Raw genomic sequence first — 144179 nt, forward strand, 5'->3', positions numbered from 1 at the left:
GAAAACTTATCGGTACTGCGAGAGGTAAAATGATCATTGTCCACAGAACTCAAGCTGAAAGTAAAATATATATTGTATTGTAGCCCAACGTCACTATGACTGGCCATTGCAGTAGCGGACCGTGTCGTCACCCAAAGAGAAACTCCGGTCCGTGTCCACGCAACCACGACAGAAGTATGCTGTAGATATTGAGGTAAACATGTTGCACACATTTTACCATTTCTCAATGCAGCCATGCTCGATTACGTTACAAAACCCTTGCATTTAATATTGAACGGTCTAAAAACTAATTCCATAGAAGTTATGTCATATGTATTTATACATCATAGCATTCCAAGTAAACAGGTTATTTCATTTGTGTACATTTATTAACTCTGGTAATTAAAAAAAATTTTGTTGTAGTAATGTGACAATGTAAATTCCAAACAGGAACAAATAAATGAGAAAAAAAGAAGATTTCTTTCGTCCAAATAGTATGTTAATGATATGAATAATCCAATGCTTGAGTTTTCTTTTCAGGACCAACCAAAGCACACCAGAACCACATTGAAATTCAAATGTTCTGGTTAGGTTTGAATCAATAAAACAGCGCAATGTTTATTAGTTGTTTGAATTTTCTTTATTAGAGTTGTACCCTGAACACGAAAACAACTGACGCAAAACAACAACAACAAAGTTTCATCATTGTTAGATCATTAGTAATCATTTCAACGTCCTTTAATTGAGGCAGTGTAATTTTGCCATACATTTAGATACAGGAAAAATCAGATGACGTGAACATATGCCGATAACTAAAACTGGAGTCACCTTTGAACGATCCAGTACCAAGAAAGCAAATTAGGTCCAAACCGACAAGCAATCATCTCAAACTTGCTCAGATTTTTTTTTACATAAAACGAATTAATTGAAACTTTGTAACTCTCCTCACGAAGTTTCTAAACTCATTTATAATATATATTGTTTATAAACGAATTCTGTATAATTATTTAAAAACTAAATCTTTCATGCATAATAAAGGCTTATAACCTATATTTCATTTTCTGTTAACATTATATTATATTTTTTGGTAAAACATAATATCAATACTGGTACTGATACAGTGCATTTGTACAATCCGTTATGATATGGAATCAAATATTGATATTGAATATAAAAGCGCTTGTGTTATAGATGTAATGCCTTGTGTATAGGATGTAACGCGATCCTTCATCATCTTGGGCTGAATTTGTAAGGGCCAGGAGTGTGTCCCAGCAGTTCTACCGAATTAACTCACTGGACTATCAATATTTTGTATCAGTTCTTAAATTACGCTATAATTGCTAGTTCGCGAGTTGTTGTTTTCACTGAACATTTTTAATTTGATATTTGACTTGTTCTGTGTGAAGAAACCGAATTACCCGACGAAAATCATGTGTGGTATAGGGACAATCATCAATCTCACATGCTCCGGCAGTGGATGCGAAATTGAACATGGCTTGCCTTATTTATGAGCGAATGTACCGATTTTGATATGGTTGATTGCTTTATAGCAATTGACAATGCCCCTTCACCGATACCACTATATGGCAGTGCAGATTGTAGTGCAGATTAGCAGAGTGCGACATGGGCCGCTGTTCACGTTAACCAAGTCGTCGCATTTTTTGCGGGAAAATGTTTCAATTTAGTTTCTGATAAATGGCCTTTAATATACATTGTCTTAGTGGCAGACATGTTTTAAGCGAGTAAACTGATGTAAGTGAAAATCTTTATTATAAATTCAACAGGTCTAGTGGAAGTAGGTTGCTCTCTAAATGTATACAATATTGTCTTACGTGTTACACAAATATCATCAGAGTAGATCTAGTAAAAGATATATAAAAAACTAATGAAATTACATGCAACTCCGATACATTCATTACTTGAATGCTTGCCTTTTTCAGAAGCATGCCAGCCGTAACGACCACATGAAATTCGATTACTGAGAAACCGTTTTATACAATAAAGTAGTTTCAACATATGTATAGTTAATTTTTGTGTCTTATATGCGTAAGCTACATAAAAAAAAATCATAATCATAGAAATGTATTGCGAAAGGTTTTTAAAATTGGGTTTTGAATAATTATTGAATTTTTACGTGAAGAAAAAAAAATGTGTGTTTGCATTTATTGATTTTGATTGAGCTCTTGATAAATACAAGTAGGAATACACACATCAAAATAGAACTTGCAGTGAGAACATACAAATGGAGAAAGTAAATACCAATTAAAAATCAAAGATGATAAAAGTTTATTTACAACAAGCATGTTTCTGCGTACCTGAGAATATTTACAATTAATAGTACTCGTATACACTTATAAATGTACTGATGTCGTTACACTAACATCGTTGAAACCATAAGACTAATCATATTATATTCAGATTTTTATGTGAACAATAATTTTCGATATTTAATTGTTTTTCAGTAATAGAATGACAGTGTTTTTAATATAAAGAAGTGAACTCAGCTGCTGGAGCAGATTGCATTCTAATTATAAGAAATAGTTGGTCCTTTATATAAGGCAAGTGATTAATTGCCAAAACAGTACGAAACAGCACAATATGAAACAACATACACACAGAAGAATAAAGCTGGGGTCACCGCCTTGGAACGGTCAATGCAAAATATTGGGGGAGGGGGGGGGGGTTTAACCGATTTTAGAGCGCTCAACCTCACACTTGGCCCAGCAATATTCATGATACATACAAGTGTAAATAAAATATAACCTCATAGCATTTCAACTCAAATAAAACAAAAATAAAAGGGAATTAAAACGCATTCAATTTAATTACCATTTAATTACTGAATGGTAGGAAGGAGACCAGAGCAACAGAGTTACAACTTTTTGAAGAACGATGAAATGAAATTACGAACAAGTGTCAACTATATCTTTCTTTTTAGAAAAAGATTTAAGAATATCTGATGACGTAATTAAAAGCTATAACACGATCACGTAAAAAATCCAATATAATTAAAGGGGCAGTACTGCAAAATAAAATAAAATGCAAATATTAAAGGGGCAGTATTGTAAAATCGAATTACCAAATAAACCCAGCTATGTTTATTGAATATTTTTAGAATCAAACACATAAAACCGTAATTCCATCAATAATTCCAAATTTTAAGAGAAGAAAGATATAGTGAATCGAAAACTAACAAGCATGTGTACTGAGTTAATTAAAGTGAAAGTTTAATATAAACATTTTCTTTAGATATTTTAATTTGCGAACACGCTTCAAAACATCTCCATAAAATGACGGGTGGAAAATTCCATTAGTTAAATGCCATTTTAAAGAAACATTATATTTTGTAATGAAATCACCATACTTTGAGTGAAATTTAGCAATTTACGTCGTAGGTTATGATAAAAAAACTTGTTTGAGCAATTTCTTCGTTAATATACGATTACGATCATTACAAGCTTGAAGACATGAACATGCTCTGGTGTAACGTACCAACTTAGAAATGTAAATACCATACTGTGCCCGTATTCACCAACAATTCTTACTTGAGAATAAAGAATAAAGAAAATTCTTTATTCTTTACTTTTCTAAGAACGTTCTTAGGTCGATTCTTTATCGGTATTCACCAACGCTATTTTTAGCGTTCTTTACTTAGAATTATTTGTTATTGATGTAAGCGACCTTGGTACCCGGCATTTTCGGTAACGCATATAAAACTCGGAACCGTTTACGTGTCTTCTGTCACAACATACAAGATGGCGGACAACAACGCTAACGTTGCTATCAATGCTACTAGTAGAAATCGTTGGGCCGAACAGGAGGAAACTGTTATAGCCAACGAAATAATTAAGAACTATGATGTCCTGTTCGGCCCAATGACCGGTTGTGGCTCACTTAAAATTGGAGAGGTTCGAAGGAGAGGCTGGGAAGCCGTGGCAAATGTTCTAAACTGGTTTGTACTTTTGGTGTTAGCAATTTTCCAAATTTTGGAAATTCTAGCAGAAGGAATATTTGTACAGTTAATTCATTATTTTGTTTTTAATTATTGATTATAATAAAATTGTTAATTTGTGCAATGTTTAAAAACAAACAGAATGTTAAATATTATGTGACATAAATATAAAAAGCAGTAGATGATTTGAGCACAAAATATTACCATAATATAAAGTTATAATGCTTCACTATGGTAAAATTATTGTGCTACCCGGTTTCAAATATTCCAAAATATTCAACTAAACCAATATTGTGTCATTTTTCATTAATGATGTATTTCTACTAATTCATTTGTTAATATTTCATCAACAAAATTGTTTGTGTCAAACACACATGAAATGTAGAATGCAATGTGGAAAAATGTTTTGAGGAATAAACAAAACATTTCTTTTTTTTTATTCATATCTTAGACTCTATTCCTGATTTTAAAAAATGTACCCAATTGCATTCCATTTATTTCAGCCAATTTTCCACCTATAACCGCTCAGGTTCAGAGGTGAAGAAAAAATATTATAACATGAAATACAAAAGTAAGTGAAATGTAAGAAATGTACTCCTGTCTTATTTTTCTTGCTGCTTCTAATGTAATGAAGATAAAATGTTCCACATTTATTTTATTTCACATGAAAAGTGAAACATCATAGTTACTGTGTAAAAATTAGCTGAAATTTGTAATTGATTTTTTGTTATAGGTTCATGATTATATTTAAGCCTATTTTGTACATGTAATAATGTTTGTTGAAAAATCCATAATTATATTATATATATTGAGGAATTTTATAAAATTTTCAACATTGTTATATTAATAACTATCTGGTACATTGCTATTTTCACCGTCCAGCATACTTAATGTACATACTGTGCAAAGCAAGATACATGAAAAGTGCTAAAAATAGCATTAAATCAAACAATGGCGTAACTTTTGCTCCTTTTTGCTCCTAATGTTTATTTTAGACTCTTAAATTACACAGTTTCTTCTCAATTACTATAGCAAAGACAAAAAATGATGAGATGAGGAGGCCAGGCACTGGAGGAGGGCCCCGGGTGAAACAGTTCACCATTCCGGAGGGGATTCTCCTTCAGCATTTTGGGGATTCCGCCTCTGTGGCAGGGGTCCCCAATGCAATTGGCACTGATGGTTTGTACAGTTTTTATAGAATTTTTTATCATTATAATATCTTTTTTTTTTGGCATTATGCTTTGGTATTCATTCTTCAATGAAGGGAATGTTTAACAAGATATTATTAATTTATGACCAGAATGAAATACATATCATGTTTAAGTGCATTAGAAAAGTATGTTATTAAAGATTCATCATAACTCACCTTAGTCTGTTTGTTGGTATTGTTTTCAGTCGATGTAAAAAGTGATGTGTGATTGTTAATTATAAACTGTTAAATGTTTTAAAATTATTTGTATGGCTTTTTTTTCTTAGCTCCAGAGGGTGCTTCAATAAACATCATTGAACTGGGCAAGATGCCAATAGGTAAACAATTAATGTAGATTATGCTCTTCATCTTGGTTAACCCTTTGAATGCTGGGTTATTTTGTCTTCTGCTAAAATGTCGTCTGCTGAATTTCTAAAATTAGCTTTTTCTTTGATTTTTTTCAAAGAATACTATCAGAATAGCAAACAGTTTGGATCCTGATGAGACGCCACGTTCTGTGGCGTCTCATCTGGATCCAAACTGTTTTGCAAAGGCCTTCAAAATTCGGTTCCCACACTGAAAGGGTTAATTACATGATGGTGAATGGAGAGAGCTTTTGTATTAAACATAGCATGTTAATAAATTTCTATCAATTCATTACTCACTTTGTAATATTGTTAAAATGGGGTGCCAAAGCTATGTGTAGTTGAGCAAAATATCTTTTATATGATAATATATACATTTTTTTAATATCGTTGTTAAATACTAGATCATTTTGCTTCGTTTATTACACAGATGGTAGCACTTGCATGACGTTCAAGATAGATGAAAGAGGTAAGTGACGGGGGGCCTTATTTTTACGTTAAATTTTTGGTGAACAAAAAATAAATATGAAAAACTTATTGAAGTATGAAAGTTGCGTAAGTAAATTCATGACAAATAGGTAAATTGGTTGAAAAAGTCCATTTTAAATTAAACAAATGACACCAAGAAGTTTAGCCTTTGAGTTAAATTAGTTTTATGATAAACTTTGTTAATAATACTTGAAGGGGTGCATTACTTTATTTTCATTATTTTCATTAATAACAAAAATTGTTTTATATTTGAAGGACTAGGAGCTCAGAAGACGTCAAGTGTAATCCAACGTGCACTGGAAGATGAAGCTACAACATGTATATCAGGGACCAGTGAGTATTATAAGAACATTATTTCACCAAATGCATACATATTAAATTCATCCCTATCATATGAAGCATTTAATATCACTGTGTTTTTTCCAAAAATAAAAAATTGAAACATTGAAATATAACTTTCCAATTGAATGAAACATCATTTATGTTATCCATGTAATTGTGTGGGGTCACAAGCTAGTTAGGTCAATTCCACACCAATGTGCAGGTATGAAAGTGAGGTTTAATTTTTGCCAAATCTATAAGTCCATTTCAATGCACTTTCAGGATTCCTATGATTGAATAATTGTTTTACAGAGACCAATACCAAATCAATGAAAATGGCCAACAAAAACCATAGTAAAAGAGGTAAACAATTATTTAATATTCACATGTACATTTATATGTATTACAATATTCCATTTTTGCAAATCTTTCAATGCTAGCAACATATAGATAATTAACCTGTATATTATTCATGGAACTGAATCATGGAACACACACAAAAATGACAAATATTTATAAATGAGACATGGAACTGAAGCATGGATTACAACATACATATAAACTAGATTAACAACAATAACTAAACTTGTTTAAGTCAATGTTCAAGAAGCACTGCTTCTGATGCAGGTAATGACATATGTAAATGTAATTATGTCAATATGACAAATGTGAACAAGCAATTACTTAATTTTAGTTTAAACCTATTTATTTGAGCTCGATTGCATCGAAAGCCTAAGGCTTATTGAAACGCTCTTGAGTCTGTTTCCTGGGCCTAGAACCAGTACTTGGTGTCTTTGGGGGAAATCTAAAGAAAGCTCCCACGGTGGGGTCGAACCCGTGATCTCCCGGTCGCTAGGCGGACACCATATCCATTACACCACGGCGACCTATAAAGCAATTACTTGATGTGTCATTTCTTCAAATGGTTTTCACTATATGTTTTATGAGATATGCACGAAATGGACATAATTAAGAAGGTTAAATCGATTTAGCAAATTTAACTTTTTTTTATTCCATGATTTATGGTATTTTTTGCATTGATAACAAAAAACCTTATAAATTTTAATACAATGTTGTTATTTGTTTCAGCTAGGGCAAGTTTTCAACAAATTGGCTGAGGACAACCTAATAGCAGAAAAGAAGAACATCCATCTGCAGAAAGTAAATCTAAGATTAAAGAATCAATTGATACTGGCACAACTGAAAGTTGCTAGATTAAAGGCCCAAAAAATTGAAGAAGAAATTAAAATGTTAAAAGCTTCAAGCAATGAATGTTAACCCTTTACAGTTACGCATTTTCACACATTTGTAGTCCCTTAAAAAGTTATATTTTATTTAAGACCTTTATTTCTAGATTCAAGTTGTTAAGGCTTCATATCCAAACCTTAGATACTGATGAGCAGCAAACAGCATAAAACCTGAACAGCCTGCGAGTTACTCGCAGGCTGTTCTGGTTTTATGCTATTTGCCCATAGCCATTTTCACTTTGCTTCTAAGTGGGAAAGGGTTAAATCTACAGTCTCAAATGATGCCATCCAAATTGTTATTATTGATATTTTACACAAAGTTTTGAAGTTATTTTTAAGAAGATGGATGTTCTTCTTTTCATTATTTAACCCATTTATGCCTAGCGTCTAGAAAAAAGGCCTTGGCAAACAGCATAGACTCAGATGGGACGCCGCATCATGTGGCGTCTCATCTGGGTCTACGCTGTTTTCTGAATATAATTTTTGTACGAAATATTATAAATATAGAAATATATAGGCTCAAATTCACCAAACAGTTCTTATCCCCCGCCAGGGGCAGAGGGATATTGTTTAGGCGTTGTCCGTCCGGCCGGCTGTCCATCCGGCACTTTTGTGTCCGGAGCCATATCTTGGAAGGGCTTTGGCGGATTTCATTGAAACTCCGTATGATTATATATATGGATAAGAGGATGATGCTTGCCACATGGCATTGTACACCACCGGTTAATAATGGAGTTATGGCCCTTTGTATCTTGAAAAAATGCTTTTTTATGTGACAAAGCTCCAGCGGGGGATATCAATTTAACGAATTTGCTTGTTTGACTTAAGTCTAAGAATAAATAAGATTCTGTTAATAAGAAAATTCAAGTATGGCTTGAATTTTGAGTCAAACATGGCATATACCACCTCTATCAGCAACATACTTCGTGTAAAACATTGTCAATGACATAATCACCAGTGGTAGAATGTATATATTTAAATGCTGGGTGTTTTCTTCTTGGTTCTAAGTCTATTTGTTATTCTTAAATCTAATAATTGATTGGTGAATACGGACCCAGGTTGATTAATGTAAAATGTTACCAGTAATTATAAAGAAGCTTTATCTGTGTGCCTGAATAGGACTATGTCGCTGATATTTAATATAAATTTGTCATTTTACTTGAGAAGATGAATGTTATTCTTACTTAAATAGATGGATGTTATTCTTTTCATTATTTGTTCAATTGAAAAATCTGTTGACTAAGTGTTGTCTTACAATGTTCCCAACATGGTTTCCATATATGTCAACATTTTATACAGTAATATATGTCACTGCTGTTGCCAATATTCAAATAGCTTACTATCTATAAGTGTATTTGTTTGAATTATTGCTAGTATCAGCTCATCGTGTACCTTATTAGACAATTATGTTTGTAAACTACCATTTCTGTTGTTCTCTTGTTTAATTAAATATTACTATTTGCAGAAACAATAAATTGCTGTGGATATTTGTTAGTAAAACTATCTTCTATGTACTGTAATTGCATTTTCTGTTAGGGATTATCTAGTACTACATATTTCACAGATTTTCTGGATGTTTTATTCATAATAAATTTCAGAATACCACAACTTAATTAAAGTTTTGTTATGATTTATCTCACAGACCGCTCGATTTTTAACTAAAACATAGATAAGCATGCTTGTTTGCCGTAATTCTTGTAAGCTTATTATTTTATGGTAGACATACCAAAGGATACTTTCATGAATATAAAAATACACATGCAAATTAATTTTTGTGTTTGAAAAGTATTTTTGCTTAGCTCAAGGCAATATTGATAACAACAAGTGAGTGTCTGTAATATTATTACACTGATGTGTGTAATAATTTAAATAGTTTCAGACAAAAAACCCTGGGTAGAACCAGTACTCATTATGAATGCATATTAATTGAATATAACAATAAATCAAGTAATTTTCCTGGGTATGGTTATTATAACCAGTAGTACCATTACTTACAAAGTATACATATTAATTTAACAACATATTTAGAACATAATAAAGTCATGTTCCTGGGTAGAACCAGTACTTGACACAGAAATACATGAATTCAATGAGAACATAATCAAGTTTCCTGGGTAAGGTTAGTAGAACCGTACTTAGAAAGTATACATATTAATTTTACAACATAATAAAGTCACGTTCTTGGGTAGAATTAGAACTTGACACAGGAAAACATGTTACAGTTTAGAATTAGGCAATAAGAGGTTTCAATATTGCAAATTGCCGTTCTTAAACAGACAAATTCATAGCACAACAATTGAAATGCTGAAATGAAAATTACCGAAAGATAAGTACATTTACACACATTTCAACAGTGTTGGAATAACATTATTCATAAAAGATTATGAACAAGCATAACAAGTTTGTAATAATGTGCATTACAATTTTGACATGAAAACCGCTCCATAGTAAAGACATACATGTTATTTTTAAAGTTAAATGTTATTCATCTTGTCTTATAACCAAAATTATTACATCATGTTGAATGAGAAAGTGTTTGTGTTGAACATAAAATGTTGATAAATAGTTGACTAGAACATTATATCAAGATAAGAAGTGCAGTGAAATGAAAGGGAGCTTACCCCTGAGTTAAAATTACAGAAACTGTAACATGAACTACAGAGTTACCTCTCTTTCAAATAACATAAAGTCTCCACTAAAATCTGGAAATCAGTGGAAACAGCTGTGTACAATCTTAAAAGTTATGAGACTAATTCACATATAGTACAGTACAGTTAAAGACTATTAAAAGTTAAACGCATCACACTTTTTAGAGAAGTTTAACTCATCACACTTTTTAGAGAAGTTTAACTCATCACACTTTTTAGAGAAGTTTAACTTATCACACTTTTTAGAGAAGTTTAACTCATCACACTTTTAAGAGAAGTTTAACTCATCACACTTTTAGAGAAGTTTAACTCATCACACTTTTTAGAGAAGTTTAACTCGGTACATTATTTAATTTAATTGAAAAATCTCTGAACTAGTTGTTGCCTTACAATGCTACCAACATGGTTTGCATTTATTTCAACATTTTCATGATAAACATGTTCTTCAAAAACATCATCCAAATAATCCTCTTCAAGGATATCCCCATGTTCAATTCCAAAATTGTGCATAACTACACACGCAGTGATATAGGTCACTGCTGTCGCCAAGTCAGTCCTTATCCCGTAATGGAGTATTGCGAATCTTCTTTTTAGAATACCAAAGGTCTGCTCCACAAGCACTCTTGTTTTGCACAGAGCCAGATTAAACTGCTCTTGATTCTGTGCTTCGGGGGTTCGGAAAGGAGTCATCAGGTAGGGTGTACATGGGTACCACGAGTCTCCAAGAATGAAGCCATTATGAGCTCCTGTTCATAAATAAAACATTCTTCTGTTAATAAAATTAGTCAACGTGTAAACACTTAGCAATTTTGAGGTCAAAGGTAAATGACACAAGGGTTTATCCATTTTAACTAGGTTTTCAGAAGGAAAAAACTAGTTATCAGATTGCTGAATGTCGGCGGGCGGGCAGACTAAAGTATTTTAATTACTCATAAAACGTATCATGTTAATTAAATCCTATTGTATTGTTTTAAATGTATTTAACCTTTTATGACACAATTAAATCCTATTGTATTGTTTTAAATGTATTTAACCTTTTATGACACAAGTTGTATGTAATTTGCTTAGTCATAACCATAGACATGTGTATCTGATATATAGCTACCTTGTTCGAACTGGTTCCGTAGATGACACTCTCTCCATATTCTCGCATCATGTGTGCTTCCTGGCCATTTAGCTGTTAAGCTCCTCACATTTTTGCTGTGGTCACATACCATCTAAATATAAAATAATAATACATAATTTATTATACTATTAGTTTTTAATTATACTGATATCATAGTGAATAATGTTAGTGCTATTGAAAATAGAATATTTAATATTAGTTATTGTCATACATCAGTGATCAAACAACACATAATTATGTGTACTGAAAAACTTTGATGTGGCAAAAGCAAACAAGATAACATACTTGCACGTTCAAAGAATGGTAGCCTTTTCTATTTATGAAATCGGCTTCGTGGTTCTTTGGCCTTTGAATGCGAACATGAGTTCCATCAATCAGTCCGATTACATTTGGAAATCCTGAATAATCAATAAGATTATTATTTAACAATTATGTTCATTTATTTAGGACAGGTAAATGAAATTCAGCTGGCATGACTGAATCATTTCTTCAGCACAACGTCTTAATTCCCGTAACATTGGAGTACAATTGTAATAAAATCTGCAAAAAAATGGTGTTATAGACATGGAGCGAAAATAAAATAGGTATCGAGGACCTACAGACTGATGGGAAGACTAACAGCGTTGTTAAATCCCACACATCCTTTGAGGGGGGACTTTACAAAGACAGATACATATGCAGGTGTGGAGGATACCATGCTAAAACCAAGAGTGAATTGAGATTAAAAGAAGGGTACATGAATGTATAATTATTTAATCATAACACTGTTATATTCCATGGAATGATATAAAAATGGCATTTACAGTAAAGAGTGAAGATATAATATTACAATAACTGCGAATTAGGAACGTAATGAAACAAATATTCAATTTGGACTAAACTCGGGTGACATCACCCTTATGTTTATATATGCTCAGCCTCTATCCCCTGTGAACTTGCCCTAGGCATAATTGCATAATGTACCAAGCTATACATAAAACTCTTAGAGAGACACACATAATAAATACTTATATTCTCATTTTGATCGATAATGCTTAACGGCAGTGCAATAACCACAATGTCGTAATTATCAAAATGTCATTTTCAGTTAAGAATGAAGATATATAATATTACAATAACTGTGAATAAACGACATGAGAGAAGTATCCTTTTTGGACTAAACTCCGGTGATATCGCCCTTCAATTAACGTATGCTTCACCTTTCTGTGAACTTGCATTTTGCCTAATGCAGAATGTATCATACAAAACATCAAAAAGATACAGTGATAAAAATTACTGAATTTAAAATAGTGTATAAATCATTGATTAAAAAAAATCACATCAAAAAATTGTTGGTCCTAACTGCGTATGTTGTTTATGCAATAACGACGACAATGCCCCCACAAAAATTAAATGCAAGTGAATGACTTCCCTTGGATAAATGTTCTCAGTCAAGTTCATTTAGACAAACACAAATCTGGCACTCACCAGCAATGGACTGAAATCTGGATTTTAGAGTTTTGCACTCTTCCCTGTCAGGAAACCGTACGTAACGGCGAGCTAGTCGAGCTATTGCTCGTCCAACTCGTCGGCAGCATTTTGATACGAATGGCTGACTGACTCGAACAGTGTCTCCTACGACGAGTTGGAAGGATCCAGTCGCCATGGCACGAAGAAATATGCACAGCTGCTGGATCGGCAGGAGAGGAGAATTCCTCAGCGTTCCAAAGTCCAGAGAATCGGCGACCAAATTTTATAAGGTCAGTATAGTTGCCGGAATAAATCGGTATCTCCTATAAACCTCCATTTCCGACAAACCGTCTAGAGGATTTTCTCTGTCAAACAATCTTCTACGCGGGACATTTTCGACGTTTTCAAACAAGATATTGGCGTAACGCATAACGCGAACGGCCATCTTGGAAGCTTAAAGAATTATTCTAAGAATGCCCCAAAGCATTCTTAGAATTTTAAAGAAAATTCTTTATTCTTAAGAATTTTCTTCAGCTAAATGAGTTCGTGCATAAGACTTAAGAATTTTTTCTTAGACTTAAGAATTTTCTTTATTTTCAAGTCTAAGAATTGCTAAAGAATTGTTGGTGAATACGGGCCCAGGTTTCCAAATCGCAACGAAAGTCTTAACTTATTGGCTTGCGGTTATAAGTAACATGTGTTATACATGCAGCTCCTTTCATTTCACAGTTGGAATCTTCAAGTTCGTTTTAAAGACAAAAGCGCCATACATACCTCGAAAATGTGAGGCATCATTATGTTAACACAAGTCAATCTAAACTAAAATCCTGTAAGCTTTCAAATTTTTAGACAAACATAGCTGCAACGTTTGCATTGAAAACATAATCAGAAACCAATCTTGATAATGATCAGCATCGGAGATGCTTGCCAAAAATCATAATTCACGGCACACACTATGTCGTATGGCTGCGTTTACATTTCTGATTTAAAAACAAGTAACAAGAAACATACGAACGTAATTTAAATGGGCATACAAAGTTTATATTCAAAACAGTTTTACAAAGTGAATTATGTATCGCATTCACTATTTATAAAAAGAGGGCAAAGGCCCGTGTGCGGTAACCTGACAGCCAAAGAAATGTTATTCATATGATCCGCTTTTGCGATGTTTGAGTAAAACATTTGGCTTCTGACTAAGCTTTTTCTGACGCCGTATTACACAGATTGCATGTGGGCACTGACATTATTGGAACAAATATTCCGAACAAGTTTTAACATTCGGCAGCAGGCTTTTGGTTGGTCGACCGTTTTGAAAGCGAGAAAAGTCTGACACGCAAATAATCATATCATCATATCATTCCAGGAAAACTGCAGCACCTTATGTAGGCAATGTTTTTTAGCAGACAATGTTCAAACTCTTCCTGGACATGTATCATGATATGAAAGAAAAAGTTATAAGCGCATGATGATTTAGGTACAATCATCATCGCCATCATCATCATCATCATCATCATCATTATCATCATCATCATCATCATCATCATCACCATCACCATCATCATCATCATCATCATCATCATCATCTTAGGTATCATTTTAATAATTGTAATCATCTTCAGAAAGAAGCATTCTGTGTTAATTAAGCCAAAATTATAAGCTAAACTAATACATTCCATACCCGCTATAATTTTCAACAATTTTCGATGACATTCTAGATATCATGAGAACAAATATTCTGGGTAGGTTTCATGAAGATTTGGCGAAAATGCGAATTCTGGAATATTTCCAAAGTTTTAATGCAGGCATATTAGAAAAACTGCCTCACCCTCTGGCAGCCCTGTTCTTGAAACAGACTGGTACCACTTTCAAACATGGGCTATATATCATATGGACAATCCTTCGGAGCAAGTTTCGTAATATTGGACTATACATTTGACATGTTCTGGTTTATGTAGATTGAACTTAAACTGCTCCGACAAGTTAAAGCCATATTTTTCAACGTCTCTTTATTACTATTTTAATACAAGTACATTCAACATGTACGTTATAGGTTCCTAACTAGAAGATTGTACCTCTATTTTATATTGAATTTATATATATATATTAACATAGTGGGGAAAGTATCAGCATAATGATTTTACAACGTTTTGTGTATTTGTAAATATTAACTGTCAAACACTACAGCTGCATTTGTAATTAGTTAATGAACGCAATTGTTGATAACATAAATGACTAAATTGCTTTGCGTAACGTGAAAAAAATAGCCGTATCACTAGAACAAATGCAAATAGAACTTGTATGGTATCTATAAAATCCATCGCATATTACTTCAGAACAGCGGATACTTGATTCGTTTTCTACTGTGGTTCTAAACTACTCATAATAAACAATTAGATAATTAATTTCATCTCAAATTAACGGCATGCTAAATTATATATAGTTTAAACATTATAAAATGGCACAGTTATAATCTAGAAATAGTGTCATGTCGTAACAATTAAGAAGAGCATTCAAATAATATTGAACGTCTGCCGTTAAAACCTTGACAATGTCAGGCACTCGTTTGTAAACAAAATTTAATCCTAACTGAAATCCTACATCTAAGTTTGCTTCCAATCTATAAGACCATAGCTGCAACTTAAATAAATCAAGCAAGAACCTTCGTTGATAATAATTAGCATAGGAGAGATAAGGTCATTCTTGTCATACGAGCACCTCTGAAACAAAATCCCATATTTCACGACTCATATAATCTGGATTCGGTCATCAAAGAACACATAACGATAAAAAATATTAACGTTAAAGTGATGTAAATATCTACACACAAACAAGTAAATATCCTCCTGCCCGAGAACTTTTAAATTGTGTTTACATGATGGTGCAATAATTCTTTCTTTGAGGTTTTTCTTTTCCGAATATCAGAAAAGGATTTCTTGCATTGATTTCATGTATATATTCATTTGTCGATGGCTTTATGGAAATAAAAATTGGACTGTTTCTACTTACCTGTGTTATTGTCTAAAATGCAGCCTCATCTATTTAATTGAATACAATTCTGGATATTACTTACACTGCTTTGTTCCTTTATTGTTTACACACGCATAACGTTTTTTCAACCAAAGATCTTGTACTGCGATTTACACAACACATCTATACTATGCGTTTATTTTGAATTATTCTTTAATTAAAAAAAAGGATTCTTCGTAAATTCTAGGTTTATTTTCAAGACAGTTTCACGAAGAGAAGAAGGTTATGCTATAACTATTTATTATTGCATAAACTCTATCTATAATGCCCTCTGGCGGGGTGCAGAAACTTGGCAAAAGGAGGGCTTGAACGGGAGAAATCGTGTATTAACAATGCGATTCACGTGCCGTTCAAGCCCTGTTATGTGTTTTTCATATCCATAACTTGGTCCACGCGCAGTTACTTCCCTTCTCCAGCCTTCGACGACTTTCCAAGCATAAATGGGGAACTGAATAAGCACCAGTTTCCTCATGCATGCATGGATAATGAATATTTCAATCCACTTTTCAAGTTATACCATCTGCACTCTCTTGACAACAGCTTTTATTTTATTGGCAACGTCAATAAAGTTAAGGTTTTTTACTCAACACTTTCAAAAGACTATGCCGTAAATGTAAGTGTTTATGTACCTTTAATGTTTCTTCTGTAAATTCAAAAATAATTCTTCATTTCTTACTTTGCGCGGCTGCATTTCAACTTTGCATTAATCCACTGTTTAAACACATTTAAAATCGAAAACTGCCTATCCGAAGGAAAAGCCTCGTCATTTCGGATGATGACCGAGTGAGGCATAGGTAACACACAACATTGAACTGTATTGAAATAATCGAATTATTTTGTCGATGTCGAATGAACAAAATATATAGTTTTCAATGTTATTTAACATTATTTTGGTATGTGTGATTTGTTTATGCAATAATAGCGAAAATACCCATTTTCTCGGACATGATCATCTGCGGGCGCTCTCAAAATCCGTTCCTGCCCTCGTGAACGGATTTTTCGAGCGCCCGCAGATTATCATGCCCTCGAAAACGTGTATTATCACCTTTTCCGGGTAGTCCTATAGGCATTTGCGCGTGTAAAAAACGTTAAAATAGGCCGACTTTGACCGCGATTTACAGACTGAATCTGAACCTGCCTTAAAATATTTTTAGATGGTTAGAAACTGTGAGGGTTCTCCTGTACTACAATACCATTATAATTAATATCGAGTCAATAATACTGTTTTATAACCCCGTTTACCTTTTCCGGGTTTTCCTTAAGGCATTTCCGTGTGTAAAAAAACCCGTTAAAACAGGCTGACTTTGACCGGGATTTACAGGCGGACTCTGACCCTGCCATAATTTATTTTGACATGGTTAATAAGTGTGGAGTATCTTCTTTACAACGGTACCATTATAATTAATATCGGACGAATAATAATGCATTTATAACCATTTTCGCTTTGATGCTTCGCCTTATTTCATATTATGCTTTCTCACAATATTTTTTACATATTTAGAAACAGTGGAACAATACCGTAACAACGGTACCAAAAATGTATGGTCGGTTGGGAAAAGGATGCTTTTATAACCCCTTTTAGCTTTTCCGTGTTTTCCTCAAGACATTGTTCTGTGTTAAAAAAAACACGGTATTTTTCGTTCAACTTTTACCGCACAGCGATTTACAGGTTAACACTGTCCCTGCCATAAAATATTTTAACATTATTAGAAACTGTAGAGGATCTTCTTTACAACGGTACCATTACAATTAATATCGGACGAATAATAATGCATTTATAACCATTTATATCGGTTCCGGGTTTTCTTTTCGGCATTTGCGTGTGTAAAAAAAACCGTTAAAACAGGCCGACTTTGTCCGCGATGTACAGGCCGACTACGACCCTGCCATAAAATATTTTGATATGGTTAGAATCTGTAGAGGATCTTCTTTACAACGGTACCATTATAATTAATATCGGACGGATAATAATGAAGTTATAACCATTTATATCGGTTCCGGGTTTTCTTCTCGGCATTTGCGTGTGTAAAAAAAACGTTAAAACAGGCCGACTTTGTCCGCGATTTACAGGCCGACTACGACCCTGCCATAAAATATTTTGATATGGTTAGAATCTGTAGAGGATCTTCTTTACAACGGTACCATTATAATTAATATCGGACAATAATAATGAAGTTATAACCATTTATATCGGTTCCGGGTTTTCTTTTCGGCATTTGCGTGCGTAAAAAAAAACGTTAAAACAGGCCGACTTTGTCCGCGATTTACAGGCCGACTACGACCCTGCCATAAAATATTTTGATATGGTTAGAATCTGTAGAGGATCTTCTTTACAACGGTACCATTATAATTAATATCGGACGAATAATAATGAAGTTATAACCATTTATATCGGTTCCGGGTTTTCTTCTCGGCATTAGCGTGTGTAAAAAAAAAACGTTAAAACAGGCCGACTTTGTCCGCAATTTACAGGCCGACTACGACCCTGCCATAAAATATTTTGATATGGTTAGAATCTGTAGAGGATCTTCTTTACAACGGTACCATTATAATTAATATCGGACGAATAATAATGCATTTATAACCATTTATATCGGTTCCGGGTTTTCTTCTCGGCATTTGCGTGTGTAAAAAAAAACGTTAAAACAGGCCGAGTTTGTCCGCGATTTACAGGCCGACTACGACCCTGCCATAAAATATTTTGATATGGTTAGAATCTGTAGAGGATCTTCTTTACAACGGTACCATTATAATTAATATCGGACGAATAATAATGAAGTTATAACCATTTATATCGGTTCCGGGTTTTCTTTTCGGCATTTGCGTGTGTAAAAAAAACCGTTAAAACAGGCCGACTTTGTCCGCGATTTACAGGCCGACTACGACCCTGCCATAAAATATTTTGATATGGTTAGAATCTGTAGAGGATCTTCTTTACAACGGTACCATTATAATTAATATCGGACGAATAATAATGAAGTTATAATCATTTATATCGGTTCCGGGTTTTCTTCTCGGCATTAGCGTGTGTAAAAAAAAACGTTAAAACAGGCCGACTTTGTCCGCGATTTACAGGCCGACTACGACCCTGCCATAAAATATTTTGATATGGTTAGAATCTGTAGAGGATCTTCTTTACAACGGTACCATTATAATTAATATCGGACGAATAATAATGCATTTATAACCATTTATATCGGTTCCGGGTTTTCTTCTCGGCATTTGCGTGTGTAAAAAAAAACGTTAAAACAGGCCGACTTTGTCCGCGATTTACAGGCCGACTACGACCCTGCCATAAAATATTTTGATATGGTTAGAATTTGTAGAGGATCTTCTTTACAACGGTACCATTATAATTAATATCGGACGAATAATAATGAAGTTATAACCATTTATATCGGTTCCGGGTTTTCTTCTCGGCATTTGCGTGTGTAAAAAAAAACGTTAAAACAGGCCGACTTTGTCCGCGATTTACAGACCGACTACGACCCTGCCATAAAATATTTTGATATGGTTAAAATCTGTAGAGGATCTTCTTTACAACGGTACCATTATAATTAATATCGGACGAATAATAATGAAGTTATAACCATTTATATCGGTTCCGGGTTTTACCATAAAGATTTCCGGATAGTTCCGGGTTTTATACCTCGCCTTAAATTACATTGGTTTATCAACACATTCTTTATTTCGACACCGCTTCTACTTGTTTGCGTCATACGAGTAACGAACAGCGCAGAAAAGATTATCGAGCGAGCCAAAACAATAATGAATACACTTACAGTTTCCGTTCCATGAAAGTACTCGATGTAAGATGACTGCCTTTAGAGAAATAAACGCGATGTACAATAAGGAAAATATTTATTTCAACGAAAACACATCAACCACTTTAAGGGGAAACAAACATACCGAAACGTTACATTAAAGGCTGGAATTGTTTTGATATAAAGCTCACATAGCACGTTGTTTTCGTGTAAATAATGATAATACCGTATTAGTAAAAGGAATACCGATACATAGCCACTGGTTTTGAACAATTATAAATCTATTTATCAGTTGTTCGCCTACGTACATAACCTGTGTTGCATTCAGTCATCTTTCTCAATAAAATAATGTTTACCCTTTAATATTATCATCTTATATCATTGTTTATTTTATTTTTTTATTTCATAAACACAATTGATATCAACATACAAATTAACCAATTACAATTATTCATAATAAGTTTAAACCTATTTATTGTAGCTCGATTGCATCGAAAGGGTAGAACCAGTACTCGTTGTCAATGGGGGGATCTAAAGAGCGCTGGTGATCGAAGACGGGATCTCCCGGTCATTTGGATGACATCATATCCATTCCGCCACATCGAAATTAATACCAGAAAGTGCATCCGATACGAGATTTACAGTAAACATACGGTTTAATTTTAGGTGTTCATACATTTCTTTTACCAAATCCAATACATATCTACCAAACTCATGCATGTACCTTTAATGACATTCATGCATTCATGTTTAGTGTTATTTCGAAAAACGAAGAGGCGGCATTTTAATACCAGAGAGGCACGCCGACAGCAAAGATGGATGTCGTGAAATCGCCCGCACACATCGTTATAGTGTTCCTTCTCTTTGGTACCATTGGGGCATCGGAACCAACGTGTTTGTCACGTTTTGACTACGAAGAGAAAATGCTGCTTAAGATACGGAGATTTGAAGACGCTCTTGAGAAGTTCGACAAGAAGATTACCAACATTATGGATACGTTGGAAGATAACGAAAGAAAGAGGAACAGTGAGACAAAGGCGACAGTGGATGAAGCAAAACTCAACATGAAGCTTGTATTGGAAGAAATAAAACAAAACAAAAATGTTCTAATGAACGACTCAAGAAATCTTCAAACGCTGTTGCGAGAAGAGGAAGCACTAAAAGCTCAGATGATGACATAATTATCTTGACAGGCTGAAAAACGCTACAAAAGGTATTGTTTCAACAATATATTAATTCAATAATCAATCGTTCTAAAGTAAACAGAGTAAATAAATATAATGGGATTTGTCATTATTTGTTGAATATTGTGCAACAAATAATTACTACGTTATTGTTTATTGTAAAGAAGCCACCTTGTCAAATTTGTCATACAATTCACAGCAAATTTTCGCGCATGAACCATTGAATAGATCAATTATTACTTAAGAAGGAAAGAAATGACGTTCAGCGAATGTTTGCAGGTGTTGGCACTCAATAAACGTACGCAAAAATGTTCTGTTATTAAAATCTTAAAAGGTCCTTTTCACGTTTTGGTAAATTGACAAAATTTAAATTGTTTATGTCATATTCGCAAAGTTTCGTTGTTGTTATGATATTTGTGACGAAACAGTAATACTAAACATTTTCCATGCTCTACAATATCCATTATATCCATCGGTTGTCGATTTAATTCTGAAAATTATAACGACGAAAAAGATTGAATAATTTGGAGAGTTCTGTGATTATCGTTATATTTTGTGATACTACGAGGATTGCTTATATAAAGTATAAAATACATCAGTTATTGTGTGAGCACGGACGGGTCTAAGCGATAGACTTTTACCCCAAGTGCCAGTGGTTCGAGCCCAGTTGAGGGTTACTTTTTATCTTTCTTTAACTTTATTCTTTTCTTTTTTGCTGGTGCTGTTTAGATTCAATGTTTACATTAATCAATATAAAGCATTTAATTATAAACTTCAATACATGCCAAAATCTGTGAAAAGGCCCCTTTAAGAGAAGATTTTAGACACTCTTTGAATAGTTCTACATATGAACGCTTTATTTAAAATAGAGAATACACCGTGTAATATTTAAATAAATTTAAAGTCATGTATTGCATAATAAAATACTTGCCATATTTACAAATGAGCCGAATTTTTACATCACATATGGTTAAAACATATGTCCGTAATAGTGTTTCGTTTTTGTGTTGCCATAGATCGAAAAGTATAATATGATGACATTACGAAAGTTAGTGCAGGCAGTTAATAGACAGTAAATATAATGCTTCTTCTATGTATGTGGGCTTTACACAAAAAAGTTGAACAAAGTCGCGCCATGTAAATCATTTAGAATTACAATTAGGCGTCATCCTATAGACGTTAGTATGTTTAGTTTTTAGTGGTGTTTAGTTTAAATGTTTAAAAGGTTCTTCTAACCGAGTTTGTTAAACAATGGTAAGCGATGTGTGTTTCACTTTCTGCGGACCAGTTTTGTACAGATGGACATCTTCGTATTTTAAGTGTTCACACAGGATCCTCAATTCCCAATCCTGATTGGTAAAATAACAGGTTTTACCTAAGCTATTGCAGAACATTTACCCGTTCGGATTTTCTGACGTGAAGATTGTATACATCATTTATTAAGGCATGTTGTCCAAGTACGACTATAGTTGTATATTTCCTTATAGTTTCATAAAAGACTAATCGAACTTGACTATTCATACTTCATATCGACAACAAAACAAAGGTTTAAGGTGGGGTTTTCAAGTTTCAGGTTTACTATCGTGCGATCCGTTCGCATGTCGGATAACTGTACCGATCCCATTGGCAGAATGTGCAGTGTACAAGATTTTTACAATTGAATACATAAACAATTCTCAAACAATATTGTATTATTTTCCAGACGATGCGGCAATAGCGTTCACAGCCAGTGTTCCGGTAGATTCTCCCTTTCGATTCGGCACGGTCCTCACCAACATTGGTGGTCACTATAATCAGAATACAGGGAGCTTCACTTGCGCTGTTCCAGGGCTGTATTATTTCAGTTACCATTTGGTGAAGAAGAGAGCCGATCCTAGAGTAGATGCGTGTGGCTGTAGCCTCGGAAAAAACGTTGTCTCTGTTGGGATAAAAGCATACATAGATCCGCAAGATCCTTTTACTTCAGGGGGTGCAGACATGAGAAGCTACGGCGTAAGCAACGGGGCGTACCTAAACCTTTTCAGAGGGGACACAGTCCAACTGGTCGACTGTTCGTCGGTCAACTATTTTGAGAGCTGGTCTTCGTTCAGTGGGGTTCTCGTCAAGGCTTTTTAGCTTTTCCGTTTTGACGCTTATGTGGAAATGTTATTGCTGTTGATAAATTCACATACAATCTGTTATTCTGAAAATAAATGTACTAGACTCACTGACTTTTAGAGTGTGTGTACAGTAGCAGCCTATTGACTTCTTTAACGTATTGTGTATTTTTGTTTAAACCGTCTTTCTTTATATATCATTTCCAGTATAGTTAAAATAGCAGTACCAGTGATAAATATAGCAAATATACCAAATATCAGTTTGAATATATCTATGAAATCGATTACAAATTACCTAAAATTAGCAGATGCGTTATTTGTTTTCTACCTCTTTAACGTTATACTTTCAATCTTTGGTAATCGTTATTGAATTACATGTTTTGTTTTTATTACAGCTCCTTAAATGGCAAAGTTGGAATCTTGAATACAGGTCATGTCGTAACAGTTAAGAAAAGCAAACATTAAATAAATAGTGCAATAAAAACCTAGCAATTTGTCCGGCAACATTATGCCAAAATAATTAATATTAACTGAAACCATAATATTAGTTTGCTTTAAATATAGTAGAAAACCATAACTATAGCGTTATTTTTAAACAAAAATGAAAACGATATACTAATGCATTGATCATAATTGGAGAGATAAGGTCAATCTATAGGAGAAAACTTGCACAAATGATAGCTCAGGACTCATGCAATCACGGTACGCACCATGTCGTAAGGCTGCGTTAACGTTTGAGATTGCGTCAACGAACAAATTACAACAAAAAGATAACGTTTAAAGTAATGTAAATATCTTTTAAAATTCAACCAGTAGACCGTTGGTCGAAAACTATTACCCTTTTTTCTTAAGAATTGTATTAATCCCGATTAATTCGGAATCGCATCTGCAAAAGTGTTCTATATGTATGTCGTTTATATCTTACAATTGCTTAAATCGCTGAAATCACATGGGAATATTTTTACTTAAATATTGTTTAATAACAATTTAAGTATATTAATCGAAATCTGGCTACTACAAACATCGTTTAAGTTTGATTTGTGTTTTTAACTCCACTAGCCAAAGGCCATGTCATGGTCCTGTGTCCGTCGTGTGTGCGTGCGTGCGTGCGTCCGTGCGTGCGTGCGTTAACTTTTTCTTTAAACATCTTCTTCTCCTAAACTACTGGTCCAATTCTGATGAAATTTCTCAGGAATGTTCCTGTGGTGAACCTATTTCAAATTTGTTCAAATTATGCCCCTGGGGTCAAATGTGACTTTACCCCTGGGGGTAAAAAAATTGAAAATTTGCTTATATAAGGCCTATTTTGTGCAAACTTTATAAATCTTCTTGTCAAGAACCATTGGGGCTAGGGCTACCAAACTTGGTATGTAGTGACATCTTATAGTCCTCTATCAAGTTTCTTCAAATTATGCCCCTGGGGTCAAATAACACCCTGCCCCGGGGGGTCAAAAAATTGAAAATTTGCTTATATAAGGCCTATTTTGTGCAAACTTTAAAAATCTTCTTGTCCATAACCGTATGGCGTAGGGCTACCAAATTTGGTATGTAGTGACATCTTATAGTCCTCTACCAAGTTTGTTCAAATTATGTCCCTGGGGTCAAATTTGACCCTGCCCCGGGGAGTTAAAAAATTGAAAATTTGCTATATAAGGCCTATTTTGTGCAAACATTAAAAATCTTCTTGTCCATAACCATTGGGCCTAGGGCTACCAAATTTGCTATGTAGTGACATCTTATAGTTTTCTACCAAGTTTGTTCAAACTATGCCCCTGGGGTCTAATTTGAACCTGCCCCGGGGGGTTAAAAATCGAAAATTTGCTTACATAAGGCCTATTTTGTGCAAACTTTAAAAATCTTCTCGTCCATAACCATTGGGCCTAGAGCTACCAAATTTTCTATGTAGTGACATCTTATAGTCTTCTACCAAGTTTGTTCAAATTATGCCCCTGGGGTCAAATTTGACCCTGCCCCGGGAGGGGTAAAAAAATTGAACATTTGCTTATATAAGGCCTATTTTGTGAAAACTTTAAAAATCTTCTCGTCCATAACCATTGGGCCAAGGGCTACCAAATTTGGTATGAAGTGACATCTTATTGTCCTCTACCAAGTTTGTTCAAATTATGCCCCTGGGGTCAAATTTGACCCTGCCCCGGGGGGTCAAAAAATTGAAAATTTGCTTATATAAGGCCTATTTTGTGCAAACTTTAAAAATCTTCTTGTCCATAACCATTGGGCCTAGGGCTACCAAATTTTCTATGTAGTGACATCTTATAGTCTTCTACCAAGTTTGTTCAAATTATGCCCCTGGGGTCATATTTGACCCTTCCCCGGGGGGGGGGGTCAAAAAATTGAACATTTGCTTATATAAGGCCTATTTTGTGAAAATTTAAAAATCTTCTCGTCCATAACCATTGGGCCAAGGGCTACCAAATTTGGTATGAAGTGACATCTTATTGTCCTCTACCAAGTTTGTTCAAATTAAGCCCCGTGGGTCAAATTTGACCCTGCCCCGGGGGGTCAAAAAATTGAAAATTTGCTTATATAAGGCCTATTTTGTGCAAACTTTAAAAATCTTCTTGTCCATAACCATTGGGCCTAGGGCTACCAAATTTGGTATGTAGTGACATCTAATAGTCCTATACCAAGTTTGTTCAAATTATGCCCCTGGGATCAAATTTGACCCCGCCCTGGGGAGTCAAAAAATCGAAAATTTGCTTATATAAGTTCTATTTTGTGCAAACTTTAAAAATCTTCTAGTCCATAACCGTATGGCATAGGGCTTTCAAATTTGGTATGTAATGACATCTTATAGTCCTCTACCAAGTTTGTTCAAATTAAGCCCCTGGGATCAAATTTGACCGTTCCCCAGGGGTCACAAAATTGAACATATGCTTATATTGGGCCCATTTTGTGCAAACTATAAAAATCTTCTTGTCCATAACCATTGGGCCTATTTCTATCAAATTTGGTAGGTAGTGACATCTAATAGTTCTCTACTTAGTTTTTTCAAATTATGCCCCTGGGAACAAATTGGACCTTGTCCCAGGGGTCACAAAAATGAACATATGCTTAAATAAGGCCTATTTTGTGCAAACTTCAAAATTCTTCTTGTTTTTAATTATAGAGCCTAGGGCTACTAAATTTGGTATGTAGTGATATCTAATAGTCCTCTACCAAATTTGTTCATATTATTCCCCTGGGCTTAAATTAGACCCGGCCCTGGGGGTCACAAAACTGAACATATGATGTTTACTAGTGGAGATTACTGTGGCCGCTTGGCTGTGACCAACAACAACATCAGCATCTTGTAAACATGAGATTAAACCCTGTAATTTAGTGCCATTTTAGGTCAGATGGTGACTGCTTACAAAGGCGTTGAAGTATGAACATGTGTTATGAATGTTTTTCTTATAAACTGAAAAAAGTCGGGTTTTATTTAAATATGTCGAAAGTGACCATATATCCGGATGAAAATATTTTGGATGACATGTTAATTTCATGTTTTTTTTAGCTCCACTGGCCAAAGGCCAGAGGGGCTTATGTCATGGTCCTGTGTCCGTCGTGTGTGCGTCCGTGCGTTAACTTTTCCTTTAAACATCTTCTTTTCCTAAACTACTGGTCTAATTCTGCTGAAATTTCCTATGAATGTTCTTGTGGTGAACTTCTTCTAAATTTGTTCAGATTATGCCCCTGGGGTCAAATTCGACCCTGCCCTGGGGGTCACAAAATTACAATGTCCTTATATAAGGCCTATTTTGTGAAAACTTTCAAAATCCTCTGGTCTATAACCATTGAGCTTAAGGCTATCAAATTTGGTATGTAGAGACATCTTATTGTCCCCTACCAAATTTGTTCAAATTATGCCCCTCGTGTCAAATTTGACCCTGCCCCGGGGATCACAAAAATGAACATATGCTTATATAGGGTCTACTTTGTGCAAACTTTAAAAATCTTCTTGTCCATAACCGTATGGCGTAGGGCTACCAAATTTGGTATGTAGTGACATCTAATAGTTTTCTACTTAGTTTGTTCAAATTATGCCCCTGGGGTTAAATTTGACCCTGTTCCGGAGGTCACAAAAATGAACATACTCTTTATATAACCGTGGCCCGCGAAATCTTTCCGCATTTTACACTGGTAGATTCTGCCTAAGCATTTTTAAAACGAGCGATATAATTGGCTGTAGTTTCTTCCAATCTTCCAATTAAAATCGATTTCTTAAAATGTGTTTGGTATTTCTGAGCTGATTCGTTTGCACGTTGCGAAACGAAAATTAAGATTACTTAATGACAAATAGCAATGGAATTAACGACTGACATCATATAGTTTGATAGGAATAATGAAATGTGTTTTTTGTCAACGAAAAAGATTACGTTTTAGATACAAGATACACATATTGTGTTTAGAAATGTGCAAAGTGAATTTGCGTCACGGAAGTCGGTGTTTGCAAATTGGAGTTCACTCTACTCGCGAAGATAAATAATTTAGAAGAGTATCTTTCGAACTTGGAAATAGACAAACATGATTTGATTTATATGTTAGTGGATCTGTGTTTAATCAGATTCATGTGCATATTCTGCTTTATTATGTTTGTCACGCTGTTCAGTTAACTGAAATAGCATTAAACTGAAGATGTGAAATGCAAGATATTGAAAGGTAAATATATTGTGCCTCGTTCTCATACTTTTGTGTCTCCTGATTGGATTCGTGCTCAATTAAATATGTCATTTTCGCTCTCGCCAAATATTTCACGTGATTCTATTCAAGTAGATCGAGCGTTTACAATTGCTGACTATTTTGTCGAGAAAATGCGATTTAAACAAGAAATGTCCCATTCAGATGTAGATATTGCTTAAATTGTGGCAAAAATATCATTGCACCGAGTATTATTGCATTATAGATCGCCAGCACTTAAAACAAAAAAGTTTGGAAACTGTTTGCAAGTGGCAAAAGTATTTCTTTGGAAGGCCACGCTCTATTTAATTCAGAGCACTGAGAGGTATCCGGCAGGGTATTGTAACTCAATATGCAGGACGCGCGAGACAATTCTGTATCTGTTCAAGTACGTAGACTCGTAGAAGGACCACTTTTGGTATGTGTCTACGGGGTAATTATATTTCAATTGACACGTCTGCATGGTTTCGTTGAAAGTAACCATGGTTAAAATTATTTACAGCCCTGCTCTTATTTGGAAATAAATCGTTACCATCATTAAATACACACTCAATGGTGTCTCAGAGGATATTGCAATCTGTTCTTAAAAAATAACTTCCCCACTTGGAGCCCCATTTAGAACTCGGTCAAGCGAGGAGCAATAATCTAATGAGAATAATCTCGGGATGATGCAGACCGTTGACCTTCACCTTCACGAGTTGAAAAAAATAGTAAATATGTAAACAAAGGCGATTTTCAGGTGGTTAAATACTGAAATAGTATTTTATTGTGGATATAAAAGTTATACAATGCTAAAAATACTTGTCATTGTATGCGCATGCGCCGTTTGAAAAGAATACGCACGTACCTACTTGAAGCGGTTGCATTTTTCCCGCAATTACTGAAAATATTGTCTCAACCCTTATCCCCTCACGTTGTAAGTAATTTAACATTTGTCTTGTTGAAATATGATCTCGTTATTACCTTGTTCGTATAGAAATTTCTAAGTAACTCGTATAAGTAAACGTTTTAGCCAAGAATGTTTCTTACCCTGATTTCGTACTCATCGTTTTCGCTATTTTATTATCATGATAATAAAATTGTCGGCACTACGGGAATTTTCGCTCGGTACCGATTTTCCCCGGTATTTCATTTGTTTATTTCCGATTTGTTTGCAGATGGCACGGACATGAACTGCAACTGACGAAATATCTTCGCTAGTATTAGTAGTAAAGATAAACAAAAAAGGAATTCCATCTGCTAATCCTTTGTGTGTATCTTTGAGCATCAAATCACTCATATTTGCCTAGACACAAGATACAAGATACAAGAATCTTTATTTAACGTCGGATGTGAATAACAATAAACATTAGCTCAAGAGCTATTTCCCGACAAAACAATTGTATATATATAACAAGTGTATATTGAGCTGAAAGAAAGAAAGATTAAGCATATTATATAAGCATTTATACTACAAGGACATATTTAGAGCATATAAAACACAAAATTAAGTGAAAATGTTCATTAAAAGCATACTATTTTGTAAGTTACACACATATACAAAAAGGGAAATATACCTAAAAACTATATTGGAGCTGTTTTAACATAGTTCATAATTAAAACATATGTTATACACTTATAAGTTGTACAAACAAAGCATTGCAGACCTATATTAAAATTTAAGATATTAAAACAAGTATAGCACACAACTCATGTTTAAAAGCATATTCAAGCACATGCACAATAATTACATAGTACAACAAATAAATAGCACATATATACACATATATACATGTTTATAACATTTTAAAAACACACAAGAAGGGAGTATAAAAAAGCATATTAAATCACATGAAAAACATCTACATAGCACATATATACACATATATACATCTAAATAAACATTAAACAACCAACCATCGAAAGATTTTTCAATTCATTGTTGTAAATATTCAACCGGTGCCCACCATTATTGTTGATAATCTCACTGTGTAACTTAGTGGGTGTGGTAAACATGATGAATTACACCGGAATAAGGAGAAGAACATTTAAATAAAAAAATTCCTTGTATGAACCTTCATTTGTAAGTTAAGTTAAGATGGTTAAACTTTCAAACTCAAGACCATGTTGTTTGTATTCGCCAAATATTCAATTGCAGAGGTGGCGAATTATGAATATGATTCATCCACAGCCATATTCGATTTTTTCGAATATTCAAATGTGTCGTTACAGCCCTAATATTGAGTGCATAGTTTGTGTGCACTAGATCTCCAATACTATACAATTGTTTTACGCTCCACTGGCTGAAAGCCAGCGGGACTTATGTCATGGCCCTGTGTCCTGCATCCGTGCGTTAACTTTTCCTAAAAAAATCTCATAATCTACTGTTTCAATTTGGATGCAACTTCACATGAATGTTTCTCGAGTCAACCTGTTTTAAATTTGTTCAAATAATGCATCTGGGGTCAAAATTGACCCTGCCCCAGGCATAGCAAAATTGAAAATAGGCCAAAATAGGGCCTGTTTTGTGAAAACTTAAAAAAAACTAGTCTATAAAACTTGAATTTAGGTCTGTTCCTTAAGGTGAAAAGAAAAAAGAAGGAAATCTGATTCCTCTAAAGACTTGGTTGCAGAACATCGTTAACTTGCATGTTTACGTTTTTGTGCTACATATGCATTCATAGGAAAATCTTAACAAATTTTCTCCGAAACCACCGGACAAATTTCAGCAACATTTTACAGGAAGAGTCCTTAGGTGACCATAAATCAAGTTTGTTAAATTGTGTTGGTATCTCAAATAAAATGGTGGCCAGGGGTGGGGCTTATTTTCCTTTTATGTCAATAATATTATAGAAAACTTAGAAAATCTTTTTATGCCCCCGGTAGGGTAGCATATAGCAGTTGAACTGTCCATCAGTGTGTCCGTCCGTCCGAAAAAAAACTTAAGTATTGGCCATAACTTTTTAAATATTGAAGATAGCAACTTGGTATTTGGCATGCATTTGTATCTCATGGAGCTGCACATTTGAATGTATTTGTATATATTTTTGTTAAATAAATCGAAGCGGCGCAGTAGGCGGCATTTTGTTTCTGACAAACATATCGTGGAAAATGGTCAAGGTCATCCTTCAAGGTCTACTGTAAAAATACAAATCCAAGGAAAGTCATAAGCTTTAAAGGGAGATATTTATTAAATATTGAACATAGCAACTTAATACATTTGGCATGCATGTGTATCTCATGGAGCTGCATATTTTGAGTGGCGAATCTACAGTCACAGTAGTGGCTTGTAGTTATTTGCTACTAAAAATAGAGATTTGTTAGACACAACTATTTTCAAGGGAAGTAATTTATAAATTATAAATGTGATATTATATATTTCCTTACAAAGAATTGAAGTTCTTTTCACAGTAACTGTACACATTTATTATTTTGATTATTTATAACTCAAACAATTGATTTGTCAAAGTTTTTTTTAATGATATAAGTACCATTTCTTTCATGTACAAATTTTTTAATAGTTGTGTTCATTACATACCTGTGAACTTATGTCCATAGATACATGGTGAACTCTGGCTATGATCTCTTTGTTAAACCACAGGCCTTTGTTGTCAGTGATGTCTGACTTGGTCATATTTGACTGTGAGACCCCCCCCCCAGGTTGGATTGGACAAAAATCAAGGGAAGTAATAAGCTTTAAAGATATTTCTATACCTGCTAAATGATAAATAGCAATTTTATTTCAAAGCAGCGCAATAGGGGGCATTGTGTTTCTGACGAACAGGTCTCTTGTTCTTTAAAACAAATGGTCACATGGCATCAATATTTGGCAGGAATAGTCCTTAGGTGAGTTTCTATCAAGTTTGTTCACTGCTTGCCCAATTTCATTGATACTAATTCTTAGCTCACCTTTAGACATTAATTTTTGTTAAATCAGTGTTTCCAGGTGGGTTATTCAGGGCTTCTTGTTCTCATTAACCCACTAAAACTTAACAGCTGCTAATGATAAAAAGCACATGTTCATAAAAGTGCTAAGAAATGGGGTTTACATGCGTCAACTCAACCCTGTACCAGGTAGATACTGTTAAAGTGCCATTGGTAATTCACAAATTTGTTAATGTTTAACTATTATTCTGCATTTAAAAAAAATAATAGCCTTGGATGACAATAGAAAGGCTGTGGAAAAAGAATGTTTTCTAGTTAACATTTATTTCATGAAATTGTAAATTCCTTTATTTTGTTATACAAACTTGTGATATATGTTTTTTTCCCTCTTTTTCTTCTGATAAAAATTGCTGAGTTTTGTGCTTTTTTAAAATGAATTTGATGGTGCGGATTCTGTCATTGTTTGCATTAACTCATTTGTACCTGCAATAATTCTGTAGCAGAAGACATTGAAACAATAATATCAAACTGCAGTTTTTATTTTTATTTTACCTGGAAAACATTGTGACAATGGGGGAAATTATACATAAGCAATTTCTCATATTGTCACAAGGTTTTCAGACATTTTCTGCAGCAAGACAATGCATAAATGCGTCTACAGGTATCAAAGAGTTAAGTTTGGCATTTTGCATTCATATATGTTTTCTTTTCTATTACAGGTGAGAAACATAAGGAAGATTTATTAACCCTTAATGACGTTTGAAAAGTTATATTTGTGTTTTGTGTGTTGATTGGATTGTGACTATTTTGTATGTTTTGTGACAACTAATTTAACCAGCTCCATTGGAAGAGATTTTGGACTCTTTAAAGAGACATAGTGACTCTGTGCTGGGTATATTTTTTAACCCATTCTTGTGGAGTGGTCTTGGTGGCGAATATAAGTCTAGTTTGAGGGTGTCAACACTATTCCTGTGAATACAAGTAACAAAGGTAAGTTCATTTTAACCACTTTATCAAACAACATATTTTAGGCTTCATGTATTGAAAGCGTAAATGCATACTGATTCTAATGACTCGCAGTTCTTTAATAGATAAGAAAACATGATGTGGAAAGGGGAATGGCTTATTCTGATTTTTTTTTCCTTTTCCCACACAATGTTTTCAAATCCATGTTCTTGAGAAATAAAAAAGAATGGTTTCATTTTGTAGTGGGTTAACCATTTTTATGCCCCCCTTTGAAGAAGAGGGGGTATATTGTTTTGCTCATGTCTGTCCGTATGCCCGTACGTCCGTCCACCAGATGGTTTCCAGATGATAACTCATGAATGCTACGATCATGAAACTTCATTGGTACATTGATCATGACTCGCAGATGACCCCTATTGATTTTCAGGTCACTAGGTCAAGGTTACGGTGTACCGAAATAGTAAAATGGTTTGCAGATGATCACTCAAGAACACTTATGCCCGAGGATCATGAAACTTCACAGGTACATTGATCATGACTCTCAGATGACCCCTATTAATTTGTAGGTCACTAGGTCAAAGGTCACAATGACCCGAAATAGTAAAATGGTTTCCCGATCATAACTCAAGAACGCTTATGCCTAGGATCATTAAACTTCATAAGTACTTTGATCATGACTCGCAGATGACTCCTATTGATTTTCAGGTCACTAGGTCAAAGGTCAAGGTCTGAATTGACCCGAAATAGTAAAATGGTTTATGGATGATAACTCAATAACGCTTATGCCTAGGATCTAAAACTATAAAGGTACATTTATCATGATTCAAAGATGACCCCTATTTATTTTTAGGTCACTAGGTCAAAGGTCAAGGTCACGGTGACCCAAAATACTAAAATATTTTCTAAATAATGACTCAAGAACACTTATGCCTAGGATCATGAAACTATATAGGTACATTGAGCATGATTTGCAGATGACCCCTATTGATTTTCAGGTCACTATGTCGAAGGTCAAGATCACACTGACCCGAAATAGTAAAATAGTTTATGGATGATAACTCAAGAACGCTTATGCCTAGTATTACGAAACGTCATAGGTACATTGATCATGACTCGTAAATGACCCCTATTGATTTTCAGGTCATTAGGTCAAAAGTCAAGGTCGCGGTCTCAATGATATCTAGGTCAAGTTCAAATATGGGTCATGCTGGGTCAAAAACTAGGTTACAGGGTCACTTAGTGCATTTCAACGATTTAGCATGGTTTCTGCTCTCTCATTCAAATAGTTCTCATCAGATCTTCACCAAACTTGGTCAGAAGTTGCATCTAGAGAATATCTAGGTCAGTTTTGAATATGGGTCATGCCTGGTCAAAAACTAGGTCACAGGGTAACTTAGTTCATTTTAAACATTCAGCATGGTGTCTGCTCTCTATTTCAAGTAGTTTTTATCTGATCTTCACCAAACTTGGTTATATGTTTTATCTAGATGATCTCTAGGCCAAGTTTGAACATGGGCCATGACGGGCCAAAAACTCGGCCACAAAAACATTTACACAGTTATACTTTTATGTAGTGACAAAGTAACAGTTGGAGGCATCCGAGTTGTGTGGAAACATTTCTTGTTCAAATATTTATTTCATGTTTTCAATATGATGATGACCAACAATTTGATGCCATATCCTTCAATTTTGAATAAATAAAGTATATGTTCAGTCTACACTGGACACTTTGCCATTTATTATTTGACAACTGTTGAAGCTAGGTAGTTTCAATGAATTTTTCACCAGGCTTCATAAAAGCATTTGTGGAAACTTTCACCTTAAAGGGACCTTTTCACGGTTTGGTAAATTGACAAAATTGAAAAAAGTTGTTACAGATTTGCAAGTTTTCGTTTTACTTATCATATTTGTGAGGAAACAGTATTACGAAACATTTATCATGATCATATATAGCCATTTTATTCATCTTTAAAAATTTGACGATTTAAAAACCTAAAAATTATAACACGTTGCAACACGAGACAAATGAATAATTTGGAGAGTTCTGTTGTTATCGTTTAAATTTGTGAAACTACAAAGATTGCTTATATAAGGCATAAAATACGCTTCTCATGTATGCTTTGGCAGAATGTCTCAGTAGGCTAATGAGCTTTTACTCCAGTATTCCGTGGTTCACTGGTTTGAGCCCTGCTGAGGGCTACTTTTTATGTCCCCCACTATAGTAGTGGGAGACATATTGTTTTTGCCCTGTCTGTTGGTCTGTTGGTTGGTTGGTCTGTTGGTTGGTTGGTTTGCGCCAACTTTAACATTTGCAATCACTTTTGCAATATTGAAGATAGCAACTTGATATTTGGCATGCATATGTATCTCATGGAGCTGCACATTTTGAGTGGTGAAAGGTCAAGGTCATCCTATAAGGTCAAAGGTCAAATATATGGGTCAAAATCGCTCATTTAATGTACACTTTTGCAGTATTTCAATATTCAAGATAGCAACTTGATATTTGACATGCATGTGTATCTCATGGAGCTGCACATTTTGAGTGGTGAAAGGTTAAGGTCAAGATCATCCTTCAAGGTCAGATGTCAAATATATGTGGCCAAAATCGCTCATTTTATGAGTACTTTTGCAATATTGAAGATAGCAACTTGATATTTGGCATGCATGTGTATCTCATGGAGCTGCACATTTTGAGTGGTGAAAGGTCAAGGTCAAGGTCATCCTTCAAGGTCAGAGGTCAAATATATGTGGCCCAAATCGCTTATTTTATGAATACTTTTGCAATATTGAAGATAGCAACATGATATTTGGCATGCATGTGTATCTCATGGAGCTGCACATTTTGAGTGGTGAAAGGTCAAGGTAAAGGTCATCCTTCAAGGTCAAATATATGGGTCAAAATTGCTCATGTAATGTTACTTCAAATATATGGGTCAAAATTGCTCATGTAATGTTACTTCTGCAATATTGATGCCAGCAATTTTATATTTGAAATGCATGTGTATCTCATGGAGCTGCACATTTTGAGTGGTAACGGGTCAAGGTCAAGGTCATCCTTCAAGTTCAAAGGTCATATAGGGGGACATTGTGTTTCACAAACACATCTTGTTTTTCCTTTTTTAAATTTTACTTTTGATTTTTTACTGGATCTTTTAAAATCCGATGTTTACATTTATCAATATAAAGCATTTAATGACAAACTTCAAAACATTTCAAAATCTGTGAAGAGGCCCCTTTAATACTGGTACTGTATTAATAGTACAGTTTGAGTTCGTTCTTTGGCAGTCTTTACAAAAATCAATGGCAAATTTACTGACAGTTTGGCACCTGACTTCGGTGCATTTCTCATTTTGGGATTTTAATAACTTTTTACTTCAGTCTAACAATAATTTGTAAGACCTTTCCAAATTGAATCATTTTTACAAAAAAAAAATTGTTTAAAGCTGCTTGCAATAAATCACTAATGCTCCCTTGTCTAGCAATGGTTTGCAACCCAGAATTCATGGATATATGTGAATTGACACCATGATATAACTAATAGATAGTTGAAAACAATGTGAAACATTAACAAACCAAAGCCATATATTGCAGTTTTCTGGAAGAAAGGAAGCATTTTTGAAAAAGGAGGAATTACTCTTTCTTATTTTCATCCTTTTCAAATATGTTTGCTAAATTGCTGAAGGAAAAATAAATTTTAATTACTTCCAAATTATTTATGAAATGTGCTTTTTTTGCAGTTTCCTTGATATGCCTCGGAAGAAGACCTGGAAAGTTTCACAAGCAAGGCAGGATGTTCTCCGAAGGCAGGCTCAAGTGGGCCATTCAGACTCTCAGTTGATAGCCGCTGATTCAGAGGGCGTATCTCATATATCAGATGGCGGGCTTGCCCACCCACACAAACCATCTGATGCTCAGGGCGTATCTTTGAAATCAGACGGCGGGCTTGCCCGGCCCCAGAAGCCGTCTGATGCTTTTGATGTTTTGAGCGTTTCTGAGATATGTCTGAACTCTTAAATTGATTTGAAAATGAATTTGTCTGATCAATGCAACACAGAAACCAAAGCAGATATCATTACAGAAGAGGAAAATGAGAATTTTATCCCAGAGGTATCACATCCATCTATCAATACAGTCAAGCAAACAGGTGTTGAGTTTTTAACTGAATTAGATTTTTCTGAAAGTTATTTAACTAATGGAGAAACGGAATCATATGGAGCAAAAAAACAGAACTACATGCACAATAGAAATGTTTTAGAAACATTTAAGAAACATACAGTCATCTTTGGATCATTTCATCAGGCCGATCACAATTTTAGTATTGAGTCTCGAGGAAATCAGTGTACTGCCAACGTCCTTTGTTCTTTGATTTATGCAAATATTGCACAACTCTCTTCAAAACAAAATTTGGTTGACGTTCTTATAGATGGTGATTGTTTATATAAGACAATTGTTACAGGACTGAAAGAGAAGGGAGAGTTCAAAAGTGCCCTCTTGAATTTTGATGAGATACCAACTGTTGTGAAAATTTTAAACAAAAATGTTCATATTGAAAAATGTGAAGTATTGTCTGGAGTTTGTATTCAACAAGCTACTGCAGAATTACCATTATTGCATCAGTCTCTTCAATCAGGATTTCAGAAATCACCATACTTACTTGTAATGATGGTTCAGTTTGTTCTGCTGTATTTAAAAGTGGAAATCTATATTACTTATTTGACTCACATTCACATAGTCCATCTTGATTGTCAGATATTGATGGAAAGTCAGTGTTAATTTCTTTTAGTTCCTTTACTGATCTGATAACATTCATGTATGCCTTATACAAAAGTATGCTTATTGACTTAAATGGACAATTTGATTTATTGCCTGTTACATTTTCTTGTAAACAAATGAATCAATGTACTAGTCATTCATTTCCTGATGCTGCCGACACATCAACATGTCAAGATTATTCATCTATACGATTACAAAGTTATTTCCATGATCAGTTTTCAAAACAGAGAAGGAAACGGGACTTCTGCCAACAACAAGAGATGGAACCTATAGAAACAGTTGCATGCAAAATACGAAAAAGAAATTATTATATGAAAACCTATATGCAGTCACGACGATTAAGTCATCAACAGCAGTTGACAGATAGATTGTTGACAAAAAAGTGTATGACAAAATTAAGGCAGGAGCCTGTAAGACCAGAGAAAGAGCGGCTTATGACCAAAAAATCGATGAGAAAAGCAAGGCAGGTGCCTGAAAGACCAAAGAAAGAGCGCTCTATGACCAAAGAATCAATGAGAAAAGCAAGGCAGAAGCCTGAAAGACCAGAGAAAGAGCGGCTTATGACTAAATAATCAAAGAGAAAAGCAAGGCAGGTGCCTGAAAGACCAGAGAAAGAGCGCTCTATGACCAAAGAATCAATGAGAAAAGCAAGGCAGAAGCCTGAAAGACCAGAGAAAGAGCGGCTTATGACTAAAGAATCAATGAGAAAAGCAAGGCAGGTGCCTGAAAGACCAGAGAAAGAGCGCTCTATGACCAAAGAATCAATGAGAAAAGCAAGGCAGAAGCCTGAAAGACCAGAGAAAGAGCGGCTTATGACTAAAGAATCAATGAGAAAAGCAAGGCAGGTGCCCGGAAGACCAGAGAAAGAGCGATATATGACCAAAAACTCAATGAGGAAAGCAAGGCAGAATCCTGAAAGACTTGAGAAAGAGCGGCTTATGACTAAAGAATCAATGAGAAAAGCAAGGCAGGTGCCTGGAAGACCAGAGAAAGAGCGCTCTATGACCAAAGAATCAATGAGGAAATGTAGGCTTATTCCCAAATATAGAGATAAAGATAAACAAAAAAACCTGTTATCAATGAAGAATTGTCGAAAAAATGAATTGTATCGTGTTGGAGAAAGACTGAAAAAACAGGCCAGACGTGTAGATTTAGCTTATAAATCTCGAGAAAAGCTTCATAATAAAAATTCTCGGATGAGCAAAAGAGCGTCGTTAAATGTTCACTTGAAAGAGAAATATAACAGAAAAGCTGGATCACTTGGGAATAACATAAGCATTTGTATAAACAAATTTAAAAGCATTATTGCTGAAGGTCCTGTTTTTGTGTGCACATGCTGTCATCAAACTTGGTTTAAGCATTTTGTAATAAAAACAAACACACTCAATGGGAAAATATCTGCATCGGTAATGAAAGAATTCTTTACAGGCCATTTATCATTTGACAATTGTGAATGGGTCTGCAATACTTGTATTAAATATGTAAAAAAGAACAAATTTCCATGTATGTCTGTCAAGAATAAGAATGCATTTCCGTTAAAACCAAAGGAACTTGAACTGCATCAGCTTGAAGAAAGATAAGTTTCTTTAAGGATTCCATTCATGCAGATCAGAGAGTTGCCAAGAGGAGGCCAATTGTCTATTAAAGGAAATGTTGTAAATGTACCAGTGGATATCCAACCTGTGATACAAAGCTTACCAAGAACTTTTGACTCTGATTTAACAATTCATGTGAAACTGAAGAAAAAATTATGTTACAAAAAATGTGATTTCACTGAAAACGTAAGACCCTTACATGTTATCACAGCACTGCATTGGTTGATTAGACATAGTGATATGTATAAAAATTCTGGTGTTTCAATTGATGACGGTTGAGCAAACACCATAACATCAGATGGCAGTGAGACTGTCAGGGAGTTCCTTGGAACAGAGTTCAGTGAAGAAATGGCATCAGGAACTCAAGAAAATGAAGGCTTGAATTATGATTCCGATCATTTTAGTGAAATTGATGAAACTGAAAATATTATTGGTAATAGTGATACATTGCTTGATTCTGCAGATCCCTCAAATGATCATGTGTATACATTTGCACCTGGAGAAGGTCAGACACCTTTGAGCTTGTATCAAGATAAGGATGCCGAGTATATGTCATTTCCTACAATATTTTGTGAAAAGTCAAGAGCAGCAAATGAAGAAAGAGACGTTTCTATACATTACAGTGACATTTGCAAACTTGAACTAAGGCATATGGACCGAAGAGTATCATCGAATGTTCCCAATATATTTTTCAAGTTGAAAAAGGTTCAGTTAAAACAGGTTTCTGATAAGGTTCACCTTGCTCTGAGGAGATGTAAAACAAAGGGAAAGCAATTAACAGCTTCAGAAATGCTTGATAATTATTGTACTAACAAAATGGTAAGACTGGATGAGGGTTACTACATTTTCCGAAGCTTAAGGAACTCCCCACCATATTTTGATGCTAAAAAAGAGAAGTTTTTGCAATGATAAGGCAACTGGGACTACCAACATGGTTTATGTCTCTTTCTTCAGCAGATACCCGGTGGCATGATTTACTGAATATACTGTCAAAACTTAACAACGGGAAAACATTATCTCATGATGATATTGAGGCTATGTCTTGGACTGACAAAACTAAACTTGTACAAAAAGACCCAGTTACTTGTGTACGATATTTTGATAATAGAGCTCAACAATTAATCAATAGAGTTCTAAAAAGCCATCATGAGCCTCTTAGAAAAATTGCCGACTTCTTTTATCGGGTTGAATTCCAACAGAGAGGATCACCTCATATACATATGCTGGTATGGATTGAGCATGCTCCTCAATACAAGACAAATTCAGCCGAAGAAGTGACAACATTTATTGATACATATGTATCTTGTCAAAAAGATGACAATAAAGAACTTGTGAACTTACAGATCCACAAACATTCTAAATCATGTAGGAAACAACAAAAAGCTATTTGCAGATTTGGTTTTTCTATTCCACCCATGAAACAAACTACTATTCTCGAGCCTTTGGATGAGTCATCTGACATGAAACAGCTGATTGACATATTTGGTAAAATTCAGAAACAATTAGATGAAGTGAAAGACAATCTTACCCATGAAGAGTTCTTATCTCTTGTTGGAGTGGATGAATAGAAATACCTTGAAGCAGTACGAAGTTCTTTGAAATCTCCCAAGGTTTTCCTCAAGAGGAGTGTACAAGAAGCCAGAGTAAATGCATACATGAAACCTATTTTAAATGCATGGGGAGCAAATCATGACTTGCAATTTGTCTTGGATCCTTATGAATGTGCAGTTTACATTGTTTCTTACATAAGCAAAGCTCAAAGAGGTATGAGCATACTGATGGATGAAGCATGTCAAGAAGCCAGGCAGAAAAATATGGAACTCAGACAGCAAGTAAGACACATTGGAAACAAATTCCTTAACAGTGTTGAAGTCAGTGCACAGGAGGCTTGTTATTTGCTTTTACAATTGCCTCTTGCAAAAGCAACAAGGGAAGTTGCATTTATAAATACACCACCACCTACAGATAGAACATTTTTGTTGAAATCAAAGGAAGCTTTAGAAAACCTACCTGGCAGTTCTACAGACATTGAGGCAGACAATATCATTAAAAGGTATTCCAAAAGACCAAAGTCTCTTGAAAATTGATGTCTAGCAGATTATGTTTCCCAACTTGAAATTAAACATACAGATATTAAAAGTACTTGTACTGAATGTGAATCTGAAAACTATAATGAGACAGGGGTTGATCAAAATGAACATGATGATACACATTTGCAAGACGTAAATGAAGTCAGTGGAGATACTAATGGCCAGAATTTACTTAGTAACTCACTTCCAGGAGGTAGAATTGAACTTAAAGGTGGTTTTACCATAGTTCAAAGGAAACGAAATAAGGTCATTAGGTATGTGCGCTTTTCACAAAAAGTTGACAGTGAACATTTCTACAGGGAAAGGCTTATGTTGTTTACACCATGGAGAAAAGAAGAATCAGATTTGATATGTGGATTTGGCTCATTTCAAGCAAAATATATGTCTCTTAAACATTTCATAGAGATGAAGGCGAGAGAATATGAAAAAAATGCTGAAGCACTAGATGAAGCCTTTGAAATGGCCCAAAATGATGAAAATAATTTTGATAACTTAGCACCTGGAACAGAGCAGATTAATCAAGATGATGTAGAAGCTGGTAATAGAGACAGTGAATGCTTAATATATTTTAACCCAGATAGGCCAGAAACTCAAAGGCAATCTGATATTGCGCAAGATCTTGGGCTTTCAGTTGCCTCTGTAGACATAAGTACTCGCAAAAAAACTTTGCCTGATTTAAAGTACAGAACTTCTTAATCCTTAAATGTCAAACAAAGAGAGTTCTTTACACATGTTCTTCAGACTGTTAAAATCAATAAGGACAAGGTGCAAGTGTTTTTGTCAGGTGGTGAATGAGTGGGGAAATCTGTGCTAGTAACTGCATTGTTTGAAGCATTACAGCGCTGTTTGACTTCAGACCCAGGCGATGATCCAGAAAACTGTAAAGTTCTCCTGTGTGCTCCAACTGGAAAAGCTGCTTTTCACATAAGTGGAGTAACTCTTCATTCTGCATTCAGAATTCCAGCAAGTCAAGGATATAGTTGTACCCCATTGCGTAGTGACATCTTAAACACTCTGAGAACTAAATACAGGCATCTTGCAGTTGTCATGATAGATGAGGTTTCCATGGTAGGAAACAATATGCTCAAACTGGTTAATGAAAGACTGAAGCAAATTAAAGGTAGTGTTTTACCATTTGGTGGAGTACACATGATTTACATTGGTGACCTTTTCCAGTTGAACATTGGTGACCTTTTCCAGTTGAAACCTGTCATGGATGGTTGGATTTTTGAGAATTTGAAAGCAAACTTTGGGCCATAAGCAACAAATCTATGGAAGGATGCAGTTGACATGCATGAACTTGAAGAAATTATGCGACAGAAAAATGATAAACAATTTGCAGAACTACTTAATAGACTTCGAGAAGGAAAACATACACAATGTGACACTAATGTACTAAAAAGCAGACTGAAAAATACCTCAAATTCTGAATATCCAGAGAAAGCTGTGCATTTGTTTAACACAAATGAACGTGTAAATGCTTTTAATGCAAACCTTTACCAGGGTACAAACAGTTCAAAAGTTTCTATCTCTGCCTTTGATCAAGTCATCAGTGATGATTCTCCAGCAGTTAAAGAGCAACTTGTTTCCAGAATACCTAATGATTCAACACACACTGCTGGGTTGTGCAAAACAGTAGGGCTAGCTGAAGGCATAACTTATGACCTGTGTCTTAATCTAGATGTAGACGATGGTTTAGTCAATGGATCGTCATGTACAGTAAAAAAGATTGATTACAGACAACAAAATACTACAAGACCAAGTATAATATGGGTTGTGTTCAACAGTAATGAGATTGGTTCAATGTGGCGTGCCAAGTATCATCATTTATATGATAGATCTGTTGATCCATCTTGGACTCCCATATTTGACTGCAAAAGAAGCTTTCTGTACCTTAGAAAGATATTTATGAGGGTACAAATTCCATTAAGACAGTCAACAGCGAAGACTGTTCACAAGTCGCAAAGAGACACACTAAGTGAAGTTGTCATTGACATGAGTGGGAATCGAGTGTTCCCTCATGCACATTATGTTGCTATAAGTAGAGCAAAAACTCTAAAAGGGCTGCATATTTTAGAACTTAATGAAAGTAACATTTCAGTTTCAGAAAAAGTTATAAAAGAAATGACTCGTTTGCGCGAAAACAAAAAAAAATGCAGCTGTGCTACACACCTGTTTACTGCTTGAATCAAACACATTTAACGTGTTTGTTCCAAAACATCCGGTCTCTTAGAAGTCATAAAGATGAGTTCTTCGCTGATCCAAATGTTCAAGCATCATCTATACTATGCTTAGTAGAAACATGGCTTACACATACTGATTCAGAAGACAATTATCAGCAAACAGGCTATCAAAGGTTCAGAGCAGATGGTGTACAAGTTGGTAATACTCGACCTCACATAGGTGTTCTTGTGTATGTGAAAGATGACATTTTAGTCACAAACTCTTATTCTGTTACCACAGAAGACATAGAAATGGTTATCACAACTGTTCTGTTTAACAAACAAAGTACCAATATTGTTGCTCTATATAACTCACCAACTTCTTCAGTAGAAAACCTCAAAACATTTCTATATACGAATCTTGCACTTAAGCAACAAGAATGTCTCATAATACAAGGTGATCTGAATATAAACTTGTAAACAAATGAAGATATGTCAAACTATATGCTCAACACGTTTGGCTGCACGCAACTTGTGCAAAAACCTACACATTCATCTGGATCATTGATAGATCACGTGTATACAAACATGAAACTTGGTTGTTCTGATGTTATAGATAGTGTTTGGTCAGACCATTGTATGGTATATGCTGCATTTCCTTATACAGAATAAAACAGCAACTATTGTCTTTAAAAAAATAAATTGTATATGTTAAACTAGCCAAACTGAAACTGCAATATTAAAATTAAAGATAGAATTTAGGACTTGCTGTGCGCATAACTTTTTGCTTTTTTTAATCTATAGTACAATTAGTTATCTCCCTTTTCATATGATACACATTTACTTTTCGTGGGAATTATGTCCTCTGTCCAATGTGCATTCACCCATGCAATCTGATGCGATAGTTGTCCAATCAGTATCATAAATCTCTAAAATGCAAGATTCTCATTGGTCATTCAATGAAACTGTTTGATTTCAATATGAATTAATTGACCTAGCTTGCATTTGCCAAGACTGTCTAGTGGACGTAACTCCATTAATTGTGGTCAACTTTTATTCCAACCTGGTGAGTAAAGATATGTTCATATTGATAGAATGTTTTATTGCAGTGTGTTATGAAATGTGTGTTAATTACTTTGATATTAAATTCTTCTGTATTTTATAATATTACATGTTTTGCTCAGTTTGTAAACTTGTTGTTCTTGTCTTTGTACAGGTCCTCGTGTCATTAGACTATATTGGTCTACGTCGTGAATAAATGGATTAAATTCACCAATGTGTGCCATGTGTCCCCACCCCACACCCACTATATATCTCAACAGGGGTTATTAAATTTGAAAAGATAAAATGGTTGAAAATTCAAACAAAATTATTTTTTTTTAGTTTTTTTTTAGTGTCATTATTTTATGATTTATTAACAGATTGCAAACAAAATTTGTTCAAGATAAACTTAACAACATTGAAATAAGTGATTTTAATATTCAGTAGCAAAAAAGTAAAAAAAATCTAACTTAAAAACGATTTATCTATTAAAAGTATATTCTTCCTATGTCGTAAACAATCCCCTTGTTTATAACATGACTGCCGCAGAGTCTATTACTAGCATCCTATCAGAGAATAGATCAGATACCTTATTTCAATATATGACAATCCTAGTATTTTTCAAAAACAAACATGACAGGAAACCAACATCAGATGGAAAAAATTAAGTAAAGTTAGGTCAAGCTAATTGTTTGTCATGCCATCTCTTTAAACCTCACGCCATATGCAAATAGTGTTGCCATGATCACAACATCTTGATGAATTATAATTCAATTTTTTGTCTCATAAACATTTACTTTTTAACAAACAACATCTACAAAGTTATCATTCCTACTGCCTTTCGGCACCTCATGAACCTGAAAAACTCGTTACTTTTTTTTTCCTCAGGCAAATATCTTCTTTGTATAATAAACAATTTCTTATCCACGTTAACAATCCTGCTACACTCACTTTTGCCTAAATAATGAAGTAAAGTTCAGGTGATATACGACCTTAGGTATTTTGTATAATTATGTCATCAACTATATAAATAACAGAAACTTTGAAACCTACAAACACTTTTTGGAATTTTGGAAAAAGATTCATGATTGAATGAAGGAACTTTTATTTAATCTTGTAGAACATTCGTAGATTTGATCTGCAGCATCTAATTATGTATGAAATAGAACGGCAATATCTTTTGGAGAGATAAATGTTCCTACGTTATAAGCAAATGACCTGTGCAACAAATCCCGGGCTTTTTAGTCTGTTTAGTTAACACCGTAGTAACGTTTTCCATGTATAAAAATGCTCGCCCTTCCAACTTTAAGCGCCCAGTGGGACGAGGGATAAAAAGAGAAAGTCACTTGCTTGGGTACATTTCAACCTATGCGCATTGCACGCTTTTTTCGCACAAAAAAACAGTGGAGCAATACAGGGCCATCATGGCCCTCTTGTTATTATAAACGCGTAAGATATTTTACGTAGAATTAGTTTTTCCCAAAATCGTGTTGTTGTTAAATGTTTAATTCTGTAATTGAAACAACACCAAATCATTACAAGCAAATAATAGGTGTATGTTCAAAAACTGTGTCGCGAAGAGAAGAATGTTTGTTAATCACTATTTATAAAATCTTTCGAATAAAAACAATAGCGTATAAATGAATAATTCTATTAACCCAAAGTCACTAAAACCACCCTTGGTTGTTCAGTTCGCAGTCGGCATTTTTTGTAATGCGTGGCAGACATTAAATGTGCACACATCAGTACAAACATAAACATACAGCTGTTGTGTTCTAAACTTTTAATCGATCATGGGAAAAAGTGTGTGTGTGCTAGAACTAAACAATTTAAAATACACTATTACGTCGTACGGTCTGGATGGCTCAACTGTATCGTTATTTTGTTCTAAACAAAACTACGGATTCAAAACCCGGACAAATAGGAACGTTTAGCCGTCTTTATAAAAGCATAAAACCAACAACCTTTACGAAACTGACAGGAATCGGGCAAGGCAAAGATTTGTATCATAAAACAACATGAAAGTCACGGTCCACCACTATGTATTAACGGTTAAGCACCTATTGTTTGTATTGTTTAACGTTTAAGAACTGTTAAACGAGAGCAAATTGCATATTCATAATTGTAAATCATTATTAGAAGATAACACGCCTTTATTTAACATAGATGTTAGAATAGACTTATGATATATAAACACTAGTTATGAATTGTATTGCCCTAAAGCGCTCGCATGAGGTAAATGGTACAATTGTAGAAGATTCGATCGTGATATCGTTTTACCTCCTGTGACTTATTTGTAATCTTTGTGTAGAACTGGTCAATAAAATCATGTATACTTTGTCTTATCGTTATTAGGTAACTAATAACCACTTTTAATTATTCAAGTTTTTTTTCTATTATTTGACCTGATGATCTTGTTTTCAATCCCACCTGACCAAAATCCGAACTTAGCCTTAATAATGTTTACTTTTTATTTCGATAAAAAAAATAACGTTTATTTGTCTGATATAATTTTATAGTATGTAATATTTTTAAGAGAATCGTGACTGTCTTATATTTTAAATACCGTTAAGTCCTCCAATGAAATTTTATTATGTTGAATGAAAAACCTCTTTACACGCATACTAATATGAAGATATTGGTTAATATTTGTGTGTATATGTTGGTCAAAATATTAGTTAAATCGCAATATCGAATACGAAATACATAATAAGTTTCAACGACCAGTTAACGTGTATACTTTTGGTTTTGAACACCTATTTGTATTGTTGTCAAGGTAAGATAAATTTCATAATAATATTTAATAAATATTGACAATTTGTTCCCTGATTTTGAAGCATTTTAGCAGAAGAGTGTTTATATAGACAGGAAGTTGTCGTAGACAGTGTATCCCTCGCCTCAGGTTTATTGTTTGGAGCAAAATGTCTTTAAAAATACCTTCACAGTCAACTATGTACTGTGGTATTTATTCTGATCATATACGCACGATGCACGCACGGACAAAATAGCGCCTATAATTTCTATATTATAACGCCTTTCTGTGGGGGGAAAAGCTAAACTGGTCATAGGTGTAAATTTATCACCAAAATTAAAATGTAAACTGTGTACTCGTTATGTCATTTATGTCATATAACACAACTGCCAGGTTCTCAGAGAATCACCTGATCCGCAGAAAAGTGAAAAACCTTGGGGTAGCATTACGGAAAAGATCTAAGTTTATTGAGAAAGCAAGGCAACGCTAAGCAAGAATTGTGATCATATGCTAGCAGATGTAAATCCCCTAAACCATAATGATAATCTGTCCCCAGGGGAATTACCCAGATAAACAACAGCATCTGTAACACAAGGCCCATCTCACCACCACAGACGAGTACATTGACGCTAGAAAATGAGAAATGACACTTGTCAAATTAGTCTTAGCAACCGATGTAGTCAAGAGAGTGGGAGCTGTAGCGTAAGTGAAATAACCATGCGGATAACGGCAGGTAGAGAAAATACCAACTGGCATCGACTGCATAAACTACAGAGTTTAGGTGAAAGACTTGACTGCATCGCTTCACAGCAGCACCACAAAACATTGAGTGCTTTAATAGAAGTCTGCAGTGGATCCATTTTCACGGCGCAAAATACAGCATTGATACAGAGACACTATGGCAGATCTGGGAGCAGAAGAAGACCAGCATAGTAATATAATATATTAGAAAGGAGCATCATCATCAAGAGGCTGTTCAGAACTAAATGGCCACAGGACAGCTTCTATAGCATATCAAAACAAGACCAGATGATCATCTAACGGCTGTGTACAGGGAACAAGGCAGATGTCTCATCGAGTTTGATTGATCGTTTCCTGCAAAGAAGCTGAGGACACGCATGAAAATAACCTACACAAAAAGCAACGGCCATTAACCGCAGAGGGAACATGTATTCCCGTAAACTGTGAACATGTAGCAGAAACTGTTCTTAAATGTTATACAGACGACCATTCGTTTCATCATTTCCTGCAAACTTAACATTCTGCGGCGTTCGATAAAAATTATCACGTGTTGCATTAACTATGGACGGAACGTCTAAAAATAAGTTAATCTATAATAAACCGACATCAATTGAGAGCATTATAAACTCAATTTTGAAATTGCATTTACATACATTTGCAATTAGAATTATAGTTATCAGGTAATGTTACTTAAAAAGGTGTGAACATTGCTTGCTAAGTTCGATTAAATCACACATAAAAAGTGCTTCCTTTTTACTATTGAAAACTGCATACTGCCAAACAAAATAATACCATCAGACGTCTATTTCGTTCAAACACCAACCATTTAGTTTCAATTGGAAGAAAAATGATTTATGTCTGAAGGTTATGGGAAATGTCTTAATATTGCTCTACGAATAAAGTGGCGATAAACTTGGTCTGTATGCATTTACTGTGTCATGTTGTACTTCGAATGTGAGTGTATGTCAAGTTCAAACTGAACAATATGGACCCGAATCGGATGAAAATATGAAACAATTTAATTGAAGAAATATACCTGCAATTCGAATTCAATGTAACAAATTATCACGGACACATGAGATTGTATGTTCATAAACAAAGTATTGACAACAAATTGAATTTGCTGATACACTTCACACGTAGATCGAACGTAAGCAGGAAAGTATCTCGGTCTGTACAGCTTCGTGCAGCTACATGAGAAAACCAATGAATACATATTTCATATCTATACTGCATCATAGAAAGTATCTAAAACTTGGTATTTGGAATATGCTCCATCAAAATACGGATTGTATATGCTCAAAAAAATATCTAAACATTCTTAAGATATTTCCTTACTTTATCTACATATCCATAAGCTCACACAAACGTTGCCGTTTGTTAGAGATATTAGTTAACATGGCTTTACGGTGTTCACAGTGCTTGCTTTACGTACCTTTTACCTATGTTTTACATGTTCCGTTGTCAGCCAGTCGCATTTTAGTTTGAACGCTTGTCATCAAATAGGGGCAAATAGGGTTTACTGCGGGTACCCCGGTACCCCCACAGCACAGATACTCACAAACATAAAATAAAAAAGTAAAAATGGCCTTCCAAAAATAAAAGTGTGTGAGTCTTAATGCAAATGCAAATAAAAAAAGAGTGCCGGGACACAGCCCATCATACAAAGCAACCTTTGGGTTAGTATAATACTACTGATATTGTTTGTTTTCGTGGATTAAGCAGTGTTAACAAAGCTTGTGTATTGTGTTTTTGTGAACAAATAAGTAGATGCATTTACACGAGTTTTGATACGGAATTGCTTCATCACGGATAAATCTGTAAAATTAGCCGACACGGCGTACAACCTTTCTAAAACGGACACATATCAACATGAAAACAACATTTTGGAAGAGCAATTATTTAGAAGAAAATTAATAATCTATACAAACAGTGAAACTTCGGCTGAACCAGCTGTACACAAGTCTGATAATAATTCTCCGTCCTTTCTTTATTAAACCGAATAATTTATCAGATAGTGTGACACAAAACAAATCTACTAGACAAGGCTACCAAGTACACAACACACATACATCCATGGACAAAATTTGGACCAATGCCTTAAATATCGAATGTACAACTTGAAGTTATGAAGGTGTTAAAGGTGCACAAAACATAACAATTAGAAAACATTAGTTCGCAAAGCATCGAGTGTAAATAAAATCACTGATAGCATCATACTTAAAATTAAATTCAAATATAGTAGATACTATTATAGCACCATAATTAAAATCAAACGAGTATCAACTACATTTAGACATATAAACATACTTATAATAAGAATAAATAAACCATCATATAATTTAATATATAGACCACCGTCGTGGAATGCAGACAGAAGTCGCAATAATGGTTGACAAAATTCATTATCATAGGTTGGTTGTGTATGTCTATCCTTAGTGACTTTAAATATTACATGTAGACACTTCCAGACGAATTAAAACGGTTATAGCCAATTAATGTGAGATATAAGTAAATATTAGCACATTGGTTTGGCAATCCAATCTTACCATTCCAGCCTTACGTTAAATTTGTATTGTAACTCAAATCTCGTAGTTCAATGTGTGATGTTAATCTAATATCTTCGTCAATTCAATAAGTAATGGCAATTATATATTTTCGTGATTTTAATAAATGATGTCAATCCCATGTTGTCGTGAGTTTACTTTGTGAAGCCAATGCGATATAGTCGTTAGTTCGATTGGTGTTCAATCTAATCGCGTCGTGTGTTTAATTTTTGTTTTCATTTCAATATCGTCGTGTTTTCAGTGTGTTTTGTCAATCCAATAACGTTGTCAGTTAATGTATATCCGATCTTGTGTTTACTTCATTTTGCAATATATATCCTTTTGCGCTGTAAGTTCATCTGTTTTGTAATCCAATCTCGCCGTAAGCTCAATGTTTGCTGTCCTGTTCAAGTGAACGAATGGTGCTTATTGCAATGCTGTGTGTTGTCATGTTCGAGGGTGTCGATGATTCTGGATTGGTCTGGTTAGCAGCTTACATCTGTAAAACAAATAAATATAGGAAAAACAAATTATGTTATGAAAAATACAAATTTCAAAAAGTGGCTGTTAATAGTGCAATATTAATATTATATTTAATATTCATAGAGTATATAGTTATTTAATTCCTTTATTTAGTGAAGTGTTGTTGTACTTTTAAAAGAATATCAACATCTCAAAGCCGAGTTTTCCGAAAAAAATACACACCGAAGTGACGCCATGTAGTTCAATCGGTTTGTCATCAATCATTAGCGTAAGAAACAAACACACAGCAATCAGAATACCAACGTTGTACAAACATATACCGGTTGTCTTAGAGTCGTTCAAGGCGTCTATGTGAACCTATATATGTTGTTATATATACCGTGTACATAATGTAAGCATATAATATGGTCATACATTTGTTTGATATAGGACGTTTTACAAAAATATACCTGTTGTTATGTTAATTGAAATATAACATAAGGGAAAATTCATTTTTTTCATTGAATAATTGAAAACTAATAATTTCGGAGATTTACAATCTTATTGTTGACAAATGCAGAGAGGAAAGCGATGGAAAACAATTAATAGCAGGGCGCATCAAACAGCTGTTGCATTCCGGACATTACTGCTGTTACATAGTGCTGCTAAATGACATAATTATTGAATGAAATCATAGCAAAAACCAGATAAAACTAATAAAAATGGGGTGAATACTGTCAAAATAAAATACTGTACGAGGTTGTCAGGAATAAATTATAAAAGCTTGCGTCAATTCTTATGAAAAATTACAAAGCACAGTGAAAGTACATAACCAAATGAAGTATTTTATGGGTGACACCAGAGAAGGCGCCAAAAGCTATACATGCACCATTCACTACTTGAAGGGTCCAGTTGAAATAGCTGGACACAAACGCGATAAAACGCTACTATCTTGTCTCCACTGTCTGTGGTCACTTTGTAGTATTGGACAGAACAGATGCAACATTTTTCCACGACCACAAGAATAACAATATAATAAATCCACTTATTAAATTAAATTTAGACAAAATATGAACAGTATTATTATGCATTTTAAACTAACACATACATCTTCTCTCTTCATTTGCTACTCCGTCAATCATGGCGGTATGTAGCTCTCCCACACTACCAACGCAAGTGTTTCCATTGTAACGAGGATACCGATGGTGGCCAGTAAATGGTTTGTCCCTAATGGACTATAACAATACAGCATAATACAAATGCATTTCTTTTTTTAAATGCATACGATCAAACTATACATATAGTTTTAGTATTAGTTATTATGTATATTTCAAATGGTTTCATTGCGAGATTGTTAATGAAATAACAAAAAAAAAATGAAAAATACGTTAATCGAAAATCAAGTGCGTGAATTTGTTTTTAATCACAATTATTTGACAAACCATTTTCTGTTTCATTTTTTTATTTGTGAAAATTCTGTAGACTCTCCATGTCTTGGAAAGCATTTAACCAAATGTGGTAGCGAATCCTATCCATAAGCAAAACAAACGCACCTAAATGAAAAAGAAGTAAAAAATCACATTATGCCCAACGCAAAACTCGAATAAATTTAAAATAAATTATATATAATTTGGTTATAAATTATTAAAACACGAATCTAGGATGAAATCATCGTATGCACACATAATTCGCTTTCTGGCGTCTAAACTTCAAAAAACTTTAAATCAAGAAATACAAAATCAAATACGAAACGCATACTTTGCCCTTTCTTTCCGCAGCGAACCAAAACTACTTGATAATGTAATTTATTCAGCTTACCACACACTTTGCGTTGCTTGTCATTCCCGTTATCTTGATAACTATAGTAATGTATACAAACAATAAGTGCAATACTGTTTATGTTCGTTTATGACATTCGCACTATCCTAAAAAATATACAGAATCCCATGAAATGTATATAATGCTATACTCAAGTCATAAATATGATTAGGAAATATGATTTATATAGCCTTTGTAATAAGGAACACAGGTTTTGCTAATATGAACCGATTTTATTTTAAAGAAACGATTGTTTCTAAAACATAAAATTTAACTATTTTACACAAACATCAAAATGTTAAATATATCTGAATATGTACACATTATAGGTCTGTGTATATACCGTCTTTTCAATTTTCAGGTTGCATTCGACACAACGAAAAAACAAGAATCAACGTATATCAGTTCAGATTCCGATTTTCTTATAACCGGAACAAAAAAACAATAAAGCGCTGCTGGCACTAAAGTTGTTCGCTGTTGTCGTCCTTGATTAGCTTGTGCGCATTGCACAGGCTAATCAGTGTGCACAGGCTAATCTTATTTGACGTGCATTAAGCCCCGTTTTCCCTGAAAGCAGCCAATATGTACAGATTTCAATGATAAACACTAGACTGGCCAATGTCGACTTACAAGCTGGTATATAAACTCACTGCTAGAGGGTATATACACTCACTGCTAGAGCAGAATCATTTGTCGTCTGCTGCAGACAGGCAGCGGTAATCGTCCCTTGCAGAGTGAGTTGTAGTTTTTACCGTACTTAAGGCTTCTAAGCACATACTGATTTGCAAAATATGTTCTGTAAATTTAGCTGGCCGCTAACGCGACCAACTAAAAAACCAAAACAAAGTTGAGTTTTTGTATCGTTTTTCGATGTAATAATAACACAAAACACAAATCAAATCGTATGTCCCTATTCATATTTCGTTTAAATTTTAACTATACAAAAATCAATACATGAAAATTGAAACACAATCCCTGTTTTCGTTTACCGTTCTTGAATTGATAAGACGGTATACGGAAAACGAGGGGCGCTCCGCTGTTTTGGGGAGATAAGTCGTGATTGATCTTTTTGCACAGTTTTCTCCCTTAGATCTGTACAAAAATGTAGATCAAAAAGATCAAATGTACATGTCTGCTTTTGTTTAAAATCATTAGACTTGAGTACATTTATAACATGCCTTTCGATAATCATGGCAAAATAAAATATCTTTTTTTGAGCATAGCTTTTCTCTTAAAGTAATTGCAATTGAGTTATTTACTACATTGTATTAATATATGTTTAACAAATGAAAAAAGCTCCACATTATTGCTAAACATATACATTCAATTAGTATGGTGAACAATTCCCCTGAGAGCATAGATTGCCTCGTGAGCCCCTGTCACGGCATGTCGTGTGCCGTCCTGGTAGACTCTCGTACCACGCATGTCTTGCATCCAACCACTGATATGCAACAAGTTGGAAATATAAGATTCGACACTAGTCCTATTTTCACACTAAATAGTTTTATAAAGTTAAGAGCTTAAATCAGTAGATATATCACCATTCAGTTGTTAATTAAACATGTATTTGTACTTAATCGAACGAATTGGAATTTGTATATAATACACCTCGCACTGAACCATTTCATAAGATTCAATCAATTTTGTATTTATTCTCATTTTGTTCTCTTTTCTTTCTTTAAATATTAGCAGTACTCATACAACTTTAACATACTACATATTATGAAAGGTGATGTTAAAAGTAAAACATAGGGGACATTTTAGCAGCCGCCGCCGATTATTGTGCTTCTTAAAACATCATTCGGGTCGAAGGGGTATTAATAATTGGAATACGGGACTCAGAGGAAGGGGTATTACAGCTCTTGAAATGTAAGGACCTCCCCCTGATTATAGGACTAAAACGAGTTTTTTTGTGTGTAAAATTAGTACTGAATGTGCATAGTATAGGGGCAAAGAACAAGAAGTGTCATAAGAGGCTAATTATAGCCCTATCAAATCGGCATAAAATACCGGTACGTCGGGAAACATTAAGATAACAGATTATGATCATTTCATTTTGGAAAAATACATTATTTAAAAAAAAACTGAAAATATCTACATCTTCTTCTCTCACGGTGTGTTTTTTTCTCGCCCCAAAAATGCACGTAAAAGCCATGCTGATCGAAATATGTGATTTATTTTTATGTAAGGAAAAAAAGTACGCGCAAAAGCTACGAATGAGTCACCTCCCCAAGACAGCAGCACAAAGCAAAGATCTATTTAAAAATGTGTATTTATAGATCTTTGAACAGCGCCACTCGTTTTTGTTTTTTTGTAAACCGTAATATCAAAAAAAGAACGGTAAACGGGATCAAGTTTTAATTATTGAGTTTCGTTATATGAAGATTGAAACGAAATTTAAAGAGGGAAATACATTTCGTATTCTGTTTTATATAATAATAAGAACAACGAAAAAACGATATAAAGAAGTTAATTTTGCTTTAGTACTTTATTTTTGTTTTGGTTATTTGAAAATCGGAATATGAACCAATATGCGTTCATGTTCATGTTTCGTTGTGTCGCATTTAAAACGAAAAAGAAAAAGACGGTATATACACGGACCATTATATTTATGTGTTCTCTAATCAACTTTGAAAACAAAGCAAGCGATTGTGACAATAATTCCAACACCAGCTAGTACACAAATCGTCAAATATAATGACATAGGGACGGCTTTCTCTTTGTGAATTGTAGGGGCTGAATCAGGTGTGATATTATTATCTGAAAACAGCAACATATATATATAGGATCTGGCTCGAGTTATATCATACCATATTTATTAAACGAGTTCAGGAATGTTGTAAGTAAGCGAGCCTTTGTATTTCCTGGAAATACACATACCGACACATTATATTAAAGGTTTGAATTCATTTTATGTAAAGCTTATATCGCATTTCGTTATGTTCGTGTTAACCATGTTCATGCAGAATGTTTTGCCAGGAGAACACGTTATTATAAATCGAGATCGTTACACTTTCTTTGAATACTTATAGACTAATAATTTATTTGTTCAACTACGTGCATAGCCAGTTTCGCTTAGAGTCATCGTGCATAAATGTAGAATATTTTCGTTTTAAAATGTCCATTTAATTTTTTTATATTTGAAATGTTGTATAATGAATATAATTTCTAACAAATGCAAACGAAAGCATTATAGTCAATTATACATTATTACCCGAAAGTGCATCAAAAACAACTACTAATCTCTAGTTAAATAGTATAAATCAAGTTTTAGAGGAAACTGATGGTTTAAGTTTAGTTGTCCAAATATTTCTGGAACAATATCCTAAGAAATCAACAAAACTCAAACATGCAACTTTAATGCCATAATGCATTAATGTAGAGTGTTCTATGTTTCTTCGAAAAACGAGGAGTCGGTATTTGAATAAAAGAGAAGCAAACTGGCAGTCAAGATGGATTACGTTTAATCGATCGCTCACGTTGTGATTGTTTTCCTTCTCTTTGGGACAATTGAAGCATCTGAACCAAGGTGTTTGTCACGCTTTGACTACGACGAGAAAATGCTGCTTAAGATTCTGAGATTTGAAGACACCCTTGAGAAGTTTGACAAAAAGATAACCGACATGATGAATACGTTTGAAAATAACGAAAGAAAGGGGAACAGTGTAACAAAAGAGGCTGTGGATGAAGCAAAAATGAAAATGAAGCAGGTAATGGAACAAATTAAACAAAACACATCAAATATGTTAATGAACGACTCAAGAAATCTTCGAACGCAGATGCAGGAAGTAGAAACACTGAGGGATCATATGAAAGGAGAGATTGCCAACCTACAAAGCGCTATTGCATTGAACAGAAAAGGTATTATTTTAAAAAATACCACAATATTTAATAATTTATTAAATGATAAATTGTTCTAAAGCACGATTATCAAATGATGCTAATATGTATACTTATCTTTGATAGCAATATGCGGAACACATTAAGAACAAGTATTGGAATATATCGCTATTATTAAGCGATTTTGCAACACGTAATTAATTTGCAATTGTATTATGCAAACAATTCAACTTGGTTAACATGTCTAACATGTCTGACATTTCACCTGCATTGGGTCGCATTAACAATTGAATAAATCAATTATTACTTAAGAAGAAAATACACCCCTTTCAGATACAGTTGAAAGTTCTATCAATAAACTTAGAGAAAACTCATATCATCGAAAGTTTGAAAGACGACCTAAAAACGCTCTTTGAATAGTTCTCACTTTAAACGTTTTATAGTAAATCGTGCTGTGTTCTATATTATTAAAGTAAAGCTGATGTACTTGAACCCATTATGAAATCATTGCCATACATACAAAGCAGCGGAGTTCCACACACGGTTAAGAAATAATGTTTATGTTATGTTTAGCAATCAATCGACAAGTATAATTTGATGACATACGTAGGTAATTGCAGACTTTTAAATTTCTTTGCCATTAAATATACGGCGTCTTCTATGCATGAGATGTTTATAATTTAGAATGCCATTTGATCTTCTTCTTATACGTTAGTAGTGTACGTTGTTAGTTGTGTATTGTTTTAACGTTAGTTTTAACCAGGTATGCCCAATAACGATGGGCGATGTGTACTTCACTTTCTCTGGAACGCTTTCTGTGGATCGGTGTTGAATAAAACATGTCTGTTTTCTAAGTGTTCACCTGAGTATCAATCCTTAGCGGGGGAAAAACAGAAAACGCTATTTCAGAAAACTCGCACTTTTGGATATTCAACAAATACAGGTGTCTGTACTGATTGATTGTGAACGTAAATTTCTATTTATCCTCAATTTAGGCACGTTGTATAATTCGTTATAGTTGTATAAAGCTAATTCGAAGTTTATATCGACAACACAACACTGTTTTAAGGTGGGCTTTTCTAGTTTCATGTGGTCTGTCTGGCTATCCGTCTGGACGTTGGATATCTAGTCCTGGGAATATCTCATTGGGAGAGAGTGTAGTGTAAAACACTTAAACAGAAAAATACAGTTTAACGATACAAGTTTTATTGTAAATACTATTTGTATTTCTCGCGCAATAATCTGCTTTTTACTTTTCAGAAAATGCTGCTATAGCGTTCACAACAAGTGTTCCGCTAGATTCCCCTTTTCGGTTCGGCACCGTCCTCACCAAAATCGGTGGCCACTATAATCAGAATACTGGGATCGTCACGTGCGCTGTTCCAGGGCTGTATTATTTCACTTTCCATTTGGTGAAGATGCGAGCGACGAGAAGTGGTGGTAGAGTAGATAAGTGTTACTGCAACCTTGGGAAAAATTCAGTCTATGTCGGAGTAAAGGCACTCACAGACCCGGAAGATCCGCTGCTATCGGGTTCTGGGGGTGCATACCGCGGTAATAACGGCGTAAGCAACGGGGCGTTTCTAAAACTAATCAGAGGGGACACAGGCCAACTGGTCGAATGTTCAGATGCAAGCAGTGTTGAGAGTTATTCCTCGCTCAGTGGGGTTCTCATCAAGGCTGACTAGCTTGTAAGATTTGACGGTTATACGGAGGTGTTGAACGAATGTTAGATTGCTTCTTATAAATTCACACACAGTTCGTATCGTGGAATCTAATTAAATCACTGACCTGTTGAGTGTGCAAATTTGCAGCCTAATGACATATTAATCAGAACAACAGCGGGAGGCTGATTGTTTTCAATTTTTGTTTTCTGAACTACTCATAATAAACAATTATATCCTGGGCACCCGTATTACCGGTGACGTAAGCATGCATTTGTAAATAAATAATATTAAATGCAACCTCCGTAAAAAAAATTCATATAATTATCAGAATCATTCATTTTTCCTCAAGTAAACACGAAACCTACCATATATGTTAACGAAAACTCATTTAAATCCATCATAGAAGTAGGTCACTGTCCGCCATTTTGGTTTCTACTGTTTACTTCTATTACCGGTGATGACATAGTTTTCACTCAGACAAAACACATTTTGAGAAAATCACAGTTAACTAAACTAAACGTAGCGGGGTCATGTACATGAAGCTGCAAGACAGGTTCCAACAGAGCGCAGTTGCCACCGCCTGGGTCTTCTCCTTGTTCACAACATTCCTGCATATGATGGGTAAGTCTACATCAAAACCAAAGTCCTACAAATGTGCATCACTACATCAACACCACATTCACACTGATGATGCCTAAGTCTACATTATTTTTATTATTTTATTTTTTAGTAGTTATAAAGAATTTCCGTCATGTGCTTATTTATCTGGTTTCGTTTCTACAACAGAGTAAAGATACTTTATGCTGGGCCCGTATTCACCAACAATTCTTTACTTGAGAATAAAGAATAAAGAAAATTCTTTATTCTTTACTTTTCTAAGAACGTTCTTAGTCGATTCTTTATCGGTATTCACCAACGCTATTTTAAGCGTTCTTTACTAAGAATTATTTGTTATTGATGTAAGCGACCTTGGTACCCGGCATTTTCGGTAACGCATATAAAACTCGGAACCGTTTACGTGTCTTCTGTCACAACATACAAGATGGCGGACAACAACGCTAACGTTGCTATCAATGCTACTAGTAGAAATCGTTGGGCCGAACAGGAGGAAACTGTTATAGCCAACGAAATAATTCAGAACTATGATGTCCTGTTCGGTCCAATGACCGGTTGTGGCTCACTTAAAATTGGAGAGGTTCGAAGGAGAGGCTGGGAAGCCGTGGCAAATGTTCTAAACTGGTTTGTACTTTTGGTGTTAGCAATTTTCCAAATTTTGGAAATTCTAGCAGAAGGAATATTTGTACAGTTAATTCATTATTTTGTTTTTAATTATTGATTATTATACAATTGTTAATTTGTGCAATGTTTAAAAACAAACAGAATGTTAAATATTATGTGACATAACTATAAAAAGCAGTAGATGATTTGAGCACAAAATATTTACCATAATATAAAGTTATAATGCTTCACTATGGTAAAATTATTGTGCTACCCGGTTTCAAATATTCCAAAATATTCAACTAAACCAATATTGTGTCATTTTTCATTAATGATGTATACTAATTCATTTGTTAATAATTCATCAACAAAATTGTTTGTGTCAAACACACATGAAATGTAGAATGCAATGTGGAAAAATGTTTTGAGGAATAAACAAAACATTTCTTTGTTTTTATGCATATCTTAGACTCTATTCCTGATTTTAAAAAATGTACCCAATTGCATTCCATTTATTTCAGCCAATTTTCCACCTATAAGCGCTCAGGTTCAGAGGCGAAGAAAAAATATTATAACATGAAAGACAAAAGTAAGTGAAATGTAAGAAATGTACTCCTGTCTTATTTTTCTTGCTGCTTCTAATGTAATGAAGATAAAATGTTCCACATTTATTGTATTTCACATGAAAAGTGAAACATCATAGTTACTGTGTAAAAATTAGCTGAAATTTGTAATTGATTTTTTGTTATCGGTTCATGATTATATTTTAAGCCTATTTTGTACATGTAATAATGTTGTTGAAAAATCCATAATTATATTATATATATTGAGGAATTTTATGAAATTTTCAACATTGTTATATTAATAACTATCTGGTACATTGCTTTTTTCACCGGTCCAGCATACTTAATGTACATACTGTGCAAATCAAGATACATGAAAAGTGCTAAAAATAGCATTAAATCAAACATTGGTGTAACTTTTGCTCCTTTTTGCTCCTAATGTTTATTTTAGACTCTTAAATTACACAGTTTCTTCTCAATATAACTATAGCAAAGACAAAAAATGATGAGATGAGGAGGCCAGGCACTGGAGGAGGGCCCCGGGTGAAAGAGTTCACCATTCCGGAGGGGATTCTCCTTCAGCATTTTGGGGATTCTGCCTCTGTGGCAGGGGTCCCCAATGCAATTGACACTGATGGTTTGTACAGTTTATATAGAATATAATACCATTTGTCAATTTTTATCATTATAATATCTTTTTTTTGGCATTATGGTATTCATTCTTCAATGAAGGTAATGTTTAACAAAGATATTATAAATTTATGACCAGAATGAAATACATATCGTGTTTAAGTGCATTAGAAAAGTATGTTATTAATGATTCATCATAACTCACCTTAGTCTGTTTGTTGGAATTGTTTTCAGTCCATGTCAAAAGTGATGTTTGATTGTTAATTATAAACTGTTAAATGTTTTAAAATTATTTGTATGGCTTTATTTTCTTAGCTCCAGAGGGTGCTTCAATCAACATCATTGAACTGGGCAAGATGCCAATAGGTAAACAATTAATGTAGATTATGCTCTTCATCTTGGTTAACCCTTTGAATGATGGGTTATTTTGTCTTCTGCTAAAATGTCGTCTGCTGAATTTCTAAAATAAGCTTTTTCTTTGATTTTTTTCAAAGAATACTATCAGAATAGCAAACAGTTTGGATCCTGATGAGACGCCACGTTCTGTGGCGTCTCATCTGGATCCAAACTGTTTGCAAAGGCCTTTAAAATTCGGTTCCCACACTGAAAGGGTTAATTACATGATGGTGAATGGAGAGAGCTTTTGTATTAAACATAGCATGTTAATAAATTTCTATCAATTCATTACTCACTTTGTAATATTGTTAAAATGGGGTGCCAAAGCTATGTGTAGTTGAGCAAAATATCTTTTATATGATAATATATACATTTTTTAATATCGTTGTTAAATACTAGATCATTTTGCTTCGTTTATTACACAGATGGTAGCACTTGCATGACGTTCAAGATAGATGAAAGAGGTAAGTGATGGGGGCCTTATTTTTATGTTAAATTTTTGGTGAACAAAAAATAATATGAAAAACTTATTGAAGTATGAAAGTTGCGTAAGTAAATTCATGACAAATAGGTAAATTGGTTGAAAAAGTCCATTTAAAATTAAACAAATGACACCAAGAATTTTAGCCTTTGAGTTAAATTAGTTTTATGATAAACTTTGTTAATAATACTTGAAGGGGTGCATTACTTTTATTTTCATTATTTTCATTAAAGACAAAAATTGTTTTATATTTGAAGGACTAGGAGCTCAGAAGACGTCAAGTGTAATCCAACGTGCACTGGAAGATGAAGCTAGACCATGCTCATCAGGGACCAGTGAGTATTATAAGAACATTATTTCACCAAATGCATACATATTCAATTCATCCCTATCATATGAAGCATTTAATATCACTGTGTTTTTTCCAAAAATAAAAAATTGAAACATTGAAATATAACTTTCAAATTGAATGAAACATCATTTATGTTATCCATGTAATTGTGTGGGGTCACAAGCTAGTTAGGTCAATTCCACACCAATGTGCAGGTATGAAAGTGAGGTTTAATTTTTGCCAAATCTATAAGTCCATTTCAATGCACTTTCAGGATTCCTATGATTGAATAATTGTTTTACAGAGACCAATACCAAATCAATGAAAATGGCCAACAAAAACCATAGTAAAAGAGGTAAACAAGTATTTAATATTCACAAGTACATTTATATGTATTACAATATTCCATTTTTGCAAATCTTTCAATGCTAGCAACATATAGATAATTAACCTGTATATTATTCATGGAACTGAATCATGGAACACACACACAAATGACAGATATTTATAAATGAGACATGGAACTGAAGCATGGATTACAACATGCATATAAACTAGATTAACAACAATAACTAAACTTGTGTAAGTCAATGTTCAAGAAGCACTGCTTCTGATGCAGGTAATGAAATATGTAAATGTTATTATGTCAATATGACAAATGTGAACAAGCAATTACTTAATTTTAGTTTAAACCTATTTATTTGAGCTCGATTGCATCGAAAGCCTAAGGCTTATTGAAACGCTCTTGAGTCTGTTTCCTGGGCCTAGAACCAGTACTTGGTGTCTTTGGGGGAAATCTAAAGAAAGCTCCCACGGTGGGGATCGAACCCGTGACCTCCCGGTCGCTAGGCGGACACCATATCCATTACACCACGGCGACCTATAAAGCAATTACTTGATGTGTCATTTCTTTAAATGGTTTTCACTATATGTTTTATGAGATATGCATGAAATGGACATAATTAAGAAGGTTAAATCGATTTAGCAAATTTAACTTTTTTTTTATTCCATGATTTATGGTATTTTTTGCATTGATAACAAAAAACCTTATAAATTTTAATACAATGTTGTTATTTGTTTCAGCTAGGGCAAGTTTCAACAATTGGCTGAGGACAACCTAATAGCAGAAAAGAAGAACATCCATCTGCAAAAAGTAAATCTAAGATTAAAGAATTAATTGATACTGGCACAACTGAAAGTTGCTAGATTAAAGGCCCAAAAAATTGAAGAAGAAATTAAAATGTTAAAAGCTTCAAGCAATGAATGTTAACCCTTTACCACTTAGTTACGCATTTTCACACATTTGTAGTCCCTTAAAAAGTTATATTTTATTTAAGACCTTTATTTCTAGATTCAAGTTGTTAAGGCTTCATATCCAAAGATACTGATGAGCAGCAAACAGCATAAAACCTGAACAGCCTGCGAGTTACTCGCAGGCTGTTCTGGTTTTATGCTATTTGCCCATAGCCATTTTCACTTTGCTTCTAAGTGGGAAAGGGTTAAATCTACAGTCTCAAATGATGCCATCCAAATTGTTATTATTGATATTTTTACACAAAGTTTTGAAGTTATTTTTAAGTAGATGGATGTTCTTCGTTTCATTATTTAACCCATTTATGCCTAGCGTCTAGAAAAAAGGCCTTGGCAAACAGCATAGACTCAGATGGGACGCCGCATCATGTGGCGTCTCATCTGGGTCTACGCTGTTTTCTTAATATAATTTTTGTACGAAATATTATAAATATAGAAATATATAGGCTCAAATTCACCAAACAGTTCATATCCCCCGCCAGGGGCAGAGGGATATTGTTTAGGCGTTGTCCGTCCGGCCGGCTGTCCATCCGGCACTTTTGTGTCCGGAGCCATATCTTGGAAGTGCTTTGGCGGATTTCATTGAAACTCGGTATGATTATATATATGGATAAGAGGATGATGCTTGCCACATGGCATTGTACACCACCGGTTAATAATGGAGTTATGGCCCTTTGTATCTTGAAAAAATGCTTTTTTATGTGACAAAGCTCCAGTTAGGCGGGGGATATCAATTTAACGAATTTGCTTGTTTGACTTAAGTCTAAGAATATATAAGATTCTGTTAATAAGAAAATTCAAGTATGGCTTGAATTTTGAGTCAAACATGGCATATACCACCTCTATCAACAACATACTTCATGTAAAACATTGTTAATGACATAATCACCAGTGGTAGAATGTATATATTTAAATGCTGGGTGTTTTCTTCTTGGTTCTAAGTCTATTTGTTATTCTTAAATCTAATAATTGATTGGTGAATACGGACCCAGGTTGATTAATGTAAAATATGTTACCAGTAATTATAAAGAAGCTTTATCTGTGTGCCTGAATAGGACTATGTCGCTGATATTTAATATAAATTTGTCATTTTACTTGAGAAGATGAATGTTATTCTTACTTAAATAGATGGATGTTATTCTTACTTAAATAGATGGATGTTATTCTTACTTAAATAGATGGATGTTATTCTTTTCAATATATGTTCAATTGAAAAATCTGTTAACTAAGTGTTGTCTTACAATGTTCCCAACATGGTTTCCATATATGTCAATATTTTATACAGTAATATATGTCACTGCTGTTGCCAATATTCAAATAGCTTACTATCTATAAGTGTATTTGTTTGAATTATTGCTAGTATCAGCTCATCGTGTACCTTATTAGACAATTATGTTTGTAAACTACCATTTCTGTTGTTCTCTTGTTTAATTAAATATCACTATTTGCAGTAACAATAAATTGCTGTGGATATTTGTTAGCAAAACTATCTTCTATGTACTGTAATTGCATTTTCTGTTAGTGATTATCTAGAACTACATATTTCACAGATTTTCTGGATATTTTATTCATAATAAATTTCAGAATATCACAACTTAATTAAAGTTTTGTTATGATTTATCTCACAGACCGCTCGATTTTTAACTAAAACATAGATAAGCATGCTTGTTTGCCGTAATTCTTGTAAGCTAATTATTTTATGGTAGACATACCAAAGGATACTTTCATGAATATAAAAATACACATGCAAATTAATTTTTGTGTTTGAAAAGTCTTTTTGCTTAGCTCAAGGCAATATTGATAACAACAAGTGTCTGTAATATTATTACACTGATGTGTGTAATAATTTTAATAGTTTCAGACAAAAAACCCTGGGTAGAACCAGTACTCATTATGAATGCATATTAATTGAATATAACAATAAATCAAGTAATTTTCCTGGGTATGGTTATTATAACCAGTAGTACCAATACTCACAAAGTATACATATTAATTTAACAACATATTTACAACATAATAAAGTCATGTTCCTGGGTAGAACCAGTACTTGACACAGAAATACATGAATTCAATGAGAACATAATCAAGTTTCCTGGGTAAGGTTAGTAAAACCGTACTTAGAAAGTATACATATTAATTTTACAACATAATAAAGTCACGTTCTTGGGTAGAATTAGAACTTGACACAGGAAAACATGTTACAGTTTAGAATTAGGCAATAAGAGGTTTCAATATTGCAAATTGCCGTTCTTAAACAGACAAATTCATAGCACAACAATTGAAATGCTTAAATAAAAATTACCGAAAGAAAAGTACATTTACACACATTTCAACAGTGTTGGAATAACATTGTTCATAAAAGATTATAAACAAGCATAACAAGTTTGTAATAATGTGCATTACAATTTTGACATGAAAACCGCTCCATAGTAAAGACATACATGTTATTTTTAAAGTTAAATGTTATTCATCTTGTCTTATAACCAAAATTATTACATCATGTTGAATGAAAAAGTGTTTGTGTTGAACATAAAATGTTGATAAATAGTTGACTAGAACATTATATCAAGATCAGAAGTGCAGTGAAATGAAAGGGAGCTTACCCCTGAGTTAAAATTACAGAAACTGTAACATGAACTACAGAGTTACCTGTCTTTCAAATAACATAAAGTCTCCACTAAAATCTGGAAATCAGTGGAAACAGCTTTGTACAATCTTAAAAGTTATGAGACTAATTCACATATAGTACAGTACAGTTAAAGACTATTAAAAGTTAAACGCATCACACTTTTTAGAGAAGTTTAACTCATCACACTTTTTAGAGAAGTTTAACTCATCACACTTTTTAGAGAAGTTTAACTCATCACACTTTTTAGAGAAGTTTAACTCATCACACTTTTTAGAGAAGTTTAACTCATCACACTTTTTAGAGAAGTTTAACTCATCACACTTTTTAGAGAAGTTTAACTCGGTACATTATTTAATTTAATTGAAAAATCTCTGAACTAGTTGTTGCCTTACAATGTTACCAACATGGTTTGCATTTATTTTAACATTTTCATGATAAACATGTTCTTCAAAAACATCATCCAAATAATCCTCTTCAAGGATATCCCCATGTTCAATTCCAAAACTGTGCATAACTACACACGCAGTGATATAGGTCACTGCTGTCGCCAAGTCAGTCCTTATCCCGTAATGGAGTATTGCGAATCTTCTTTTTAGAATACCAAAGGTCTGCTCCACAAGCACTCTTGTTTTGCACAGAGCCAGATTAAACTGCTCTTGATTCTGTGCTTCGGGGGTTCGGAAAGGAGTCATCAGGTAGGGTGTACATGGGTACCCCGAGTCTCCAAGAATGAAGCCATTATGAGCTCCTGTTCAGAAATAAAACATTCTTCTGTTAATAAAATTAGTCAACGTGTAAACACTTAGCAATTTTGAGGTCAAAGGTAAATGACACAAGGGTTTATCCATTTTAACCAGGTTTTCAGAAGGAAAAAACTAGTTATCAGATTGCTGAATGTCGGCGGGCGGGCAGACTAAAGTATTTTAATTACTCATAAAACGTATCATGTTAATTAAATCCTATTGTATTGTTTTAAATGTATTTAACCTTTTATGACACAAGTTGTATGTAATTTGCTTAGTCATAACCATAGACATGTGTATCTGATATATAGCTACCTTGTTCGAACTGGTTCCGTTGATGACACTCTCTCCATATTCTCGCATCATGTGTGCTTCCTGGCCATTTAGCTGTTAAGCTCCTCACTTTTTTGCTGTGGTCACATACCATCTAAATATAAAATAATAATACATAATTTATTATATGATAAATTTTTAATTATACTGATATCATAGTGAATAATGTTAGTGCTATTGAAAATAGAATATTTAATATTAGTTATTGTCATACATCAGTGATCAAAAAACACATAATTATGAGTACTGAAAAACTTTGTTGTGGCAAAAGCAAACAAGATAACATACTTGCACGTTCAAAGAATGGTAGCCTTTTCTATTTTTGAAATCGGCTTCGTGGTTCTTTGGCTTTTGAATGCGAACATGAGTTCCACCAATCAGTTCGATTACATTTGGAAATCCTGAATAATCAATAAGATTATTATTTAACAATTATGTTCATTTATTTAGGACAGGTAAATGAAATTCAGCTGGCATGACTGAATCACTTCTTCAGCACAACGTCTTAATTCCCGTAACATTGGAGAACAATTTGTAATAAAATCTGCAAAAAATGGTCTTATAGACATGGAGTGAAAATAAAATAGGTATCGAGGACCTACAGACTGATGGGAAGACTAACAGCGTTGTTAAAATCCCACACATCCTTTGAGGGGGGACTTTACAAAGACAGATAAATATGCAGGTGTGGAGGATACCATGCTAAAACCAAGAGTGAATCGAGATTAAAAGAAGGGTACATGAATGTATAATTATTTAATCATAACACTGTTATATTCCATGGAATGATATCAAAATGGCATTTACAGTAAAGAGTGAAGATATAATATTACAATAACTGCGAATTAGGAACGTAATGAAACAAAGATTCAATTTGGACTAAACTCGGGTGACATCACCCTTATGTTTATATATGCTCAGCCTCTATCCCCTGTGAACTTGCCCTAGGCATAATTGCATAATGTACCAAGCTATACATAAAACTCTTAGAGAGACACACATAATAAATACTTATATTCTCATTTTGATCGATAATGCTTAACGGCAGTGCAATAACCACAATGTCGTAATTATCAAAATGTCATTTTCAGTTAAGAATGAAGATATATAATATTACAATAACTGTGAATAAACGACATGAGAGAAGTATCCACTTTGGACTAAACTCCGGTGATATCGCCCTTCAATTAACGTATGCTTCACCTTTCTGTGAACTTGCATTTGGCCTAATGCAGAATGTATCATACAAAACATCAAATAGATACAGTGATAAAAATTACTGAATTTAAAATAGTGTATAAATCATTGATTAAAAAAAATCACATAAAAAAATTGTTGGTCCTAACTGCGTATGTTGTTTATGCAATAACGACGACAATGCCCCCACAAAAATGAAGTGCAAGTGAATGATTTCCCTTGGATAAATGTTCTCAGTCAAGGTCATTTAGACAAACATATTGTAAGACAAAAGTGAAAGTTGGACATTTTCAGGCGTTCCGCTTGCCCTAAAAAGTTGTCGCCACAAATTTTTACCAGTTTAAAAAAATATCACTCCATGAATAACTTCGAACAGAGACGTAGATGATGCCTTTGCTTTGGACACTATTCGTGCTATAGTCAAATGTAATTGACAATATTTCACAGAATCGCATTGCGTTTATATGATTAAAAGTAAGTATAATGTGACCGTTTATAACACTTAGGTGTACAGATTGAACAATTTTGTCGAAATTGTTCATTGCTTTGTAGGTTCATGGGAAAAGAGTAACATTTAAACAGCCTCATGTCAAAACGGCTCCAAGTTAAAACGTCGCCGAAATTTGGTTAAAACGGACCAAAATTGTTTGGGACGACATACCACTTTGCTCGAATGGGGTAAAAATGTCTCCACTTGTGGTGAAACCGGCCCACCAATGAAAAAACGCTTAAAATGCACGAATAAGTTTTCAAGCTGTAGTTTCAGAATAAATAATTGTCCACAGTATATTAACATAAGTCGACGATGCAGTGAAGAGCTGGTATGTTAGGTTTTGTGTACTGTGCCATGATAAATAATTTGAATTTACTGTTAAACAGTATATGTTATTGCATTAGTGTGTATGTGAAAAAAACATTTTACTTGGAATATACTTTCTTTTTATATTTTCACTCTTGTACCAGTTTCAAAGAATATTCGAATCCGTTATAATTTGTGTATTGCGAGCAATTAAATATTAAATCGAATCATCTATGCGGAATGAATTCTGATGAGTTCGCTTATGGCTGAGATTACACACATTACGAATATATACGTGAACGCATCTGTATAATAATTCCTATAGTATAGCACAGCTTACTATTAGAATTATTCACGTGATATAGAGTTTCTTAATATGTGTATTCCATTCGATTTAGTGTTGTCAATAATGAATAATGGTGTGTTGTGTTTTTCTCCTGAAAAAAAAATCAAATTTTAATTTGATTTTGAACTTTTGAATTGTTACATTGAACAGTTAGTTATGCACGCTGTTCATATTACTTGTCGATAAGTCTATATTTCTAAGTTGACAACCTAGATTATTGAGACAAGTGTAATACTCTTGTAACCCTTACACTCCGTAGAAGAGGCACACATGTCTTGAATGAGTTAAGAATACCAGTGACAAGCATCCCGATCATTTTACTCCTGTTCCATTTCATTTAAATATAATTATAATAACGCGTAACGGTTCGCAAAGTTAAGTACGAGCAGTGGGCGACAATGTACGGTTATCATCATGACAATTACATCGTTTGCCTTCAAAATAGACGTGCATGTGCAAATTACATCTGTTTTAATTTTTCAATGAATTTTCCAAGAACATACAAAAACAAAAAATTATGTTTTATACCTAATAGGCTGTCAAAATAAACAAACTTGTGCAAACCTCATCCGGGTTGGTTTTCTAATTACTTGTAACAATCAAGGACATAACAAGAAAGAACGTGTATGCAATCCGAGTAAGATCTTTTTTTTCCGCAACTTTGAACTCCTGCTTTGTTTTGACATATAATGACATATTGTAACGTAACAAATTATACACATATCAACTCAATCTTTAACCATAAATATATGCATCGACCGTCCTATAAGAGGATTGTGCCGAAATAAAATGATTGCGAGTATATTATTATGTCTGCTAAAAGGCAATGCCCTAATCTCACTTTGTACATTTTGCATTAAAGAGACCTTTTCACGTTTTGGTAAATTGACAATTTTTTTTTCCAGATTTGCAAATTTTCGTAGTAGTTATGACATTTGCGAGGAAACAGTAATACTGAACATTTACTTACTCGAAAATATCCATTATATGCATCTTTTGACGATTTAAAAGCCTGAACTTTATAGGCGTAACAAACGCGAAACGATTGAATAATTTAGAGAGTTCTGTTATTATCGTTATATTTGTAACATGACGAGCATTGCTTATTTAAAGTATAAAATACATCACTTACTTAATGAGCATGAATGGCCGAGTGGTTTAAGTGATTAACTTTTACTCCAAGGGTCAGTGGTTCGAGCCCAGTTGAGGATTATTTATTTTCTTTTTGTTATTTTATTAATGTTTTTTTGCTGGTGCAAATTGGTACAATGTTTACATTTATCAATTTAAAGCATTTAATGACAAACTTCAATACATGCCAAAATCTGTGAAAAGGTCCCTTTAACATATGCATAACTCATTTTGGAAAGGACATTAACATATCTAATGAAACTTATGTATCGGTAAACAGAATGTGGGTTTTAAACCGCTCATTACTCGCAATTATGTTTTATAGTGCTATCACATACGTTGTATGGTTAAATAAGACGCATTTGATAACGTTTTAAGTTGTTTAAGATTGCACAGGCTGTCGAAAGTTACGTAATTAACGTATTCTGGAAAAAAGTTCTCTTATATAAACAATTAACCTTGAGATGTCACCACAAAATGATATCCTTGTGGTGACAGTTGGAGACGGATCGGATTGTTTGCTTCAATATTTTTTTTTATGCACTTGATTACATGAGTGAACGACTTGACGACAGTCTCCTTGGAACATTTGTTAGTTTCAATTAAAATAATATTAAACCCGAATAGCACTCGCGAATTCAACATCATTCACATGTGATTGATTTTTAAAGCGAGCCGAGAAGATTTGATTTTATCCCAGTCTCTATATCTCCAAAACACCGTTTAGTCTTGAACGTCACTGTTGAACCTTATCAGTAATATATAATTATTATTATTATTATATTTATACGTTTTTTTTCAGTTATAGATTTGATTTCACAGTTTAGCATTTATTATTTAGTCGTTATGTGATTGTTATGATATTAAACAAAAACATAAAGACGATTTTTATTATTACACAAGACCGTTACGGGACGCTCTATATGTGCTTATGAGGTATCGAAAAATGAATTTAACGTCGGCCGAATATAGATGCGCTAATTTCTTAAAGTCAGGAAACTTATCTTTCAATAATGTTCCTACATATGAATTTGATTTAAAGGTGAAGGTATCATGCAAAAAAGGCAAAGCACGCATTCGCAATCCAATTTATACCATGTGAATAGTCTGTTCAACCATTTTGAGACAAATATCGTTTAGAAATGATGTTGCTGATTCATAAAATTTGACTTTAAATAATATTCAACTACTGTTTCGCCATTAGCGCTTTAAAATAGCATTTTTAACAAGTTCAGTTTGTTTACAAAATAAAACTAAACGAGTAAACAATGCAGACAAGACCGCATTATCGTGTCTTGACAACCTAGCCTTGAACAACATCCGCCTTGAATCGAATATAAAGAGCGCTCGAAACGAAGTGAACAGTCGTTCCCGAAAGTAAACACCAAAGGTATCATCATGAAGACTGCCTTCCTTGTTGCTCTCCTGATCACTTGCGTTGTCATGGTTACCATGCCAGTGACTGAAGGTAAGCAATATTGTTTCTCAGTGCATGTGAGTAGGATCTTCGCAATTCTATCGAGATCATTTGATTTAGCAAATATTGCAAATATCTATTTTTTTCAACGGATTCTTTAGAGATAGTTAAAAAATACATACATGTACTAAACATGAAAGATACATAGAATCTTTAGAGTAACACTCAGGTACATATAATATACGATATTTTGTAGTCTTTGGAACTATCATACACTCCAGGTGTAGTTCAGTTCACTGCGCCGTCCTGAGTGGGAATGTCTAAAGGGGCCTTTTCACGTTTTGATGACAAAAATTGACAAAATTTAAAAATATTGTTTCAGATTCGCACATTTTCGTTGTAGTTATGATATTTGTGAGGAATCAGTAATATTGAACTTTTTACATGCTGTAAAATATCCATTATATGCAATTTTTTGATGATTTAAGAACATGAAAATTATAAAGCGTTGCAACGCGAAACGATTGAATAATTTGTAGAGTTCTGTTGTTGTCGTCATATTTTGTGATACTACGAGGATTGCTTATATAAAGTATAAAAGACATCACGGTTTGTATGAGCACGGATGGCCGAGTGGTCTAAGCAAAAGACTTTTACTCCAGGGTTCAGTGGTTGGAGCCCAGTTAATGGTTACTTTTTTATTTCTTTAATTTTATTCTTGTCTTTTTTTAAATGGAGCTGTTTACATTTGTTAATATAAAGCATTTAATGACAAACTTCAATACATGCCAGAATCTTTGAAAAGGCCCTTTAATTCCAATGTATATTTGTCAAATTTCAATTTCAAAATGATTACAAAAGAAAAGCCTTTTATATCTATTTCAGGCAAGTGAACAACAAGAGGACGATTAAAACAATATATTTGTGCATTACATACTTTTAAATCGTAATTTTATTAATAAGGAGTTATTATGAAATGCGCTTGTAAATTTCCGAACGTTGCCTTAAAACCCACTTGGCATGTATCAATGTACAGTTCGTTTTTAGAAATCAACATAGGCCTATGCAATTTTGGAATAGGCAAGGCGCATCGGACTTCCACAGTATTTAAATGATACCTATGGTGGTTACCCTTCAACCACACATAAGTGCTGGTGCACGTCTTACTGTATAAACAAAAAGAGTAATGCTGGTGGTGTATTTATCCTAAAGGTGTTTGTACTGCTGTACCTATTATTTTATTGTAACCTAAAGTGGTTACACTTCATCTAGAGGTTACGTGGCATTGAAATTCGTACGGTATGTACGAAGTGAGCAACTCAAGCGCTGTCTCTATCCTAACGACATGTGTAGTGATGTTGAATGTAGTGTTTGAGCTGTGGCTCAGCGTGGTCCACCTGGTGGCAACTTCCTGCGCAGGAGGGAAAACTTATCGGTACTGCGAGAGGTAAAATGATCATTGTCCACAGAACTCAAGCATGAAAGTAAAAATATATATTGTATTGTAGCCCAACGTCACTATGACTGCCATTGCAGTAGCGGACCGTGTCGTCACCCAAAGAGAAACTCCGGTCCGTGTCCACGCAACCCACGACAGAAGTATTGCTGTAGATATTGAGGTAAACATGTTGCACACATTTTAACCATTTCTCAATGCAGCCATGCTCGATTACGTTACAAAACCCTTGCATTTAATATTGAACGGTCTAAAACTAATTCCATAGAAGTTATGTCAATATGTTATTTATACATCATAGCATTCCAAGTAAACAGGTTATTTCATTTGTGTACATTTATTAACTCTGGTAATTAAAAAAAATGTTTGTAGTAATGTAGACAATGTAAATTCCAAACAGGAACAAATAAATGAGAAAAAAAGAAGATTTCTTTCGTCCAAAATAGTATGTTAATGAATATGAATAATCCAATGCTTGAGTTTCTTTTTCAGGACCACCAAAGCACACCAGACCACATTGAAATTCAAATGTTCTGGTTAGGTTGAATCAATAAAACAGCGCAATGTTTATTAGTTGTTTGAATTTTCTTTATTAGAGTTGTACCCTGAACACGAAAACAACTGACGCAAAACAACAACAACAAAGTTTCATCATTGTTAGATCATTAGTATAATCATTTCAACGTCCTTTAATTGAGGCAAGTGTAATTTTGCCATACATTTAGATACAGGAAAAATCAGATGACGTGAACATATGCCGATAACTAAAACTGGAGTCACCTTTGAACGATCAGTACCAAGAAAAGCAAATTAGGTCCAAAACCGACAAGCAATCATCTCAAACTTGGCTCAGATTTTTTTTTACATAAAACGAATTAATTGAAACTTTGTAACTCTCCTCACGAAGTTTCTAAACTCATTTATAATATATATTTTGTTTATAACGAATTCTGTATAATTATTTAAAAACTAAATCTTTCATGCATAATAAAGGCTTATACCTATATTTCATTTTCTGTTAACAATTATATATATATTTTTTGGTAAAAACATAATATCAATAACTGGTACTGATACAGTGCATTTGTTACAATCCGTTATGATATGGAATCAAATATTGATATTGAATTAAAAGCGCTTGTGTTTATAGATGTAATGCCTTGTGTATATAGATGTAACGCGATCCTTCATCATCTTGGGCTGAATTTGTAAGGGCCAGGAGTGTGTCCCAGCAGTTCTACCGAATTAACTCACTGGACTATCAATATTTTGTATCAGTTCTTAAATTACAGCTATAATTGCTAGTTCGCGAGTTGTTGTTTTCACTGAACATTTTTAATTTGATATTTGACTTGTTCTGTGTGAAGAAACCGAATTACCCGACGAAAATCAATGTGTGGTATAGTGACAATCAATCAATCTCACATGCTCCGGCAGTGGATGCGAAATTGAACATGGCTTGCCTTATTTATGAGCGAATGTACCGATTTTGATATGGTTGATTGCTTTATAGCAATTGACAATGCCCCTTCACCGATACCACTTATATGGCAGTGCAGATTGTAGTGCAGATTAGCAGAGTGCGACATGGGCCGCTGTTCACGTTAACCAAGTCGTCGCATTTTTGCGGGAAAATGTTTCAATTTAGTTTCTGATAAATGGCCTTTAATATACATTGTCTTAGTGCAGACATGTTTTAAGCGAGTAAACTGATGTAAGTGAAAAATCATTTATTATAAATTCAACAGGTCTAGTGGAAGTAGGTTGCTCTCTAAATGTATACAATATTTGTCTTACGTGTTACACAAATATCATCAGAGTAGATCTAGTAAAAGATATATAAAAAACTAATGAAATTACATGCAACTCCGATACATTCATTACTTGAATGCTTGCCTTTTTCAGAAGCATGCCAGCCGTAACGACCACATGAAATTCGATTACTGAGAAACCGTTTTATACAATAAAGTAGTTTCAACATATGTATAGTTAATTTTTGTGTCTTATATGCGTAAGCTACATAAAAAAAAATCATAATCATAGAAATGTATTGCGAAAGGTTTTTAAAATTGGGTTTTGAATAATTATTGAATTTTTACGTGAAGAAAAAAAAATGTGTGTTTGCATTTATTGATTTTGATTGAGCTCTTGATAAATACAAGTAGGAATACACACATCAAAATAGAACTTGCAGTGAGAACATACAAATGGAGAAAGTAAATACCAATTAAAAATCAAAGATGATAAAAGTTTATTTACAACAAGCATGTTTCTGCGTACCTGAGAATATTTACAATTAATAGTACTCGTATACACTTATAAATGTACTGATGTCGTTACACTAACATCGTTGAAACCATAAGACTAATCATATTATATTCAGATTTTTATGTGAACAATAATTTTCGATATTTAATTGTTTTTCAGTAATAGAATGACAGTGTTTTTAATATAAAGAAGTGAAACTCCAGCTGCTGGAGCAGATTGCATTCTAATTATAAGAAAATAGTTGGTCCTTTATATAAGGCAAGTGATTAATTGCCAAAACAGTACGAAACAGCACAATATGAAACAACATACACACAGAAGAATAAAGCTGGGGTCACCGCCTTGGAACGGTCAATGCAAAATATTGGGGGAGGGGGGGGGGGTTTAAACCGATTTTAGAGCGCTCAACCTCACACTTGGCCCAGCAATATTCATGATACATACAAGTGTAAATAAAATATAACCTCATAGCATTTCAACTCAAATAAAACAAAAATAAAAGGGAATTAAAACGCATTCAATTTAATTACCATTTAATTACTGAATGGTAGGAAGGAGACCAGAGCAACAGAGTTACAACTTTTTGAAGAACGATGAAATGAAATTACGAACAAGTGTCAACTATATCTTTTCTTTTTAGAAAAAGATTTAAGAATATCTGATGACGTAATTTAAAAGCTATAACACGATCACGTAAAAAATCCAATATAATTAAAGGGGCAGTACTGCAAAATAAAATAAAATGCAAATATTAAAGGGGCAGTATTGTAAAATCGAATTACCAAATAAACCCAGCTATGTTTATTGAATATTTTTAGAATCAAACACATAAAACCGTAATTCCATCAATAATTCCAAATTTTAAGAGAAGAAAGATATAGTGAATCGAAAACTAACAAGCATGTGTACTGAGTTAATTAAAGTGAAAGTTTAATATAAACATTTTCTTTAAGATATTTTAATTTGCGAACACGCTTCAAAACATCTCCATAAAATGACGGGTGGAAAATTCCATTAGTTAAATGCCATTTTAAAGAAACATTATATTTTGTAATGAAATCACCATACTTTGAGTGAAATTTAGCAAATTTACGTCGTAGGTTATGATAAAAAAACTTGTTTGAGCAATTTCTTCGTTAATATACGATTACGATCATTACAAGCTTGAAGACATGAACATGCTCTGGTGTAACGTACCAACTTAGAAATGTAAATACCATACTGTGCCCGTATTCACCAACAATTCTTTACTTGAGAATAAAGAATAAAGAAAATTCTTTATTCTTTACTTTTCTAAGAACGTTCTTAGGTCGATTCTTTATCGGTATTCACCAACGCTATTTTTAGCGTTCTTTACTTAGAATTATTTGTTATTGATGTAAGCGACCTTGGTACCCGGCATTTTCGGTAACGCATATAAAACTCGGAACCGTTTACGTGTCTTCTGTCACAACATACAAGATGGCGGACAACAACGCTAACGTTGCTATCAATGCTACTAGTAGAAATCGTTGGGCCGAACAGGAGGAAACTGTTATAGCCAACGAAATAATTAAGAACTATGATGTCCTGTTCGGCCCAATGACCGGTTGTGGCTCACTTAAAATTGGAGAGGTTCGAAGGAGAGGCTGGGAAGCCGTGGCAAATGTTCTAAACTGGTTTGTACTTTTGGTGTTAGCAATTTTCCAAATTTTGGAAATTCTAGCAGAAGGAATATTTGTACAGTTAATTCATTATTTTGTTTTTAATTATTGATTATAATAAAATTGTTAATTTGTGCAATGTTTAAAAACAAACAGAATGTTAAATATTATGTGACATAAATATAAAAAGCAGTAGATGATTTGAGCACAAAATATTTACCATAATATAAAGTTATAATGCTTCACTATGGTAAAATTATTGTGCTACCCGGTTTCAAATATTCCAAAATATTCAACTAAACCAATATTGTGTCATTTTTCATTAATGATGTATTTCTACTAATTCATTTGTTAATATTTCATCAACAAAATTGTTTGTGTCAAACACACATGAAATGTAGAATGCAATGTGGAAAAATGTTTTGAGGAATAAACAAAACATTTCTTTTTTTTTATTCATATCTTAGACTCTATTCCTGATTTTAAAAAATGTACCCAATTGCATTCCATTTATTTCAGCCAATTTTCCACCTATAACCGCTCAGGTTCAGAGGTGAAGAAAAAATATTATAACATGAAATACAAAAGTAAGTGAAATGTAAGAAATGTACTCCTGTCTTATTTTTCTTGCTGCTTCTAATGTAATGAAGATAAAATGTTCCACATTTATTTTATTTCACATGAAAAGTGAAACATCATAGTTACTGTGTAAAAATTAGCTGAAATTTGTAATTGATTTTTTGTTATAGGTTCATGATTATATTTTAAGCCTATTTTGTACATGTAATAATGTTGTTGAAAAATCCATAATTATATTATATATATTGAGGAATTTTATAAAATTTTCAACATTGTTATATTAATAACTATCTGGTACATTGCTATTTTCACCGTCCAGCATACTTAATGTACATACTGTGCAAAGCAAGATACATGAAAAGTGCTAAAAATAGCATTAAATCAAACAATGGCGTAACTTTTGCTCCTTTTTGCTCCTAATGTTTATTTTAGACTCTTAAATTACACAGTTTCTTCTCAATTACTATAGCAAAGACAAAAAATGATGAGATGAGGAGGCCAGGCACTGGAGGAGGGCCCCGGGTGAAACAGTTCACCATTCCGGAGGGGATTCTCCTTCAGCATTTTGGGGATTCCGCCTCTGTGGCAGGGGTCCCCAATGCAATTGGCACTGATGGTTTGTACAGTTTTTATAGAATTTTTTATCATTATAATATCTTTTTTTTTTGGCATTATGCTTTGGTATTCATTCTTCAATGAAGGGAATGTTTAACAAAGATATTATTAATTTATGACCAGAATGAAATACATATCATGTTTAAGTGCATTAGAAAAGTATGTTATTAAAGATTCATCATAACTCACCTTAGTCTGTTTGTTGGTATTGTTTTCAGTCGATGTAAAAAGTGATGTGTGATTGTTAATTATAAACTGTTAAATGTTTTAAAATTATTTGTATGGCTTTTTTTTCTTAGCTCCAGAGGGTGCTTCAATAAACATCATTGAACTGGGCAAGATGCCAATAGGTAAACAATTAATGTAGATTATGCTCTTCATCTTGGTTAACCCTTTGAATGCTGGGTTATTTTGTCTTCTGCTAAAATGTCGTCTGCTGAATTTCTAAAATTAGCTTTTTCTTTGATTTTTTTCAAAGAATACTATCAGAATAGCAAACAGTTTGGATCCTGATGAGACGCCACGTTCTGTGGCGTCTCATCTGGATCCAAACTGTTTTGCAAAGGCCTTCAAAATTCGGTTCCCACACTGAAAGGGTTAATTACATGATGGTGAATGGAGAGAGCTTTTGTATTAAACATAGCATGTTAATAAATTTCTATCAATTCATTACTCACTTTGTAATATTGTTAAAATGGGGTGCCAAAGCTATGTGTAGTTGAGCAAAATATCTTTTATATGATAATATATACATTTTTTTAATATCGTTGTTAAATACTAGATCATTTTGCTTCGTTTATTACACAGATGGTAGCACTTGCATGACGTTCAAGATAGATGAAAGAGGTAAGTGACGGGGGCCTTATTTTTACGTTAAATTTTTGGTGAACAAAAAATAAATATGAAAAACTTATTGAAGTATGAAAGTTGCGTAAGTAAATTCATGACAAATAGGTAAATTGGTTGAAAAAGTCCATTTTAAATTAAACAAATGACACCAAGAAGTTTAGCCTTTGAGTTAAATTAGTTTTATGATAAACTTTGTTAATAATACTTGAAGGGGTGCATTACTTTTATTTTCATTATTTTCATTAATAACAAAAATTGTTTTATATTTGAAGGACTAGGAGCTCAGAAGACGTCAAGTGTAATCCAACGTGCACTGGAAGATGAAGCTACAACATGTATATCAGGGACCAGTGAGTATTATAAGAACATTATTTCACCAAATGCATACATATTAAATTCATCCCTATCATATGAAGCATTTAATATCACTGTGTTTTTTCCAAAAATAAAAAATTGAAACATTGAAATATAACTTTCCAATTGAATGAAACATCATTTATGTTATCCATGTAATTGTGTGGGGTCACAAGCTAGTTAGGTCAATTCCACACCAATGTGCAGGTATGAAAGTGAGGTTTAATTTTTGCCAAATCTATAAGTCCATTTCAATGCACTTTCAGGATTCCTATGATTGAATAATTGTTTTACAGAGACCAATACCAAATCAATGAAAATGGCCAACAAAAACCATAGTAAAAGAGGTAAACAATTATTTAATATTCACATGTACATTTATATGTATTACAATATTCCATTTTTGCAAATCTTTCAATGCTAGCAACATATAGATAATTAACCTGTATATTATTCATGGAACTGAATCATGGAACACACACAAAAATGACAAATATTTATAAATGAGACATGGAACTGAAGCATGGATTACAACATACATATAAACTAGATTAACAACAATAACTAAACTTGTTTAAGTCAATGTTCAAGAAGCACTGCTTCTGATGCAGGTAATGACATATGTAAATGTAATTATGTCAATATGACAAATGTGAACAAGCAATTACTTAATTTTAGTTTAAACCTATTTATTTGAGCTCGATTGCATCGAAAGCCTAAGGCTTATTGAAACGCTCTTGAGTCTGTTTCCTGGGCCTAGAACCAGTACTTGGTGTCTTTGGGGGAAATCTAAAGAAAGCTCCCACGGTGGGGTCGAACCCGTGATCTCCCGGTCGCTAGGCGGACACCATATCCATTACACCACGGCGACCTATAAAGCAATTACTTGATGTGTCATTTCTTCAAATGGTTTTCACTATATGTTTTATGAGATATGCACGAAATGGACATAATTAAGAAGGTTAAATCGATTTAGCAAATTTAACTTTTTTTTTATTCCATGATTTATGGTATTTTTTGCATTGATAACAAAAAACCTTATAAATTTTAATACAATGTTGTTATTTGTTTCAGCTAGGGCAAGTTTCAACAAATTGGCTGAGGACAACCTAATAGCAGAAAAGAAGAACATCCATCTGCAGAAAGTAAATCTAAGATTAAAGAATCAATTGATACTGGCACAACTGAAAGTTGCTAGATTAAAGGCCCAAAAAATTGAAGAAGAAATTAAAATGTTAAAAGCTTCAAGCAATGAATGTTAACCCTTTACAGTTACGCATTTTCACACATTTGTAGTCCCTTAAAAAGTTATATTTTATTTAAGACCTTTATTTCTAGATTCAAGTTGTTAAGGCTTCATATCCAAACCTTAGATACTGATGAGCAGCAAACAGCATAAAACCTGAACAGCCTGCGAGTTACTCGCAGGCTGTTCTGGTTTTATGCTATTTGCCCATAGCCATTTTCACTTTGCTTCTAAGTGGGAAAGGGTTAAATCTACAGTCTCAAATGATGCCATCCAAATTGTTATTATTGATATTTTACACAAAGTTTTGAAGTTATTTTTAAGAAGATGGATGTTCTTCTTTTCATTATTTAACCCATTTATGCCTAGCGTCTAGAAAAAAGGCCTTGGCAAACAGCATAGACTCAGATGGGACGCCGCATCATGTGGCGTCTCATCTGGGTCTACGCTGTTTTCTGAATATAATTTTTGTACGAAATATTATAAATATAGAAATATATAGGCTCAAATTCACCAAACAGTTCTTATCCCCCGCCAGGGGCAGAGGGATATTGTTTAGGCGTTGTCCGTCCGGCCGGCTGTCCATCCGGCACTTTTGTGTCCGGAGCCATATCTTGGAAGGGCTTTGGCGGATTTCATTGAAACTCCGTATGATTATATATATGGATAAGAGGATGATGCTTGCCACATGGCATTGTACACCACCGGTTAATAATGGAGTTATGGCCCTTTGTATCTTGAAAAAATGCTTTTTTATGTGACAAAGCTCCAGCGGGGGATATCAATTTAACGAATTTGCTTGTTTGACTTAAGTCTAAGAATAAATAAGATTCTGTTAATAAGAAAATTCAAGTATGGCTTGAATTTTGAGTCAAACATGGCATATACCACCTCTATCAGCAACATACTTCGTGTAAAACATTGTCAATGACATAATCACCAGTGGTAGAATGTATATATTTAAATGCTGGGTGTTTTCTTCTTGGTTCTAAGTCTATTTGTTATTCTTAAATCTAATAATTGATTGGTGAATACGGACCCAGGTTGATTAATGTAAAATGTTACCAGTAATTATAAAGAAGCTTTATCTGTGTGCCTGAATAGGACTATGTCGCTGATATTTAATATAAATTTGTCATTTTACTTGAGAAGATGAATGTTATTCTTACTTAAATAGATGGATGTTATTCTTTTCATTATTTGTTCAATTGAAAAATCTGTTGACTAAGTGTTGTCTTACAATGTTCCCAACATGGTTTCCATATATGTCAACATTTTATACAGTAATATATGTCACTGCTGTTGCCAATATTCAAATAGCTTACTATCTATAAGTGTATTTGTTTGAATTATTGCTAGTATCAGCTCATCGTGTACCTTATTAGACAATTATGTTTGTAAACTACCATTTCTGTTGTTCTCTTGTTTAATTAAATATTACTATTTGCAGAAACAATAAATTGCTGTGGATATTTGTTAGTAAAACTATCTTCTATGTACTGTAATTGCATTTTCTGTTAGGGATTATCTAGTACTACATATTTCACAGATTTTCTGGATGTTTTATTCATAATAAATTTCAGAATACCACAACTTAATTAAAGTTTTGTTATGATTTATCTCACAGACCGCTCGATTTTTAACTAAAACATAGATAAGCATGCTTGTTTGCCGTAATTCTTGTAAGCTTATTATTTTATGGTAGACATACCAAAGGATACTTTCATGAATATAAAAATACACATGCAAATTAATTTTTGTGTTTGAAAAGTATTTTTGCTTAGCTCAAGGCAATATTGATAACAACAAGTGAGTGTCTGTAATATTATTACACTGATGTGTGTAATAATTTAAATAGTTTCAGACAAAAAACCCTGGGTAGAACCAGTACTCATTATGAATGCATATTAATTGAATATAACAATAAATCAAGTAATTTTCCTGGGTATGGTTATTATAACCAGTAGTACCATTACTTACAAAGTATACATATTAATTTAACAACATATTTAGAACATAATAAAGTCATGTTCCTGGGTAGAACCAGTACTTGACACAGAAATACATGAATTCAATGAGAACATAATCAAGTTTCCTGGGTAAGGTTAGTAGAACCGTACTTAGAAAGTATACATATTAATTTTACAACATAATAAAGTCACGTTCTTGGGTAGAATTAGAACTTGACACAGGAAAACATGTTACAGTTTAGAATTAGGCAATAAGAGGTTTCAATATTGCAAATTGCCGTTCTTAAACAGACAAATTCATAGCACAACAATTGAAATGCTGAAATGAAAATTACCGAAAGATAAGTACATTTACACACATTTCAACAGTGTTGGAATAACATTATTCATAAAAGATTATGAACAAGCATAACAAGTTTGTAATAATGTGCATTACAATTTTGACATGAAAACCGCTCCATAGTAAAGACATACATGTTATTTTTAAAGTTAAATGTTATTCATCTTGTCTTATAACCAAAATTATTACATCATGTTGAATGAGAAAGTGTTTGTGTTGAACATAAAATGTTGATAAATAGTTGACTAGAACATTATATCAAGATAAGAAGTGCAGTGAAATGAAAGGGAGCTTACCCCTGAGTTAAAATTACAGAAACTGTAACATGAACTACAGAGTTACCTCTCTTTCAAATAACATAAAGTCTCCACTAAAATCTGGAAATCAGTGGAAACAGCTGTGTACAATCTTAAAAGTTATGAGACTAATTCACATATAGTACAGTACAGTTAAAGACTATTAAAAGTTAAACGCATCACACTTTTTAGAGAAGTTTAACTCATCACACTTTTTAGAGAAGTTTAACTCATCACACTTTTTAGAGAAGTTTAACTTATCACACTTTTTAGAGAAGTTTAACTCATCACACTTTTAAGAGAAGTTTAACTCATCACACTTTTTAGAGAAGTTTAACTCATCACACTTTTTAGAGAAGTTTAACTCGGTACATTATTTAATTTAATTGAAAAATCTCTGAACTAGTTGTTGCCTTACAATGCTACCAACATGGTTTGCATTTATTTCAACATTTTCATGATAAACATGTTCTTCAAAAACATCATCCAAATAATCCTCTTCAAGGATATCCCCATGTTCAATTCCAAAATTGTGCATAACTACACACGCAGTGATATAGGTCACTGCTGTCGCCAAGTCAGTCCTTATCCCGTAATGGAGTATTGCGAATCTTCTTTTTAGAATACCAAAGGTCTGCTCCACAAGCACTCTTGTTTTGCACAGAGCCAGATTAAACTGCTCTTGATTCTGTGCTTCGGGGGTTCGGAAAGGAGTCATCAGGTAGGGTGTACATGGGTACCACGAGTCTCCAAGAATGAAGCCATTATGAGCTCCTGTTCATAAATAAAACATTCTTCTGTTAATAAAATTAGTCAACGTGTAAACACTTAGCAATTTTGAGGTCAAAGGTAAATGACACAAGGGTTTATCCATTTTAACTAGGTTTTCAGAAGGAAAAAACTAGTTATCAGATTGCTGAATGTCGGCGGGCGGGCAGACTAAAGTATTTTAATTACTCATAAAACGTATCATGTTAATTAAATCCTATTGTATTGTTTTAAATGTATTTAACCTTTTATGACACAATTAAATCCTATTGTATTGTTTTAAATGTATTTAACCTTTTATGACACAAGTTGTATGTAATTTGCTTAGTCATAACCATAGACATGTGTATCTGATATATAGCTACCTTGTTCGAACTGGTTCCGTAGATGACACTCTCTCCATATTCTCGCATCATGTGTGCTTCCTGGCCATTTAGCTGTTAAGCTCCTCACATTTTTGCTGTGGTCACATACCATCTAAATATAAAATAATAATACATAATTTATTATACTATTAGTTTTTAATTATACTGATATCATAGTGAATAATGTTAGTGCTATTGAAAATAGAATATTTAATATTAGTTATTGTCATACATCAGTGATCAAACAACACATAATTATGTGTACTGAAAAACTTTGATGTGGCAAAAGCAAACAAGATAACATACTTGCACGTTCAAAGAATGGTAGCCTTTTCTATTTATGAAATCGGCTTCGTGGTTCTTTGGCCTTTGAATGCGAACATGAGTTCCATCAATCAGTCCGATTACATTTGGAAATCCTGAATAATCAATAAGATTATTATTTAACAATTATGTTCATTTATTTAGGACAGGTAAATGAAATTCAGCTGGCATGACTGAATCATTTCTTCAGCACAACGTCTTAATTCCCGTAACATTGGAGTACAATTGTAATAAAATCTGCAAAAAAATGGTGTTATAGACATGGAGCGAAAATAAAATAGGTATCGAGGACCTACAGACTGATGGGAAGACTAACAGCGTTGTTAAAATCCCACACATCCTTTGAGGGGGGACTTTACAAAGACAGATACATATGCAGGTGTGGAGGATACCATGCTAAAACCAAGAGTGAATTGAGATTAAAAGAAGGGTACATGAATGTATAATTATTTAATCATAACACTGTTATATTCCATGGAATGATATAAAAATGGCATTTACAGTAAAGAGTGAAGATATAATATTACAATAACTGCGAATTAGGAACGTAATGAAACAAATATTCAATTTGGACTAAACTCGGGTGACATCACCCTTATGTTTATATATGCTCAGCCTCTATCCCCTGTGAACTTGCCCTAGGCATAATTGCATAATGTACCAAGCTATACATAAAACTCTTAGAGAGACACACATAATAAATACTTATATTCTCATTTTGATCGATAATGCTTAACGGCAGTGCAATAACCACAATGTCGTAATTATCAAAATGTCATTTTCAGTTAAGAATGAAGATATATAATATTACAATAACTGTGAATAAACGACATGAGAGAAGTATCCTTTTTGGACTAAACTCCGGTGATATCGCCCTTCAATTAACGTATGCTTCACCTTTCTGTGAACTTGCATTTTGCCTAATGCAGAATGTATCATACAAAACATCAAAAAGATACAGTGATAAAAATTACTGAATTTAAAATAGTGTATAAATCATTGATTAAAAAAAATCACATCAAAAAATTGTTGGTCCTAACTGCGTATGTTGTTTATGCAATAACGACGACAATGCCCCCACAAAAATTAAATGCAAGTGAATGACTTCCCTTGGATAAATGTTCTCAGTCAAGTTCATTTAGACAAACACAAATCTGGCACTCACCAGCAATGGACTGAAATCTGGATTTTAGAGTTTTGCACTCTTCCCTGTCAGGAAACCGTACGTAACGGCGAGCTAGTCGAGCTATTGCTCGTCCAACTCGTCGGCAGCATTTTGATACGAATGGCTGACTGACTCGAACAGTGTCTCCTACGACGAGTTGGAAGGATCCAGTCGCCATGGCACGAAGAAATATGCACAGCTGCTGGATCGGCAGGAGAGGAGAATTCCTCAGCGTTCCAAAGTCCAGAGAATCGGCGACCAAATTTTATAAGGTCAGTATAGTTGCCGGAATAAATCGGTATCTCCTATAAACCTCCATTTCCGACAAACCGTCTAGAGGATTTTCTCTGTCAAACAATCTTCTACGCGGGACATTTTCGACGTTTTCAAACAAGATATTGGCGTAACGCATAACGCGAACGGCCATCTTGGAAGCTTAAAGAATTATTCTAAGAATGCCCCAAAGCATTCTTAGAATTTTAAAGAAAATTCTTTATTCTTAAGAATTTTCTTCAGCTAAATGAGTTCGTGCATAAGACTTAAGAATTTTTTCTTAGACTTAAGAATTTTCTTTATTTTCAAGTCTAAGAATTGCTAAAGAATTGTTGGTGAATACGGGCCCAGGTTTCCAAATCGCAACGAAAGTCTTAACTTATTGGCTTGCGGTTATAAGTAACATGTGTTATACATGCAGCTCCTTTCATTTCACAGTTGGAATCTTCAAGTTCGTTTTAAAGACAAAAGCGCCATACATACCTCGAAAATGTGAGGCATCATTATGTTAACACAAGTCAATCTAAACTAAAATCCTGTAAGCTTTCAAATTTTTAGACAAACATAGCTGCAACGTTTGCATTGAAAACATAATCAGAAACCAATCTTGATAATGATCAGCATCGGAGATGCTTGCCAAAAATCATAATTCACGGCACACACTATGTCGTATGGCTGCGTTTACATTTCTGATTTAAAAACAAGTAACAAGAAACATACGAACGTAATTTAAATGGGCATACAAAGTTTATATTCAAAACAGTTTTACAAAGTGAATTATGTATCGCATTCACTATTTATAAAAAGAGGGCAAAGGCCCGTGTGCGGTAACCTGACAGCCAAAGAAATGTTATTCATATGATCCGCTTTTGCGATGTTTGAGTAAAACATTTGGCTTCTGACTAAGCTTTTTCTGACGCCGTATTACACAGATTGCATGTGGGCACTGACATTATTGGAACAAATATTCCGAACAAGTTTTAACATTCGGCAGCAGGCTTTTGGTTGGTCGACCGTTTTGAAAGCGAGAAAAGTCTGACACGCAAATAATCATATCATCATATCATTCCAGGAAAACTGCAGCACCTTATGTAGGCAATGTTTTTTAGCAGACAATGTTCAAACTCTTCCTGGACATGTATCATGATATGAAAGAAAAAGTTATAAGCGCATGATGATTTAGGTACAATCATCATCGCCATCATCATCATCATCATCATCATCATCATTATCATCATCATCATCATCATCATCATCACCATCACCATCATCATCATCATCATCATCATCATCATCTTAGGTATCATTTTAATAATTGTAATCATCTTCAGAAAGAAGCATTCTGTGTTAATTAAGCCAAAATTATAAGCTAAACTAATACATTCCATACCCGCTATAATTTTCAACAATTTTCGATGACATTCTAGATATCATGAGAACAAATATTCTGGGTAGGTTTCATGAAGATTTGGCGAAAATGCGAATTCTGGAATATTTCCAAAGTTTTAATGCAGGCATATTAGAAAAACTGCCTCACCCTCTGGCAGCCCTGTTCTTGAAACAGACTGGTACCACTTTCAAACATGGGCTATATATCATATGGACAATCCTTCGGAGCAAGTTTCGTAATATTGGACTATACATTTGACATGTTCTGGTTTATGTAGATTGAACTTAAACTGCTCCGACAAGTTAAAGCCATATTTTTCAACGTCTCTTTATTACTATTTTAATACAAGTACATTCAACATGTACGTTATAGGTTCCTAACTAGAAGATTGTACCTCTATTTTATATTGAATTTATATATATATATTAACATAGTGGGGAAAGTATCAGCATAATGATTTTACAACGTTTTGTGTATTTGTAAATATTAACTGTCAAACACTACAGCTGCATTTGTAATTAGTTAATGAACGCAATTGTTGATAACATAAATGACTAAATTGCTTTGCGTAACGTGAAAAAAATAGCCGTATCACTAGAACAAATGCAAATAGAACTTGTATGGTATCTATAAAATCCATCGCATATTACTTCAGAACAGCGGATACTTGATTCGTTTTCTACTGTGGTTCTAAACTACTCATAATAAACAATTAGATAATTAATTTCATCTCAAATTAACGGCATGCTAAATTATATATAGTTTAAACATTATAAAATGGCACAGTTATAATCTAGAAATAGTGTCATGTCGTAACAATTAAGAAGAGCATTCAAATAATATTGAACGTCTGCCGTTAAAACCTTGACAATGTCAGGCACTCGTTTGTAAACAAAATTTAATCCTAACTGAAATCCTACATCTAAGTTTGCTTCCAATCTATAAGACCATAGCTGCAACTTAAATAAATCAAGCAAGAACCTTCGTTGATAATAATTAGCATAGGAGAGATAAGGTCATTCTTGTCATACGAGCACCTCTGAAACAAAATCCCATATTTCACGACTCATATAATCTGGATTCGGTCATCAAAGAACACATAACGATAAAAAATATTAACGTTAAAGTGATGTAAATATCTACACACAAACAAGTAAATATCCTCCTGCCCGAGAACTTTTAAATTGTGTTTACATGATGGTGCAATAATTCTTTCTTTGAGGTTTTTCTTTTCCGAATATCAGAAAAGGATTTCTTGCATTGATTTCATGTATATATTCATTTGTCGATGGCTTTATGGAAATAAAAATTGGACTGTTTCTACTTACCTGTGTTATTGTCTAAAATGCAGCCTCATCTATTTAATTGAATACAATTCTGGATATTACTTACACTGCTTTGTTCCTTTATTGTTTACACACGCATAACGTTTTTTCAACCAAAGATCTTGTACTGCGATTTACACAACACATCTATACTATGCGTTTATTTTGAATTATTCTTTAATTAAAAAAAAGGATTCTTCGTAAATTCTAGGTTTATTTTCAAGACAGTTTCACGAAGAGAAGAAGGTTATGCTATAACTATTTATTATTGCATAAACTCTATCTATAATGCCCTCTGGCGGGGTGCAGAAACTTGGCAAAAGGAGGGCTTGAACGGGAGAAATCGTGTATTAACAATGCGATTCACGTGCCGTTCAAGCCCTGTTATGTGTTTTTCATATCCATAACTTGGTCCACGCGCAGTTACTTCCCTTCTCCAGCCTTCGACGACTTTCCAAGCATAAATGGGGAACTGAATAAGCACCAGTTTCCTCATGCATGCATGAATAATGAATATTTCAATCCACTTTTCAAGTTATACCATCTGCACTCTCTTGACAACAGCTTTTATTTTATTGGCAACGTCAATAAAGTTAAGGTTTTTTACTCAACACTTTCAAAAGACTATGCCGTAAATGTAAGTGTTTATGTACCTTTAATGTTTCTTCTGTAAATTCAAAAATAATTCTTCATTTCTTACTTTGCGCGGCTGCATTTCAACTTTGCATTAATCCACTGTTTAAACACATTTAAAATCGAAAACTGCCTATCCGAAGGAAAAGCCTCGTCATTTCGGATGATGACCGAGTGAGGCATAGGTAACACACAACATTGAACTGTATTGAAATAATCGAATTATTTTGTCGATGTCGAATGAACAAAATATATAGTTTTCAATGTTATTTAACATTATTTTGGTATGTGTGATTTGTTTATGCAATAATAGCGAAAATACCCATTTTCTCGGACATGATCATCTGCGGGCGCTCTCAAAATCCGTTCCTGCCCTCGTGAACGGATTTTTCGAGCGCCCGCAGATTATCATGCCCTCGAAAACGTGTATTATCCCTATATGGAGATATAAAAATAAAAACTTCAGCGAATAAATAAATAAAGATCAAATCACAATAACCTCCTTTGTTTTATCAATGAATAGTCGGCAATAATGTGTTTTCAATAGTGAACATACGTTTTGTACCAATAAATTATATAATGGCGGCACGTTTCGGCGGGAACTGACCGTATATGGGCAATGCAGTGTTGTTGTTTTTTTCCATTTAAAACCACAAAAATCGTAGTCCACATAAATGGGATCACGGGCAATTGCATGTCGTACGTTTTAGTAAGCGTTTCAAATCTTATCGACGGACTCAATTTGCATGTACGTAAACAAAAAACATTCTTCGTAGATAAAGCTTAAGTATTTAACATACGTTAAAGATGAAACCTACAAACCTCATTTATAAACACGAAGATCATGATTTTTTCTACAGTGCTCGCACGTGTAGCATTGGTTCAACAATTGAAGATGAATTGTTATTTTGACCTGGTCAGTTTTTCAGTTTTTCATATTGTTCCACTTTGTATACCTTTGTGTACATATTGAAATACAAACATGCAGACTTTGTCTCATAGTAAATAAGTGCTACATTATGCATTAAGTTCCAAAAGGTGTTTCTACGATTTGACCTGTCGACCTAGTGTTCGATCCCACTCAGAATGTTTGCCTTGTATGTCAATATAACATTTAACTGATATGACTTTATGTTATTTTAAAGAGAATCGTGTATAATTTGAACTATTGAATACTTTCGTGTCCTCCAATTTTATGTTATTATGTTAAGCAAACAACATTTTAAAATACATACACATATGTCGATATTGCAAAATATTGTTATTGTATACGAAGGTTAAGATACTTGATAAATCTAGGTATCTGATTAGAAATATATAATAACTGCACACGACCAATTAGCAAAGCTAAATATCATGTTTTGCTTGTTAAGATAATTCATTGCTGAATAATGTGTCTTACACCTTGTCAAAATGTAACTAGTTATGATGCAGTTTAGCAGTTGAGTTACTATATGAGTCGCGTTCTGAGAAAACTGGGCATAATGCATGTGCGTAAAGTGTCGTCCCAGATTAGCCTGTGCAGTCCGCATAGGCTAATCAGGGACGACACTTTCCGCCTTAATTGGATTTGCAAGAAGAGACTTCAATAAAACGAAAAATGTTATAAAAGCGGAAGTGGCGTCCCAGATTAGCCTGTGTGGACTGCACAGGCTAATCTGGGACGAAACTTAACGAACATGCATTAAGCCCAGCTTTCTAAGAACGCGTCTCATATAATGTACCTTTAAACAAAACGCAATAGCTGGTTCGACAAATAACGAAACGTTAGCATATGCGCTTTGGTACTCATTGTTCTAATTATTGTGTTTAATTTTGCTTGATTGAACATACTAGAGTTGCGACACCTTAAGGGTTTCGCGGGATGGAATGAGTGGAGAGTTCATATCAAATTGAAAATCGATTATTTCAAAATAAAAAAATGGTACGAAAAAATATGTGGGCAGTGGGTACGAAAAAAAAATAAAATTTGGGTACAAAAACAAATTTGAGTACGAAAAAAAAAGGGTACAAACAAAATAAAGGTACGAAAAACTATTTGGGTACGAAAAAAATGGGTACGAATAAAAAATTAGGTACGAACAAATTTGTGTACGAAAAAAATTTGAGTACGAACAAATGGGTACGAAAAAATTTGGGTACGAACAAATTTGTGTACGAAGAAATAATGGTTACGAACAAAATATGGGCAGGAAAAAAAACTATTTTGGTTACGAAAACAAATTAGAGTACGAAAAAATAAAGGAACCCAAAAAACTTAGGGTACGAAAACTATTTGGGTACGAACAAAATGGGTACAAATAATAATTTGGGTACGAAAAAATCTGGGTACGAAACAAATTTGGGTACTAAAAAAATGGGTACGAATTTTTTTATTTGGGTACGAAATAAATGGGTATGAAAAAAAATTGGGTACGAACAAATTTGGGTACGAAAAACATTGGTACGAAAAAAAAAATGGGTACGAACAAATTTGAGTACGAAAAACATTTGAGTACGAAAAAAATGGGTATGAAAAAATTTGGGTAGGAAAAAAAAAAATTTGAATACGAAAACAAATTAGAATACGAAAAATATAGGGAACGAAAAATATTAGGGTACGAAAAAACTATTTGGGTACGAAAAAAATGGGTACGAATAAAAGTTTGGGTACGAAACAAATTTGGGTACGAAAAAAATGGGCAAGAAACAAAATTTGGGTACGAAAAAATTTGGGTACAAAAAACATTTGGGTACGAAAAAGATGGGTACGAAAAAAAAATTGGGTACGAACAAATTTGGGTACGAAAAACATTTGGGTACAGAAAAAATGGGTTCGGAAAAAAAAATGGGTACGAACAAATTTGGGTACGAAAAACATTTGGGTACGAAAAAAATGGGTACGAAAAAAAATTTGGGTACGACAAAAATTGGGAACAGAAAACATTTGGTACGAAAAAATGGGTACGAAACAAATTTGAGTAAGAAAAAAATGGGTACAATTTTTTTTTTGGTACGAACAAATTTGGGTACGAAAAACATTTGGGTATGAAAAAAATGGGTACAAAAAAATTGGGTACAAAAAAAATTTGGGTACGAAAAAAATTGGGTACGAAAAACATTTGGGTTCGAAAAAAAGGGGACGAAAAAAGAATTGGGTACAAACAAGTTAGGGTACAAAAAACATTTGGGTACGAACAAAATGGGTACGAAAAAAAAATTTGGGTACAAAAAAATTTGAGGACGAAAAAAATGGGTACAAAAAAAATAGGTACGAAAAAAATATGGGTACGAAATATTATTGGTACGAATTTGTTTATATTTAAAATCAATTTTGAATTGTCTAGCGGGTGAATCGTCTTGTGGGGGTGAATTGTCTTGGGGTTGCTATTAACACTACATGTACTTCCGGCTTATCCACGTGTTTATAGCGATTGCGCAATAAAAAACACCACTTTTTCGTCATTTTATCAAAAACTGGATTTTTCCCAGATATGACGAAAACGCCATATACATGAGAAATTTCAGCACAAGTGTCGGGCCAGTTTCAACACTCTCAAATCGCTGCTATACGCTGGAGCTTATCGAATTTTAGTCGCCATTATCATTTGTTAAATTGAACGTCCTCAAATGATGACGTCAATATAGCACTCGTTCCATAAAAACCAGGAGTCAATGACCCCTGGACTGAAATTTTGAGGAGTCAAATTGAAAAATTCTCAGGTCAATTTTAAAGCGTGTTAATTGTGTTTTTGTCTGTATTATTCATTTTTTTTAGATAAAAACATGCTCCAAGAGTTACACAATATCTAAAAAAGTTATACTGCGTTATTAAATAAAAATACCATGATACATAACACAACATATTTTAATGAATTGGTACACAAAGATAAGGACAAAATATCAATAATTTGTGCGAACAATATCGACTTTAAGTTTTTCAAAAACAAAACATGTTCATTTTACAACTTTTATTATTTCTATCACTATACTATGTTTATTTGTTAAAACAATAAATGCTCATTAAAATCTACTTCATCATAACACATTTAAGATATGTACCTGTAGCACCTTTTCATCACATATTTATCTTGTTATAAAACTTATATTATCATCATCCCTATGATAGCTTTTGTACAAAAACACAATCTAAATGCATGGAACATCTAGTATATCTATTACTGTTTATCCGAATACTATACATGTCGGAAATATAAACACTTAAGAATGCCTTACCAGTAGTAGTTTAACTTTAATAATCCAAAATTTCCTTGTTGTTATCTGGTTTAACAAACCTTATTTAATGTTTGTTAAATCCAGTTAATGCTATCTCCATTATTGAATCACCATTACTTGTAATTTGAATTGTTGTTGTTGTTTGAATCGCCATTTTTTTATTGAACGCAGGTTTAATGTTAATTTACAATATGTCCGCCATTTACAATGTCAAAGGTCAGACGTAGCAATTTAATTCTACTCGGGTAATTTATATCTAATTGAGAAAATGTGTTTTCTTAATGTTTAGGTGTAGTATTATGACTTGTGAGTATAAAAAAACAACGCCCGGGGTAGACCTCTATTCCCTCGATTATAGACCGAGTTTCAAATACTGAAACATTAATTTTGATTAGGAGCACAGGGGGATTTATTACCATGGAACTGGAGATGTTAACTGACTGACACACGGGTTAAATTTTCGATGCGTCAAAATGACGCACGGCAGAAAAAAGGGTTGCGTCAAAAATGAGTCATTTTTAATTTGCTCGCGTCAAAACGCAGGATTCTGCTTCTATTGAAATCCCTGGTCCAATATTTGTTTTGAAGTTAAATATGCATACCGATGTTGATGAAGATTAGACTAACAGTGTGACTTCTGTGGTATAAACATGCATTTTGTTTATTTAATATATTAACCAATTTTGTTAGCTCAAATGACCCAGTGTCAAACTTGGCTGAGATTTAATTTATACAAATCTTCTGACCAAACTTCATTAAGATTTGAGAATAAATTAAAGAAAGCGAAACAGTTTTTCAAATTCAGCCAAGACATCATAAGAACAAATGACCTGACCAAGTTTCTTGAAGGATGCACAGTAAATGTGATTTCTAGAGTGGTAACAAGATTTTACTATAGCCATTGGCCCATATAAGGAAAACTGCTACGCCCTCAACGGCCATGGTTTTAAACCGACAGAACATTTTTAACTATACCCAAAATTAGTTATCAAATATTAGTAATTTATTAGTAATTTGAATGACTATACATGTATTAAACACCCCAAAAAACTCATGAATGTAAAATCAAACCCCGTTGTTGTTTACTTTTCAACCCCAGTTTGTGAGAAATAAATGGGTTTCTAAAATTTATCGCATGGAAATGGTATATACAATACTAATAATTCAACTTGTCATAAACAATTTGAGTGCACAATTATACTTACAGAGTATTCTGTCATATCTATTACCTGTCAATAATACCCGAAAGGGGAGTTAGACAGTATACAGTCTTGGCCAAACATGGCCGGACCAACGGACACGTCCTGTAAAATTGTGTAAGGTCAGGCCTGTCTGTCAAATTTACAGGACTGATTGTCCGGTAAAAAAAACAAAAACAAATTCATAGGTTTGTTTATGGCTCTGAAAAAGTCTGAATTAACTGTATGTGTGTGTGTCTGTCTGTCTGTGTGTCTGATCTTTTTTATCTGCCTGCCTGCCTGCCTGCCTGCCTGCCTGCCGGTCTGTCTGTCTGTCTGTCTGTCTGTCTGTCTGTCTGTCTGTCTGTCTGTCTGTCTGTCTGTCTGTCTGTCTGTCTGTCTGTCTGTCTGTCTGCCTGCCTGCCTGCCTGCCTGCCTGCCTGCCTGCCTGCCTGCCTGCCTGCCTGCCTGCCTGCCTGCCTGCCTGCCTGCCTGCCTGCCTGCCTGCCTGCCTGCCTGCCTGCCTGCCTGCCTGCCTGCCTGCCTGCCTGCCTGCCTGCCTGCCTGCCTGCCTGCCTGCCTGCCTGCCTGCCTGCCTGCCTGCCTGCCTGCCTGCCTGCCTGCCTGCCTGCCTGCCTGCCTGCCTGCCTGCCTGCCTGCCTGCCTGCCTGCCTGCCTGCCTGCCTGCCTGCCTGCCTGCCTGCCTGCCTGCCTGCCTGCCTGCCTGCCTGCCTGCCTGCCTGCCTGCCTGCCTGCCTGCCTGCCTGCCTGCCTGCCTGCCTGCCTGCCTGCCTGCCTGCCTGCCTGCCTGCCTGCCTGCCTGCCTGCCTGCCTGCCTGCCTGCCTGTCTGTCTGTCTGTCTGTCTGTCTGTCTGTCTGTCTGTCTGTCTGTCTGTCTGTCTGTCTGTCTGTCTGTCTGTCTGTCTGTCTGTCTGTCTGTCTGTCTGTCTGTCTGTCTGTCTGTCTGTCTGTCTGTCTGTCTGTCTGTCTGTCTGTCTGTCTGTCTGTCTGTCTGTCTGTCTGTCTGTCTGTCTGTCTGTCTGTCTGTCTGTCTGTCTGTCTGTCTGTCTGTCTGTCTGTCTGTCTGTCTGTCTGTCTGTCTGTCTGTCTGTCTGTCTGTCTGTCTGTCTGTCTGTCTGTCTGTCTGTCTGTCTGTCTGTCTGTCTGTCTGTCTGTCTGTCTGTCTGTCTGTCTGTCTGTCTGTCTGTCTGTCTGTCTGTCTGTCTGTCTGTCTGTCTGTCTGTCTGTCTGTTCTTCTTTCACAATGGTTCGTTATAGTTGTATAATTCTTTATAGTTGTATACAACAAAGACTATTCGAACTTCATATCGACCAAACAAAGCAAGTAAAACCTGGGCTTTACAAGTATCAAGTTTTCTGTCTGGCTTAAAGTCCGGATGTTGGATATCTTTTCCGGGAAACATCTTATTTGGAGACAGTTCAGTGTACGAGAGGCATTTTTGAGCCGTTATAGCCCTTTGTTATTGTTTGCCCAAGATCATGTTTGTATCAATTCGCAGTATCATATGCTAATATACCTACACCTCATGGCCTGGAAGGGAAGCGCAATTGAGCCATATCTATTGCTTTAATTGTTTGAGTAGTGTTGCTCTTTGAAAATGTTGATATTTCAATATTGTTGGTGGCATATCTAGTTATCAACTTTAAATATCATTGGTTGGAAGCACGCATTGAAGGGACACGTAGGGCCCGTCAAACATAACACCTGCGTCCATTAGTGTACGGCTATTGTGCATACTTAATTTTCTTTATAATAAACGTTTATCTAACGTAAAGGCTAAATCTCGTCTGACAAATAAAGTATGTGCTTCACACACACTTTTTTCAAACAAATGTATAAAACTTGGTCTAAAAAAAACAACAGCATGCTATACTTTTGACTAATCGGCATACTCGGTTATTTCCGCTCCTACATTATTATTTTTTTAAGTTTTACGGTCCAGTTGTTAGCGGAGTAAATATCAATGATCCTTTTTTGTGGTATATCCGAAGAGGTTTCAACGTTTTTTTTCCAGATATGTTTTCATTTTGTATCTGCATTGTGTTTTTTAGAGTATGCTTAATAAACTGTTTTCCAATGTCCAATTTATGAATTTTGTTTCAACAAGTTCATATTTAATAACTAATGTTTTACTACATTGTACCAACACATAGTTCAAATATAAGTCATTTGTAATTTAATCCAGTTTAAAGGTACGAGTATTATTATAAATTATATGTGCATAACACGCGCAATACGTCTGATATTTACGTTTCAGACAATGCCATAGCGTTCACAGCCAGTGGTCCGGTAGATTTACCTTTTAGATTCGTCAACGTCCTTACCAACATTGGCGGCCGGTATTACCAGTCTTCGGGGAATTTCATATGCAATGTTCCTGGGCTGTATTATTTCACTTTCGATTTGGTGAAGAAACGAGCGAGTCCAGCAGTAGATTTGTGTCAATGTAGCCTCGGTAAAAACGTTATCTCGGTTGGAATAAGGGCATATACAGACCCTTACGAGAATGCAGATACCGGTAGTTACGGCGTGAGCAACGGGGCTTACCTTCACCTTTCGATTGGGGACACAGTCCAATTGGTCGACTGTACAGCGGCAAGCAGTTTTGAGAGCTGGTCTTCGTTCAGTGGAGTTCTCATTAAAGCTGACTAGCTTGAAAGCTTTGACGTTTAAAATAAAGTGTTGTATGAATTTAAGATTGGTATTGACAAATTAACAAATAACTCTAGTAGTGAAAAATACTAGAATCACTGACTTGTAGATTGTATGCGAAGTACCTAATTACTTCTAAAACAGTGTTTCGTAAAATAAACTGTCAAACACATCAGCTGCATTGGTGATTAGCTAATAAACACAAGTCCTTTAAACGTTTTACACTAAATTGCTTTGTGTAACTTGACAAAATAGCAGTACTACTAGAAAATATACACATATAAGCTTAATTACTTCTATGAAACCTATTGCGTATTATCGCAGCAAATCAGACGCATTATTTGATTTCTACTTTTGTCAATAACAACACAATGAAACATTTTATACTTATAAAATATAATAGCATTGTGGCTTGTAGTTAAAGATGAGATGCAATTTAAAAATAATTAATATAGTTCCCTTAATCACACAGATGCAAATGATGTCACGTTGTTAAATTTAGGAAGAACAGTCAAATTATATTTTTTTTTTAATGTGTAGTTCACACCTCATCATAATAGGCAACGTTTCGTCACACAAATTTGCCTAAAACTAACATTTGTACGCTTTCTTTATGTTAATTCTTCAAGGAAACAAATCCAGAAACTATATCAATAAAGCTATTCATGTTCGTAACCACTACTTTGTCAACATAAAACCAAATAATTATAAACATATAATGATTACAACTGGGATCATCGCCTTCAAAAACACTTCTGCAACGTTCTCGTCAAAAACGGAGTGTTCCTGCTTAGAAGCTGCAGGAACGCCTGAACGCATCCTACAATAAATAATTTACAACAAATTTTTGAATGAAAATGTATGGCCGTAAATTGTGAGACTGTAGCAGAAGCTGTATCGACAGACGACCATTCGTTTAATCATTGCCTTCAAACATTAAATGCAGAGGCATTCAAAATAATTCATTCCATATAATGTATTAACTTTGGGCGCCACATGTTAAAAAAAATTAAAGCCTGTATACACACAAAATCATCGAAAATTTCGTAAAGTAGTTCGTAAAATAAAGTTAACACCTAAAAAATCAGTGTTCCTTATAGCAATAGCCACAATTTCAACGCTAGATGTGGTATGATTACATGTATTTTTGTAGATACAAAATGCTCGTTTTTATTTATTTGTGGCACAATTAATTCCATTTTAATTTCCCGCGAATATATCTATTCATACGACACACGAACACTAAAATGGTGCCATTTTAATGTTCATGTGTCGTATAAATAGATATCGTTGCGGGAAATTAAAATGGAATTAAATACGCAAAACAATAATAAAAAAGAGCATTTTGTATCTACAAACATCTATTTTACCAGACCACATTTGGCGTTGAAATTTTGGCAATTGCCATAAGGAACACTGATTTTTAATTGTTTTCCTTTATTTTCGTTGATTTTGATAAGTAATGGGGCTCGTATAAATCGACATAGATAGCAACCATTTCATACTCAATTTTGAAAATGCATTTACATTAATTTGCAATAAGATTCATAGTAATCAGGTTATGGAACTTGAATACTTGTGAAAATCGATTTATGTAAGTTGGATAAGTTCTTTCGTGAAACGTGTTTTTTAACCTTAAGAAAAACCGCATACTGCAAAACAAAAATAAAAATAATGATATCGGACGTTTATGGCGTTAAATGACTTCACGAGGGTGTTTATGGTCCGCCATTTCGGACATATTATGATACACCAACCATTGATTCAATATGGAAGAAAACTTATTTGGTTCTGATGGTTATTGACAATGTTTTTATTTTGTTCCAAGAATAAAGCGACGATTAACTTAGTGTTTTTACCTGGCCATTGTGATGGTTTGAACTTCCAAATCGAATCTATGTCAAGTACACACTGAACAGCATCGACCAAAATCGGATGAAACACCCTGCAATTCAACTTCAATTAACTTGATAAATCATGAAGTACAGTCCAAGTTAAATGAGAAAGCTTATTTTTAACATTTCAGTCTCGCCTGAAACGTGAACATTGAAATTGCCTCATATTGTAATCGGAAAGAGATATGCGACAGCCGATGCGTTTTTGTATTTTTTAAGTCTCATTTTTGCATAAACTATATCGAGCTTTAAATCAAAGAGAAAGAGAATATATGGCTTAAGCTAAGGAAAATCATGTTCGCTCGGAAAATGAAACGTTTATTTGGATCAATTACACTCCATAATTCCCTTTGTTTGATTTAAAATTCCCTTTTTTCGCGAATGAGCTATGTACTCAATAGTTTTAAACAAACATTTGAAAACATTAATAAACGTAGCTATAAACAACGCCGACCGATTAAAGGTATTGACAACGCTGACCCAAAACACGGAACCAGTTTTTGTATGAACCATGCTGACCTAGTATAGACAGGAACAACGCTGACCTTTTGTACGTAGATTTAGATTTAATAGTTTATTTACATCTCATCAACACAATATAACACATTTCAGAGCATTACAATCGTAGCATAAAACAAATGTATTGCCGCTCAGCATTCTGAGCTATAAGTGCTGGTAGTGTTGTACAAATTATGTCATCCACTAAGCAGCCCCGACACAAGCGCTCAAAAAGCCAGACTCACAAACACAGAGATCTGTTTACTGATTGATACAACTTACACAAAATACCTCATAATATATGTATAAAACACAGCCAATAAATATTAACACATTTTGCTAAGAGTATTTCTTCAATTTCTTTGCGTGAAGAACGATGACTTGTGACAATCCAATAATCCACACATAGATAGTGAGTTTGATCAAACTGAGTATTGCCAAAAGACTCGGTACTTGAAACCGAGCAAATCATATACCAGATACGGCACTCAGATCTACATATGATCCAAAACACAATTTACCAAGAACAGACCAGGCAAAAAGCAACTCTAATCATTGTGATATGACATTTATTGCTGCTTAGCATTCTGAGCTAAAAGAGATGATAGTATTGTACAAATTATGTCATCCACTAAGCAGCTCCGACACAAGCGCTTAAAAGCCAGATACATCTACAAAGAGAGCTGTTTACTGCTTGACACAACTTGCACAAAATACATCATAATATATGTATAAAAACACTACACATATTGCTTAGAGTATTCATTCATTTTCTTTACGTATGAACCTCGTTGACCCATTTTATGTATAAACACCTTTGATCCATTGTAGGTATTAACAACACAATGCCTACATATGAAAGCCTTAACTACACTCACCAATTGAAGGTATCAACAACGCCTACCCATGTAGGTATGAACCACGCTGACCTAAGCAGGTATACATTACTCTTACCAATTGAAGGTATGAACAACGACTACCTATGCAGGTATGAACTACACTTATCAATTATAGGTATGAACAACGCTGACCTATTGTACGTATGAACCACGCTGACCTATATAGCTATAAACTATACTTGATCAATTGTAGGTATGAACAACGTCTACCTATGTACAGGTATGAACAATGCCTACATATGAAAGCCTGAACTACACTCACCAATTGAAGGTATCAACAACGCCTACCTATGTTGGTATGAACTACACATACCAATTGAAGGTATGAACAACGCCTAGCTATGAAGGTAAGAACTACACTTACCAAATTGTTTTTGGTATGAAAAACGCTGACCCATAAAAAGTATGACCAACGTTGACTCATTATATGTATGAATAACTCTGACGGATGGATGGTATAAATAACGCTGACCGAGTTCAGGTATGAACAAAGCTGACCATTTTGGGCATGAACAACGCTGATCAATTGTAGGGAAAAATAACGCCGTCGCATTGAACTTTATTACTTTTTTAACACACGTAAAGACGTATACAACATGTACGTTGTATGTTCCTAAGCTGGCAATCATGTACCTTTTTTCTCTTTTTTATTTCGTATATACATTTGTTAAATATTTCCAGTAACTTTTTAAGATGTAGATGCATATACAAATGCTATAAACAATATAAATGTGTGCCTTCGAACAACACATATTGTAACTAAAAACAGGACGGCCTCGATCCAAACATACCTATCGACGAGGTAAATAAAATGTAATTTAAAATTAAATATAGTTCTTGACGACAAAAAAGCAAAAGCAAATTACAAACTTAAAGTCTGTCCAGAAATATGATGTAATGAGTTACAGAAAGGGAGATAACCACTGTTAGAACTTTGCTTATTGTTTTTAACAACATAGAAGAGTTATTATCATATATTTATACACCATCCATTCTCTTGAGAAATTACACAAAGTAAGCTTTCTATAAATTGAATAAAGGTGAGTATCAAGTTAATTGGGAACGATCATATATAAAGTCGAAAAGTAAATGTGCAATAAATAATAAATTACTACAATTAACACATATGTATTTTTCAAGGACTTAATATGAACAATCTAATAACGGTTCAATAGATAATAAAAAATGACATTTTAACATTTTAATGACTTTAAAATAAGTATATTTTAAAAAATAAAATGAATCTGCAAGACAAGTAAAATACGACATTTAAATTAAGTAAAAGTTAGATTCTTGTTAAAAAATATCAATGTAAAAATAATGTTATAAAAATTAAGGATTGTCCCGTAGTATTTATGTTCGGGACTAATGCTTTCCATTTATTTAATATGACAGATTAACCCTGTCCCTCATTACTTTTCACCAATAACTCGACGTCTGTCCGTAAAGAAAATCTAGAACATCAATAAAGCGATTCGCTTCCGTCAAGTCAATGTTTATAACATAAGCGGCATAACATATAACACTCACTTCGGTGGTTCAGTCCATCAGTGTATGTCAAGCAAACCGAATGTCATGGGATCGAGCTTAGCTTGACATTCTGTTGTTTTTTAACAATATGTCTCTTGTTGACTGTTTTATTACAAATGATAGGTGCCAAATTCATTTAATTCGTCCATGTATATAATATATTGTTTACCCGTATTACTCACTTCATAATCTAAATAATAGCAGTAAAAGAAGCAAAGTAACCTATTCGCCATACTCTCGATGTTTCAAGTATTATCGGTATATAAACAGTTGTCTTTATGTTGGAAAATTGTCAGTGCGTACACAAAAGTCGCGCACTTAATGCAAAATTAATTTCTTTCAAAAACATAACAACCGCTGAGTGCTTTGCGCCATTGATTTGTTTTCAATAGCCTATCGGTTGAAGTCGATATGTCGTCGTTTGATACACGAATATAAATAATGCACGATATTTGTAACTAAATTTAGAATCAGGTGCGGAAATCAAATGAATACTCATTAGGTTATTTCTATGGAACAATAACAGCGTTTATTGAACAAAGCAAATTTGAATACATTTTCACGCAGCTGACGCTTTTCGAGTTTCTGAAAAGAACGTCAAAACAGTCAGGAATCCTCAGATAGATAATAAAGATTTCTACGTTTTACCTTAACCCTTTGATTGTGAATATGTCACTTAAAATGTCTAGTCGGTACGCCTATGCTCATTTTTATCATACGTTGTAAAACAACTACGCCTTTCGCCGCCAATTAACCCTTTAAGTAAATCACACGCGCTGGCTAAAATGAAGTGAAACAAAACGTATTAAATAAAAAATGCTTAGCAAGCAAATGACGAACCGATATCATTTTAGAAGTTGAATTAAGTTATCATAACATCGAAAATTACAATTCGCGGTTACACACTGCTCTGAGTTGTATAACATTGGATGTTTGTGGGGTTTATTTATTATTTATTATTATTATTATTATTATTATTAGTATTATTATTATTATTATTATTATTATTATTACTATTTATTTTTATTATTATTATTTATTATTATTATTATATGTAGTAGTAGTAGTAGTAGTAGTAGTAGTAGTAGTAGTAGTAGTAGTAGTAGTAGTAGTATTATATATTTATTATTAGTATTATTATTCTTATTATTATTATTATAGTTATAGTTATGTTGCTTTTATAATTATTTAAAGGCTGACTGCAGTATGCTAGACATTGTTGAGTTATATTTACATAAACTGTGTTTTTGAAGATCACATTGTAAAAAAGAAATGTTATTTCTTACTGTGTTATCTTCGTGAAATTAAGTTATTATTATTATTAGTAGTAGTAGTATTATTATTATTAACCCATTTATGCCTAGCGTCTAGAAAACAGGCCTTTGCAAACAGCGTAGACCCAGATGAGACGCCGCATGCGGAGTCTCATCAGGCTCTGCGCTGTTTGCTTTAAGGAATTTCTGTAAGAAATAATTTAATATAGAAACAAATATACTAGACATCCCTAATTTTGGAAATAAATTGATCCAATTTAGAAGAATTGGAGAGTCCACTAGGCATAAATGGATTTTAAAAAAATCGTACGTTCACATATACGGTGTGTATCAATACTTTTGTAGTTAACAATGAAAACAATTCATAAGCTTCTTTTAAGAATTTTATTAAAATCTATCACAGAATGTGAATGAAATAACCATAGGAACAATTTATAGTAAAACATGAAATACAATTAGTAACAGTATTTATCTACATCGATGAGGTACATGCAACAGTATCTGTTGTATTATACAACATGTGTATCATGAAAAGGCCTCATTATAAATAGGTAAAAAATAGAACATGATATGTTTTCAGTATCTGTTATATGATACAAGAATGCGCAACATGTAAAGGCATTATTGTCAGTACAAGAAAACAATGGACATAATAAGTTATCAGTATATGTTGTGTTATAAAAACGTGCGCAACGTGTACAGGCATCATTCTCAGTAAAACTCAAAAGTAGCATAATATGTTAACGAGTGATTTATGTTGATGTTCACATACACATTGTGATTATTATAAAACTGATGTGATTTAACCACACGCATCAATCATACTAAGAAATGTACAATACTGCAAGAAGACAATAAATACAATTACCTAACACTATACATACATTTGTAAAAAAAAAGAGTTTCAATAACATTTATTAGTTTAATGTATTTTTCTGATAAATGTATCAACTAAGAAATAAAAGTAACACTTTCTTATTAACTATCACTATTTTAAATGTTTTCGGTAGCTCAAACATAATATTAACACTTTTAAATAAACTCATCATATGATATAAATCACATTTTAAATTGTAGAAATACCCGAGACAGAATATTTACATTATATAATGTAATTAATTTTAGAGAAATTTTACCCGTCCCATAATGAACATATATACATATACCACAGGAATTGAATTGTAACAAAAAGTGATTATATTCTAAATGCGAAATTTCATCCATCTCTAAAAGACAATACACAGCACAAAGTTATGTTGAATTGCTTAGTAACATTTAGAAACACATTTAAGCTTAAATAAGAAACTCCTATGTACATATTTAATAATAAACTTATAAAAACAATAGCCTCAAAACATAATATTTTTAAAAATGCATCATGTTCCTCTTTGCTTTGGGGATTACACAACACCCTCATGAGTAATCATCCATTTGAGGTCAATAAACTTTTGGTACCTCATTGTAACACACGTAGACCGGCATGTTGCCTTTTTAAAACGTACCTAGTGTACATAAAAGGCACTATTTCGAAATAATGTTGGTACAATCATTCACCCATTTATGCATAGTGGACTCTCCCATCCTTCGAAATTGGATCAATTTATTTCCAAACTTAGGGATGTCTAGTATATTTATTTTTAAATTTAGAATATTTCTTACAGAAATTCCTTTAAGCAAACAGCGCAGACCCTGATGAGACGCCGCATCATACGGCGTCTCATCAGGGTCTATGCTGTTTGCCAAGGCCTTTTTTCTAGACGCTAGGCATAAATGGGTTAAGCTGCCATTGTATTATTATATCTCGTGTGCCGCCATTTAGGTAATTGTAAAGGACAACGCGTGTGTTCACGCGCTTTATAACCCATAACACAGTAAAAACATTTGGATAAATAATACACCAAATAATTACTTAACATAAATAAAATAAGTTTGTTAAGGAATATACACCTCTTGACGAAACACTGGTTCAAGTACCACGCTAAAAACGTATCTTTAATCACACAAAAATGCTATTATTAGTATTCTTAAAAAATCCAATCACTGTCGCCAACAACGCATACCTCAGCCTCACCATGTGTTCGCATGGATCCATAACGACACCTATTATCGGCATGCGGTAATGGAAAATGCAACCTAGTAGAACGGTTGACAATGTTTCATTGGAATAAAGAAAGACAGTTGAAATATGCGAATGTCGCTTTATGGATGAAAAAAAAAATACACTTAGACAAAGTATTTTCAACGTAACAAGAATTATCTCAAGAGAAAATGATCACTATCAGTCAAAGTCTGTGTTTCATAAGTCCCGTCGACAACTGCGATAACTGTGTATGTTTTGACCCGCGTCATGCGAAAATGGGTCTTAACCTGTATGCATGTCAGCGTAGACCCAGACCAGCCCGTGCATGTACGGAGTCTGGTCCGTAGCTAACCTTTCAGCTTATGAGACCACCGAACCTAGCGTGACTTTATAGCGGAAAGCGTAGTTCCGGACTAGACAGTGCAATTGCGATGGCTGATCTATATGACATAAGAACCATTTTCGATTGACCCAGGTCATTTTTCAAACTCCAAATTTACATTAAATTCTCATTTTAACTAAATGATGCTTAAAAAAACAACATAGACTTCGTTTGCTTGTTTTTTTCGTTTTGAGAACGTCGTTGACAATCATATACAAAGCAACATTTGCTGTGATTATTTTCTAAATAGTAATTGTAACCTATGTATTACTGCGACAGTCTCTACTTTGCATTGTTCACGTGAATTTATTCAGCGACAAATACCAGTCGCTTCTTTTTCTTGCCCACTTGTCGTTCCATCTGGTCGAGCCTCAACAACTGAGCGGCCTGTCGTGCCATTGACGCATGGTCGACTGCGCTGTTCTGGGTCACCGGCTTATATTGCGGTTTGAGAGGCAGAGTCTGTGTCTGAGTTTGCGAAATGATGTCCGGCGTCTTCTGTCTTGGTTTGTCAACAGGCGGTGGATGGTCGCGGATCGGACGGTCACCTCGTACCAACTGGCGCGCTCTTTCCCGGTCTTCGTCTGTTGTATCGCGGACCGATACTCGAGAAGATGGGCGTTCGGTTGGTTTTGCGCGTGCACGTTCGTTTTGCGGTCGTGATGTTTGAGTCTCCAAAGTTATAATCTCCTCCACAGACCCACGGCGCTGAGAAATCCCTTTCTCTTCGTAAGGCGGAGGCTTCGACATTGGGCGAACCGGTTTGTACATTTCTTCATAACTGGGTGGCCGATTGCTCGTAAGGTCCTTTGTCGGATGAGGATGATCATGCTCGAACGCTTTATTGTCAGCTGCTTGTTTCCTCTGTTTAGGAATCACATGAGGTGCGGCCATGGCGCCTTTAACACGTGTATCACCCTCATCGCCCATCACTTGCCAAGGTAAGGGCGTTTGACGTTCGTGTACTGACACTCGTACTTCAGATGAAGTCTGCGCGCCGTCCCTGTCCGTAGGAATGACCGGCACCATTTGATGCTCGCCGTTGTTTGAGCCTCTGACTGGAATCGACGGGATGCTAGTTGTTGGTTCGTTTGTGAACGCATCTGGTTCGTCATTAGTTTCCTCTTGTTCGATTAAGGATTTCTTTTTCTTGCGGCGAATGTACCGTCGGCATCTCGCGATGCAATAAATTACTGCACAGCCGCCGTAGACAAGGACGATGATAGGTAACACAAGGTACATCGCAAAATTGTTTTTGTCGGCATAAAATGTTTCGATGTCGCTCCATGACAAGTCTCGTTTCACTCTGTGGTGAAGCTCCTCTTCAATCTGATTATATTGAACCATATTGTTCATTATGTGCATACGTTAAACACACCTGTCGAGTTGTCTGTCGCTATGTAATGATTGCTTTCCGACGAACACCGTTTTCAAAACCGTTCATTGACCCATTTTTGGTATGTGCGTCTGAAACATCGGAAAATACATACAGTATTTCACAGACATTGACATAAATTATGATACATCAACGACACTATTAAATAATCAACTTGTAAACACTTACCATGTATACATGCTAATCAAACCTTCACATAGATAGAGACGAGAATTGAATTGAAGTTATTTCGATGAATAAATGTAATAAAATGAGTGAGGATATAATTTAATCATTTGAATAAAGTATTGTGTAAATCGCGACACTCAGGGCTTTTATATCTTCTTGGAGGGTGGCCGTTTTAACAAATTTGAGAAGTTTGCGAATCAAATAATCACAATTTTAAAAAGTTCGCCAGTCATTTTCTCACAATTTTCGAAAGTTTTCGACTCATTAAGATATTTTTCACAATTTTAAACAGTTTGCTAATCTTTTTTTTTAATTGTGAAAAGTTCGCGACTCAAAATGAGCACGCCAAGGCCGTTTCACAAAGATGGGGGAAAAAGCCATGCGTGTGCTACAAACCATGTGTGACACACATTCAAGCCTAAAAAAAATGGAAAATATCAGGCCCACAAAAATACAAAAGCATATTCAAAACTATTAAAGTATGATTGTTTTTTAATCAACCGGTATACTCGTACCACACATGAACATGTTTTGTTTGGTAACTGAGCCAGAATAATGTAAAATCATTTCGAGAAAATATTGTACATGATCAGCGTACATACCTGTAATAGATGGTATATCGTTTACGTTTTCTTGACATGTAATCCAGATTGCGTCTTGTAAACGGTTAACAATTATTTTATTGTAGTACAAAGTATTTTCTTTCCTTCACGTACCGGCAGTATATACTATAAATCTAATTTTACACTTAATATATACGGGTTTATAGATACTAATTGGAGTTTCAGCACACACGCGCAAATTAATAGTGCGAAAAACTCCCGATCGCGAGGCGTGTAACTTTTCAAATGCGGTTATTGTATCTAAGTTCACGTTAACAGTATCAGATTTAGTTCCAACTGGAATCTTTGTTTATCCGACCTTAAACTGTCCTGGAGCACAAGTATTGACGTCATTGAACATTGATCCGGTCTTTTAAATTAAATACGCCATTGAAGTTATATATTGGCACTCCATCGATTGGTCTGGATTGAAAGTGAAGACTTGAATATTTGATGATTTGCAAACATGGAACGATGCTTCGTATATATAAATTGTCACAACAGTTTTGTTGAAAACATAATAACCATTCAAGACCGATAAGGATCTTCATTTTAAAAGTCGACAATGACATGAGCATAAAATATTGTAACAGAATTAACGTACGTATTGGGTATATCAAATTACAAACATGACATGTTTAGCAGTAACTTCAATTGGCCTTTATGCCGAAAGTGATAATGCACACGTAAGCATAATTTTATTTTGGCTATTTCCAATTGGGCCTAGATTGTTTCTGTTTTAAGGTCATGTTAAAGATTTAGAAATTCTAGCAACACATCTTACATTACGGCTTAATACATTTGCATATTTAATTAAAAACCACGCCTGAATTTCCATGTTGGTACTAGATCTTAACACGTATAATTTAAGTGTTAATGTAAAAGCATGAAGTAAGTTAGACATGCGACAAATGAGACTTCGTCGGGCTTGTGCACATTCAAACTGATACCCAAGCTTTATCGTACATCTAGAATAAAATCGTAAGAAATAATACATTATACAAAATATACGATGAATGAATACATATGAGCCGTGCTCTGTGAAAAGGGGGTTAAATGCATGTGCGTAAAGTGTCGTCCCAGATTAGACTGTGAAGTCCGCACAGGCTAATCAGGGACAACACTTTCTGCCTTAACCAGATTTTTGCAAGGAAGAGACTTTTTTTTAACGATATATTTCATAAAAGCGGAAAGTGTCGTCCCTGATAAAACTGTGAAGACTGCACATGTTAATATGGGACGACATTTTACACAGCGCCCATATTTATGTGACAAATATAACGATTCTTTGGGATAAATTAAACGCACGTATATGTATAAGGGTTATCAATAAGATTCATGGGGCGTTGTATTGTATTTCCGTTTTATTGTTTCCATGTATATGTTCATAAAGAAGATAAATAATTCAGAGAAGACATCAATACCTATCGGATGACATCTATCGATCAGGTTCGGAAAAATAATAGGCATCAAAGAGTCAAAGAGCGAATCAATAATATTTTCAATGAACGATCATATTGCGATATTGATGAAATGGCGTGCGTCAGGTCAATCAATACACACCTTTTGAATTAGTCTTTCCGGATATTGGTTGGTTTTATTGAGGTGTCTATCCGGAACTAAGTGCGTTTCTCAAAGAAAAAACAATGCGTATGATTTATGGGGTAAACTTTAAATTACTCTATTGAGATTTCTAAAAACGAACGAAATATGGGTCACTCTTCTTGGCATTAATGTACATTATCAATGTGATTTTTTTTGTTAGTGGTAACCTTTTAAATTCTCGATACAGGTATATAGCATTATATAACAATTGATATATCACTCATGACTAATTTTTATTACGCAAATACACTGTATTTAATGAATGCTACTTATTTGAGATTGATACAAAAATGCACTCCCTAAAGTTTAATTGAAGTCTTAAAGATCAAACTAGATAGGACATTCATGATCAAATGAGTCACGTTATGAGAACACTGGACATGATGCATGTGCGTAAAGTGTCATCCCAGATAAGCCTGTGCAGTCCGCACAGGCTAATCAGGGACGACACTTTCCGCCAAAACTTGATTTTCGGTAAGGAGGAACGTCATTGAAACTAAAAATACCATAACAGCGGAAAGTGTCGTCCCTGATTAGCTTGTGCGGATTGCACAGGCTAATCTGGGACAACACTTTACGCACATGCATTATGCCCAGTTTTCTCAGAACGCGGCTCAAATGGTACTTAGTTTCGTGTCCCTATCAACAACATTGAATGTATATCAGTCGTTGAAACTTGTATATTTATTTGTTTTTTTTAATAATGTCATCAGGTTGAATCCGTGTTATTCGTTAGATAACGTTGACAAAAACACAGAAGTTTCATTGACATGGATGGTAATTTCGGTGATATCAGTTTGCAATAATGCCGTCCAATTATATACGAATTTCAATTTCCGGTTTCCGCTGCTATACCGGCGACATAATCAATGCGGAATGATATGTTATGCAAATGTTCGAGATAGCATAAAGGTTTGCTCAAATGTTCAAAGCGTAAGTGCTCTTTATAGAAAATTATATTGTTCAAGTTTAAAATAATCATAACGAAAAAATACTGAAATATTAATATGCTGAAATATATAATTATTATCTTCCTGACCAATGCGCAGCTCGACATTTGAATGTTTATCATTTGTCAATTATAAAGAAAATGTATATCCAAAGATATTACCAGACACTTCGGTAGACTTAATCTAAGGCCAGTGGCTTTTTGTGTAAAACATTACAGGACATTCGCAATATCATACAAAAAAGAAAATAAATAAAAAAATAATAGTTCGATGTAATTGCAATATGATTTCTTACTAGTTAAGGTACACAAGCTAAATAGAATTGTTACATTTTAAGGCACGTTAAAACTAAATAATGTCTTATTGATTGAAATGAAATTTTCGTCAAGATAGCCCCGCTATAAAAGTGTGTCCAGTTGGAGTCATGTATACGACTAGGGTAACATGAAATGTTGATTCAAACATGAAATCGCATGCTCATGTGAGTGAAATACATTTCTGTACTGCTAGTACCACCAACATCCTCAGCTGAGAACCGCCTTTCAACAAGTGTTTCGGCCCTTTAATCACAGGACACTCTCCAGGCGGCGGACCCGCAGTGTTGATCAGACACTACGTGTTGGTGGTAGGCTTCCAGTTCCTCCCCTCTCTCTTCATCCACAACCAACTGGATGCCCTTTCTGCTGCTAGGCTCAGTTTTCCCACTGCTCTCTTCCTGTCTGCTCCTATGATGCCCAAGGCACTGAACATTCAACCAAATTGATACATAAAACGAGCAACATATTACAATGATCAGTTTCTTAAATTGTATAATAAAGTCAACAACATAAGGCCACAATTAAAATATTGTTGGTTTGCCCTTTACCGACCCTAAATATTACAGGTGGGTAGGTAGGTAGGAAAATTATTTTATTTTATATGAGAAATTATATTTGTAATACACTAATAGTCTATGAATATTTAAAACTCTTTTATTAAAGCACTGTTGCAGTGTACGAAGCCCTATGTAGCTTAACATTATCTTGTTTGCTGTTTCTTGCATATATTAAAGGGATCTTTTCACGCTTTGGTAAATTGACAAAATTGAAAAAAGTTGTTTCAGATTCGAAAGTTTTCGTTTTAGTTATGATATTTGTGAGGAAACAGTAATACTGAACATTAACCATGCTCTAATATAGCCTTTATATGCATCTTTTGACGATTTTAAAACCTAAAAATTATAAAGCGTTGCAAAGCGAAACGATTGAATAATTTGGAGAGTTCTGTTTTTGTCGTTAAATTTTGTGAAACTACGAAGATTGCTTATATAAGGTATAAAATACGTCAATAATGTGTACTCGGCGGAATAGCTCAGTAGGTTAAAGCGTTTTTACTTCAGGACTCTGGCAGGACTCTAGGGGTCACTGGTTCGAAACCTGCTCCGGGCAATGTTCTTTTCCTTTTTTAAATTTTTTTCTTGATTTTTTACTGGTGCTTTTATGATCCAATGTTTACATTTATCAATATAAAGCATTTAATGAATAAGTTAAAAAAAATGCCAAAATCTGTGAAAAGGCCCCTTTAATATCAAATGCATGCTTGTGTGTTATTACATCAAATATTTGTTCATTATATGATGTTAATTGCTCAAATGCATTTGTAATTATTTAACAGCCAGACAGCTTTTATTTTTAACTTAAACCTTTCCCTTAAATTGGGCTTAATTAGCATGCAACAAGCATTGAAGGAGTGTAGAAAGACAGCCCAAAGCCTTTAATGGAAAAATTCAGACATGGCGAAAGACCGTCACATTTTACAGGCCAGACTTGCCTACCAGGAGAAACAATTCACAGGCCAGTTGAAATTGTTACAGGCCTCAATTTTAAGTGTTTGACCGGTTAGTGCATAGTCTCAGCATGGCAAAGTAAATTCATAAAAGGGCAAACTGAACATTATTATAAAGCATTATTTCTTCTTGAATGCTCTGAGCTTTAATGATTACATACGTACAGCTCAGAGGGTCAATAGCTGGGAGTTGTATTATTGCAACTAACATAAGCATGAAAACTTGATTTGGGGAAATAAATTAAGGGTGTTAGTTTCAGTTTGTGGATATACTAACGCTTTAAACATATATACTTGAGTGTTGTCGATGTATTAAGCTAAGAGACATTAATAAATTAAATAAGTTTACCTTTACATATCCATTTCACTAACATGCCATTACAGTAAACTGTTATGTGTGGCAAACATAATAACACAGAATATGCACATGAATCTGATTAAACACAGATCCACTTGCATACAAATCAAATCATGTTTGTCTTTTATTTTGCATTTTCGAAAGATAATCCTGTAACTGTTAGATGTATTTTTCTTTGCGAGTAGACTGCATTCCAATTTTCAAACACTTCATCACTTGTTCTGTGACATTCAGTTCATACATTTCCAAATAAAAGAGAGTTTTATTTGTATCTAAAACCTATGCTCCATTGTAGAATGACACGCTCTTTTCATTAATCGATACTAATTATATGATGTCCGTCGTTAATTCGATAGTCATTTGTCCTCGCTGAGCATCGTTATTTCTTTTAATTGTCCGCCATCTTGGATCACGTTAACAACATGTGTACAACGAACGTAAACTCGTATATGTCCAACTACTTTCGCGAACCAATAGTTAAGTTGGAGGCGGAAAACTACAACGGGCGAGGCATGGTCAGGGGTGATAACCCCAAAAAAGGGTTAGGGTAAGGGTTAGGATTAGGGGTCGGGTTAGGGTTAGGGTTGGGTTTAGGCTAACCCAAATCCTAACCCGACCCCTAACACTAACCCAAACCCTAACCCTCTAACCCCCCTTGCGCAATACCATACCATGCCTCGCCCGTTGTAGTTTTCCGCCTCCCTAGTTAAGTATGATGTCGTTCGGCCATTTTCACGGAACACCGCCGATCGCGATGCTGGTTATAGACGCTTGCATTACTGTTTATTCTGGGGCGTATGAAAATCCAACCATCGGAGCGACCTAGATCGGTCAGGGGCGATAATAATAGACAGGGATATAAATACGCGCATGAATAAATATTGCTTTCGGCTCTTTTATCATCGTCGAAAAAAAAGAAAATAAAAAAAATACGTTTTCAGAAATCGCAATAAAAATTTTTGGGTCGGGGGGTAAAAAGTGGGTCGGTCGGTAAAGGGCAAACAAACTCAATTTTAATTTAGGCCTAAGTAAGAGTTTAATGTGATGAACGGTGTTTTTCTGGGGCCCAATTTACGCAAAATCGTATATTTATATACGTCTATAGCATAATCATTTACACTTTAAAAAATTTCAACATATATGTAATATGCATTCTAATAATATGACCACGCTTTATTTTAAGCCCGACTATGTGTCACCGTATGATTATCCACTGGAATTCTTCAGCAACTTTCACTGCATTTCCGTTTCATGATATGTGTTTGCTTTTTGTCCGCAAACCCGTACATATCTCGAGAAATGCATGGTGGTACTCGTTGAGACGTTTAAAAAGAATCAGCATCAAATATATTTGAAAAGGGAACATAAGTTATATGGAGCAGGTTTTATGTTAAGCAGAACATGAAAAAGGTAAAATAGTATGTGTCAAACACATTTTCAAATCGGTTCGGTTTGAGTGCAAACTAAATATAAATAAGACGGTATTATTTTGTTAACCTAAGTCTTATCTTTAAGCCTTTCAACATGAGACGGCGCAGATGGAATATTATTTAAATTAAAAAAAAAACAGAATGAAGTTTAATAAACGTGTGTATTTCTAAGGTATATGATGCATGATATATTCAATCAAAAGACGAATAGTTTTTAATAAATGTATATTATATAATGTTATGAATTTTAAGGAAAGTATTATAATGTAATAAAGTAAAAGCGCTTAGCTTTAATTTCTGCAGTATTAATACACGTTCGTTATTTCAAACGCCATTAACAAGAATGTATTGAGCAGTTCTATTCGCAAACGTATCAATAGAAGACTGTTTACAAATATTGACCGTGATATTTGACCGAGTTTCCGGTAAATAAATATACAGGTACGATCAATGGCATATAAATTGATTAAGTCTACATGGACCATGTAATTTGTTTGTATTCAGACATTATAACAACAAATAGTGCTCATAAAATAATTTGTTTGCTTTCACTTCATTAGTTGCTCAGTACAGTTCAAAATGCATATTTCAACGAGCTCTAGTGCGATTAAAAATGTATGCTACATTATATTTTGGAACTTTTACTGTATATTCTGTAATGTAAGACATCTTCTCAATGTTATAGAACTGAAATACTAATGATTGTTTGATATATTTTATATATATAACATTACAATATTGACATTGATTTTATAGATCACTTATTATTACTATTATATATATATTATATAATTATCTGGACAGTGTATACAATGTAGCAGAAAAAATCTAAGATATGCATAACATTTAAATAAGGACACTTATGTGTACTCGATTATTAATTAAACTATTTTATGAAATATATCCATGTTAAGGCGGATATTTAACGAAGCTCTGGCGTGCATGCGAATATGAAGTCATGTTGTCACTATTAACCATCAAAATACTGCAACAACGACGTTAACTATTTACTCTAGTTGAATAGAATAATTAAAAAGCATAATACGAACAGCGAGGAACGTCTCAACAAGAGGCTCACGTGAGCAGTTTAGTCACGCTTCCATTGATCAGAAAGTCCTTGTAATCCGTATTTTACAGGTTATTACTGGTGTTCCAATGTTCTGAGTTCGCGTATTTGATATATCTATGTATCTCAAGACGACATTTTCGAGTTAGTTGGGTTCATTCCAGTGTACTCGATCAAAGACATGTTGTTAAATGCTATTGAATTCAATTAAAAGGGGTCTTTTCACGTTTTGGTAAATTGACAAAATTAAAAACAACTGGTTTCAGAATCGCAAATTGTCGTTGTAGTTATGTTATTTGTGAGGAAACAGTAATACTGAACATTTACAATGCTCTAAAATATCCGTTTGCATCTGTTGACGATATAAAAACCTTAAAATGATAAAGAATTGCAACGCGAAACGATCTAATAATTTGGAGAGTTCTGTTGTTGGCGTTATATTTTGTGAAACTACGAGGATTGCTTATATAAAGTATAAAATTCGTCACACATTGTATGCGCACGGATGGCCGAGCGGTCTAAGCGGTAGTCTTTTCTCGAGGGGTCAGTGGTTCAAGCCCAGATGAGGGTTACTTTTTTCTTTGCTTGTATTCTTGTTTTTTTTTTTCTGGAGCCTTTTAGATCCAATTTTTAGTTGTTTGCGTTAGCGGACAACTTATATTAAGAGCAAGCTTTTCAAGTCAGTCTTCTCTTAACTACGCTAGGAACGATAACCACCGCATATGCCAGTTTATACTTCACCACTGGTACACTGCACACAGCAGATAGCGATTGTGTGCATGTAATCTATAGTGTTAAACATGTGCGACGACATTGGCCAGTCTAGTGTTTAACAGCTTGTGCGACGACACTGGCCAGTTTACAATTGAAACCTGTGCATATTGGCTTCTTTCAGGGACTTAATGCATGCCAAATAATATTAGCCTGTGCACACTGAATAGCCTCTGCAATGAGCACTAGCTAATCAAGGCCGACACTTTATGGTGTTTTTCGTTTAAAGAGAGTCTCTGGTACTGGGATGACAATTAATGCATATGCATTAAGCCATGTTTTCCCAAAATGAAGCTGAAATTATCTTTTTTTATTAATGATTTGAAAAAAAAGATAAAAGTGATAATAACTTCAAAGTAACCTCCCTGACAAGGCAAATAAACACTTTTAAATCAAATAAACAACCAATGAGTTATAAATTTTTACCTTGTGGCATTTTAGTAAACATCTAAAAGGGACCTTTTCACAGTTTGTCATTAAATGCTATATGTTGATACATGTAAACAATGGCTCTTAAAAGCTTCATTAATAAAAATTATACAATTTAAGAAACAAAAAAAAGTTACCCTCAACTGGACTCGACCCACTGACCCTGGAATAAAAGTATATCGTTTAGACCACTCGGCCATCCTTGCTCATACAATGAGAGATGTATTTATACTGTATATGTATTAGCAATCATCGTAGTATAAACAAATATAACGACAACAACAGATTTCTCTAAATGATTAAATCGTTTAATTTTGTCAATTTACCAAAACGTGAAAAGGTCCCTTTAATCTCTTCAGACTTGCAAATTGAATGAGTTCAATACATTTTCAGATATTACATCATGAATATCTTACAGGTCAAGTGGTTGCCTGTTAGCCTTGGGCCAGTTGATTTAAGCCCAATAAACTCAATTTTAAAAGTTGGTTACAGTTGGGCTAAAAAGCAGGGCAACTAGCTTTTTCAAAGTTTGAACAACTAAATCCAATTAAACATAGAATACAAATTGGCGACTTTGGATAGGTAATATTTCCATTCCGGCTCACAATAAGACATAATGCATTTAAAGTCTGTCATGTCGGCAAAATTGTTCCTTAATAATTTAAAGAAAATAGATTAAGTATTAGATACATATAACACAACATGCAGACGATTCTGTGTTTGTTATTATTTAGCAAGGCGCGCGTTTGTATTATGAAGTCCCCACGCTGATCTGACATTTTTCTAACCGATCAAACGCGCGGTTGCACTTTACTGAACAAAAACTTTTTTGTTTAAAAAGATCATGAAACCTAAAGAAAACTCTCACGGATGAGCGAGCTCTCCACTTTATCCCATTAAAAATGGTGAAATATTTAAAAAGACATCATTAAAAATGTTAAGTGGGTCGCGTTTTATTCTCCCAACATAGATATTAAAAAGTCACGTGGTATAGGCACCGTGGTTACAATACCAAACATTCATTTTAAGATTTATACATAAAACATTCTCACAATATCATTATTTGAAGATACGTTTTAAATGCTCGAAAACCTGTAAAATGCTCTACTCGCGACAATGATCTGAGACTATTAAATTGGCACATGTAATTAGACTGAAACAGCGTTGACATAAATGTCGGGAACCTTTTTGAAATGTTCATAATAAACGAGAGATAAGTCACTTTTTAACTCTCCATTGATTGCGAAATCGATATCAGCCGCAACTTTCTAGTTTTTATTGTTTACGGGTCCAGTGTTTACTACGCTTTAGGTGATGCAATTATAGCGTTTAATTCAAATTGTGTTTATGATATCTAACTGCATAATTCCTCTATCACTTCTCAATCAATTCCGGATTTTGAACATAGTAAAGACTAAAGAGCCTTTGCTTGCATATTACATTCTCACAAAACCATATTTTAGTAAAATGCAAAAACAAAAGTAGTAGTAATAGTAGTAGTAGTAGTAGTAGTAGTAGTAGTAGTAGTAGTAGTAGTAGGTAGGTGGTGGTGGTGGTGGTGGTGGTGGTGGTGGTGGTGGTGGTGGTGGTGGTGGTGGTGGTGGTGGTGGTGGTGGTGGTGGTGGTGGTGGTGCTGGTGGTGGTGGTGGTGCTGGTGATGGTGGGTGGTGGTGGTGGTGGTGGTGGTGGTGGTGGTGGTGGTGGTGGTGGTCGGTGGTGGTGGTGGTGGTGGTGGTGGTGGTGGTGGTGGTGGTGGTGGTGGTGGTGGTGGTGGTGGTGGTGGTGGTGGTGGTGGTGGTGGTGGTGGTGGTGGTGGTGGTGGTGGTGGTGGTGGTGGTGGTGGTGGTGGTGGTGGTCGGTGGTGGTGGTGGTGGTGGGGGGGGGGTGGTGGTGGTGGTGGTGGTGGTGGTGTTGTTGGTTGTGGTGGTGGTGGTGGTAGTAGTAGTGATGATGATGGTGGTGGTGAATATTGAATTGATACATGTACGTAAATTGAAAAGGCGCTGAAGAAGTATGGCAAACATTAATGTCAGGAACCTTTTTGATTGTGCATAATAAACGAGAGATTAGTCACGCTTTAAACTCCATCGATTACGAAGTCGATATCAGCCGCCACTATCTAGTTTTATTGCTGCTCAGATGTTCCGGGTCCAGTGTTAACTACGTTTAAGGTTATAACGTTAAAATTTAAAAATAATACGTTTTGAAATATAAGGTTGAATCCAATTCAAACGTCCATGAATAAGCACGAGCGTAAACAAATATACACATAAAATAAACTTAGTTCATTTTTAATTGTTTAGAGCTTTAATGTAATGCTTACGAATACGTGCTTTTATAACGTAGAGTGTATATATGAACATCCGCCTTAAGTACGACATTAACACAATATTTTTAGAGAAAAATAAAGTTTTTACTATTGGTTATGTTCGTTTACTTTATGAATCAATTGTATATTTGTGACTAAAATCCAAATTTTATGAGTACATCTGTGACAGTTAACTCAAAATTCAAGTTTTAATTAAACCAGTAAAAGAAAAAAGTATGTAATTTACATTTTTCTTATTATTGCTATAAATACGTCAATTTGTAACATGATAATTGAAAAATTGTATTGTATTATCATAAAATTTCCCTTGCATGTACATGTAAACATGAAAAAATCTGTTGTAAACGTTCAATATACAGTATAATTGCATCAAAACTTAACCAGTTACGGGACAAAATTACCATTTACGGGACACAAGATATAATAGGCAATTATTTAATAAACATTATTAAATCTTTCATGTTTCTTTATCTTTTTTTCATATAATGTGTTTAAATACAAAAAATATCAAATATAATCCAGATATAAATATGAAAATCACATTAAAACATAATTTAAAAAAACTGCGTTATTTTTCTATTTTGGAATCTACGTTCAAGACAATGGTCGATCTTATGTTCTGACGTCATATATTACTCAAATATGACGTTATTTATCCGAAAATATTGTATTGACTGGACTGGGGTAAAATACATTTTTGCTATGTTTCGTGACTCGTAACTGGTTGCTCGTAAATGGTTTACAGATACGATCAAATCGTAAAAATGACGAAACAAATCATCTCATTGTAATAAAAGTTATATTTTCAGTTAAATATAACCCTCCTTTAAGTCCTTAACATAATTATTCCTAGTAGTTATACTAGTACGTGTATTTGTTCTTAAATTATATTACTGTCTCGTAAATGGTTTTTCAATTATTACGCTATTTGTTTAGATATTTGACATTTAATTTTGACCTAAAGTACACAACTAAACTGGTAAAGAATAGTTTTAGCTTAAGTATATAATAAAATGTTTTTAATTAAGACATTTAAACAACATAGTTTTACAATCTCATATATTTTAATGCACTTTAAAACAATGACTCGTAACTGGTTGCACTTTTTAAGACTCCGTACATTTATTTTTTTCCCAAAAAATATTCTGTCAAAAATCAATTTCTTATCAAGTAAAGACAACTAATTTACATGTGTTGAATAGCAATCAATTTTTGAAAACTGACATTTATTTTTTAAAGAAGTACATATACTGAACACATTTTTTGGCGAAGACATGCTGATTATGTCAACGTATGATATCAAAACGGTTTTTATGTAAAGTTTTAATTGCAAATAACCATTCATGTCATATATTTTCTTTTCTGGTCATTTACTTCTGTCTAAAAATGCAAAATTACATAGCAATTCATATAAATATTTTATTATATGCTGCATTAAAACCCGAAGACATCAATTGTCGCACATAAGCCGGATTCACTCGTATACTAGTGTTGTTGACACATAAAAAAGCACGTGAAGTCAAGTCAATTGAACAATATATATATAAGTTACACTAGTAAATAATTAAGAATTAAGGCCAGGATAAATATTATAAACCAAGAATGTATTCAACAGCTCGCAATGGTCAATAGTTTTAATTAAATACATTGAAATATTCGTTTCAAAATCCTAGACGTTTTCAATCGATATTCTGATCTATTTAAGCAGAGAACGATCGGGTAACGACTTTGAGATTACGCACTGAGTACCTTCGACGTAAACACCGGCAACCAAGAACTCAGTGAAATGAGCAAACATGTATATTGTACAGTTAAACTACATATACATTGTTTATCTCACTGGCAAAAGCAATTATATCGGTGTGTGAAACGTGAATATTACTTATATATGCTTATTGTAAAAAATCAACATTTATGCGAAAAGGCAAGTCACGTGCTTTCCTGTCATTGATTACAAATACGGTGCCAACGCAAAATATCTGCTTTCTAAAGGTGTTGCTTCCTGAATTGGGTGTTACTAAGGATTATAAATCTTTTTATCGCCTACGGTTCCCGAGAAATGCGTCAACATTCTAAGAGCAATTAAGGTGTTCGTAAGTCAACAATAAAATGATACATATGGATTGGCGGTGTCACAAAACAGTATTAAATTATAGACCGAGAAGTTAGTTTGCTTGCTCATTTCATTATTAAATTAAAAATGTGTGTAGTGGTTTGGCGTCTATTTAAATTTTGCATTTGCTTTAAAGGGTGTTAAGATATGTGTACAAGATGTAATTTTAAGTAACATTTACGAAACACTGCTTAAACAGTTAGCAAAGTAAATGCGTACGTAATAAATACTTATGCTTGGATTCGATTGCACGATGTACGAAAGTAAAAGTTATTGTACACGCCATAGTCAATTGAAACATCCTAGTGCCGGATGCCTAAAATCATGATTTCGAATCATAGATGGGTTATATCGTGTGGGGTTTGGTCATGAACTAATCTAAATGGCCATCCCACCAATCTCTGATTCAGTAATGGAACATAGCGGTTATAGTAAAATGCATTAAAATATATTAGTATCAATAACATGTAAACGACTTATGTCTGCAAAACATGCATAGTAAGAGTATGTATGTAGGTTAATTGTCCAACATGATATGCTTAAATATTGTAGCAAACGACACAACGTTCTACAAACTCAGTCACCATTTTAAGAAGTACATTAGTTTGCGTACTTGTTTATGCTGGTTTTTCTTCATTCGTCATATCCGGGGCGATAGTATATAACAAATATATACACGTTGAACTTAAAAAATTGTCGCGCGTTAATAAAAATCTGTACATGCTAAAAGATGCAAATGTAAAAGCATATTATCACAGAATCGTGTTTCATCAAACAGTGAGATTCAACGATGTAAGACAGAGAACGTTATTTAAAACAAAATCACGTGAGAAAAAGTTGTCTCAATATTAAGAATATGACTTAATTACAAGAAAAACAGTTGATGCTGATAAATTCCCTGATTTTAAGTTAAAAGCTTTTGTTCGGCTTACACAATAAGTGACTCTAACCAACCAATGTAATTATAATACGTCTCTGACAAAGATTACTAAAGTTTAAATTACTCTGGAATTCAATCGGGGCTCAATTCACGGCCCGGTCAACCGTTCGTGGGGATTTGTTATGAAATTATTTCTACGGCCATTCCTCGCCTATCTCTAGGTGCAGTTTAAGTAGTACAGTTAGCTATTAGCGTGTGTGCGCGCGGAGTACTGGTACCTGACCGCTGTGATATAAGTGAAATACCGTTTTGAAAGGCAAAACAATCCGACTTAACAATTAAACACACATACCAAGACGAACGATATAAATACGTATACAAATGTCATCCGAAACTAATTAACAGTGGATCTGCACACGTTTAAAAAAGTTTTTGACAAGGGTTTAAAACGACCCCTGCTCTTAGCAACGACATGGTGTTCCACATGCATTTTAGCTGTCCTTAGTGCATTGGAATGTGCTTTTTGTAATAACAAATCAAAAGCCACGTTAATCATCTGGCTTAAACGCTCGTTGAATATATGTATACATATTATTTGTTTGTGTTTAAATGCATATTTAAAGGGGCCTTTTCACAGATTTTGGCATTTTTTAACTTATTCATTAAATGCTTTATATCGATAAATGTAAACATTGGATCGTAAAAGCTCCAGTAAAAAATCAAGAATAAAATTAAAAAAAGGAAAAGAACATTGCCCGGAACAGGTTTCGAACCAGTGACCCCTGGAGTCCTGCCAGAGTCCTGAAGTAAAAACGCTCTAGCCTACTGAGCTATTCCGCCGAGTACACGTACTTGACGTATTTTATACCTTATATAAGCAATCTTCGTAGTTTCACAAAATTTAACGACAAAAACAGAACTCTCCAAATTATTCAATCGTTTCGCGTTGCAACGCTTTATAATTTTTAGGTTTTAAAATCGTCAAAAGATGCATATAATGGCTATATTAGACCATGGTAAATGTTCAGTATTACTGTTTCCTCACAATTATCATAACTAAAACGAAAATGTGCGCATCTGAAACAACTTTTTTCAATTTTGTCAATTTACCAAAGCGTGAAAAGATCCCTTTAATGTACAACTTTCATGATACTCAAATCAAAGGGAGGCGACCAGAACTAGATTAGTATAGTAAAGCTTTTGACTGACAAAGTTATATATGCTTACGTGTGATGTTACTAAGCCTTAATTATTATAACGAAAAATTATATACACCATAAATATCAATGTATGAACACTCATGTGAACGCACATGTACATGGTACAGTCGATATACAATTCATTCGTGGTTATAAGTTTATATGTTCTAGATTTGCACATCGATAGTACCTGCTTGTATTGCATTTACAACAATTGCATTGATGAGAGATAAAAATACAACGAAAACATAAACGTTCGTTTAAATATTTTATTGCCTATAATAATCACCCCATGTAATTTAAAAATACAATCAAATTAATAACAACAGTTTGTTTTAAAGGAATCATTGAACTTTTTATAAACAAGTCACACAGCGTTGCAAGACACTTGAGTCCCACTACTCTTTTATTCTTGACAGCGTTTATCTACTCAATGCACGCTGTAAGACAGACGTACCACCTACCTAATCCAAACGGCGGTCTCGACATGAGCAGTCAGCACCGTTGAGATAGATTTAAAACACACAACGCATGTCAATAAGTCGGTCACTGTTGAACATGTAAGTCTCGGTCAGGACTGAGTGTACTTCACACCATATTTAAACTGAAATGTGACTTGGGCTTTAATTTTAAATGTTTAAAGTGTTTGAGGTGTGACTCGGGCTTAAATATTCAAAGTTTTAAGGGGTTTATAAATGATGCGTTAATCAAGCAAGAATTAAGAAAATGGAGTAAAATGACTCATTATACCATAAGCGAAAATGACAGTAAAGCGATAAATAGTGGCGCGTAAAACGCGATTATAAATTTTCGTGGAACAAGGATTATGAATATTAGTAAAACAAGAAAGCTCATAAATGTGCATACATAAGAAACAATAAATTTTCCCGGAACAATACTATTAATATAAGTAAAACAAGAAAGCTCATACAAGTGCATACATAAGAAACAATAAATTTTCTCGGAACAATACTATTAATATTAGTGAAACAAGAAAGCTCATAAATGTGCATACAAAAGAAACAATATATTTTCTCGGAACAATAATATTAATATTAGTAAAACAAGAAAGCTCATACATGTGCATGCATAAAAACAGTAGATTTTCTTGGAACAATGATATTAATATTAATAAAACATAAAAAGCTCAAGACACAATAAAAGTGCACACATAAGAAAACGTGCAAAATATAAATAAAAAGTAAAAGTAAAATCACGCATATGCAAACAAATTTACAACGTTTCGCTTAAAAAAAAGAGATAATTATCATCTAATGAGCGCTGGAAGGTATGTAACTAAATATGCGTGAATAGGTATAAGCAATGATTAATACATAATTTCTTTAACAATATGTATCGGCATTTTAATTTTTGTAAAACAACAATTACACAAACTGGTAAATTACGATTCTAACGAAATATATATCATGAGAAATCTTCACAGTACCAGTGACTTGAAAAATATACTACTCAAAATTTGCTAAGGATCACTTTTTAGTTTGTTTCGCATTATCTTCAATTTTGGATTACGTTCATTTTAAATTGTTATTTTGCAGGTTTTGATATTAGAATGTGTGTTTTTGATTTTATTTTTATGTATTGATTTATCATTGATGCGTGACGCTGGCTGAATCTAGCTAGGGGTGACTATTGAAGGTTTTAGTGCATGTGTGTCAGAATTGAAATTATTGTAAAAGTCTGCAAACATTGAAAGGATCTTTTCAATATCGTGTATGGTTCCCATTGGCATTGATTACTGATTGGCATCGTCTTCTCATGCTACTAGACTTGCGACACCTTAAGGGTTTCGCGGGATGGAATGAGTGGGGAGATCATATACAATTTTCAGCTTTCCGGAAGCAAGGACCCTCTGGACGTGAAACATCAGCTTTCCAACACTATATGATTCCAGTTCCAAAGCACATATTGCATTAGTTCAATGGGAAGAACATAAAACGTCATATTTACAAATCTCTGAAAAACAAACAGTGCTAAAAAATATTTAAAGTAGTCATTTACTATTTAATTGATTATGTCCTCTGATTGTTGCATTTTTAATTTAAATATGTGTTCCTATATGCATTTATTGTTGTATTGACTTAAAAAACTAAAATGGATGCCAATTCTTAGTTTGCTGTCTAAGTCTACCCTAAAATTATACATGTTTCTTGCATAATTGAATTATCAAAAACTGCATACTTGTAAAGGCATTGTCAGAGTTATTTGGTTAAGTTAGAGACAAAGTAAAGCAAATATATTCATTTTTCTTAAAATGAATCATCCTCTGAAGCCCCCACTGGGATTCAAACCCAGATCTCTTTCCTCTGGGAAGGAAAGTATTCTATCTTGAAATACAAGGGCAAGTAAGAGGAAAATTTGCAATTTTAAACCTATAAACATATAAACTTAATTTTTCACATGAACTTAGAAACAACACAGACATCTCGGAATCTGAAACACATTACAGTTACAATTCAGGTTTTTAGTATTGTGCATTGTACATGAATGTTTAAATATTGTATTTATCCTTGGTACACAGAACTGCCTAAAGATGCGTAAAATACCAGTATTCAAATCTGAAAATATCCCATGTGTTTGTTTCACTCTGTAAGTATCCCTATTTTATTTCAATAAAGAAGTTTTTCCTTCTCCTGAAAATTTAACTAAATGTCAGTTATGCTACTTTTTCATTCAGCAAATGACATGTGTCCGTAATGTCAATTTTGAAAATTTGGTAAAAACAATATTTTTACCAAAAAGGTAGACTTAATATTATTAAACAGTTGATGTATGTCACCTTAATAAAAAAAACAAAAATGGGAAAGAAATAAAATGTTTAAAAATGTCAGTTACATGACATATAACATTAAGTAGACGATATAGCTTTGATACTTTAGGATACGAGTAGACCTTAACACAAATAGGATAAGAGTAGACCTGAACACAAAATTTACCCAAATTTTCAATTTTCTAACTATAAAAGGGGGCATTATTCTGTCAAAAAACAGAAAAAAATGGGTACGAAAAAAATGTGTGTACGAAAACAATTGGGTAAGAAAAAATTATGCCAAAAAAATATATGCTAAAATAGCTTGGGGTCTTGACCACCAAAACGGCTTGGATTTTAATTATGCTGAAATAACTCGGGGGCCATGACCACCAAACTGGCTTAGAATTAAATTATGCTGAAATAGCTCAGGATCTTGACCACCAACCTGGCTTGGATTTTTATTATGCTGAAAAAGCTTGGGATCTTTACCACCAAACTGGCTTGGATTTGAATTATGCTCATAGTTCGGGTTCTTGACCACCAAACTGGCTTGCATTTTAATTATGCTGAAATAGCTCAGGATCTTGACCATCAAACTGGCTTTGATTTTAATTATGCCGAAATAGTTCAGGATCTTCACCACCAAACTGGCTTGGATTTTAAATATGCGGAAATAGCTCGAGGTCTCGGCCATGAAACTGGCTAGGATTTTAATTATGCTAAAAAAGCTCGGGTTTTTGACCACCAAACTGGCCTTGATTTTAATAATACCGAAATAGTTCAGGATCTTGACCACTAAACTGACTTGGATTTTAAATATGCTGAAATACCTCAGGGTCTCCCCCACAAAACTGGCTAGGATTTTAATTATGCTGAAAAAGCTTGGGGTCTTGATCACCAAACTGGCCTGGATTTTAATTATAATTTATACCGATATAGTTCAGGATCTTGACCACTAAACTGACTTGGATTTTTATTATGCTGAAATAGCTCGGGGTCTCCGCAACCAAACTGGCTTGGATTTTAATTATGGTTAGAAAGCTTGGGGTCTTTACCACAAAAATTGACCACCAAACTGGCTTGGATTTTAATTATACCGAAAAAGTTCAGGATCTTGACCACTAACCTGACTTGGATTTTAATTATGCTGAAATAGCTCGGGGTCTCTGCCACCAAACTGGCTTGGATTTTAATTATGGTGAGAAAGCTCGGTGCTTGACCACAAAAATGGCTTGGATTTTAATTATGCTGAAATAGCTTGGGATCTTTACCACCAAAGTGGGCGGGGCCCTGGGGTGGGTAATGTGAACATGGATGGTCGAGACACTGTGTTGTCATAAGAAATCTTAAGTATTAATTTGAAGTCAATTGGTGAAAAATGGTGCGGCAGAGGCCGACGCGTATTCCCATGCCGCATGTTTGACCCAGGGGGCGCCCCAGGGTTGGTAATGCGGCCATGCATGGTTGAGATTGACCGTAACTATTGTCTTAAGAGATTTCGAGTGCTTGACAGGTTAATGTAAGCCATCATGGAGACGGGTGGTTAATGTGGGTTGGTGGTAATTTAAAAGATGAAATTTCAAAAATAATTATAAAAATAAAATTGGGGGGGGGGATTCTGGGGTGGGGCATGGGGGATAGTTTGGGTGCAGTGCATTGTGGTATGTCAGGTAAGTGTTGTTTTGTCAAAGTATGAATCAAATGTGCTCATAAATAAAGAAGTTATGGCAATTTAAGCAAAATGTTCAATTATCTAAGTATAAAAGGGGCAATAATTCTGTCAAATGCTTGATACAGTTTTCTGCTCTTGTTTATAGATTGGGATCATGTTGGTAAAGAAGTATGCAAAATATGAAAGCAATATGGCAAAGGACATAGAAAATATTTGAGGTGGTATGCAAACTTTAACATAGATTTATCAATAATATGCATATTCTAAGTATAAAAGGTTAATAATTCTGTCAAAATGCTTGATTCAGTTGTCTGCTCTTGTTTATAGATTGGGATCATGTTGGTAATGAAGTATGCAAAATATGAAAACAATAAGTCAAAGGACATAGAAAATATTTAAGGTGGTATGCAAACTTTAACATAGATTTATCAATAATATGCATATTCTAAGTATAAAAGGGGCAATAATTCTGTCAAAATGCTTGATACAGTTGTCTGCTCTTGTTTATAGATAAGGGTCATGTTGGTAAAGAAGTACATGTATGCAAAGTATAAAAGTAATTTGTAAAAGGACAAAGAAAATATATGGGGTAGTACACAAACTTTAACATGTGCACGCTAACGGTAACGCCGACGTGATCAGGATAGCTCCATTATATATATTTCATATATATTAGTCAAGCTAAAAATAAGTGAAAATCTCTGACCTGTCTCCACCCCATCCCCTTTAACTTTTGACCCAGGGGTCAGATCAAAATTCCATATAGTGCAGGGTCGCACATAATGCTCATAGCTACCATGTGTTTAAGTTTCAAGGTTCTAGTGCTAATGGTGTAGGAGATAGTGGCTAGGACAGACGGACAGACTGATGGTGGAGATAACCACAATGAACCTGTTAACAGCCAACTAACGCTGCCAACAAAGCACAAGCTTTACGTGTCAGGATGCGGCACTATCTATACAAACTGCATAAGGAATTACAAGACGCTTAGGGTTTGAGGGACACCAAACCTGATTATGAGTCTTCCACACCTTAAGCATCTTAATAACCCTTTGCATGCTGGGAAATTTGTCGTCTGCTAAAATGTCGTCTGCTGAATTTCTAAAATTAGCATTTTCTTCAAAAAATTTTCAAAGAATACTATCAGAATAGCAAACAGTTTGGATCCTGATGAGACGCCACGTTCTGTGGCGTCTCATCTGGATCCAAACTGTTTTCAAAGGCCTTTAAAATTCGGTTCCCGCACTGAAAGGGTTAAATATACTTATTTGCTTGTGTACATGTACCTGATAATAAATTATTATTATTACCTGTTTTGGCATCAACAAGCTTAATCAATTGGCCCTCAAATTTTGCACATAAACGCTACACGATCAACCAATATGCCTTTTATTTCAAGTCGGAAAGCAATTTAGCCCTTATTCGGCCATTATAGGGTGGACTGTGGAGGATCTATTTAAAATACAACTATTCCAGATACAAAAATATGAATTCATTTATTTAATGCACTTATTTTCTTCTCTTTTGCTACGAAATGACCATAAACCAGCTTTCCCAGTCATATTTTGCACTAGCAGATGATATTTCTTTTTTTACATATGAAAGGTAAAAAGAAATTCAAGCAGCATTTTATAATATAAATTTTAAAATGCACTCAATCATGCACTTCCAAACAAAATTATTGTAATTCTGTTATTTATAATCATATTAATAATGCCTCATTTTTCTCAAGTTTATGGTTTACTATCTTTTTTTCCCAATTTTATGGTTTATCTTGATTATTTTCTGAATTCAAAAGGCACTGGCTTAAAAAAACTGTCTATGCATGTAACTGTATATTGAAATCTCTTTATGAGTGATTATAAATGCATGATAAAATTCTAACATGTTATGTAATAGATAAATCTATATTGTTTGTATTTTTTCGTAAACATTATTAGCCACCGTTGTTGTCAAACATATATTTTTGTTTTATTAATGACGTTGTTTCACAGATTACTGTAACAGAGCTACAGATAAGGTGGGCATTTGTGCAAATACCCAATGTAAAATTGCCGATTACGCATAGAAAAATAAAACCATGCGTTCCGAAACCCCATTGAAATTGCCGATTACGCATATCATATTTTTCCTTTGCATAACGAGTAAATTTGTCCCGGAAATACCCTGGTCCGAAATACCCGGATTCTTTCCGCTTTGTTCAAGCGCTTTCAGTATAACCTTCAGTACAATAATATGTACGGAAAAAAGTGTCTTTGTGACTACGTGTTATTGTTGTGAAAATGTCGAAATCGTGAGGCCTTAAAAATGGAAACATCGTATCCTAGGCACAAAGAAACTCAATTTTAAGATATTTAACCGCAGGCAACACAAAATCAGATGCGGAAAATATAGTGAAACTAATTCTTGACGATATTATGTCGGAGGCAATTGCTGTCAGTGCTTACATTGTAAGAAAACTGGTGGAAAAAATCGTTGAACTTTTTTTTTGAATAAAGACTGTATATTATGGATACATCTACATAATAACACAAAATCTCTGAAACTAATCAATTAAGAGTGGAACTACAACCAGCTTATTCAGATAAGCAGGTGAGAATTTAAGACAATGAACATACCCAATTTTAAAACAAAGGTACCCAATTGTCAATTAAAGTACCCGTTGTGGGTACCGACTTTTTTGTACCCAATTGAATATGAAAATACCCAATTGAACTCAAAAGTAGTGGGTATTAACCCAATTACTCAGAAAAGTTATCTGGAGCTCTGCTGTAACGTACAATCTTTATACGGAATGAAGGAGTTTTTATTTACAAGTACACTTTTTGTATTTTTTTGATAGTCTACTTAATTTTTGTTTTACTGTTAAATAAAATAACGCCGCACGCGTCAGACTAATGTCGTTAAAATCTAGAGTTTAAATGAAATTATGTCACACGATATACGTATAAAAATATTTAACTGCATGTCCGACTTGTCGTCATTAAATTCAAGTCGTCATTAAATTCAAGATTTAAAATGAAAATACGTCACAAGATATATGTACTTCATACCATACGAGTTTTTTAGGATATTTTCAGATCTGAATACTGGTATTTTACATGTGTTAAACTTTAACTGTAATGTATCGCAGATTCAGAGATGTATGTTTTGTTGTAAAGGTCATTTAACCCAACATATCTCAGACACAAAGAGTGTCCAAATTTGTGCAAACAATTAAATTAAAACTAAGACATTTATCGATTGTCATTACCTGCTGTATAATTTATTTGTGTACTGACATATATTCAATTGTGGTGAAATCAACCGGGATCACCTTGGTGAGAATCTGGTGGAAAAATCACTGCACTAACCTGAGACATCAGTCTGTCATGATTGATTGCTCAGTTGTACATATTTTTCTAATTCTGGCTACCATAACTTTAAATGTCGCTTTTTATGATTTTTGACTGGCGCGACTTTATAGTTATGGACCAACCCCATTAGGAAAGTCAACCAGAAAATGCCGAAAAGTCGACAGTTAAAAAAGACCGGTCCAAAACAGCTTTTAAATGCAGTTATTGGCCCATATCAATCACTTGATTGGAAAGATTGACATTTTTCACATTTAACTGATACATTCTTTCACAAAATACTATCTTAAACATTTAAAATTTATCTATTCTGCTCTTACATATCGAGAAAAACAGCGATGTGACAGACTTTCTTGAAATGCGAATCTCCCGAGATTTCACGGTCATATGATGGTATTTCTACTTTTAGTAACATACCAGTGTGCTCAAGTGTTTTCAAATTCAGAATGACATTTCCCGGTATTTTAAGAATATTCTGGCTTGTTTTGTGAACAAATTGTAGTGTAAATACAAACTCAAAGTAAATATTTAAAACTACCCGATTCACACTGAAATCATTTTTATAATCCACCAGACTTGTTGTTAATCACAAATAATAGATTTCAGAAAACGAAAGTAATGTTTACAATTTCAGCAAAAAATGTCAAGGTCGTTCGAAAGTATCCAAATTAAAACTAGTCTTGGACAAAGCGACAATGGCGTCAAAATTGTGAATTTCAGACTGATGAGAGTTATTTTCATCTATTGTAAGATGCATTTGAAACATTTGAACCTTAAAATATTCCTCGGTGCAGTAATTTATATTCATTCACCAATATATGTAGAAATGTATCCAAGAAAATGAGTATTCTTTGATTTATAGCATGACATAAATATGTTACGACTCTGGTTGACTTTTGATACGGGGTTGGCTTCATCATACAGGTATGTCAATACTATATCAGTGTCCAACAAATTTCTTATTGCATGTTATAGATATTACATGTATGTGCACATGTATGTGTACTTAAATTCGGACAGCACGTTAAGTTGGAAACGTAAATAAAGCGTTTAGATGATCAATACGACTGACTCGTATGGTGTTAATCAATGCAATTGCTCTTTTTAACAACAAATACCGAGTTTCAAGAAATCAAGAGTATTAAATCATTTATTTACTTGTGTCCGACTTTAAGTTCTGTCCGAATTTACGTATTGCATCCGTATGTTACGACACTAGTGTGCAGTCAGTATACAATACAATAATTGTTTCAATAATGAAGGAACTGATACAGTGTAACGGTAACGATACAGCGTGTTTACATTATATTTTATTAAGAGGAAATGTCAATGCCAAATAATTCGCGAGATACCCCGGTACTTTAGTTGAAATTCACAACGAAACTTTTAATGGAAACTAAATGATCTCAATGATGTACCCGCTACGAAATTTTTATTTACAAATAAATACACCCATGCCAATTTGTGCGCGCTTTTTATCTGGACCAGGGGCCTATACGTTTGTATAGGTCCCTGTCTGGACAAAGAAATTCATTTATTAAATGTAGAACTTTTGTAACCTAAAATACTGTACACAACGTGTGCAAACCGTCGCAGGTGATTTACGCAAGTTGCAATTGAACGGTCCTGATTGGGAGCTTATTTCATCATATCTTTAAATAGAATCATATGCCGAAATTCAATTGACACTTTAGAAAATTTCAAACGTTTGTGTTTATGACTCTCATCGTCTATATTACCCTCCCATAATTTGGTTTAAAAAAAATTAAATTGGGCATATATGGAATTATTGATTAACAGTCGATCAATCCAATTATTAATTGACAATGCAAACTAATTAGCAGGTGTTAACCGCGTTGTTATTAATATTCATTTTCGGTTTCGTTACCGTTTTGAAGAATCCGCTATTGTTTTGATTTATTTAATGTTCGGCATCCTTGGATATTTAACGACATCAAAAACGTAGTCGCTCTTACTCATTAGTTGCGGTTAACAAAGAATTCCAAACTGCGAAATGATGTTGCATCATGTGCGCCAACTATTCAACCGGCTCTCATTATATTATTAGCAGACGACAAATGTTGATTCTGATTGAATGATTAAAATTCACTCTTACTGTTTACGACATTACCGCAAGTGATCGGTGACTGATAAGATAATTGATTGCACTTTGTTATCGGATTATAAACAAGACACGGTGTAGAAACACATGGTCAGCGTGTTTATTCTACGTATGTCTGTCAATAAAACGGGCTACCGCTCTTATAGATTTATAGTAGCCCGGCGGGCGTCAGCTGGAAACATTTCAGTAGCCCGATAAAAAAATTCTGTAGCCCCCGGGCTCCGGGCAATGGATTTGTCGGACACTGCTATATAAATTGTACGCTGAAGTTTCTTTAGCTAATATTTTTCTTATGTTGACAGACCATTGACATTGCTGGGGTTTGTTGAGATAAATACTTATTATCATCAGGGGCAGGAAGACATTATAGACATTAAACAGCGTATCATTACGTAGACAACAGTTGCACAACTGTATGCGTAAAAGGTAAATCAGTATATTAATAATTATGTTGACAACTAGCTTACGTAGCAACGTCCGAAAATATGAAATATCCGACATCTATTACAATATTTAAAATTCAAGATATAATGACTACTGAACTGTTTTACTTTAAGGAAAAAACAGTAAAAGTATGTTTTTTAATGAAAATGAAACACAACAAACAATATACTTATCATGATAACGGCTAAACGACTTATTATCCCAATATAACACTGTCATTGAATCGCACATTTCAATTAAAATTATTCCCCTTGAAAGTTAATGCATATTGATATAACGAATTCATCAAACGTTATCAAACATGAGTAATTTGCATTGCATCGGATTCCCACAATATTATGTGGATGTAATCGGATCCGGTTGTTGTTTATGTGTCAAGCTCATTTTGCCAGTGAGATACTTAAATTACTTGCGTAGTAAAATCGGCTAGATTGAACTTTACCGGTACGGAGTTGTTTACCACTATCAAATCTACTGTAAAGTACACAAAGATACTTACATAATTCTGCCGTATCTGTCTGAATAAACATCCGCTGCACAAAATATAGACATTTGTATTAATGATTATTAAACACAATCATATTTTTCTGTGTTTATTGAATTAATGACACTGAGTTTCTTTGTTGCGTTACAAGATGGCGGATCTCTAGCGCTGTTTGTGAAGTGACGTCACAATGTTTATTTGAGCGCGTGCCCGTTCCCACAAAAAAAGTTTAAACACAAAATACTCGAAAACTTGATTTTTGCCAGGTATAACGCCTACGCCAACAGGTAGATCGCATTCTGGTCCATATACATGTCAAATTTCAGCAAACGTGTTCGGCCAGTTTTCAAGGACTCCCAAATCGCGGCTATATGCGCCAGCTTAACGAAACTTAGCCCCCTTAATCATTCGTTCGAATGAACGTCATCAATGATGACGTCCAATACATCACTCATTCCATACTAGAGTTGCGACACCTTAAGGGGTTTCGCGGGATGGAATGAGTGGGAACTAAACAAATTTGGATTCAAAAATTTTGGGTAAGAAAATGTGGGAACACAAATTTTGGGTACTAAACAAATGTGGGTACGAAAATTTTGGTTACGAAAAAAAATGTGGGTACGAAAATTGTGGGTACAATGGGTCAATGTTAAGGTTTTAGCATGGCGGACGCCGGACGGCGAAAAGACACGACACGACGCGATGAGCTGGCTATGACAATACCTCAGGTATTCTCCGAAAACAGCCGAGCGTATATGCATAAGTCAGTGAGTAATACTCAACAAGACTATTGTCAAGCAAATTTGTCCCCTACCGGCTCCACCATTGTCAGAATTTATTTTATGTTTTTATTTATTGCCATAGAAACCAGAATTTTTGACGTAGGAACAAAATGAAATCACGTGCATAATGTCCTTATTGCCATCTATCCATGTTCCAAGTTTCATGAAAAAATATTAAGAACTTTTAAAGTTATCGCAGGATTCAGAAACGTGTGACTGACTGACGGACCCACAAAGCGCAAACCACAAGTCCCCTCCGGTGAAACCGGTAGTGGACTAATAAAAGCTAGGCACGGCGTATAAAATCAGAACCACTGGGTCGAATCTGCTGAAACTTGGCCACATTATAGATTATAGTCCAAACAAGCTACAGAATTAGCGTTTTTGGACCTGACGGCGTAAAACATTAACCAATAATGGACAGCACAAAATGGGTCATTTTGTACAAAAAATGTAAACTTTAAGTGGCATTTAATGACCTTTAGACATCAGAAAATTGCAAATTTTTAATATTCTGCACACTTCGACTTGTTTTTTTTTTACAAATTTAGAAGCATTTATGCTTGGGATGTATATAAACCCTGTTATTCAGTGTCAAATTTGGCCAAAAATCACAATACAATCCCAAAAATGGCTAAGCAGCAATGCCCCTTTAACATTATTCCTTATATTTAATTGTATTGTTTAAAAAGATAACTGTGTATATTTAATCATAATGGCTCTGTATATCACACATGATAGGGCACTGCTGGGGCTTGAACCCAGAACTCATCTCACATTGTAAGATGCGTTTTTCAATTAAACTACAATGACTGTATCTTGTGAAGTGGAGCCAACATACACCCACATACCGGTAAGTGAAAAAATCATTCTGTCCATATATTTGTACTGGGCGTTAGTGAAAGTGAAAGTCTTTTTCCAGGTTTTCCCTGATTTCCAGGTTGGCTGGGAACCATGTTTAACTATGATAAAATGTTCTTTAGATGCCATGTGTATTAATATATAGGTCTATTTTTCTGAGATATTAATGAAAATGCCTTTGGGTATGTGGCGAATATTTAAAAAATCTGCAACTTGATATATGGTGCTAACACGGTAAAATTGTCACCAGGTACCAAATAAGAAAAAAATCAGCATTTTTATGTAGGGTCTTCACACAGTAAAATTATTTGTGCCCAAATAATAATAGATGAATGCATATTAGGCTTCAATGTTGCTTATACTATGACTACTGGTTCATACGATGCCAATTTTATAAATATCTATGCCAAATTTAATGAAATAGACTTGAAAATGTGTGTCGCCAGGTACCAAGTAAGAAAAAAATCAGCATTTTTATGTAGGGTCTTCACACAGTAAAATTATTTGTGCCCAAATAAGAATAGATGAATGCATATTAGGCTTCAATGTTGCTTATACTATGACTAATGGTTCATACGATGACATTTTTATAAATATCTATGCCAAATTTAATGAAATAGACTTGAAAATGTGATTAGCCAGGTACCAAGTAAGAAAAAAATCCGCATTTTTATGTAGGGTCTTCACACGGTAAAATTATTTGTTTCCAAATAATAATAGATGAATGCATATTAGGCTTCAATGTTGCTTAAACTATGACGATATGTTCATACAATGCCATTTTTATTAACATATATGCCAAATTTAATGAAATAGAATTGAAAATGTGTGTCGCCAGGTACCAAGTAAGAAAAAAAATCAGCATTTTTATGTAGGGTCTTCACACGGTAAAATTATTTGTGCCCAAATAATAATAGATGAATGCATATTAGGCTTCAATGTTGCTTATACTATGACTACTGGTTCATACGATGCCATTTTTATAAATATCTATGCCAAATTTAATGAAATAGACTTGAAAATGTGTGTCGCCAGGTAACAAATAAGAAAAAATCAGCATTTTTATGTAGGATCTTCACACGGTAAAATTGTTTGTGCCCAAATAATAATAGATGAATGCATATTAGGCTTCAATGTTGCTTATACTATGACTACTGGTTCATACGATGCCATTTATTAAAATATCTATGCCAAATTTAATGAAAAAGACTTGAAAATGTGTGTCGCCAGGTACCAAGTAAGAAAGAAATCAGCATTTTTATGCAGGGTCTTCACACAGTAAAATTATTTGTGCCCAAATAATAATAGATAAATGCATATTAGGCTTCAATGCAGGGTTGGCATATTGACCGGTCAATTGAGTATTGACCGGGGCGGCGGTCAATACCCGGTTAAAACCGGTCAATACTGGTCATTACTGGTCGATTGAAAATTGTAGCATTTAAACATTACAAAGGAGCCATTTTATATTAAATCAATAATTATTCTGTAATTGATAAACTTTTTTCTGAGTTATTTATTTAAAAAAAAATCTTTAAAGCTGTAAAAAGTTACTTCTTAATTATTTATGGAAACAGCCTCAAATACATAAGGACTAAGGCAATATCTTTATCTCAGTGTATCACATCTGTTACTAATTAGCCGGATTTTACATAAATTCCAGGTTGATAAACACAACAAGGTAAAGGTACCTTGTAGTCGGTGAGATATAATAATAATACAGTTAGTAAGGCTCGTACCCTGGGTACGGTAAATATACTAAAACGTACGCGGAAATTTTAACACTAAATCGGTTGTTGTCGGCTATTTTGTAAAAATTAATTATGTTTACATTTATGTCAATTTTCTGTTAAATGGCATTTATATTATCAAAACTCATTGTTAAAATCAATAATGTGATTTAATTTTAAATCTTAAATTGTTTAAAGTCGCGTCATTGTATGACGTCGTCAAGTATAATATTTTCCGCGACATCGCACGTTCACTTTTTACCGTCATAGATTTTTTAAAAGAAACATTATTTGGTTACCAAGGTCCGTTAAATGGGGAACACCATATTCGGTATTTATATTATGTTTTAACAATTAATTAATGCTGTGTAATAAATATTGTTTAAGATATTTCTATATTTATTGAAAATGTTTCAAAATGTTATTTGTGAAACATCTTATTCTAATGAGTGTATGCTATTATATTATACTTTGAAAAGCATATCTGTTGTACTATAATCTTATTATTCATTTATTACTGTTAATTTCATTTATTGTAGAGAATCGTCAATGTTACATCTAGTCGCCAATGCTTGTTGTCAGTGTTAGTCTTAAATGCTTGTGATCATTGTCGTCGATGTTAGTCGTCAATCCTTATCGTCATTATACATGAAGGAAATAAAAGCAGAAACAGAGACGTATTCTTGATTACTTGCTTATTCCTACGGCGTCCTCTCAACACTCATACTAAAAAGCATGTTGATGCAGATTTTTTAAAAGAGAAGTTTGTTTAAGGTAAACAATGTTGTTTTACGTTAATCGGTAGCATGTTTAACGACATCGGATTTTTGGCGGATATACAACTCGGATACAATCTAATATTTGCGGGTATGTTTAAGTTTATTTACCGTACCCAGGGTACATGTAAGTAAAATAAGAGTACCCGGGGTACATGTACCGGTAAGTAGTACCCGAGCCGAGAATGATCAATCGAGCCTTAGTAAGTGAGTGATGGTGTATGGGATAACATGCACTGAGGGTGTATATTTTTCACGAACAAGTCAATTGAAGGTGTTAGAGATGCATTGATCCATAAGATTTAAAAGGGTAATTAACCACGGGCTTATTAAAATTAAAATGATGACATTACATTGTACCGGCTGTTTATTGTTGTATACTGTAAGCTTGCAATATTTTAAATAATGTAAACAACTTACCTTGTATTAAGTTGGCACATTGTTGTCAGGTGTAGAAACTTTTTATACTTATTTCTGTTTAGTTGCACTGGCTGAACCAAAAGAATTATGTAGTCGTTTCTAAATAATCACGAAACAACCTACTAATGCATATATGCTTGCCAGTTACTGAGTTTGTGCATTTCCATTCATTATCGGCCTTGGCAAACAGCGTAGAATCAGAGACGCCGTGTGATGTCTGCTATTTCGTTACACTGAAGATTTTCATATCCGCGGGTGTTTTTATGTCAAATGTTATGGTTTTTCAATAGATCGTATACTTATCTACAAAACAGCGAATGAGCATTCACTTTACATCATTTCTGATGATCTTATTTTGTAAATAATTTCTGAGCGTTAATTCCTACGTTGCTATGTCGTCAGCCATTTTGACGGTTGCTTTGTTTACTTTCGGTTTCCACTACAAACGAAATTAATTGATTTGCTGCTTGCGTTTTTTATTGATTAAATAATAAATTATTAAACCCTAATAATGTAATTGTCTGAATATCATTTATATTCAAGATATTATCGGATAAACAGAATACCATTCTAATACCAGTGTGTACTTACATTTATCTCGGAAAGCCTAGCCGTGTAAACCTTTCTTTAACTCGTCGCACTCAATACGTTGAATAACACATAGATTTATGTCATGTTCATTAAAAAACCACAATGTGCACAAAAGACATGCATGTGTACTACCGATTGATATTCAAACACAATTATTACGCCTTTGTTTATCGATTAAACGCCTAACTGAATTAATAACGCGTAACGTCAGTTTCTTTGTTTCGTAGCAAGATGGAAGCTAGCCTAAGCGCTTTTCATGACGTCACGCGCGCGCGCCCTTTCCCATAAAAATATTTAAACGCAAAATACTCGAAAACTTGATTTTTCCCAGGTATAACGCCTACGCCAACAGGTAGATCGCATTCTTCTCCATATACATGTCAAATTTCAGCAAAATTAACCGGCCAGTTTTCAAGCGCCTCAAATCGCAGTGATTTGCCCCAGCTTAACGAAACTTAGCCCCCTTTATCATTCGTTCGAATGAACGTCATCAATGATGACGTCCAATACATCACTCATTCCATACTAGAGTTGCGACACCTTAAGGGTTTCGCGGGATGGAATGAGTGGAGAGTTCATATCAAATTGAAAATCGATTATTTCAAAATAAAAAATTGGTACGAAAAAATATGTGGGCAGTGGGTACGAAAAAAAAAAAAATGGGTACAAAAACAAATTTGAGTACGAAAAAAAAAGGGTACAAACAAAATAAAGGTACAAAAAACTATTTGGGTACGAATAAAAAATTAGGTACGAACAAATTTGTGTACGAAAAAAATTTGAGTACGAACAAATGGGTACGAAAAAATTTGGGTACGTACAAATTTGTGTACGAAAAAATAATGGTTACGAACATAATATGGGCAGGAAAAAAAACTATTTTGGTTACGAAAACAAATTAGAGTACGAAAAAATAAAGGAACCCAAAAAACTTAGGGTACGAAAACTATTTGGGTACGAAAAAAATGGGTACAAATAAAAATTTGGGTACAAAAAAATCTGGGTACGAAACAAATTTGGGTACTAAAAAAATGGGTACGAATTTTTTTATTTTGGTACGAAAAAAATGGGTATGAAAAAAAATGGGTACGAACAAATTTGGGTACGAAAAAGATTGGTACGAAAAAAAAAATGGGTACAAACAAATTTGGGTTTGAAAAACATATGAGTACGAAAAAAATGGGTACGAAAAAAAATTGGGTACGAAAACAATTGGGAACAAAAAACATTTGGGTACGAAAAAAATGGGTACGAAAAAAAAATTGTTACGAAAAAAATTTGGTACGAAAAAAAATTTAGGTACGAAAAAAATGGGTACAAAAAAAAATGGGCACGAAAAAAAAGGGATACCAAAAAAATTGGGTACCAAAAAAATTGGATACGAAAAATTTGGGTACGAAAAACATTTGGGTACGAAAATAATGTGTACACATTTTTTTTTAGGTACGAACAAATTTGGGTACGAAAAACATTTGGGTACGACAAAAATGATTACGAAAATCGAAAAATTGGGGTATGAAAAATCTAATTTGAATTGTCTAGCCCGTTAATTGTCTCCTGAGGGTGAATTGTCTTGGTGTTGCTATTAAAGCTACATGTACTTCCGGCCAAGCCACGTGTTTATAGCGATTGCGCAATAAAAAACACCACTTTTTCGTGATTTAATCAAAAACTAGATTTTTCCCAGTTATAACGAATACGCCAACAGGTAGATCGCGTTATATGTACAGTTAATGGAAAATTTCATAGGGCCATACATTGTAACTCTGTGAAAAATCATCTGACCAGAACCGGCTGATAATATGCATGTCTCCTCTTGGTAGTGAAGCTTCCCATTAAGTTTAATTGAATTCCAGTCATTAGTTGCTGAAAAATAGCCCAGACAAAAATTGTGCACGGACGGACAGACGAAGCGGCGACTATATGCTCCCCCCTTAAAAAATTTGGGGAGAGCATAATAAAGAAGTTGTGGCAATTTAAAGGTGGTACGCAAACTTTAAAATAGATTTATCAATTATATGCTTATTCTTAGTGAAAAAAAGGCCATAATTGTTACAAAATGCTTGATACAGTTATCTGCTTTTGTTTATACATTGGGGTCATGTTGGTTAAGAAGCAAAATACATGTATGAAAGCAATATGTCAAGGGACATAGGAAATATATTCGAGGTGGTACGCAAACATTCCAATGCGCGCACCTACGCCGGGGTGAGTAGGATAGGTCCACTATATATATTTTATATATAATAGTCGAGCTAAAAAGTAAATATACTATAAACAAATAGCTTACCTCAATCACAATTTTAATGCAATGCAGTTAAACAATAAAGTTACAATGATATGCCAGGGATTGAAACTAACTTTTTACTATTGTGGGCAACCATCTTTATTATTTTGGTTGCCCAGATAAAGAATAATGAGCCCAGAAATATGAACATGTGAATATTATTATACATTTTTTTAATAAAATAATAGATAATTATATACATTTGCTGACAAAACACATGTTCAATGCATGATGTATTATTATGAGCCTGAATTGAATCATGTCCTATTCCTAAATAATGAATATTATTTAACTAGTATTGATCCATGGTGATCAATTGTTTTTCAATTTTTATTGCACTGAATTGTTTTAAGATTAAAAAAAAACAACAAGTTTACCAACTTTTGAAATTGAGTTGCCCAGGCCAAAATCTACTTGCCCCGGGCTAATGGGAAACCACTTATTTCCATCCCTGTATGCTCTTCATTTTCTGTTCTTCCATCCCATTCTCAAAATTAATTATAAAGCACAATATTTTTTAATAACATTTGTATGAATTACTAACCATTATCACCCAAAACACAATTTTACAATGCTGTAATCGTGTCGTAAAGATTTAGTTTACTTTTATCAGTGTTCTCTTTAAATACCGGCAGCCAGCGATTCTGCCGGTTACATTTACTCTTACATTTACATGACGGCTACTTTTCCCAAATATATCAAGTAAATGTAATAAATGCTTTTGTTTTACTGCATAGTTGCCGGCCATAAAATGTATAACTGGCTTCTCAATTTTTTCTGGAAAACACTGAATTATGCATGACAAACACACAATACTTAAAATCTTAGATTCGTTTTTAAAATAAATTGACACTTCCAGCTTGTCGCAATTAAAATCCAAAGATTCAAATAATTTTCCACGAGGTACGTCAACAATTGCATAATCAAATGAATGAAAAATAAAAGTAAAGAAAGCCGGATTTTACATAAATTCCAGGTTGATAAACACAACAAGGAAAAGGTAACTTGTAGTCAGTGAGATATAATAATAATACAGTTAGTAAGGCTCGTACCCTGGGTACGGTAAATATACTAAAACGTACCCGGGAATTTTAACACTAAATCGGTTGTTGTCGGGTATTTTGTAAAAATTAATTATGTTTACATTTATGTCAATTTTCTGTTCAATGGCATTTATATAATCAAAACTCATTGTTAAAATCAATAATGTGATTTAATTTTAAATCTTAAATTGTTTAAAGTCACGTCATTGTATGACGTCGTCAAGTATATTATTTTCCACGACATCGCACGTTCACTTTTTACCGTCATAGATTTTTAAAAAAAAACATTATTTGGTTTGCAAGGTCCGTGAAATGGGGAACACCATATTCGGTATTTATTTTATGTTTTAACAATTAATTCATGCTGTGTAATAAATATTGTATAAGATATTTCGATATTGATTGAAAATGTTTCAAATTGTTATTTATGAAACCTCTTATTCTAATGAGTGTATGCTATTATATTATACTTTGAAAAGCATATCTGTTGTACTATAATCTTATTATTCATTTTTTATTGTTAATTTCATTTATTGTAAAGAATCGTCAATGTTACATCTAGTCGCCAATGCTTGTTGTCAGTGTTAGTCGTAAATGCTCGTGATCATTGTCGTCAATGATAGTCGTCAATCCTTATCGTCATTATTCATGAAGGAAATAAAAGCAGCAACAGAGACGTATTCTTGATTACTTGCTTATTCCTACGGCGTCCTCTCAACACTCAAACTAAAAAGCATGTTGATGCAGATTTTTTAAAACAGAAGGTTGTTTAAGGTAAACAATATTGTTTTACGTTATCGGTAGCATGTTTAACGACATTGGATTTTTGGCGGATATACAACTCGAATACAATCTAATATTTGCGGGTATGTTTAAGTTTATTTACCGTACCCGGGGAACATGTAAGTAAAGTTAAGAGTACCCGGGGTACATGTACCGGTAAGTAGTACCCGAGCTGAGAATGACCAATCGAGCCTTAGTAAGTGAGTAATGGTGTATGGGATAGCATGCACTGAGGGTGTATATTTTTCATGAACAAGTCAATTGAAGGTGTTAGAGATGCATTGATCCATAACATTAAAAAGGGTAATTAACCAAGGGCTTATTAAAATTAAAACGATGACATTTCATTGTACCAGCTGTTTATTGTTGAGTACTGTAAGCTTGCAATATTTTAAATAATGTAAACAACTTACCTTGTATTAAGTTGGCACATTGTTGTCAGGTGTAGAAACTTTTTATACTTATTTCTGTTAAGTTGCACTGGCAGAACCAAAAGAATTATGTAGTCGTTTCTGAATAATCACGAAACAACCTACTAATGCATATATGCTTGCCAGTTACTGAGTTTGTGCATTTCCATTCATTATATTATCGGCCTTGGCAAACAGCGTAGACCCAGATGAGACGCCGTCTGATGTCTGCTATTTCGTTACGCTGAAGATTTCCATATCCACGGGAGTTTTTGTGTCAAATGTTATGGTTTTTCAATAGATCGTATACTTATCTACAAAACAGCGAATTAGCGTTCACTTTACATCATCTATGTTATTTTGTTTATACTTTCGAGCGTTCTTATTGAACCTGTATTGGCAGCCATTGGTCGACGCCGTCTGCTATTTCAAACGCCGATGATTTCCATATCCACTGGTGTTTTTTGTATGTCAAATTTTATTGTTTTTTCGTTGGATCGTATACTTATCTACAAAATAGCTAACTAGCGTTCACTTTACATCATTGATGATGATCTTATTTTGTAAATATTGTGTGAGCGTTCATTCCTACGTTGCTATGTCGTCAGCCATTTTGACGGTTGGTTTGTTTACTTTCGGTTTCTACTGCAAACGAAATTAATTGATTTGCTGCTCACGTTTATTTATTGATT

At 34.1% G+C, this 144179-nt stretch overlaps 2 protein-coding genes and 3 long non-coding RNA genes across 5 annotated transcripts; 3 read left to right on the forward strand and 2 right to left on the reverse strand.

Annotated features, from left to right (window-relative positions):
* The first annotated feature begins 3734 nt into the window (after positions 1-3734).
* LOC127857288 (uncharacterized) lies at positions 3735-80381 on the forward strand. Its single transcript, XM_052393700.1, has 8 exons — positions 3735-3931; positions 4435-4502; positions 4964-5110; positions 60557-60607; positions 78724-78762; positions 79038-79115; positions 79416-79466; positions 80194-80381. Exons 1-8 carry the CDS (start codon positions 3735-3737, stop codon positions 80379-80381), a joined length of 819 nt encoding a protein of 272 aa, XP_052249660.1.
* LOC127857103 (uncharacterized) lies at positions 10588-12889 on the reverse strand. Its single transcript, XR_008038338.1, has 4 exons — positions 12784-12889; positions 11602-11714; positions 11296-11407; positions 10588-10936 (listed from the first exon to the last, which is right to left on the reverse strand). It is a non-coding gene; the product is annotated as an uncharacterized LOC127857103 (long non-coding RNA).
* On the forward strand, positions 20375-23140 carry LOC127857104 (uncharacterized). Its single transcript, XR_008038339.1, has 2 exons — positions 20375-20769; positions 22443-23140. It is a non-coding gene; the product is annotated as an uncharacterized LOC127857104 (long non-coding RNA).
* LOC127857098 (uncharacterized) lies at positions 67919-73379 on the forward strand. The gene is made up of 4 exons (XR_008038329.1): positions 67919-68136; positions 71246-71406; positions 72864-72974; positions 73304-73379. It is a non-coding gene; the product is annotated as an uncharacterized LOC127857098 (long non-coding RNA).
* A 23422-nt stretch (positions 80382-103803) lies between the features above and the next one.
* LOC127857091 (uncharacterized) lies at positions 103804-107215 on the reverse strand. The gene has a single exon (XM_052393447.1). The coding sequence runs from the start codon at positions 107202-107204 to the stop codon at positions 106146-106148; it is 1059 nt and encodes a 352-aa protein (XP_052249407.1). The 5' UTR covers positions 107205-107215; the 3' UTR covers positions 103804-106145.
* Between the last annotated feature and the right edge of the window lie 36964 nt (positions 107216-144179).

This window comes from Dreissena polymorpha, chromosome 14, assembly GCF_020536995.1.
Source record: "Dreissena polymorpha isolate Duluth1 chromosome 14, UMN_Dpol_1.0, whole genome shotgun sequence".
Classification (NCBI taxonomy): Eukaryota; Metazoa; Mollusca; class Bivalvia; order Myida; family Dreissenidae; genus Dreissena; species Dreissena polymorpha.

Coding starts and splice junctions, on each gene's coding strand:
- LOC127857288 (XM_052393700.1), top strand. CDS start 3,735: ATGGCGGACAACAACGCTAACGTTGCTATCAATGCTACTAGTAGAAAT. Junction 3,932..4,434: donor GTGGCAAATGTTCTAAACTG/GTTTGTACTTTT, acceptor CATTTATTTCAG/CCAATTTTCCACCTATAACC. Junction 79,116..79,415: donor AACATGTATATCAGGGACCA/GTGAGTATTATA, acceptor ATTGTTTTACAG/AGACCAATACCAAATCAATG.
- LOC127857091 (XM_052393447.1), bottom strand. CDS start 107,204: ATGCACATAATGAACAATATGGTTCAATATAATCAGATTGAAGAGGAG.